Source organism: Pseudophryne corroboree, chromosome 2, assembly GCF_028390025.1.
Source record: "Pseudophryne corroboree isolate aPseCor3 chromosome 2, aPseCor3.hap2, whole genome shotgun sequence".
In the NCBI taxonomy this organism is placed as follows: Eukaryota; Metazoa; Chordata; class Amphibia; order Anura; family Myobatrachidae; genus Pseudophryne; species Pseudophryne corroboree.
In genome coordinates, this window is record NC_086445.1 from 400,886,302 (window position 1) to 400,998,550 (window position 112,249).

The 112,249-nt window shown below is 45.8% G+C and overlaps 1 protein-coding gene and 2 pseudogenes across 1 annotated transcript; 2 read left to right on the plus strand and 1 right to left on the minus strand.

The window, feature by feature from the left end:
* Positions 1-11,344: 11,344 nt before the first annotated feature.
* CFAP97D2 (CFAP97 domain containing 2) lies at positions 11,345-92,664 on the plus strand. Its single transcript, XM_063953394.1, has 5 exons — positions 11,345-11,518; positions 28,811-28,891; positions 61,334-61,452; positions 86,214-86,406; positions 90,931-92,664. The coding sequence occupies exons 1-5, from the start codon at positions 11,426-11,428 to the stop codon at positions 91,363-91,365; spliced, it is 921 nt and encodes a 306-aa protein (XP_063809464.1). The 5' UTR covers positions 11,345-11,425; the 3' UTR covers positions 91,366-92,664.
* LOC135054263 (5S ribosomal RNA) lies at positions 77,541-77,659 on the minus strand (annotated as a pseudogene).
* LOC135054274 (5S ribosomal RNA) lies at positions 83,586-83,704 on the plus strand (annotated as a pseudogene).
* Positions 92,665-112,249: the final 19,585 nt, after the last annotated feature.

The window sequence follows — 112,249 nt, forward strand, 5'->3', positions numbered from 1 at the left end:
TTCACCTGAGGGTTCTGTACCACACATGTGTCTTATCTATAAGCTACAAGAAATAGGGCTAGGGAATACAATATGCACTTGGGTCAGTAATTGGTTAGATAATAGGGAGCAGCGCGTTGTGGTCAATGGATCATTTTCAAATTGGACTAAAGTACTAAGTTGTGTGCCACAAGGGTCTGTACTCGGACCAACATTTTCATCAACAACTTAACAGTAGGTCTAGAGAGCATGGTGTCAATTTTCGCAGATGATACCAAATTGTCTAAGGTTATAAATACGGAGGGGGATGCTGAGTCTCTTCAGAACAACTTAACTAAACTAGAAGCATGGGCAGCAAAATGGAGAATGAGATTCAACACAGACAAGTGTAAGGTAATGCACTGTGGGGGGAAGACCAAAAATAACACCTACATACTAAATGGGGTAATATTAGGGGATTCTGTACTGGAAAAAGATTTAGGGGTTCACATAGATAACAAATTAAGCAGCAGTACCCAAAGTAAGAGTGCAGCAAAAAAGGCTAATAAGATATTAGCATGCATAAAACGGGGAATTGATGCAAGGGATGAGAGTATTATACTCCCATTATATAAATCACTAGTGAGGCCACATCTTGAATACTGTGTGCAATTTTGGGCACCATATTACAAAAAGGATATCCTGGAGCTAGAAAAGGTTCAGAGGCGGGCGCCCAAACTAATCAAGGACATGGAGATGCTGGAATACGAGGAAAGGCTTGCAAGGCTAGGCATGTTTACATTGGAAAAGAGGAGACTAAGAGGGGACATGATCAACATCTACAAATACAGTATATAAGGGGTCAATACACAGAGCTTGGGAGGGACCTGTTTTCTATAAGATCAGTACAGAGGACACGTGGTCACTCGCTTAGGTTAGAGGAGAGGAGTTTCCGCACATTGAGGCGAAAAGGTTTTTTCACAGTAAGGACAATACGTGTTTGGAATTCCCTGCCTGAGAGAGTAGTAATGGCGGACTCAGTCAACACCTTTAAGAATGGGTTAGAATAGATAAATTCCTATTGGATAAAGATATTCAGGGTTATGGTGCGTAGGCACGCATTATAGTTAATATAACTAGTACTAACATAAAAATAACTAGTACTATAATAAGACTGCATAGGAGACCACAAATAGGTTGAACTCGATGGACAATTGTCTTTTTTCAACCTTAGTTACTATGTTACTATGTTACTATGTATTATTTTATTTTTTTATTATAAGTGTACTAGTTCGGGACTGTGCCACCTTTCTATACCTGTTGGAGTGTGGTACCCCTGAATGATTCCCCCAGGGACTGCAGGGGTTAGCAGACACAGCAAGGGTTAAATCCCTGGCAGCCCTTTCATGTGAACAGCATGCGTCTGCAGTGTGCTCTGAAAGAATGATGCCTCTAGGACCCAGGAGATGTGATAGTGTGTGCTTCATGTGGGTGAAAGTAAAAGTGGGTACTGGTCACACACAGGCAGCAGTGTGTGCTAGAGAGACTTGGGTGGCAGTCAGTAGCGGATCTTGCCACGGGCAAGCAGGACTTTTGCCCGGGGCGCCGCCATCCGGAGGGCGGCGCACCATGGCAAGATCCGCTGCTGCTGTGCCCCCCCCCCCCCCCCGCTGCCCGCTCTGTCCCGCTGCCGCTGGCCCCCGCTGTGAAGGGAACCAGACGCGTAGCGTCTAGTTTCCCTTCGTGGAGAGGATCTTTACTGTGCGGTGCGCGATGACAGCAAAGGTCCTCTCCACGAAGGGAACTAGACGCGTAGTGTCTAGTTTCCCTTCGTGGAGAGGAACTTTGCTGTGCTGTGCGCGATGACGTCATCGCGCACCGCACATCATTTCAGCGGCGCTACTACTGTACAGGGGGCGTAACTGACCATGCCCCCTGTATGAAGCCACGCCCCTATTGCCCGCCCAGGGCGCTAAAAGCCCGAGAACCGGCCCTGGTGGCAGTGTGGAGAGAGGGCAGTTTTGGAGGTCAGACCAGCTGGCAATAGTGCTTGTGAGCAGTTTGGTGAAAGGCTACAAACTGACAGCAGCGGAGCAACCTTGTACAGCAGCAAAAGCCAGTGACCAGCTACTGTAAGAGTCACATTACTCTAGTGACCATCAACAGTAAAGAGCCCCTATAGCAGTGAGTAATAACTACACTCTCACAGGTACAGCAGTGGGCCCTGATCAAATACTACCGCAGCGTGGTGAGCACTGAACTTGTGTTATTCCGCATCTCTTAATATCAATTACAGACACTGAGACAACTAGTAAACTTTTGAGTCTATGTATTTCTGGAATCAAAGCTGACTTTAAGTATAATAGCTATTATACGCTGCTCTTACTACAACCCTGCCACCTGGCATTTGGGAAGTGGAATTACAAGACCATTTATATGTTATTGAGAGACACTGGGCCTAATAAAGACCTGACTGTAGATGTGCTAAATTTAGCACATCTACAATCAGTCGTCAGACATGGGGGGGACGCCCAGCACAGGACTAGTCCGCCCCGCATGTCAGGCCGGACCCCCCCCCCCAACACAAGTATAAAAGCATCGCACAGGGGCGATGCTTTTGTACTGGAAGAGTAGCTCCCAGCCAGCGCAGCTCCTGCCCCCAACGGTCCGGGCACGCCTGCGTTACCCAGACCGCACCCCCTAAATGGTGGCCAAATGCCGCCATCCCTCCCCTTCCCACCCAGCGACCGCCTCTGCCTGTCAATGAGGCAGAGGCGATCGCAGGGGTAAGACAGCCGTCGGCTGTCTGGCATGCGAACATGCACAGCAGCGATCATGTCTGAATTAGCCCCACTGTACCTGGGCACACCAAGTAGGGACACTTGGAGTGTATTGACAAATAATTGAAGACAAAGTAATTATAATGAACCGTTCATTTGTAATTGCTGATATATTGTGTTGCAAAAATATTGATTGATCTGATAACTGTTGCGTGCTTACATAGCATTTGTGTTATGATTCCAGCACTCTGGTCTGAGGAGATCTTTTTGCGAGGACCGGAGCACTGGAACGAAATGCTGGGGAAGGGAGCGGGAATGGAAAATAGCCCCTGGCGCCCTAACTCCGTTGTCTCACCCGTGCTGTCGGAAATCCCCTGCGAGACTATGGTTGCTTGAGCCCATGGCAGCCGCGTTTGAAGGGCGGATTATGTCTGCCCAACTCCGATGCCCCCCCAGGTCTTAATGAGAGACAAAGGGAAATCCGAGACAGGGTGATAACAAGGGGCCCTCTGACTAAACAACCAGGCCAGGGGCTACAAGCTAACTTAAAACTAGAATATGTGCGGAAACACCGCCAGGGAAAAGGACAACCAAAATATCCACTTGTCCACTTCTCCTACCCGGCACCGCCGAGTTCCAGAGAGGACTTGTGGAAGCGGAACCCTCCGCAAATGCTCCAAAAACAGAATATATAAAGATAAAGCGGCTGAGCCGCAACACACGGCAGAGCCGCAACTCACGGAACACCACTCGATATACAAAGGTGATCAGTCAGGACAACTGGGGACCAAACGACTTCCTGGGATGAGATGACAACTCCCGAATACAGGACTTCTGAGGACAGGAATGACCGGATACAGCAGGACTGGAACAGACTCTCAGCAAACCAAGGCAGCATGCAGGAAGCTATTACCGGCGTCTGTGAGAAGTACTGGGAAGGTATTTAACAGGGAGTCCTCCAATCAGCTGCTTAGAGCCTGATTGGGAATAAATGCCGTGCAGCTGCCTTGCTGCACGGCCAGAGGACAAGTGTGTGTGCTTGTTAATTAGGCCCTGCAACGGGGAACGCGGTCCGCCCGTGGCGTCCCCGTTGCTAGGGTCCGTGCGGCTCAGCGCGCCCGGCGTCTAGCGTTGCTAGGGAGCCGGCGGCTGAACGCGCACGGCGTCCCTAGTTGCTAGGCGCCGGGCCGCGCGGACATGCGGACCCCGGCACCTAACAGTACCCCCCCCTTGAGGAGGGGTCAAGGAACCCCTAAAGCCAGGCTTCTGAGGAAATTCCCGAAAAAATGCCCTCTTGAGCCTAGGGGCATGAAGATCCTTATCTAGGACCCAAGACCTTTCCTCCGGACCATAGCCTTTCCAGTGAACTAAAAAATAAAGCCGACCCCGGGACAATTTGGAATCAAGAACTTTCTCTACCAAGAACTCCTGTTGTCCCTGTACATCCACTGGAGATCTACCCTGAGAGATCCTCCGAGGAAATCTACTGGAAGAAACGTATTGTTTCAACAGGGAACAATGAAACGTATTTCCAATCTTGAGAGATCTTGGTAAACGTAGCCGAAAGGCAACTGGGTTGACTCTTTTAATAATAAGAAATGGTCCAATAAATTTGGGTCCCAGTCTAGCCGAGGATTGTCGAAGCCTGATGTTGCGAATTGACAACCACACCTTGTCTCCCACCTTAAAAGTGCAAGGACGTCGGAGCCTGTCAGAAAATTTCTTTTCTCGAAAGGCCGCTTTTCTGAGAGCAAGGTGCACTTTTTTCCAAATTGCTCTGAGATGGGAGGTCAATGCCAGCGAGGAGACTGGAGAATGATGAAAAAAAGAATTAGCTCTGGGGTGAAAACCAAAAACTGAAAAGAATGGAGACTCTTTAGTGGAGGAATGACAGGAATTATTGTAAGCAAATTCAGCCAAAGGAAGAAACTCGGACCAATCATTCTGGAGTTTGGCTGAATACAAGCGTAGATATTGTTTTAATGACTGGTTAACTCGTTCGGTTTGCCCGTTGGATTGTGGGTGATAACCGGATGTTAATGACAGTTTCATCTTTAATGAAGCACAAAAACATCTCCAGAATTGTGCGATGAATTGTGGACCCCGATCAGAAACAATATCAGTGGGTAACCCATGAAGCCTAAACACATGGCGGAGGAACAAAACTGCCAACCCTTGAGCAGAAGGCAATCGGGGAAGAGCAATAAAATGAGCCATTTTACTAAAACGGTCCACTACCACCCATATGACTCGGAATCCGGCTGAAAGGGGAAGGTCAACCACAAAATCCATGGAAGTATGAGACCATGGCCTGAGAGGGACACTTAAGGGCATAAGTTGCCCGATAGGCAAGGAACAGGGAACCTTATGCTGTGCACAAACCTGACATGAAAAAACAAATTCCCTAACGTCTTTAGACATACTAGGCCACCATACTGAGCGAGAGACTAACTCCAATGTCTTAGTGATTCCCGGATGCCCTGAAACCTTGTTGTCATGGAATTCAGTTAAAACAGTAGCTCTCAAAAATTCAGGAACGTAAAGACGACCAGCAGGAGTAAATCTAGGAGCTTGGTGTTGAAGCTGGTTTAACTGGGTAAATAAATCCTGTGTGAGGCCTGCCCGGATGACCGAAGATGGAAGTATTGGGGTAACAACAGGATTGTTATTGTGAACCGGAAGAAAACTACGTGACAGGGCATCAGCTTTAGTATTCTTGGAACCAGGCCTGAAAGTGATTATAAATTTGAAACGAGTAAAAAATAATGCCCAACGTGCCTGCCGGGCATTAAGCCGTTTAGCTGATTCAATGTATTGCAGGTTCTTATGGTCAGTCAATACCGAAATAGTATGCTTTGCTCCTTCCAGCCAATGCCTCCACTCCTCAAAAGCCCACTTTACCGCCAGTAACTCCCGATTACCAACGTCATAATTGGATTCAGCGGAGGAGAACTTCCTGGACATAAAGGCACAAGGATGTAAGTCCAAAGACACCGGATCCTTTTGAGAAAGGACAGCCCCCACTCCAACCTCTGAGGCATCAACCTCCACAACAAACGGCAATTCCGGATTAGGATGTCTGAGGACTGGAGCTGAGACAAAGGCTTGTTTCAGGGCCCGGAAGGACAACTCAGCTTCATGCGACCAGTTGGTAGGATCCGCTCCTTTCTTTGTCAGAGCCACAATGGGAGCAACCAGGTCAGAAAAAGAATGAATGAACCTCCTATAATAATTCGCAAACCCTAAAAAGCGCTGAATTGCTTTTAAATTGGTGGGTTGCGCCCAATTAAGGATGGCCTGAAGCTTCTTAGGTTCCATGGAAAATCCCTGAGGGGAAATTATGTACCCTAAAAAAGATACTTTCGTGACGTGAAATTCACACTTCTCCAGTTTGGCATATAAATGATTCTCACGTAACTTTTGAAGAACCAGACGCACCTGGGTGATATGTTGTTCCATCGATTCAGAAAAAATCAAGATGTCGTCTAAATAAACGACCACGAATTTCCCTAGGAAGTCACGGAGCACATCGTTAATGAGGTCTTGAAAAACTGCTGGAGCATTAGACAGGCCGAACGGCATCACCAGGTATTCGTAGTGACCCGACTGAGTACTGAAAGCCGTCTTCCACTCATCTCCAGATTTAATTCGGATGAGGTTGTAAGCTCCTCTCAGGTCAATTTTAGAAAAAATCACAGCAGAACGTAACTGATCAAAGAGTACAGAAATCAACGGCAAAGGATAGGTGTTTATGACTGAGATTTTATTCAAGGCTCTAAAATCTATGCATGGTCTAAGTGAGCCATCCTTTTTCTCCACAAAGAAAAAACCAGCACTTAAAGGGGATTTTGATGGTCTAATAAAACCTTTCTGTAAGCTCTCCTGAACATAGTCATTCATAGCCGAAGTTTCTGGCCCGGACAATGCATATAATCTCCCCTTTGGCAATGCGGCACCAGGGATTAGCTCAATAGCACAATCATAAGGCCGATGGGGAGGCAGAATGTCCGCATTGCCTTTGGAGAATACATCGGCAAACTCCTGGTATTCCACAGGAATGAGTTCTGGAATGATAGCTGCTACTCTAACTGGAAACGAAATACATTCTTTAGCACAAAAAGTACCCCATTGTGAAATCTCCCCGGACCGCCAATCAATGGTGGGATTATGAAAGGCCAGCCAAAGGTGACCCAGAACAACTGGAACTGCTGGGCAATGTGTTAGATAGAACTCGATCTTTTCGGAATGTAAAGCTCCTACTGTAAGTACTACGGGAGGTGTACAGTGAGTAATAACCCCGTTGGAAAGCGGACTCCCATCTAAGCCATGCATGGTGACACACCTACCCAATGGTAACTGAGGAATGCCTAAGGCCTTAGCCCAAGTTAAATCCATAAAGTTTCCTGCAGCTCCACTGTCAACAAAAGCCGACACCAAAGAACTGAGGCTGCCAAAGGAAACCTTAACTGGGACTAAAAGAGAGTTATTCGAGGAGATAAGCTGCAGACCTAGGTGAAATCCCTCACAATTCACCTGGTCAAAGCGTTTCCCGACTTGTTCGGACAGTTACGAGCAAAATGTCCCTTACCACCACAGTACAAACAAAGACCGGAATTTTGCCTTCTGGCCCTTTCCTCAGGAGACAGCCGGGAGAGACCCATCTGCATGGGCTCCTCTACGTCTTCTGGAATGGAATAAACACAAGGACTTGACCTTACAGGTGTTCCTCTTTCAGCCCTCCGCTCTCTGAGACGACGATCAATCTTAATAGAAAGCTCCATGAGTTTATCGAGAGTCTCAGGAGCGGGGTACTGGAGGAGACTGTCTTTAATAGACTCTGATAAGCCGAGGCGAAACTGACTGCGCAGGGCTGGGTCATTCCAGCCACAGTCGTTCGACCAACGGCGAAACTCAGTACAATAAACCTCTGCAGGATTTCTTCCTTGTTTGAGAGCGCGCAGCTGACTTTCAGCGGACGCCTCTCTTTCTGGGTCATCATACAAAAGCCCTAAAGACTCAAAGAAAGCGTCTACTGACAACAACGCAGGATCCTCTGCCCTTAAACCGAACGCCCAGGTCTGAGGATCCCCCTGGAGTAAAGAAATAATAATCCCAACCCGCTGAGATTCAGAACCAGAGGAAGTAGGTCTTAAACGGAAATAAAGTTTACAGGATTCTTTAAAACTAAAAAATTATTTTCTATCGCCAGAAAAACGGTCAGGCAAATGCATCTTTGGTTCAGGGACTACCTTTGGGGAGCCTCGCAAAAGATCTTCCTGCGACCTCACCCGAAGGGAAAGATCCTGAACCATCTGAGTAAGTTCTTGAATCTGATTGACTAAGAGCTGGCCAGGGTTTGGCCCTAAATCTGTCGGATTCATGAGGCCAAAAATTTTTAACAAAAACTGAATGAGAGGAAAAAATGAAAGCCCTGTTTAATTTTAATTTTTTGGTATGGCCGGTAATAATGTTATGATTCCAGCACTCTGGTCTGAGGAGATCTTTTTGCGAGGACCGGAGCACTGGAACGAAATGCTGGGGAAGGGAGCGGGAATGGAAAATAGCCCCAGCGCCCTAACTCCGTTGTCTCACCCGTGCTGTCGGAAATCCCCTGCGAGACTATGGTTGCTTGAGCCTATGGCAGCCGCGTTTGAAGGGCGGATTATGTCTGCCCAACTCCGATGCCCCCCCAGGTCTTAATGAGAGACAAAGGGAAATCCGAGACAGGGTGATAACAAGGGTCCCTCTGACTAAACAACCAGGCCAGGGGCTACAAGCTAACTTAAAACTAGAATATGTGCGGAAACACCGCCAGGGAAAAGGACAACCAAAATATCCACTTTCCACTTCTCCTACCCGGCACCGCCGAGTTCCAGAGAGGACTTGTGGAAGCGGAACCCTCCGCAAATGCTCAAAAAACAGAATATATAAAGATAAAGCGGCTGAGCCGCAACACACGGCAGAGCTGCAACTCACGGAACACCACTCGATATACAAAGGTGATCAGTCAGGACAACTGGGGACCAAACGACTTCCTGGGATGAGATGACAACTCCCGAATACAGGACTTCTGAGGACAGGAATGACCGGATACAGCAGGACTGGAACAGACTCTCAGCAAACCAAGGCAGCATGCAGGAAGCTATTACCGGCGTCTGTGAGAAGTACTGGGAAGGTATTTAACAGGGAGTCCTCCAATCAGCTGCTTAGAGCCTGATTGGGAATAAATGCCGTGCAGCTGCCTTGCTGCACGGCCAGAGGACAAGTGTGTGTGCTTGTTAATTAGGCCCTGCAAAGGGGAACGCGGTCCGCCTGTGGCGTCCCCGTTGCTAGGGTCCGTGCGGCTCAGCGCGCCCGGCGTCTAGCGTTGCTAGGGAGCCGGCGGCTGAACGCGCACGGCGTCCCAAGTTGCTAGGCACCGGGCCGCGCGGACATGCGGACCCCGGCGCCTAACAATTTGAGTATCCGTAGTATTTGTAGATGAATAGAGACCTGAGAATTATTTGCACTACAGTATTTATAATTGATGCATGGATGCATGTATATGTTCCCTGGCTAGAGAATTTGAAGGGAGCCTTGTTATTGTCAAAGAGAGTGTACTGATAACCAACTTGTTAGTGTACATAGGGCCTAATTCAGACCTGATCGTAGCTTACCCAGACATGCGGGGGGACGCCCAGCACAGGGCTAGTCCCCCCCACATGTCTGGCTCTAACTCCCCCCCCCCCCCGCACAAGTACAAAAGCATTGCACAGCGGCGACGCTTTTGTACTTGACGAGTAGCTCCCTACCTGCGCAGCTCCTGTGCGCTGGCAGGGAGCCTACCCGTTGCTGCCTGGGTCACAGCGGCTGCACGGTCCGGGCATGCCTGCGTTGCCCGGACCACGCCCCCAAAATGGCGGCCAAATGCCGCCAGCCCGCCCCCTCCCACCCAGAGACCGCCTCTGCCTGTCAATCAGGCAGAGGCGATCGCTGGGCTGAGAATGCCATCAGCTGGCTGGCATGCGCCGGCGCACTGCGGCGCATGCGCAGTTCAGACCTGATCGGCTGCTGTGTAAAAACGCACAGCAGCGATCAGGTCTGAATTAGGTCCGTAGTTGCCAATATCTGGAGATCACCGTCCTCTTAAATAAACAAGTTCTCCGAAGAGGCACTTGTTTGAATCACCCTTTGTGTGGTCCAGTCTTCCTTACTTTTTGAACCATTCTCAAGAACCTGAACCGGGTGGGAGAATTTAGTTACCAGGTAAAGCAGAACGTCACTCTTAGAAATCACACCGGCACCATCCTGCAACAGGAGGACCTTGAAAGACACATCCCTAAAGGTACATTTAAGCCTTATTAAAGTAAGCACATTAGTTTATGGGCACATCCTAGACATCTTTGTCACATCTCTTTTCCCTTTCCTGGTGCATTGAAGTCTTATAGGAAAATTTCAATATCAGATGGCCCTTGGACGTATTCTTTATGTGTTTTGTATATTAACGATCTTACACTATTGTGATTTCTTCTCTTATGTTTTGATTGGAGAAAAATCATTGACAACACAACTGGAGTATCATCCAAGCGATGTAGCTCATTTTTACAGTATTTCACTGATTAAAACCATTGCCTCTACTAGCTACCAGATTTTTTCTGGAGTTAATTAAAATAAATCTCACATTAATCTACAAAAAAAAACCCATCTTTCATTCTTGTCCCCCATATGCAATAAATAATGGCATCATAGTTTCAGAATATTATGACATACAATTCTAATATACATGTCATCTATGTGCAATTAGTGGCCCTGCAGATGTATATTAACAGCAGTGTCCAGAGTTACAGCACCGCATCGCCCCAAAAAAAAGACAGAGAAGAGCCACGGTAAAAAGAGGAGCAGCCGGAAGGCATTGAAGAAGGTGACTGTGGGATGGAGCTGGAGAAACCCTGGGGGATGTCAAGACAGAAGGAAGCTGGGGACGCTTGGGGGCTGTCGAGATAGAAAAGGGCTGTAGCTGCAGCTGGAGAGACACTGGGGAGGAACGGAAAGAAACATTGGGGCTGTGGAGATACAAGGGTGCTCTACTTTTTGAAAGTGAGGGGTATGTTATCATGCCTCCCGGATTTGCCCATCCTCTTGTTCTGTATTTTGCCAAAAGAAAGATGGCAACCCTAGCAGCCACATGCACTGCATGTTAGTGGTACAAATGCCGTCATGTTGTAGTGGGCTTGTTTGTCCCCCAAGATAAATTATTTGAATTTAGTAGTGACCTCTGCATTTCCCAGACCAACGCTGGAACTTTCCATTGCCAAACTAGTTAAAGTTATAAGCAAAATCCTGTCGGCCAACTCTTTTGTCTCATAAGAAACTGCTACATGCACATGTCCGTTTAATAGGAGCTTTCACCTGTGTCAGTCTGTGTGCAGGATTGATGTGATAGCAATGTTCTATTATGCAGTGACTTGGTGGATTTAGGCTCCCATATACAGGCTTTGTTTGCTGATCTACAGCCACAATGTTTGAAATGCTACCAAGCACAAGCTATTCATTTTTCTCCTTAATACCAATGTCATGACAACCACCACATGACCTGCCTCAAACACACCACTGTCTCCAGGGTTTCTCTCCCCAGGCTCTGATCCTCTGTCTCAGTCACTCATTTCAAAGTTTGCAGGCTGGGGAGGTAGCTAAGCTTCACTGTCAGGATGCACAGAGCCTATCAGCCAATATTACCATGTGGTAATAAATACTTGCAGCAGAAATGGGACAAAACCTACTATGATGAGCATAAGAGAAAGGTATGTTAGCTAGTTATAATAATAAAGCAAATTAACTAATTTCACACACTTGGTTTCTCTGAGATCTTTGACCTGTATGTATCACAATATAAATTTTTAGTTGCATTATATATAATCCAAGTATTTTCATGAATTTAGTTTGTATTGTTTAATATTGGCAACATTTCTGAGGTTGTTATAAAAAATAAAAAGCATTTAACACTTGTTTCTCAATGAAGCTGAATGACTGTTGAAATTCCATGAGTGGATATGTACAAATCAATTTAAAAAACAAACAAACCTACTGTTCTGGCTACAAGGTGATTCGCTGAATAAACAGCTTGTCTTTCATAGCAAGTTCAGAAGCCTTTGCTAATTATAATGCTCAGTCTCAGCACCAAGCTGATAAATTGCATTTTAAATATAAATGACTGTCCTCCTTATATCAATAAAATGAACATTTTGGTACTGATGTAGTGAGTACTATGCCAGTTTGTGCAGCATATGTTGAGTCATTTTGCTCAGATGGCGTACACGCATATATACGCAATTGCACAGCTGCATGTTGCTGCCACATATATCCTTCTTGACCTATAAACGTGTAATGTGTAAGTCTGTAAATTGTCAGACTTGTAGATTTCTTTTAAGTCTGTTCAAATGGGTGGCACTTGATACACCAGCTATTGGGATCCCGGCGCTCAGCATACCGGCGCCGGAATCCCGACTGCTGGTATACCGTCAACTATTCTCTCTCTTGGGGTGTCCACGACACCCCAGGAGGGAGAATAAACTGCGCCCGCAACGTGGCAAGCGCAGTGAGCCCGTAAGGGGCTCTTTTGCGCTCTCCACACTGTCTGCATTTCGGCGGTCGGGGTCCTGGCGCCAGTATGCTGGGCACCGGGATCCCAAGCGCCGGCGATTTATATTACACCCGTTCAAATTGTATTCACTTTTCATCTAGTCTGCTGTATGCCTTCATATCACTTATATCACTTACCTAATTATCTGTGTTGTCACTTATACAGTACATATTTAAATTATAAAATATGGGTGCTATGTAATATATATTGCTAGTGTTTATAAACAATATTTTGATTGCATGAAAAATGGCGAAAGTTAAATAATACCAAATAATACATGTCTACTGCTCATGCGTCTGAGCCATACTGTGCATGTGCCATAGTAGTCTTGAGATGGCGGTGGCAGTGTGGATTTAGAGCCTTATTCAGGTCACATTGCAAACATGATGTGACCGCAATTTTTGAGGGTGGTGGGTAGCGCGCACGCTCTGGTCCCATCCTGCGCTTGCAGTTAATGCAATTGGATCGCATTAACTGCGAATGCCTCTGCCTGAATGACAGGCAGAGGCGTTTGCGGGGCAGGTGGGTTGCGTTCGCTTACTGTTGTGTGGGCAGCACGAGGGAAATGGGGGCCTGTCGGCTGCATGTTGTCACACGCAGACGCTCCGATAGGGAAAAATGGCTGCACCGGCAGGGTCTTACCTAGTTTCTGCCAAGCACTAATTATGGTGCGATCGCAGTTAGAGCGTGGTCACAGTTGGTGGGCGGCAGGTAGTATGCTGAGCGGCCTTGCCCTGTGATGGATGGCCCCCAGCATGGGGAGTACAGAGAGGGATCCAAGTTAGGAAGAGGGAAAGGCCGGCGCGAGGAGCGACTGGTGAGGCGGGCCAAAGAGCGGTAATCGCCTCTGTAAGTATTCTCTCTCTCTCTCTCAATGTGTAAAATGGGGACACCTGCCATAATGTGTGAAATGGGGACTCTTGTCTGCCGTAATGTGGAGATTTAATGTATCAAGGGCATTGCAGTGTGTGGTATAATATGGTCTCAGTTGTGACTGTCCAATGGTGCAACCAATGCTGCGTCTTTGGATGCAAGTGATGGACTTGAGAAGCTGCCAGTGGGCATCTTATTACAAAAGACAGCTCCTGTGGTGTTAGTATATGTTCTCAGATCCACTGTGACCGAAATCACAGCAGGAGACGATTTTTGTCCACTTCTGAATCAGGTCCTATGTGTTATATCATTAGCATGTCTTGCCAATTATTGGAAATATTTTACTAACAATTCCACAAATATTTTGTACAGAGCTATAGTAATAGCAGGACGGGAAAGTAGATCAATGCTGAATTTACAATAATGGGCTGATAATTCTATTCACATCCAAACTAACTTAAAATGTGGCAGCAGCCATTACTACATTATACTTAAGGGACGTTACTCATCTCATTCTCTCCATTCTCTAGTATTATTAGATTTAATTAGGAATGTTTCCAAACTTAGGCTAATTACAATGAATAGTAAATTAATTTCTCTTTCCTACAATCATATTTATTTTTTCCCAGCAAGAAATAATATGACTTCAATATAAAGAGTTTCCATAAAAAAAACAAAAAACAAAAACAAATACTTCATACTCAAAAATGTAACTACACAAACATTTATGGCCTGATTCTTTTGCTGGTCACTGACCATACCGCTTGGTGCATCTTTAGACGCATCATCCAAACTTGCACCAGCCCTATGGCAGGAGCAGATTTTCTGTCTGATTGTGGCCTCCTTTGTGATGGAATAAGTGTCTGTTGTGTATGCAAACATTTTAGCAAAACACCCACAACATTCCCATAAGACGGATCATCTCAATAGCCACATTCCAACCACCGACCAATTAATTTTCATTGTTGTGCGTGTGTCAGGAAATCGCATCTGCAACTCGCAAACAGAATGCATCGGCAGTGCACACAACTAGTATGTCCGGCAATGACATAGCATGCGACTTATAATCAGGCATTCAGTGTTGTAGTGCTTTTTGTACTAAAAAACCCCTCAAATTGGTGATATATTGAAGCTTGGAATCAGAACGAATGCATGGTTGCAGCAGGTTTGGGCTATGTATATGTCATAGTGGGCTCTGCCAAACTCACCATCTATGGCTATACTGTGTCATTCAATTTTAATGTCAGACCCTGTAACAATGAAATTCTGTACATTCTGTGGGAGAGAAGCCACTGAGAACAGTCAGTAACCGCTCTGTCAGTTGCCAAGTGTTTTCTTGTACAGTGACGCTTCTGTGTGCTGTACGCTATATGTACAGAATTTTCAGAGATCTTTCTGCTCAAATTCAGTCATTATATATATATATATATATATATATATGTTTGTGTGTACTGTAAATATGATTAAGTTCACATTATGCAGCATTGTAGTATCCCAGTTCACATTATGCCACACAGTGACCCCGGTTCACATTATGCCACACACTATCCTTACTGGTTGTTGAGGGTCTCCTGCTTACCGCACTGCTTCACCTAGGCAGCTCTCTTATTCCCTTTGTGCTTCTCGTGTTGAATCTGCTGCGCACCATCCACTGGGAGGCAGTGGGCTGGTAGAAAGGGTTAAGGGGGGTACTCACGGAGCGATATTCTAAGCAATGTGACTAGATTGCTTAGATTTTAAGCATGATCGCTCCGTGTGTACCCCTCACAGGGATAGCGATGCACAGCCCCGCGCATCGCTATCGCTGCTGCTAGATTGGCCTGCCATGCAGGCCAATCTAGCAGGTTGCTCATTTCACCAGCTGGGTGAAATGAGCGCGCCCCCCCCCCCCATCTCCCCCCGCACGCTCAGCACACATCACGCTGTGCAGAGCGGTGGGAGAGATGTGTGCTGAGCGGTTCACTCAGCACACATCTCTCCCACATTGGCCCGTGAATACGGGCCTTTAGTCTTCAAACTGCTTGCCACAATCTAGTGCATACAATACACATGGCAAGTAGTTTGTACACTGTCCCTTTCTGTATTCACTACTGTGTGAATTGTTCTTACAGTGGCATTCTGCACTGATGCCAATGTCTGATGGATGCAGTAGAGGTGGGCTCCAAAGCAACAGCAACATTTGTGCCCACTATAGTTACACCCCTGACTGTTGGTGTGCCAAACCTGCGTTTTCCTGTGTGCACCTTTCTGCTGTGACCATAGGTTGATGCTTAGTTACTGACTGCAGAATGCCACTAACCTCGGCCTGTTACTAGACTTTGTTCTGACCATTGCCTATTCCTTATTTATTCCACCCTTGTATTCTGCGCCTAAACCGGTATCCGGTCTCTAGGTCGACCACTATTGGTCGACAGTAACTAGGTCGACAGGATCTCTAGGTCGACATGTTCTAGGTCGGCATGTCAAAAGGTCGACACTAGTTTTTCACAATTTTATGGGTGTCCACGACACCCATAGAGGGAGAATAGAACCTGTGGCAAGCGAAGCGAGCCACCGTGCCCACAGTGTGGCGAGTGCAGCGAGCCCGCAAGGAGCCTTGATGCACTCGCCGGCTGTCGGCATTGTGGCGGTCGGGGTGCCGCTATCGTATAGTGACAGTCGACATCCCGTACGCCGGGATCCCATACCGATCCCGACACCTCCTACGATGTTGTTTTCATCTCATCTCCTCATCAATACTATTCCTACTTAAAACTGAAGTTCAGGGGCATTCAAGTTCCTGTAAACATATAGCACTTTATGGCAAAGGTGCTTTCCTATAAGTGAAGAGTTCACAATACGGTTCTATGGTCTTATCAACTTAACTAGCTACTATCCCATCAAAATGACTGAACCACATAACAGCAATGTCGGCGCTGGCTGCTGTGTGCGCCTGAATGGACCAACACTTGAATTGCTTTGTCGGGCGCCATCTATTGGTGCCGGTGTGAAGACACTTGAATTCCCCATAGAGGTGAGGAGCAGCGTTAGCCTTTCTATTATATAGAGTTAGTATTGTCCTAAAAAAAAAATAATCAAGGTGCATGGCAGGACCAAAATTGATTTTGTGTTTCATGGGCTTAAAAACATTTATTGGGCTTAAAAACATTTATTAAATGTTCGAATCAATCTCACTTAGATCTCAGTCCTGCTTTAAGTACGATGGTTGTGAACTGAAACCTGTCACTACTTCTATTTTACTGAATAGCATTTACTGATAATGTGTCAGTTATGATAACTGTGGTAGTGTGGTTAGTGACATTTACAGTATATAATAACAGACGTACACAAGAACTAATTCTTCAAACACTGTATGACTTCTTCCCGGCTGACTTGGTTTGCGCGTTGAGTTCTTTGACTAAAGTGGCAAGAGGCAGATAAGTGTTATGTCAGTGTACCAGATATAACTACTAAGTGTGAATATCAGCAATGTTTCCCACTCTCTGCATGTGGCAATTTTTTAAACTCTACTTTTAACATAATTATCCTCTTTCATACAACTAATTGCCTGTTTTGTTCTTTGTTTTAAAGAACCCTTACAAAACTGTATCTTAGCTAAAATTGTTCTGTATCTTAGCTCTATTGTTCTATTGTTATATGTATTTTGCCTGAAATTCAATTGAATCCAAAAACCATTCTCCATTTTTCAGATATAAGATAATATGAAATCTGCAGGCTGTTACTCAATTGATCCTGTATATCATTTGCCACAGAGGTCTGGGTCCTGTGTATGTGGAAATCCCTTTATTAGTAATACTGGTGCTGACACATGCCTGAGGGAAATCTATTTCTAAGACAACACAAGGAGAATGCAAATTGTTTTTTTTTCACAGCACTCATGGAAGGAGGAAGTCTTGTCCTGCAGCTTTTATTTGTCACTTCAAAGTGACACTATGACTATTAATGTTCCTAAAGGGCATCTTTACACTAGCTCCATGGGAACACTACACAATATACATCATTACACACATCAGTGTCAAGAGCGACAGTGACTACTGTAAACTAGCTGATCGGTATTATCAGTGGAAGATATCAATATATATTAATTAAAAAGTTGCATTTTCAATGTAATATTAAAAAATGATTGAGCAACTTCATAAATGTAAAAATGTTTTTAAATAATAATAACTCTAGCTAGGTGCATGTGCATTTAACACTGTTTGCTAATATTTGTATTTAATTTGTATATTGAACAATAAAAATGATGTATTATATTATAAGGTGTATATATGTATTAAAGTTTGGGGTTATAAAAGTGGAGATGTTGCCCACAGCAACCAATTAGATTGTAGCTATTATCTTCTAGAAGGTGCTAGATAAATGATAAGTAGAATCTGATTGGTTGTTTTGGGCAACATCTCTACTTCTTCTACTTCTATTAGTGGCTATGGGCAATGTGCACTTTTATAAACCTGCACTTTATTAAATATACCCCTAATAATCCATTTATTGATACATTATTCCTAATACTTTTAAACAGACTAATGAGAATTCCTAAAACAAATTTAAAGTACAATTTTTACCGTTGCAAATTGTAAAACTATGGGGTCTATTTATGAAGCAGCTTTTTGCCAGAGAAAGGGGTTATCGCCACTTCCTCCTATTAGCAACAGTGATATCACAGAGAAATCCCTTTCCATTGCAGTCCCTATATTTTCACAGAATACCACCACGTCCCCATAGTCTGCTCAGTTTAATTTAACTTTTATCAGAACAAATTAGGTTCTGTCTACTGGGAGGTAACTTGACTCTGTCTACAGGCAGGGCCGGAGCTTCCACTAGGCAGCTTTAGGCAGCTGCCTAGGGGCGCCGGGACCTGAGGGGGCGGCCTGCTGCAGCTGCCTAAAAAAGGTAGCATAGTCCTACCTTTCACAGCCACTGCAATCCCCCAGAACTCGTATCTTACAGTAGCCGTGACTGCTAAGCTCCCGTATTGCAGCCTCCAGCTCCACCTCCACCCGGCACAGGCAGTAACTTTGACAGCTCCTGGAGTCCTGGCTGGGGGTGACATGCAGCACTGCTCTTCATTCCAGGCTCTTTCACAGACTACTCAGTTCCAACTCTGCACTGCAGCCTGCAGGTAAGGTGGCTGCACAGTGCATTCTCTGCATTGATAAGGAAAGAGGGCGAGAGCAGCGGTGTGGTGACAGGGTGGGGGGAGGAGATAAGGAGCAGGCATGCACACAGTCTGGGGGGATGAGCAGCAGCATGCACACAGATTTTGGGGGGATAGAACAGCAGACATTTAACAGAGTAGGGGGGAGGGGGTGAGAGCAGCATGCCTTTCATCTGAAGGATGGGTAGGGGGAAGGGGCAGAAGGCAGAAGTTTTGCCTAGGGTGCCGAGTAACCTTGCACCGGCCCTGTCTACAGGTGTCAATATGTTGTTGTTGTATATTGGGCCCGATTCAGACCTGATCGCTGTTGTGTGAAATTTTCACAGCGGGCAATTATCGAATGACTGCGCATGTGTATGCATCGCAAAGGTGTTCGCAAGGTGATTGACAGGAAGAAGACGTTTGTGGGTGGTAACTGCCCATTTTCAGGGAGTGTCAGGAAAAACGCAGGCGTTCCCAAGCGTTTTCAGGGCGGGTGTGTGACGTCAGCTCAGGCCCTGATCAATCAGCCTGTTTGTATCGCACTGTAGGAGTAAGTCCTGGGCTACGCACAGACTGGAAAAATCATTAGATGATGAGTGAGTTGTGGACGGATTGGCAGATGTCTGCGGTCTGGCGGAATTTTTGCACGGCATACACATGCATTCGCACACTTGCACGGGGCAGGTTTTCATTCTCCCTGGGCGGCGACTATCTGATGGCAGACCTCTGCAAACTTGCAGCACAGTGACCAGGTCTGAATTAGGCCCATAATTGGAAACATTTCTGTATACTGGTGAAAATGAAAAGGGTTGTGTGGTCTTAAGAAGCAATCAGATGTTTGGGCTCATTACCTAAATAACAGTGCTATGGTTAGGACTGCATTTTCCTTTACACCAGAATTGCCTTTCAGCGATTCTTTTGAAACATGAAAAATATGAAATAAATAAATACGTAAATGTAAAATTTCTAATTCAATGTACAGTATACATACATTATTTTCCAATGTTAAATATGTCAGGATGTCAACTTTTACTCTATTTGCTGTATATTTGAAAAACCATGTGGTAAAACTTTGTTGTTATGATTGACAACATGGAACAAAAATATATACTGTAATACTGTACGTACAGTACTGAAGTTCTTACTGCCATAATGTAATATGTTTAGTCCTGTACATTATTTCTACCCAGCAACCTTATATGTATTAAGCTTACCACATGCAGGCCAGTTCTGTAACTGGCCCAAGCACAGAGTGGCAGCATCCATTTAGCCACAGATGTAAGTAGCAAGTTTGGATGTTTGGATGTTTGCATACAGTTTTCAGACAGAGGGGCTGACCCTGATTGGCACATTGCTGAGTCCACTATAGTGTCTTTTGTCGTAGTCACATCTGTGGCATTATGCTAATGCTAGTATTAGCCCTTTCCGTGGTGTACAAGCGTGCATCTGGCTGTGCAAGACTGGGAAGCCCAGTTTAGATGCAACCATTGGTTGCACCATCAAAACTTGCTAGATGAACAATCTCCGTCAGAGTATCGCCTCCAAATAGAGAGATTCAGTGAGTCCGCAACCAGTTCAGCAACACGTCCACAAGACTCCCAGAACACCCCATAAGACAGTCCGAATATAGCCATCTCCTGGTCAACACCCAGGAACACCCAATACATTTATAATACATTTTGGACACAGTGCATCTCAACTGCGAGTGCGTCCCTGTGTGTACACATTGTAATGCATGATTTTTGTGCATGCATAGCTGCGGAAGGTTACGCCATACACATTGACACTGCGTGCGACTCAAAATCAGGCCAAGAATCTCATATAATACTGCTGTCAGCAAATGATTTCACACAGAGACAGCAGTCACATGCCAACCGCCTCTTCAAGCATACCTGAGTTTAATTGCTGTTGGTGATCATGATCATTTTGTGGCCACAAACATGGTCATTTTGGGTTAATCTGCCTATATTACGATGCTTTCGCAGTATGTGTGGCAAAATACATGTCTATGTGCAGACAAGGCCACCTGAACAGTACAAGGTTGTACAATATGGAAGCGGGAACATTGATCCCTATAGAAACACATGCACACAGAGCTCATACTAGACTAAATACTGGAGGGAGGGAGGTTCAGGGGAAATTTAAGGAAAAATTACCTCACAGCAATAGTAGTGGATAAGTGGAAAAGCCTCCTGTCAGAGGTAGTAGAGGCTAAGACAGTAGAGCAATTTAAACATGCTTGGGATAGGCATATGATTTTCCTTACAAAGGACTAACAGGTTTATTCATGAAGCAGTGAAACGAGTGGAGAAGTGAGCCAGTGGAGAAGCTGCCCATAGCAACCAATCAGCTGCTATAAATAATTTTAGAGAATGCACATGATAAATGTTACTTCAAAGCTGATTGGTTGTCATGGGCAATGTCTCCACTGGCACAGTTCTCCACTCTTTTTACTTCTTCATGAATAGACCTCTAAGGATCAAATAGGGATGAGGAGAACAAAAGGATAAAAAAAGTGACAGACTAGATGGGCCAAGTGGTTCTTATCTGATGTCAAATTCTATGTTTGTAAGTAGTACTCATGTTCCATCCAGTGCTAACATTAATGCTGTGTATTCTCCTCCCCTGGAATTTGTTCAGAGGAGCACTTTGGCCTGCCGTATCGCTGGCTTTTTAGGAGCATGCCAAAGGCAGTGACTGTGTCTTCTGACGCAAATTCACTGGCTTTGGAGCTTACTTTCGGTGAACATTCTGATCAACCTATGGGTTGCTCTGATGTTCAACGCGACGTTGCTGATAGTGGAGATAGATTCAGAGATGTATGCAAACATGGTGGTTTATTTACATCTCCAAAGTTTTCAGATCAGCACATGTGCAGGCAGGGGCGGATCTAGACTTTTCATTAAGGTGAGGGGGGGGGGGGGGGGGGGCGGTTTAAGAATTAATTGTGACTCCTCCTTCTCTACTCATACCTCCTCCCACTCCCAGCCTCCATTTGCAGTCCCCACTCTTTTGAGCTCTGGTTTCCATGTGATAGTTAACATCGATTACAAGCTCCATTTGGGTAGGAACTAATGTCAAGGACTTAAATAGTTGTTTTGACCATTTTATAGGTGTTTATGCAAAACATTCCTGCCTACACACAAAAATAAAAAGGCGGATCACCCCAATTACTGCCAAATCAGCCTAAAACTTGTATAATGTGTTCCTAGCTTAGGCTGCAAGTGGATATGCAGCTGAGGTGTAAATAACTGTAAACTGCCCATAGTTGGTGAATGTGACATTATGTAGCCGCAGATGCTAAAGATTGTGGGATAGGTCCACAGAGCAGAGCTGCATGCAACTCAAGAGTCTGGCCCAGTAAGGGCAGGATCCTGCATCTGTCTCTCAGCAGTACCAGGCATAAGTACACTGTGTGTGCACTTCCCTGTGATCATCCCGTCTGGGAGGGAGGGAGAGAGAGAGAGAGAGAGAGAGAGAGAGAGAGAGAGAGAGAGAGACTGCCCTCGTCAAGTTAAAGGCATGAGGTACTGCAGCTGCCCAGGCACATGTACCTGCTGCTACAGTGCATGATGGGGGATGCTCAGGAAGAGCAGGGTACAGTAACTAGTGTAAGGTGACCTGCAGGAAGACTAAAAAGTCTATTTATCACCATAAACTAGACCAAACTCGCCCTGCGATAATTGAGTACATTGCATGGATGTATCAATTATCGCATGCAGAGACAGAGCTTGCGGGCCTCTCCGCAGCGTCATCGGGGTATTATTCCCGTAAAAGATACCCCAATGTCCTACTGTGCATGCGCCGCCAGCCGTCGCTACTACCCCGCCGCAAAAATCCCCCCTCCCCCGGATTCTATAGTTACCAGTCGCAGGAGCCAGTGTCCTGCGACTTTCCAGTGCTCACCAGATTGAAGACTCTCTGTTGCTCACCTCCCGACCTCCAGCAGCCCTCTCAGCACTTTGGATTTTGTATGAATGCCGCTCTGCTGCTTTCCTCTCACTTGCTGTCTGCATGGTATTTCCTGGCTGGCCATGGCTGTGTGCTGCGGTGCACTGGGCCTGCAGTGTTGTGCCAGCTATGGGATGGGGCTGCCACCAGTGCCAGGGGACTGTGGAGGCAGATGGGCACCAGGATTGGGGCTGGGCCTCCTACTGCTGCTTGACACAAGAAACTTCCCTGTATGAGGTGCGCCAGTATCAGCAACCCCTCTCACTCACTGTAGCGTCCTAGGAAGTGGTCACTGCCATGCCATTGGTGCCTGTCACTGCTGCCCTGCACTCTACTGGCTGCCAGGGTAGCAATCCTATTAGTCGGCTTTGTCCTGGCTTAGCCTCATGTTATCTAGAGTAACGGTGGACTGACAGACTGCCCAGAACTGTAACAAGATCAGTAAGTACGCATGGATGTTCCTGCATGTTATGGGGGGCAATCGCCCTCTTCACCCCCCTCTAAATCCGCCAGTGTGTGCAGGATCAGTACTGTGTATGTGCAGATTTCTGTCTGCGATGATGGTTCCATAGCATCAATGCCCCATAAGGGAGGTGAAAGCAGTGGCTTTCCAATAACCACTGCATACCCCATGGTCAGGGCCGGCTCTAGGCATGTTCGAATAGAGCGGCCGCGCAGGGCGCCACCCTTAATGGGCGCCGCGCGCTGGCGCCGCCATATTCGAACATGGAGCCGGCCCTGCTCTGCAGCATTGTGTGACTTGAGTGCGCTATACGCGCTGAACGGCGCCGGTGTCTAACGTCAGACGCCGGCGCTGCGCAGCGCGCACAGCGCACTCAAGCGCCTTGGACTTGGAGGCTTCCTGGCCGCCCGCCCGCCAGCACCCCCGCACCCGGACCCGGACCTGCACTGCCGCACCCGGACCCGGACCTGCACTGCCGCACCCGGACAGCAGTACTCCTCCCCCTCCAACGCCGCAGGTATTTGGGGGGGGGGGGGCTGAGTGAATCATTTATGGATGGCACTGTGGGGGCATTTATCTGGCACTGTGGGGGCGTTTATCTGGCACTGTGGGTGCATTTATCTGGCACTGTGGGGACATTTATGTAGCACTGTGGGGGCATTTATGTAGCACTGTGGGGGCATTTATGTAGCACTGTGGGGGCATTTATCTGGCACTGTGGGGGCATTTATCTGGCACTGTGGGGACATTTATCTGGCAATGTGGGGGCATTTATTTGGCACTGTGGGGGCATTTATCTGGCACTGTGGGGGCATTTATCTGGCACTGTGGGGACATTTATGTAGCACTGTGGGGGCATTTATGTAGCACTGTGGGGGCATTTATCTGGCACTGTGGGGGCATTTATCTGGCACTGTGGGGACATTTATCTGGCACTGTGGGGACATTTATCTGGCACTGTGGGGGCATTTATCTAGCACTGTGGGGGCTTTTCTGTATCTACATATCTGGCACTGTGTGGCCATTTATGTATCTGGCATTGCTGGGGGGCATGTCATGTGTTGCTGGCACTGCTGGGGGGCATGTCATGTGTAGCTGGCAGGGCTGGGGAGCATATCATGTAGTGTTCCCGCTAGGCGTCTGTGGCTAGGCAAAGTGTCTAACGTGCTCTGCCTGGCGCAAAGTGTCTAACGTGCTCTGCCTGGCGCAAAGTGTCTAACGTGCTCTGCCTGGCGCAAAGTGTCTAACGTGCTCTGCCTGGCGCAAAGTGTCTAACGTGCTCTGCCTGGCGCAAAGTGTCTAGGAGGTTCTACCTGGTGCAGTGTGTATTAACTGCACTACTGTGTGGTGTAATGCGAATTGCCACTATTATGTGGCCACGCACCTTCCCCACGAAGCAACGCCCCTAAATTTTTGCTGCGCGCCTTCGGCTAGCACTGTCCATGCTTTACCATGTAGGTAGATGAGCACCAAGCATTACAGTATGTACATCATTTTGCCCTCCTAACTTAAAAATGTGCCCTCCCTGCCCTAAAAAGTGAACACTATCGTGTAGCTGGCACTGCTGGGGGGCATATTGTGTGTAGCTGGCACTGCTGGGGGGCATATCATGTCTATCTGGCACTGCACATTGTGTATCTGGCACTATACTGGAGACATTATGTGTATCTGACACTATACTGGAGACATTGTGTGTAAGGAACACTACTGTGGCTGTTATGTGTAAGGCTGCTAATTGTGTGCGTAGAGGGGGTGTGAAAACATATTTATTTATAATCTAATAATAAGAAGTTCTGAGGCCACGCCCACTTTTCAAGAGGTCACGCCCACTTTCCCTGGGACGCGCGCGCCATCGGCGCGCGCATAATGGGGGGGGGGGGGGGCGCTTTTACATGTTTTCGCTCAGGGTGCTAGTAGGCCTGGAGCCGGCCCTGCCCATGGTGGCTTGGAGGTGCTTGGTGGCTTGTGGTTACACAACTACCTGGACCTAGAGAAACTTCTCTTCCTGATGCGCCTGCCCCCATTGAAAATGACCCTCCCAAAATGACTACCATCTCAGAGGAGACAGTTAATAAGGATGCTAGAGGAGGCGGTGGGCATTTTGGGAGGGACATTTTTAATGGGGGCAGGCACAACAGGACCATAGAGAAGTTTCTCTAGGTCCCAGCAGTATGGTAACAAAAGCCCTCGCAGACCCCCCAGTGCCCACAAGTGACCCAGCATCTTCATAGGCCCGTGACGGCCGGAGGGGGGAGATCTCTTGACAATGAGCAGATCCCCTGACAACAAGCAGAACAGGTGCGACTGGACCACAGACCTGAGGCAGCCAGGGAATCCCCTGACAATGAGCAGGTACCATGGGATGTAGGGGAGGGGTACGCCTGAAACTATTTGGGCGGGGGGAGGGCTAATTTATAGTTACATCAGTAGGGGAAGGGGTGGCAGAAGCCAACATTCTAAAAAACTGGGTGTACCGAAGCCACTGGCTGCATCCTTGGCTGCATCCTTCACTGGTGCTGGCCACATGAAACACCAGCCATCTTGCGTAACCTGACGGTAACTCAGATGACGGATGTTCACACACAGTGATCTGATGCTGCGTTTTCACAAGCAGCAGCGGATCACAGAAGCCTCCAGGGGAAGTCTGTTTATACAAGACGCATCCTTCAGCATTAGGATATTTTGTGGCTTTGTAAGCAGAGGCTGTGCTACTGCGTCCATGTCTGAGTCAGGCCCGTGATGAGATGCAGGCAGGGGCCTAATTCAGAGTTGAGCAGCAAATTTGTTAGCAGTTGGGCAAAACCATGTGCACTGCAGGGGGGGGGGGGGGGGGGCAGATATAACATGGTCACAGAGAGTTAGATTTGAGTGGGGTGTGTTCAAACTGAAATCTAAATAAAGACTAATCACATGTCTTGTCATTCTCATTGGGCACACAGTGTGATTGACAAGAACAACTGCCTCTCATAACATGAAGCACGATATCCAATCAGAGCGAAGGAACCACAGATCAGCCTATTTATTTCTTCACCACAGGAGAAATTACATACACTCTTTCTCCCAGAGGAAGGCCCCCAAGGGCCGAAACGCGTTGGAGCATTTCCCTACACCATCCACAACAGCTGCACGACCGAACAGAAGGAGCGGAACAAGAGACGGAACCCGGTCACGTGACTGAAGACCAGGAAGTGTCTGCAGATCACGGACGACGGCCAAGCATCGAGGAGACAGCCTGCCGCTGACACATCCAGCAAGGGAGAAGGAGATCTGAGGTGAGTCTCTGTAGGTGGGGGAAGTGCGGCAACGAACCACTCTGAGAGTGGTCGCAGTGCGTGCATCTCCCCCTCCAAGACAGGCACCGAACCCAGGCGGACAAGCCTCCGACCTGTGACAGAACACAGTCACAGTGACGGCGGCAGAAGCAGGGGGAGGCAGACCAGTCCAGAGTCCCCTTTCATTCTCACACACCTTCCACTGCTGTATAATTGTCAGTAGCAGAATGTCATTTTAAACAAGTGCACTCAGTTCACACCAGCGGGACGCCGCGGTTTGAATTATATCAAATAGACACTTTTCTCCATTTTCATTTTTTCTTCGTTTTTTCATTCATTCATTTTTTCATTTCATTTTTTACATTTTTTTCATCATTTTTTTCATTTTTTTTCATTGTTTTCATTTTTTTCATTTTTCCATTTTTTCAATTCATTTCTGTATTCATATTTTCACTGTTTATGGACTTCATCATTATACCTAGAATCAAGCATGCTTATGCACAACTAGTAAGAAGGCTTTACACAGCCAAATAGATTGCAATCATAGTATTCGGGAATATTGTTATTAAAATAAATATCACTTTGATAATCAATTAAGCATCTCACCATTTATTACACCAGGTTAGATACATGCAAATCTAAAACCGGGGGTGAGCGCAGTGTGAAAAAATTCTCTGCTTCTTTACCATTATTTTAACAAGTAGGACCAACTTGTTAAACACAAGCAGCACTCCCCGTAACGTTAGCACATTTCTGTGCGCAGTCCACCCAAATCCTATATCTTTCTGAAATCTAAATAAAGCAGCCAGTATTTACCCTGCACATAAACAAAATAACCCACCCAAATGTAACTCTCTCTGCAATTGTTATATCTGCCACACCTGCAGCATACTTGCCTATTCTCCCGGTATGGCCGGGAGGCTCCCGAAAATCGGGTGACCCTCCCGGCACCCCGGAAAAGCAGGAAACGATCTCTGTGGTTTCCCCTGCGCAGCCGCCTACTTAGTGAGTAAAGTGGGTGGTCCGGACAGTCGATGACGCGATTCTTGTTGAATCGCATCATCAAAGCCATGCCCCCTGCAGTATAATGCCGATAATAGCGGCATTACACTGTGGGGGTGTGGCTTAAATGACGCTTTACATCAGCCATGCCACTAGCCCTCCCCAACCCCATTCCGCCTCTGTCCCACTCCCCTCTGCTCGTCACTACCCCGCCACGCCCTCTGCTGAGTTGACCTGGCAGCTCTCTCCCGGAGAGAGACAGCCATAAAGTCGGTAAGTACGAACTGCAGTGCACATGGGGGGTAATTCAGAGTTGATCGTAGATGTGCGAAATTTAGCACATCTATGATCATTTGCTCTTACATTCGGGGGATGCCCCGCATGTCAGGCCCTACCCCCACCCCGCACAAGTACAAAAGCGTTGCACAGCGGCGATGCTTTTGTACCTGACAAGTAGCTCCTTACTTGCGCAGCTCCTGCGCGCTGGCAGGGAGCTACTTGTCACATCCCGGGTCGCAGCGGTTGCGTGTGATGTCACGCCGCTGCCGCAGCCTGCCTCCCGCACGGTCCGGGCACGCCTGCGTTGCCCGGACCGCACCCCCAAAATGGCTGCCCAACGCCGCCGTCTTACCCCCTCCCGCCCAGCGAACACCTCTGCCTGTCAAACATGCAGAGGCGAGCGTTTGGCTGAGATGCCGATAGCATCTCTGGCATGCACATGCACACTGCGGCGCATGCACAGTTTAGACCTGAAAACGCACAGCAGCGATCAGGTCTGAATTAGCCCCATGGTTTTGCCCAACTGCTAACAAATTTGCTGCTGCGATCGACTCTGAATAACCCCCAATATGCCACCTTCAGCGTTACCATAACTGCTCTGCTCTGCTACGTCCACCTCTGAATCTGGATCAGTAATTTTTACTGCAGGAATTATGAATCTGTACTTGATAAAGGTAAACCTGTCACAGTAATTATCCATCCTCTTTAACATGTTCAATTTAAATATGAGTATGTATTCTGTCTTAATTTACATATATGGAATATGGATAGACATAAACAATTAAAAAGTGCAGCATGAATCATGTAATTAAGTAGATCATTTTGTTAGAATATACTCTAGAAAGCTTTCCAGAATAAACAGCATGAGAGTGATTATTGTTGCTTAGCAGCATTGCAACTATACACAAATTTACTAGCAATTGTAAATACAACACTGTTGCCTGTTAAGTTACAATACTTTATGTAACACATAATTTAAACTGAATAAAGGAGCAGTCAAAAGTATTCTTTGGATACACAAAGTATAAAATTACAGAGTCATCAGCTGCATTTAGTGTAATAGCAAAAGTACAGCTAGAACATAGATATTGTATCCAAATGCTTTGCAAGTGTAGAAAGGAAGCAGTAAAATAATCAACAAATAGATAAATGAATATATATAGTGTAAACATAATTTTACTGCAACAAAAATCGTAAGAAATTAAGTCTCACGCTACAATATCCGCTATTTGATTTAGTTCCTGTGTTTATAGATTATAAAGGATGCTGAAGACACAGCGGGGGCCCGTCCTCTTTGCATGTTTCCACTAATTGTCAGTATCAGAAAATAGACATGTCAACAAATGTTGTTGTTGTTAACTAATTTATTTTAATTTTAATTACCTGACAAGTATGTTAACCAATGTACTGCTACATAGCTAAAGATTGACTGTACGTTTCACAGTAAATATAGTGATGGCGATTTGTATGTTTCAGGTACAGTCAGCTAAACCGATGGTGGATACAAACAGTCCTCAAACATATGTCCATCTCAATCTCAAACTCAAGAAATTGAAGGTAATTTCTGTATTCATCCTTTTTCATTATTTTCTATTTAGAGACTATAGGGTACAGTATATTTACTAAAGAGCAGGTTTACAGAAGTAGAGATGTTGGCCAAAACAACCAATCAGATTCTACTTATATATCTAGCACCTTCTAGAAAATAATAGCTAGAATCTGATTGGTTGCTTTGGGCAAAATCTCCACTTCTGTAAACCCACACTTTAGTAAATATACCCCCATGTGTGGTACCAGCGGAGGGATAAACGCAGGGCCGTCTTTTTGTATGGGCTCAATGGGCTCTTGCCCAAGGGCCCCAGGAGTATAAGGGCCCTAGACTGATAGCGGAGGGTCCCTTCTTTCCAGGGGTACCAGATTTTTTAATATCGGCCCTAGGGAACCAGAGATATCCGACTTCAAAGCAGTGGTCCCCATCCAAGCCTGTTAATTGCTCTTCCCAGCCAGATATCTCGGGCTCTGTATGACTTAGAGTTTTTATGAGGGTACATTTCAAAAGCTGGGACTCTCCACTTTCGGTGGACACTGGCAGCTTGTCTCTACTATGCCCAGAACCATAGATATCAGCCCTCAAGCAGCTGGTCCTTGCTCAAGCTCCACACGCCTAATATGCAGTTTTATATATTTGTTGGTGGATTGCTCTGTCTCCTGAACTCTGATACCCAAGTCCCCAGTTCCTCCTGACAAGTGAGACACTCTTTTTCCAGGAACTTGAGATATCTGCAGTCAAGCAAGATGCTATCTCACCAGAAAATGATGAAAATGAAGCCCACTCCACTATCCACCCCTCCCTTATGTATTAAACACCCCATACCACCCTGGAAGTCATGTACCGGGCCCCTTCATTCAGCCCAATGCCTCCTTCTACAGTTTAGTGTTCTACCTCCCACCCCATCTGTGCAGTAAAGGGGTAATTAGCAGAAATTACTGCTCCAGGTCCTACATGCTGAGCGGAAGATAGGACATCCCCTACCACCCGCGGGACATCAAAGCTGCCGCTGATAGCACCCCACCCATGGAGGATGGGTAGGAACCCCAGTGTATTGCTGTGCCCAGGGGCCCACACTGCTGTTAAGACGGCGCTGGATATAGGGTAACTACATTGCTGGCTGTACATAATGAACACTCAGTGATGAACAGGATTACTTTTTCCTGCATAAAAAAGACAATCATGGAGTCTCTGTTTCTAATAATCTTCATTTACAGTAGATGAAAAGAAAAATAAACACCTTTTAGGTCCCCTAGCACTAGAAGCGAAAACAAAAATCAGCCATTAAAAAAGGTGGAATCAGGGCTTGCCCTGGGCCTAGGCACTTGGCTAGGCTGACCTATCTCCGGGGAGGGGAGGTTGGAGGAGTTGGGGTACTCGAGGTAAGATGGGCAGTGGCTGATAAACAAAATTTTGATTGTGAGCATTGCGGCCTTCTTCCTTTGTTCCACCCGCGTCCTCTATTGTCACGTTAGGCACCAGGCAGTCGCAGTGATTATACATCACACACTGAAGTGGCCGGATGTGAAGAACTCAGTTTTCCAGTAATATGAAAATGTCGGCGAGAGATGTCCTGGGTGCGGGTGGCCAGTGAGGACGGGGTGATGAGATGGCGCTTCTGCACTGGGAATGAAGGAGATCTGTGGTGTTGCTCACTGCCTGCAGAAATTATCTGCAGCCTGGAATCCTGAGTTTCATTGAGGCAGAGAGCTCAGATTGGCTTGCTGTCACTGTGCCAGTACTGAGTATACAACATAAGCCAAGAGCGAATGGTAAGGGGTGGAGCTCTGATGGGCAGTGATTGCTTATGTCTGGACATGAGAGGGCTCTGGCATATAAGGGGAAGGTCTGCTACTAATGGCATAATAACGTAAGTTGGCTAAATGTGCTTTATATACTTTGCAACTCTACTAATTTCCATTTTTCTCTTACGTCCTAGTGGATACTGGTGTCTTGTACTTTAGTACCATGGGGTATAGATTGGGTCCACTGGAGCCTGGCACTTTAAAACTTTTAGTGTGTGTATGTGTGTGCTGGCTCCTCCCCTCTATGCCCTTCCTACCAGACTTAGTTTAGAAAAATGTGCCCAAGGAGCCGGGTGCACTTCTCTGGTGCTCCAGAGATTTTTCTTTTCAATTTAATTTAGTTTATTATTTTCAGGTAGCTCTGCTTGGCAGACAGACTACCTGCTTCGTGGGACTTAGATGGGGGACCGAACCAACCTCATGAGGGTTAATGGTTCGTAATCCCAGCTGACAGGACACTGAGCTCCTGAGGTGCTGATCACTCATCGTCAGTATGTGTGCCCACACCAGCAACTAGCCGCCACCTTTTACCAGTTGCCGAAGACTAGGTGCGGTGAGCGTTACACCAGGGTCGCGGTTAGCAGGTCCCCGGTGCAGTTTGGTGGCATGTCATGCAGCGGTCACGGGCCCGGAGCTGCGGTGCCCACGGACGGAACTGGCTCAGGGCTATGGCCCCGAGTGCTCGCTGTCATCTAATGCTTTATGTGGACTGTAAATTACATTTCTGATGTGTTTTACACTTGTGGCCAGTATAATCTTGTCAGGGACTGTGTGCCATTGCAAGGGACGGGCCTTCCCAGAGCGGGACCAGCGGCGGGAAGGCACCATTTTCCTGCTGCTGTGAATCATCAAGGCTGCATGCACTCTGCTCCTCCAGGACCCACGCTGTTACAGACTGAACTGGTACCAGGGGGTCATAGACAGGGGGGGGAGCACGTCAGCGGTAACACTGCTGCACTGCTTTTACATACACTTATTTTCACACAATGTGCTGCTGTGTTCTGTGTGCTGGGTCCGCTCCTCAGTGTCACTCCAAAGGGCTCTCTAGGGTCTGTGTGGGGTGTTGGGCAAAGGGCTGTGCTGTTGTTTACTGTATAATGTCTGAAGACTTGGTTATGTGTGCTATTTGTAACGCTACCCCGTCTTCAGCGGGGTCTCTCATGTGTGAGTAATGTTCCTTGTCTCCTCAAGGGCCCAGCTCACAGGCACCTGACTGGTTGGACAGCTTTAAGAGCATGATTCAGAATGTCAATTCTGAATTAGCTGCAGCTAAAAGGGAGAGACAGGTGTTAAAACAATGAATTGATTGTGTAGCTAAGGCAGCAGATTCCAGGAAGGCTTCATAGCCCCCTCTAGTAGCTTCACACAAATGCTCACTGCCACAGTTTTTACAGTCTGATTCTGATCAGCCAGATGTGGATGATGATGATATAGACGAGGACAGCTCTCTGTCTCCTTGGGTGGAGGACCTTATTTTGAGGTCCTTCATATGCCGGACCCAGAGGCGGAAGTGGATGAGCAGTTATACTTTAATGTAAGACCCAAGAGTTCAGCTACCTGATAATGTCGATATTATCTTAAACCATAAAGCTATACCTCTAAACACACTCTTACCATTGAGCCGCTGCGGCCGCAAGACTTAATACACACGCTACGCACTTCGTACGCTAATTGCGTACAGAGTCCCGTACCGCGTACGTACTTAGCGTACAAAACGCTGCGCTGGGGGTACAAAGTACACACAGCGCGCACACAATCAGTTGATAAACTTTAAACCTTGTTAGTGATACAATGCAATGATATGGTTACACTTTAAACCTTTATGCAGCAAAGCACTGCAATGATGTTATACCTTAAACCTTACACAGTGCTGACGGTATAAAGTACCCGCAGTGCGTACACCTTATCAATACACTCTTAAACCTTATACAGTTAAATACGCTTTAAACCCTAGCGGGGAAATGAGGACACAACACCGATATGTAGTTAACCGCTGGGTTCTAAGGCCACAGTGGATTATTTGAAAGGGGATAACAGTACAAGTTATACACTACAAGGCTAACAAGATAAATCTATAACAGAATAATGGCTACAGAAAATGTACATACGTGAGAATAATCGCTTGCGCAACCTGGACCAGTCCTCTGCTCATCAGGATGATAGCGTTCAGAGTCTTCTAACCGGCCAGGCAACAACAGGCTTTTTATACACAACTTCCATACACAATACAATGGTTACTGTAATCTCATTGTCCATTGGACACACAGTTGCATCTTTACATTACAGGAGAGGTCATAGGTTGATTTGAAAAGGTGGGCGATGTCTTTCTCAACTGCTCTTGGGGGTGGTATCCTCTGGATTCCCGCCGCATACATAATATACAGTAAATACAGTTTATATCTATATTCTACTTCTGCACATAACTATACGCTGGAACATGCGATCTTTCTCTAACCAACACCGGAATGTTACCCTTAAAATACCCTACAGCTGGATACTAGACATCACCTTCTAACCTTAGTCTGACCCTTCCTAGCATGCAAAGGCGAATCCCTTAGTCCTGGAACCATTTAAACTGAACTATATCAAAAATGTGCACTAGTTGGGTTAAATATGTAATGTTCTAATAACCCTCTATGCGCTCACAAACACCGCCGTAAATACCCATACCACACGCAGGAACGCGGGAGCGATCATACGCAAATTACGGATATGTGCACGCACGGCGGAACAAGTGCACGCGCAGCGGGCATGTGTGTGGGGTTAGTACATGGTGTATGCATTACAGTATTTTTCGACTTTGACATACCTTTCCGGTGTTAAACCCCGATAAAAAAAATTTAAATTCCTTTGAGGTTTTTAAATACCTTTCCCCCTTCCAGCTGAGGATAGGAAGGTCTGGGAAAAACCCCCATCGGTTGATACATCTGTATCTAGACTGTCAAAAAAATTGGTACTGCCTGTCCCTGGGGCTGTATCCCTGAAGGAGCCTGCTGACCGTAAAATTGAGACAATGCTCAAGGCCATTTATACGGCAGCAGGCGCAGCACAGCAACCCATAATAGTTTGTGGGTAGATCTCCAAGGCTGTGGTTAAGTGGTCTGATAATGTTATTGATGGTTTAGATGCTCTGCCCCGGGATGAGGTAGTTACCCTGCTGCAACATATACAGGATGCTGCAAACTTTATGAGCAAGGCTATAAAGGAGTTGTGTAAGATTAATGGCCGCACTACTGCTATGGCGGTCTCAGCCAGCACAGCCCTGTGGTTACGTCAATGGGCGGTGGACGCTGATTCCAAAAAGGGTGTAGAAAATCTTCCCTTTACAGGTGATGCCTTGATTGGAGACGAATTGAATAAGTGGATCTCCCAAGCAATTGCGGGTAAGTCTACCTATCTGCCATCGGTTGCGCCACCTGCTAGATGTTCTTACACTGGACCCCCCTTGCAGTTCCTTTCGTGTGGCAAGGTTAAGAGGCAAGGGCCGAGAGGTCTCCACCACTTCTAGAGGATCTCGTAGTAAGTCCCGTAAACCTGCACATGCTGTTTCCCTGGACAAGACCACCGGATCCCCTGCCGCTAAGCCCTCCATGTGACGGTTGGCCCCAGCAACAAGGAGACTTTCAGGTAGGTGCTCGCCTTCAACACTTCGCCCACGTGTGGGCGGAGTCCTGCTGGGATCCTTGGGTGAGGGACCTCATTTCCCACGGATACCAGCCGAGGTTCCAAATACTACCTCCTCACAAGTTTTTCAAGTCGAGCTTACCAGCTTTACCCACAGCAAAAGTTACATTGCAAGAGGCTATTCAAAAGCTTTTGCAGACGGGGTGGTAGTTCCTGTGCCTCCTCCGTTACGCAATAGGGGTTTTTACTCCAGTCTTTTTGTTGTTCCCAAACCAGACGGTTTGGTGTGCCCCATCGAACCTGAAGTCTCTCAACCCGTATATGCGGGTGTTCTTATTCAAGATGGAGTCCCTGAGGGTGGTGGTGGCTCTGGAGGAGGGGGAGTTCCTGGTGTCTATGGATGTCAAGGATGCTTACCTTCCCATTCCCATGTGGTCTCCTCATCAAGCTTACCTCAGGTTCACCATTTTGGATGACCATTTCCAGTTTCAGGCCTTACCCTTCGGATTATCCAAAGCTCCGAGGGTCTTCACCAAGGTCATGGCGGAGATGATGCTGCAACTGCATAGTCCCCTACTTGGATGATCTACTAATAAAGGCTGTGTCCAGGGAACGTCTGCTACATAGCATCGATCTGACGACTCGCCTGCTTACGGATCTTCAGTTCCTGGGAATGATACTGGATACAGTGTCTCAAGAGGTGTTTCTCCCGATGGACAAGGCCTTGACGATCCAGGCTATGGTTCGCTTGGTGCTTAGTCCTCGCAGGGTATCCATATATCTTTGCATCCGATTACTGGGCAAGATGGTGGCTGCTTACGAGGCAATCCAATACGGCAGATTTCATGCCCGACCATTTCAGCTGGATCTGCTGGACAAATGGTTGGGTCACATGCATCAGGAAGTGACATTATCTCCGAAAGCCCGGATTTCTCTATTATGGTGGCTACAAGTTTCTCACCTTGTAGATGACAGGAGTTTCAACATCCTCTCGTGGATTCTTCTGACAACGCATGCCAGCCTCTGGGGTTGGGGGGCTGTGACCCAAGGGGCCCAGTTCCATGGGACATGGTCGAGACAGGAATCTGTTCTGCCAATAAACATCCTGGAACTCAGGGCAATTTACAATGCTCTTCTGCAGGCTTCTCATCTCCTGAAGGATCAGGCGATCCAGGCTCACCCGGACAATGCCACGGCGGTGGCGTACATAAACCGACAAGGGGGAACAAGAAGCAGGGCGGCGATGCGAGAGGTGTCAAAAATCCTCCTCTGGGCGGAGGCCAATGCAAGTGCCATCTCAGCCATATTCATTCCAGGAGTGGACAACTGGGAAGCAGACTTCCTCAGCAGGCATGACCTCCAACTGGGGGAATGGGGCCTACATCCCCAGGTGTTTCAACAGTTAATTCACCGGTGGGGCTGTCCGCAAATAGATCTGATGGCTTCTCATCTCAACAAGAAGCTATGCTGTTGCTGTTCCAGAACGAGTGATCTGCAGGCTGTTGCAGTGGACGCACTGACTACCCCGTGGATGTACCAGTTTGTTTACCTGTTCCCTCCTCTACCGCTAATCCCAAGGGTTCTCGAAAGGCTAAGAAGGGAAAGTGTTCAGGCAGTTCTTATTGCCCCGGATTGGCCTCGACGGGCGTGGTATTCGGACCGCCTAACCATGGCTCTGGAGGATCCCTGGCCTCTGCCGCTACAAAACGATCTTCTTCAGCAGGGTCCGTTCGTTAATCCAAACTTACAGCGCTGTGTTTGACGGCCTGGAAGTTGAGAGGGAAATTCTAGCTAGAAAGGGTCTTCCCTCCCGGGTCATTTCCACCATGGTCCAGGCCAGGAAGATGGTTACGTCAAAACATTATCATTGTATCTGGAGAAGTGTGAAGGTATAAAAGTTTCTCCCATGGATCGTTTTCTACTTTTCCTGCAAGCGGGAGTGGATATGGGCCTACAGTTAGGCTCCATCAAAGTTCAGATTTCTGCGCTCTCTATTTTCTTCCAGAAACAACTTGCCATGTTGCCTGAAGTACAGACTTTCCAAAAGGGAGTTCTTCATCTGCAACTGCCCTTTGTGCCTCCCACGGCTCCGTGGGACCTCAATGTGGTTCTGTCCTTTCTTGAATCTGACTGTTTTGAATCCTTACGGAGGGTGGAGTTAAAATTTCTCACCTGGAAGACGGTGATGTTATTAGCATTGGCGTCTGCCAGACATGTCTCTGTTGGGGGCCTTATCCTGTAAGAGCCATTATTCAATATTTCATGCGGACAGGGCAAAACTTAGGACCCATCCTCAGTTTTTGCCAAAAGTGGTGTCAGGTTTTCATGTGAATCAACCTACTGTATAGGGGTTCAAGTGTTGTCTGACACTTCCGTTGGTCCTGAGTCCTTGGATGTGGTCAGGGCTCTGAAGATTTATGTCAAATGGAGGGCCGGTCATCGGAAGTCTGACTCGCTGCTTGTCCTTTACAATGCCTCCAAGATTGGTTGGCCAGCTTCTAAGCAATCTATTGCTTGCTGGATCCAGTTGACCATTTAACAGGTCCATACTTCGGCGGCTCTGCCCTTGCCGACGTCTATTCAGGCCCACTCGACGAGGTCGGTGGGGTCTTCCTGGGCGGCTGCCAGGGGTGTATCGGCCCTTCAATTGTGCCGAGCTGCTACTTGGTCTGGTACGAACATGTTTGTCAAATTCTATAGGTTCGATACCTTGGCCAAGGATGACCTTCAGTTTGGTCAGGTGGTTTTAAAGGGGTCTCAGCACTCTCCCACCCATTTGGGAGCTTTGGGACTTCCCAACGGCACTAGTGCAAAACCACCGGTATCCACTAGGACGTAAGAAAAAATAGGAATTTAATACCTACCGGTAATACCTTTTCTCCTAGTCTGTAATGGATACTGAGCACCCGCCTCAGTGCTTCGTTCCTGCTTACCTGTGTAAGTATTTGGTTGGAACGGTGTTGCAGTCCCATTTTATTGTTGGGATAGCCGTGCTATCCGGTTTAGGTTGGTGTTGCTGCCCTCTGTTCGAGATAGCGACCCCCTTTCGTTCATGGTTGTGTGTTGGCTTGTTGCCTCACCGCTGTTGTTTGTTCTTCTCTCATATTATATCCGTCTCCTTGGGCACAGTTTTCCTAGACCTTGTCTGGTAGGCGAGGCATAGAGGGGAGGAGCCAGCACACACATACACACACTAAAAGTTTTAAAGTACCAGGCTCTTGTGGGCCCGATCTATACCCCATGGTACTAAAGTACAAGACCCCACTACGGACTACCACTACGGACTACGAGAAACGGAATTACCAGTAGGTATTAAATTCCTATTTTTGTAATTATCATTAATATATTAATTGATACGTTGGACTGGCTATTATTTAAGGGGCTCCAGTTAAAATCTTGCCTAATGCACCAAATTGGTCAAAGGCCAGCCTGCACCAAAAAAGCAATGTTAATAGAAACACTTAATAAATGTCCATGGCATTCACAATTATCCCAAATTATGGGGCTAATTCAGGTTGGATCGCAATTGCAAATTATTACGATCGCCCCGTAGGTGTATGCGCAGCGCCGTCCTGCACATGCGCCCGCACTTTCTGCGTGGGGGACGCAGAAAATGCAATTGCCTCTGCTTGTCAATCAGGCAGAGGTGGTTGCGGGGCGGCAACGCTCTGTTTCCAGGGCGGTGTTAGGATCTCCTGCTCTGTGCTGCCACGTCGCCATGGCAACCGGGAGGCAAGTGTTAGCGAAGTAACCTGAGCGCAGCTGATATTCCGGTCCGGGTTTTTACTGTGTAGTGGTTACAGGCTCTGTGCACGGCAGGGAATCCGGCGCTGGTTTTGTGCTCACAGTCTATGAGGTCTGAGTGGGGCGTGGACAGCACCTGCTATATAAACCATCCTCTCAGGCTAGGCAAATGCTGCTGAATCTTTGTTTGTTAGTCAGTTCCAGAGAGTTAGCTAGTACTGTGTGACTTTGTATTTACTTGTTGCTTACTGCGAATAGGCCTTGGGATTCGGTACTTCATTCTGCCAATCCGGACCTAGCAGTAAGACTGGAGTCAGTTGTTTGACCTGCTGGGGTTCTTTTGCTATTCTGTGAACCCAGCAGGTTTGCGGCTGTACTCTCAGACCTGCTTGCTTAATCCTCCCTCACTGTGCAGGGCGTCCAGGTGTCAGTTTAGTGGCAGTAAGCTGAACCTGTGCCCTGCAAGTGGGGGTTAGGATTGTGGATACTCTCCTTGTGTCTATATTTCTATCTCTGACCAAGGAGTTTATTCCCACACCCGTTGGTAACCCTTTGGGGTTTTTTCTGTTGCTCTTAGCAACATCATTTCAGGTGCTCCACATGTTAAATCACTACACCTCGCTTCATTGTCCGCTCTATTCCATCTGAGCATTCCTGACACTAGGGAGACACCCAATTCCTGAGCCTTTGGGCTTCTCCGTTCACTTTGTGTTTATTAGTTATTCCATCACCTCCTGTGTATGTTATGTTATACTGCCTGTGAGTTCGTTTGCTTCGCTTCCCTCTCTGTTCATACACCGGTATACTCCTGTTAGCACTGGTGTGCGTAACATATTCAGCAGCCCTACTCCTGTTGAAATTATGTGGGAATATGGAGCATACCCCTCAAAATACTTTGCAACAGGTGGTCGATCAGGTGCAGGTCCTGACTCGACAATTTAATGAGATGTCCATTAAAATGAACACCCCGCAGGCCGCTAGCGGAGCTCCCGCAGCAGCAGCGGCAACTTCAGGGGTTAAGGAGCCGAAAGTAAATCTCCCGGATCGTTTTTCTGGAGATCGCTCGCAGTTCTTTTGTTTCAAGGAGAGCTGTAACCTATATTTCAGGCTTAGGCCCCAGTCTTCTGGGTCGGAGATTCAGCGGGTGGGCATAATGATTTCCTTGTTACAAGGAGACCCACAGGTCTGGGCATATGGGTTACAGCCTGACTGTCCGTCGCTTAAAAGTGTTGATGCTTTTTTTACGGCACTGGGCATTTTGTATGATGACCCTGACAAGATGGCTTCAGCCGAGGCTCAGATTACGGTTCTTAAGCAAGGGCGACGGCCAGCTGAGGTTTATAGTACGGAGTTTCGGAGGTTGGCTCATGATACCCAGTGGAATGACCCAGCCCTGAGAAACCAGTACCGAAGGGGCCTTTCTGACCAGATAAAGGACCAACTGGTACAATATCCCTCACCTGATAGCTTAGATCAGCTCATGCAGTTATCCATCCGGGTGGATAGACGGCTGAGAGAGCGTAGGCTTGAAAGGGAGACCGCAGTTTCCTTTTTTCCCAAGGGAACCTCAGACTCTGAGGAATATTCCGAGGAGCCTATGCAGATTGGGGCTACCCGCCTCTCCTCGCGTGAGAAGACGCGGAGGAGACAGCAGGGTTTGTGTTTGTACTGTGGGAATAAAGGTCATGTTGTAGTATCATGCCCAGAAAAACCGGAAAACTTCAGGGCCTGAGGGTGATGGGAAATATCCTGTCAGGCCAGAAGTCAGAATTTCCCAAAAAGACTTTTCTCATTCCGGTGACTTTGGAGATCCTCGGTCAAACTGTCAAGACTGAGGCCTTTGTTGACAGTGGGGCCGATGGGGTTTTCATGGACCGTCAATTTGCCCTGGAACACTCTGTTCCCTCAGTACCTTTGGCATCAGAGATTGAGATCTGTGGGTTAAACGGGGAACCATTGTCCCAGGGTAAAATTACCTCCTGCACCAGCCAAATTCCTTTGTTTATTGGAGCCACACACTCTGAAAAATTGTCTTTTTATGTGACTGTCTGTTCTTTTGCCCCATTGGTTTTGGGGTTACCCTGGTTAAGGGCCCATAACCCTCAATTTGACTGGGTCTCTGGGGAGATTCTTAGTTGGGGTAGTGATTGTTTCAGGAGTTGCTTGAGCCTTCCAGTCAGGCTCTCGCAGCTAAGTTTGCCAGGATTGCCAGGATGTTATGCAGATTTTGCGGATGTGTTCTCCAAAAAAGTTGCGGAGGTACTACCTCCCCATCGCCCCTATGACTGTACCATTGATTTGTTGCCGGATGCTAAGCTTCCCAAGAGCAGGTTGTACTCCCTGTCACGTCCTGAGACTCAGGCTATGGCAGAGTACATTCAGGAGAACTTGGCTAAGGGATTTATCAGACCCTCACAGTCCCCAGTTGGGTCGGGGTTCTTCTTCGTGGGTAAAAAGGACGGTTCGTTGCGACCCTGCATCGACTTCAGGGAATTGAACCGTATCACGATTAAAAACTCGTACCCACTGCCTCTCATTTCGGTTTTGTTTGACCAGCTTCGTACTGCCACCATTTTTTCTAAGATTGACCTACGCGGTGCTTACAATCTAATCCGAATAAGAGAGGGGGATGAATTGAAGACTGCCTTTAATACCCACTCAGGGCATTATTAATATTTGGTGATGCCTTTTGGGCTCTCTAATGCCCCGGCAGTCTTCCAGGAATTCATGAACGATGTGCTCAGGGAATATTTGGATAGATTCTTAGTTGTTTATCTAGATGACATCCTAATCTTCTCTCATTCCCTGGAGGAACATCGGAAGCTTGTACTCTTAGTCCTCCAGAAACTCATAGACCACCAGCTTGGGGCGAAGCTGGAGAAGTGCGAGTTTGAAGTCCAGCAAATCGCATTTCTAGGGTATATTATCTCCTCAGAAGGTTTCCAAATGGAGGGTTCTAAGGTACAGGCAGTCCTGGATTGGGTGCAGCTCACTAGTTTGAAGGCGCTTCAGCGTTTTCTGGGCTTTGCAAATTTTTATAGACGGTTTATCGCTGGATTTTCGTCTATAGTGGCCCCCTTGGTGGCACTCACTAAGAAAGGGGCGGATGTTGCTCACTGGTCTTGTGAGGCCAAAGCGGCCTTTGCCCGTCTCAAAAGGGCATTTGTCTCGGCCAAGGTGCTGCGACACCCAGATCCAGAGTGTCCTTTTGTGGTAGAAGTGGATGCCTCTGAGATAGGTATTGGGGCAGTGCTCTCTCAGATGGGGTGTCTGATAATCGCCTTCATCCCTGTGCTTACTTTTCCCGTAAATTTTCGTCTGCCTTGATGAATTATGATGTGGGTAACCGGGAATTGTTGGCTATAAAGGATGCACTCGGGGAGTGGAGACACTGGCTTGAGGGGGCTAAGTTTGTGGTCTCAATTCTCACCGACCATAAGAATCTGGCATATTTAGAGTCAGCGAAGCGGCTCAATGCCAGGCAGGCACGATGGGCTTTGTTTTTTGCTCGCTTTAATTTTTTGATAACATATCGCCCTGGGTCAATAAACATCAAGGCTGATGCGCTCTCGCTGAGTTTTGCTCCAGTTCAAGAGACCACCGAGGAGCCATTGCCCATTGTCTCCCCATCATGTATTAAAGTGGGCATTACCCAGGACCTCTTGTCATTAGTCCTTAGAGCACAGGAGCAGGCTCCTCCAGACCTTCCGGTAGGTCTCTTGTTTGTGCCTCCTAGGTTAAGACAGCGAGTGTTCCTGGAATTCCATGCCAAGAGGTCGGCAGGGCATCCGGGTATTGCCAGAACTCGGGAGTTGCTGTCTAGGGCGGTGTGGTGGCCCTCGGTGGCTAGGGATGTGGATCAGTGGGTTCGGGCATGTGACATTTGTGCCCGAAATAAAACTCCTAGAGGGTTTCCTGTCGGCCCATTACATCCACTCTCTATTCCGTCTAAGCCATGGACCCACATTTCCATAGATTTTGTGGTGGACTTGCCCAAATCCTCGGGGATGACAGCCATTTGGGTTGTCGTTGACAGGTTTTCGAAGATGGCGCATTTCATTCCACTGGTTGGGTTGCCATCGGCCAGACGCCTGTCTGAGTTATTTATGCAGCATGTTGTGCGCCTCCACGGGTTGCCACTTGATGTGGTCTCTGACCGTGGATCCCAGTTTGTGGCCAAATTCTGGAGGGCATTTTGTTCTGATCTCCAGATTTCTGTGAGCTTGTCGTCAGGCTACCATCCACAGTCTAATGGGCAGACTGAGAGGGTGAACCAGTCCTTGGAGCAGTTCCTCAGGTGTTATGTCTCCAAGTGTCATACTGACTGGGTTGCTTATCTGTCCATGGCGGAGTTTGCCTATAACAACGCGGCTCACTCTGCTACAGGGATCTCTCCCTTCCTTTGTGTGTATGGGCATCATCCTAAGGCCAATTCTTTTGACCCCCTGGATTCCACGCCTGGTGGTTCCTCTGTTGTTTCGGTCCTTAGGGGTATTTGGAGGAAAGTGAAGAAAGCCCTTGTGTCTGTGTCATTAGTGACCAAAAGGGTTTTTGATAAGCGGAGAAGACCCTGCAGCTTCAGATTAGGAGACTTCGTCTGGTTGTCCACCAAGAATTTGATGTTGAGACAGCCATCTCATAAGTTAGGCCCCCAGTTCATCGGCCCTTATAAGATCACCAGGGTTATCAATCCGGTGGCATTTCAGTTAGATCTGCCCCGTTCATTGGGTATCAATAAAACATTTCATTGTTCCCTTTTAAAACTGGCGGTTAGTAATCCTTCTTCCAGTGGAAGACCTTCTCCTTTTCTGATACGGGGTCAGAGGGAGTTTGTGGTTGAAAGGGTTCTTGACTCCAAGATGGTTCGGGGTCGGCTGTCATTTTTGGTGCACTGGAAGGGGTATGGCCCGGAGGAGCGGTCGTGGGTGCGCAGTTGTGATCTTCATGCCCCCAGACTGATACGCTCTTTCTTCTCGCAGTTCCCCGATAAACCCGGTGGTAGGGGTTCTTTGACCCCTTGTCAGAGGGGGGGTACTGTTAGGATCTCCTGCTCTGTGCTGCCACGTCACCATGGCAACCGGGAGGCAAGTGTTAGCGAAGTAACCTGAGCGCAGCTGATACTCCGGTCCGGGTTTTTACTGTGTAGTGGTTACAGGCTCTGTGCACGGCAGGGAATCCGGCGCTGGTTTTGTGCTCACAGTCTGTGAGGTCTGAGTGGGGCGTGGACAGCACCTGCTATATAAACCATCCTCTCAGGCTAGGCAAATGCTGCTGAATCTTTGTTTGTTAGTCAGTTCCAGAGAGTTAGCTAGTACTGTGTGACTTTGTATTTACTTGTTGCTTACTGCGAATAGGCCTTGGGATTCGGTACTTCATTCTGCCAATCCGGACCTAGCAGTAAGACTGGAGTCAGTTGTTTGACCTGCTGGGGTTCTTTTGCTATTCTGTGAACCCAGCAGGTTTGCAGGTGTACTCTCAGACCTGCTTGCTTAATCCTCCCTCACTGTGCAGGGCGTCCAGGTGTCAGTTTAGTGGCAGTAAGCTGAACCTGTGCCCTGCAAGTGGGGGTTAGGATTGTGGATACTCTCCTTGTGTCTATATTTCTATCTCTGACCAAGGAGTTTATTCCCACACCCGTTGGTAACCCTTTGGGGTTTTTTCTGTTGCTCTTAGCAACATCGTTTCAGGTGCTCCACATGTTAAATCACTACACCTCGCTTCATTGTCCGCTCTATTCCATCTGAGCATTCCTGACACTAGGGAGACACCCAATTCCTGAGCCTTTGGGATTCTCCGTTCACTTTGTGTTTATTAGTTATTCCATCACCTCCTGTGTATGTTATGTTATACTGTCTGTGAGTTCTTTGCTTCGCTTCCCTCTCTGTTCATACACCGGTATACTCCTGTTAGTACTGGTGTGTAACAGGCGGAGAGGGAGCGTGCCAGGCGTGGTGCGGCAGGAGGCTTCCTCAGTTTCTGCTAACAAGCAGAAATTGTGATATGTTCGCAATTTCTGCTTATTGAAGTGGCGGAGGCTCCCGTCAGCATGCTGGGTGGCCTTGCCCAGTGATGGGCAGCCCCCAGCATGTGATCCAAACGATTGCAATTTCTGCTAATTAGCAGAATTTGCAATCCTTACTGAATTAGGCCCTATATCCAGAGACTATCCTGTGAGTAGACTAAACCTCCAGTTAGTAACCCTATAGTGCTATTTTTTCGGGATTGATTTGATTGTTGGACAGTCACAATGTAGACGTTATGGGGACACTAAAATGCCAGCACCTTTATCACTACACACTTGTAATGCTAATAACTGTATTTCTCATACGTCCTAGAGGATGCTGGGGATGACATCAAGACCATGGGGTATAGATGGGATCCGCAGGAGACATGGGCACTCTAAAGACTTTTCATTGGGTGTGAACTGGCTCCTCCCTCTATGCCCCTCCTCCAGACCTCAGTTTTAGAAATGTGCCCAGGTCGACTGGATGCACTCTGAGGAGCTCTACTGAGTTTCTCTGAAAAGACTTATGTTAGGTTTCTTATTTTCAGGGAGAACTGCTGGTAACAGACTCCCTGCTTCGTGGGACTGAGGGGGCAGAAGTAGGAACCAACTTCCTGAAGAGTTTCTTGGCTCTGCTTCTGGCTGACAGGACACCATTAGCTTCTGAAGGGTACTGAATGCTAGCTGTGCCTAGATGCTCACTCCCACAGCACGCCGTCACCCCCCTCACAGAGCCAGAAGTCAGAAGACTGGTGAGTAGAAGAAGACAGATCTTCTATCAAGAAAAGTGACGGCTGAGGTACAGCGTGGCTGGCGGGAGCGCAGCGCGCCATTGCTGCCCACACACACAGGCACTGCAGGGTGCAGGGCGCGGGGGGGCACCCTGGGCAGCAAAAACACCTCTATAAACTGGCAAAAAGGGGGCATAAGATGCCCAGGCACAACCCTACCCCCGCCAGTATACATATTGTGAAAAGTTTCTGAGGTAAAAAGGGCGGAGCTTCTTCCTCAGGCAGCCAGCGCTCTACTCAGTGCCATGTACTCTCACATCAGGCTGCAGAGAAATCGCTGGTCCTCCTTCACTTATGACTACAAGTATCAGGGTGCAAAACAGGGGGGGGGGGCACAAGCGAATTTGGTGCTTTACAAGTGTGTTTTACTGTGTAAAAAGTGCTGCATGTCAGTGGGCATTCTGTGTTCACAGGCATTAGATACTGGCGCTGGGGTTGTGAACTGGCTGCTCCTAAACTGTGTCCCTCTGACAGATTTTACTGTGGGTCTGTCCCCTAATAAGTCCCAGTGTGTCTGTGTGTGTGTTGTACACGTGTGTAAGACATGTCAGAGGCAGGGAGTTCCTCCCCGGAAGAAACCATTTTAGGGACACAGAAGTGTAATGTGGTGACGCTGCCGGCACACCAAGAGCCTGCATGGGTGAAAGAAATACGTGATAGTATGCATCATATCAATAGGAGATTAGATAAGTCTGAATCTCATGCTGAGTGCTGGAGAAAATCTGTGGAGGATGTGATTTTTCAGGGCTCTGTTCTTCCATCCGCAGGCGACCCCTCTGGGTCACATAAGAGACCATTTGCAAATATTGTTAATACTGATACCGACACGGACACTGATTCTTGTGTCGACGATAGTGACTCCAGGGAAATAGATCAGAAATTGGAAAAAAATATACAATATATGATTGTGGCTATAAGGGAAGTTCTGGAAGTTACGGAAGCCACTCCTGTAACTCAAGAGAAGGCTTATTTCTATAGAGAAAAGAAATCTAAGGTCACTTTCCCTCCTTCCCACGAGCTTAATACACTCTTTGAAGGGATGTGGGGGAATCCCGAAAATAAATTTCGGATTCCCAAGAGAATTCAGATAGCTTATCCTTTCCCGGTGGAGGACAGGAAAAAATGGGAGTCACCCCCTGTGTTAGTGCACTGTCCAGGTTGACAAAGAATGTAATTCTCCCTGCACCTGGCACGGCTTCACTAAAAGAGCCGGCAGACCGAAAGATGGAAACTACATTGAAATTCATTTATGTTGCCAATGGTACGCACAATTGCTTGCGCGTGGGTGAGTCGCGCTATTGAAAAATGGTCAGAAAGCGTGTCATCAGAAATTGACACGATTGATAAAGATGTGATACTCCTTAAGTTAGGGAATATCAAAGACGCTGCCGCATACATGCTAGAAGCGATGAAAGATATTGGACTCTTGAGTTCACAGCCGCTACCATGGCAGTATCGGCTCGGCGGGCGTTGTGGATTCGCCAGTGGAAGGCGGATGCAGATTCCAAAAGAAATATGGAGGCTCTCCCATATAAAGGTGAGGCCTTATTTGGCGATGGACTGGATGCGTTAGTCTCGCCGGCTACCGCAGGTAAGTCAACATTTTTGCCTTTTGCGCCTGCACCGGCAAAAAAGACATATCACCCGCACATGCAGTCCTTTCGGCCCAATAAATACAAAAAAGCGAGAGGTTCCCCCTTCTTTGCGGGTAGGGGAAGGGGAAAGGGAAAGAAGTCCACAGCAGCTTCAGGTTCCCAGGAGCAGAAGTCTACCCCTACTTCTGCCAAATCTTCAGCATGACGCTGGGGCTCCTTTGCGGGAGGCCGCTCGGGTGGGGGCACGTCTCAAACTGTTCAGCCAAGGATGGATTCTGTCTGACCTGGATCCCTGGGTGTTGCAAATAGTGTCCCAGGGATACAAGCTGGAGTTTCAAGACGTTTCCCCATGCCGATTTTTCAAATCGACCTTGCCAGCTTCTCTTCCAGAAAGGGAAGCAATAACAGCGGCAATCCAAAAATTATGTCAGGATCAGGTCATAGTCCTGGTACTTTTGTCACAACAAGAGGAGGGGTTTTATTCAAGCCTTTTCTGTAGTTCCGAAGCTGGACGGCTCGGTTAGACCGATCCTAAACCTGAAAAATCTGAAACTCTACTTGAAACGAGTCAAGCTCAAAATGGAATCATTGAGGGCAGTGATTTCCAGTCTGGAGGAGAGGGACTACATGGTGTTGGTAGACATAAAAGATGCTTACCTGCATGTTCCCATTTAACCTCCTCACCAGTCTTATCTGAGATTCGCGGTTCAGGATTGCCATTACCAATTCCAGACGTTACCTTTCGGTCTCTCCACGGCGCCGAGGGTATTCACCAAGGTGATGGCGGAGATGATGGTTCTCCTGCGTCAAAAAGAGGTCAATATAATTCCTTATCTAGATGATCTCCTGATAAAGGCGAGATCCAGGGAGCAGTTGTTACAAAGCATCTCACTCTCCCTGTCAATACTCCAACAACACGGTTGGATCATAAATTATCCAAAGTCACAGTTGGAACCGACGACAAGATTGTCTTTTCTCGGGATGATTCTGGACACAGAAGTTCAGAGAGTATTTCTTCCGGTGGAAAAGGCTCTGGAAATCCAGAAAATGGTAAAACAGATATTGAAACCATCGAGTGTGTCGATCCATCAGTGCATTGGGGAAGATGGTGGCGGCCTACGAGGCCATACAGTTTGGCAGGTTCCATGCCAGGGTATTCCAGTGGGACCTGTTGGACAAGTGGTCGGGGTCACACCTACACATGCACAGAAAGATAATCCTGTCGTCAAAAACCAGGATTTCGCTCCTGTGGTGGTTACACAGCTCTCACCTACTAGAGGGACGCAGATTCGGGATTCAGGACTGGCTCCTGGTAACCATGGATGCAAGTCTCCGAGGCTGGGGAGCTGTCACTCAGGGAGAAAACTTCCAGGGAAAATGGTCAAGTCAGGAAGCCTGCCTTCACATAAACGTGTTGGAATTGAGAGCCATTTACAGCCTTCTACAAGCGGTACATCTTCAAGATCATCCCGTGCAGATCCAGTCGGACAATGTAACAGCAGTCGCGTACATAAACAGGCAGGGCGGAATGAAAAGCAGAGCGGCAATGGTAGAGGTGACGAAGATCCTCCTCTGGGCAGAAAGACATGTAAAGGCTCTGTCGGCAATTTTCATTCCGTGAGTAGACAACTGGGAAGCAGACTTCCTCAGCAGACACGATCTCCATCCAGGAGAGTGAGGCCTACACCAAGAAGTCTTCACAGAGGTGACAAGTCTTTGGGGAGTTCCTCAAGTAGACATGATGGCATCTCATCTCAACAAGAAGCTTCAGAAATATTGTTCCAGGTCGAGAGACCCTCAAGCAATAGCAGTGGATGCGCTGGTGGCCCAGTGGGTGTCCCGGTCGGTGTATGTCTTCCCTCCACTTCCGCTGATCCCAAAAGTACTCAGGATCATAAGAAGAACAAGAGTTTGAGCAATCTTCATTGCCCCAGACTGGCCAAGGAGGGCTTGGTACCCAGATCTTCAGGAGTTGCTCATAGAAGATCCTCGGCCTCTTCCTCTTTGCGAGGACCTGCTGCAGCAGGGGCCGTGCTTGTATCAAGACTTACTGCGGCTACATTTGATGGCATGGCTGCTGAGTGCCAGATCCTAGCCCGAAAGGGTATTCCCAAGGAAGTCATCCCCACCCTTATTCATGCCAGGAAAGGAGTAACGTCGAAACATTGGGACGTTTTCTCCATTTTCTGCAAGCTGGTGTGGAGGCGGGCCTATGATTGGGATCAATCAAGTTCCATATTTCAGCCTTGTCAGTGTTCTTCCAAAAACAATTGGCCTCTCTTCCAGAGGTTCAGACCTTCGTGAAAAGGATTCTGCACATCCAGCCTGCATTTGTGCCTCCAGTGGCAACATGGGACCTTAACGTGGTGTTGCAGTTCCTTCAATCAGATTGGTTTGAGCCTCTACAAGAGATAGAGTTGATGTTTCTCACTTGGAAAGTGGTGATGCTTTTGGCATTGGCATCCGCTCGGCGGGTGTCTGAATTGGGGGCCTTGTCTCACAAGAGCCCTTACCTGATCTTCCATGAAGATAGGGCAGAGTTGAGAACTCGTCAACATTTTCTTCCGAAGGTGGTTTCATCTTTCCACATAAACCAACCTATTGTGGTGCCAATAGTTACTGACACGTTCACTGAGTCAAAGTCTCTAGATGTGGTTAAGGCTTTGAAGATTTATGTCGCTAGAACAGCTCGAATATGGAAAACAGAGTCTTTGTTTGTCCCGTATGCTCCCAACGAGATTGGGTGTCATGCTCCCAAGCAGACTATTGCGCGTTGGATCAGAAGTACGATTCAGCACGCTCATACTATGGCTGGATTGCCGTTACCGACGTCGGTGAAGGCTCATTCCACTAGGAAGGTGGGCTCATCCTGGGCGGCTGCCCCCGGGGGGGGTCTCGGCATTGCAACTTTGCCGAGCAGCTACTTGGTCAGGGTCAAACACATTTGCTAAATTCTACAAGTTTGACACCTTGGTCGATGAAGACCTCAAGTTCGGTCAATCGGTGCTGCAGGGTCATCCGCACTCTCCCGCCCGTACTGGAGCTTTGGTATAGACCCCATGGTCTTGATGTCATCCCCAGCATCCTCTAGGACGTATGAGAAAATAGGATTTTGATACCTACCAGTAAATCCTTTTCTCCTAGTCTGTAGAGGATGCTGGGCGCCCGTCCCAGTGCATACTTTACTTGCAGTTTAGTTATTAGAATTACACAAGTTGTGTTAGCTTAGTTTTCAGCATGTTGCTGCAATTAGTTCATGCCTGCTGGCGTGTGTTATGTTGACTGCCATGTGTGCAGCATGGTTGAGGGTGTGAGTTGGTAGATATCTCACCACTAGTTTAAGTAATTCTTTCCCTCGAAATGTCAGTCTTCCTGGGCACAGTTCCTACAACTGAGGTCTGGAGGAGGGGCATAGAGGGAGGAGCCAGTTCACACCCAAGGAAAAGTCTTTAGAGTGCCCATGTCTCCTGCGGATCCCGTCTATACCCCATGGTCTTGATGTCGTCCCCAGCATCCTCTACGGACTAAGAGAAAGGATTTACCGGTAGGTATCAAAATCCTATTTTTAAAGGTTTTGAAATTGTAATGCCATCCACTTTAAAATGCAGTCATCAGCATTACAAGTGTGTTGCGATACCGGTGCTGGCATTTCAGCGCCCCCATAATGACATCATGACCCACAGTGTAACTGCTTGCACTTTATTCAGAATCCTATGTGGAGAAACCAAGCACATTCAAATTAATCCAAGCTAATATTACTTTTGTTGCTTCCCAGCTATCCACACAGATTATAACACTTGGTCCAATAAATAAACAAACACATTCTCTATGCTCTGTTGATTAGTATTTGGAATACTGTAGTCTTCTCTGAGCCACATTTGCATAGATACTTAAATCACATATAATGACACCTCTCACAGCCCCGCCGTGATTTCAGATTTCCCCAGTGCAGTGTTCTGATAATCGATATGGCAGTATACAACTAATAGTGCCTATATGATGCTGATACAGGTAAAAATGTGCAAAAAATATTAATTTATGTTCAGAGTAAGATCTCTGGCAATGCCCCTGTGTGACAATCTGCACTCTAACTGCACCTTATACAAAACATTTTAGAAGTTATAATGAAAACTAGAGATGTGCGGTGGACACTTTTCGTGTTTTGTGTTTTGGTTTGGGATCTGGATCCTCGCTGGTGTTTTGGATCTGGATTGGTTTTGCCAAAACCACCCTTTTGGGGTTCGCTTTTGGATCTGGATAATTTTTGAAAAAAACAAACCCAGCTAAAATCCCAGAATTTGGGGGTAATTTTGATCCCACGGTATTATTAACCTCAATAACATTCATTTCCACTCATTTCCAGTCTATTCTGAACACCTCACAATATAGTTTTTAGGCCAAAAGGTTGCATCAAGGTCACTGGATGACTAAGCTAAGTGACACAAGTGTGTGGCACAAACACCTGGCCCATCTAGGAGTGGCACTGCAGTGTCAGACAGGATGGCAGTTTTAAAAACTAGGCCCCAAACAGCACATGATGCAAAGAAGAAAAAGAGGTGCAAGATGGAATTGTCCTTGCGCTCTCCCACCCACCCTTATGTTGATAAGCACACTTTAACAAACCAATCATTTCAGCGACAGGGTCTGCCACACGACTGTGACTGAAATGATTGGTTTGTTTGGGCCCCCACAAATAAAGAAGCAATTAATTCCCCCACCAAAAAGAAGCAATTCATCTCTCCTTGCACAAACTGGCTCTACAGACGCAAGAGTCATCCTCATCCTCCGATTCCTCATCCCTTTCACTGTGTACATCCTCCTCCTCACAGAGTATTAATTCATCCCCACTGGAATCCACCATCACAGGTCCCTGTGTACTTTCTGGGGGCAATTGCTGGTAAATGTCTACCTGAAGGAATTTATAATTAATTTTGATGAACATCAACTTCTCCACATTTTGTGGAAGTAACCTCCTACGCCGATCACTGACAAGGTTACCGGCTGCACTAAACACTCTTTCGGAGTACACACTGGAGGAAGGATGGGGGGGGGGGGGTCATCTTAGGTAAAATAAAGCCAGTTTGTGCAAGGGCCTCCAAATTGCCTCTTTGTCCTGCCAGTACACATATACGGACTGTCTGACATGCCTATTTGGATGCTGTTACCGATATAATCCTCCACCATTCTTTCAATGGTGACAGCATCGTTGGCAGGTCCTTCAGTCTGGACCAGGTGTCAGCACTTGCTCCTGACTGTCCTGCATCACCACTAGCGGGTGGGCTTGGAAATTTTTTTACTTTTCCTTGCAGCCCCAGTTGTGGGAAAAATGAAGGAGGAGCTTTTGACGAGTCACGTTCTGCTTGAGTTGACAATTTTCTCACCAGCAGGTCTTTGCACCTCTGCAGACTTGTTTCTGCCAGAAAGAGAGATACAACGTAGGCTTTAAACCTATGATTGAGCACGGTGGCCAAAATGTAGCGCTCTGATTTCAACAGATTGACCACCCTTGAATCCTGGCAAAGCGAATGAAGGGCTCCATCCACAAGTCCCACGTACATAGCGGAATCGCTCCGTCTTAGCTCCTCCTTCAATTTCTCCAGCTGCTTCTGCAAAAGCCTGATGAGGGGAATGACCTGACTCAAGCTGGCAGTGTCTGAACTGACTTCACATGTGGCAAGTTCGAAGGGTTGGAGAACCTTGCACAAGATGGAAATTATTCTCCACTGAGCTTGAGTCAGGTGCATTCCCCCTACTTTGCCTATGTCATTGGTGGCCTTTTGCTGCTCCTCCATCCTCTGAAGCATATAGAGTCTTGAATTCCACCTCGTTACCACCTCTTGCTTCAGGTGATGGCAGGGCAGGTTCAGGAGTGTTTGCTGGCGCTCCAGTCTTCGGCACGCAGTGGCTGAATGCCGAAAGTGGCCCACAATTTTTTGGGCCACCGACAGCATCTCCTGCACGCCCCTGTCATTTTAAAAAAAATATCTGCACCACCAAATTAATTGTAAGTGCAAAACATGGGACATGCTGGAATTTGCCCAGATGTAATGCACGCGCAATATTGGTGGCGTTGTCCGATATCACAAATCCCCAGGAGAGTCTAAGTGGGGTAAGCCATTGTGTGATGATGTCCCTCAGTTTCCATAAGAGGTTGTCAGCGGTGTGCCTCTTACGGAAACCGGTGATACACAGCGTTGCATGCCTAGGAACGAACTGGCATTGAGATGCTGCTACTGGTGCCGCTGCTGTTGTTGCTGTGGGAGGCAATACATCTACCCAGTGGGCTGTCACAGTCATGTAGTCCTTAGTTTGCCCTGCTCCACTTGTGCACATGTCCGTGGTTAAGTGGACACTGGGTACAACCGCATTTTTCAGGACACACTACCTCCATCAATTGTCTATATCCCACTGCACTAATGGGGGATACTGGATGCACGTCTAACACCAACATAGCTGTCATGGCAACAGTTATCCGCTATGCAAAAGTTATCCGCTATGCAACATATTTCATCTTCATCACAAAGGACTGTTGGACAGTCAGTTGCTTAGTTGAAGTAGTACAAGTGGTCTTCCGACTTCCCCTCTGGGATGACGATTGACTCCCAGCAGCAACAACAGCAGCGGCAGCAGCAGTAGGCGTACCACTCAAGGATCCTCCGGAGGAATCCCGGTTAGGAGAGGACTCGTCAGTCAAGCCAGTGACATGGCCTGCAGAACTACTGACGTTCCTGACTGAGGAGGAAATTGACGTCGAGGGAGTTGGTGGTGTGGCTTGCAGGAGCTTGGGTACAAGCGGAAGAAGGGATTTACGTGTCAGTGGACTGCTTACGCTCTTACCCAAAGTTTCTGAACCTGACAATGACTACTGATGAATGCGCTGCAGGTGACATATAAGGGATGATGTTCCTAGGTGGTTAACATCCTTACCCCTATTTAATGTATTACGGATTGACAAAGGCAACACATGGCTTGACACCTGTTGTCCGGATTTGTGGAGAAATAATTACACACCGACGAGGTGGCTTTTTTGGTATTTTGCCCAGGCATGACAATGGGCTTCCTCATCCCACGGACAACAACTGTATCCCCCGGTGCCTGATTTAAACAAACCGCATCATCAGAATTGCATCGTCAATGTCATGACTGGTGGCAGCAGCAGCTTCAGTACTAGTACTAGGAACTGGAAGTGGTTTCTAATCTTCCACTATTTTTTCCTCCAAATTGTTCTCCATTTCACAGGACAGAACCCCTTTATTATTACAGCACACAGAACAGTGCACCTTTATTTTCACAGCGCCCCTGTACTCTTATAGCATACAGGAGAAATGTGCTTTTAATTTTTAACTGCAGCCAAACTTTTATAGCAGACAGGGCCAGTGTAATGTTATTAAGACATCAGCAGCACCCCTATATTTCACAGCATACAGGAACAGTGTGCTTTTAATTTTTAACCGCACCCAAACTTTTATAGCAGACAGGGCCAGTGTAATGTTATTAAGTCATCAGCAGCACCCCTATATTTCACAGCATACAGGAGCAGTGTGATTTTAATTTGTAAGAACTGCACCCACATTTTTATAGCAGACAGGGCCAGTGTAATGTTATTAAGACATCAGAACCCCTATATTTCACAGCATACAGGAGCAGTGTGCTTTTAATTTGTAAGTGTATGTGTTAACACCTCCATTTCCTTATGTCCGTATTGATTCGGGTCTTCGGTTTATTTGATTTTAACCCTTGGGATGCCTACTTGGACTGATGAGGATGTGATCTACACTAGGAATAGGTGAGGATTTTTTGCAAGTTATGTAGATAGTACTGGACAAGAGGATGAGAATGGCTACAGGGAGTGTAGGTAAGTATGTGTAATAGTGAGTGTGCAAGAGTGCTTATTAAAGTTATACTTTCATGGTGTGTGCGTTCTGTGGGGGTATTTCAGATTTGATCGCTGGGTGTGTGGTTTTTGCTGCCCTGCGATCAGATAGTCGCCGCCTACAGGGGGAGGAGAAAAGCGCTGTGCAAGTGTACGTTCGCTTCTGTAGCAGAGCTGCACAAGAATCAGTTTGTGCAGTCTCTGCGCAGCCCAGGACTTACTCAGCCACTGCGATTGAATCCTGCTGATCGGGGCCAGAGCTGACGTCAGACACCCTCACTGAAAACGTCTGAGCCCGTCTTCGTTTTTCTGGACACTCCTGGAAAACGGTCAGTTGACATCCACAAACGTCCAATTCCTGTCAATCATCTTGCAATCGCCCATGCGTTCGGATTTTTCGCTCCATCTCATCGCTAGGCGCCGCTGCCTGTCGCTGTTGTGTGACGTGCCGGTTCATTGCAGCTCAGAGGCATGCGCAGTATGGATCTGATCGCACGCTGTGCGAAAACGCACAGCAGCGATCAGATCTGAATTACCCCCTGTGTTTTTTAATATTTCTTTTACAGGGGACTATAGGAACCAGCAGGCCCTTAATGCCCTATATGCTGGTAATTGTGGTTCTCCAAGTACCAGTATGCGGGGGAGGCTTGCTGGGACCTGTATTCCCTCCTGTAAAAGACAATATTTTTTTACAACGCTAAACTAATGGATTATTAACTCGGCAAACACAGCCCAGGGGATGCCGGGGATATCCCTGGGATTCACACCTGGCACTCCCCCAGGAAACACCAATCATGGCTGACTAGTTATGGGGGTTATTGCTATAGCAACGGGGACCAATATAAGCACGTCCCCTGGTTGTGGCATTACCTTCTTCGCTAATGGAGTCCGGTGCTGGTTTTACAAATATGGGGGACCCCTACGTCTTTTTTCCCTTATTTTTTTTATACCAGGATCGGCCCAAGAGCCCTGAGATGGTTCTTAAAATACAGGGGGACCTCACACATTTTTCCCCCTGTATTTTTTGAACCAGGACCGGCTTAGAGCCCGGCCTGGTTATGCTTTTAGGGGGGAACCCCATGTAATTTATTATTTTTTTCTTTTAAACTATTTTTTTGATTTTACAGACAGAAGTATGCACAGGTCTCACTGATCTGTGCATGCTTCTTTGAAACTAACCTATAAAAAGCTGGTCTATTTATTGGTGAGTTTTTGGTAAGTTTTTGAATATAAGTTTAAAACTCTATAGGAAAACATCTTGTTGCGAATTTGCACAGTGCGAGTTGCAGGAGTGGGAGAAACATGGAAGTTTGCACGTTTTCGCACCCTATTACATTGTTCTAAATGGCTGAGTTCTAAAAATGTGCAAGTTTAGCGTTAAACTCGCACATTTGCAAAACTCAGACCCTATTACATTTGGCCCATGGACTGCTGGTCACGCCCCTAAAAAAGTATACCCTGTTGGAAATGCACTTACTAAAGGTAAAAGAGTGTATGCTCATCACAGATTCCTTTGATGTCAAGTCCTCCTGTTACAACCACCTTATCATAAAATCCTCCTGCTGTAACCACTGTATATTGTATCCCCTCTCCACTTACATAATTTACGGTGGCACCCACCACACAGTATATATTTTCTGATTTTGCAGCACCCCCAACCCTATATATTGGTTATTTTTCCTACCCCTCTTTTTACATAACATCTCCTCCACTTATTAGTATCCTCTTCTTTCTTCTGTTCTTGTTTGTTCAGTGCAGGGCCAGACTGGCCTCCTGGCGCTCTGCTCGGCCATCCAGCAGACATATAGATGGGGGCGTGCCATGAGGCCAGGCCCCCATGATTTGTGGCACGCCCCCTTTAACAGGGACCATGCTTCTTTCAGCCGTGGCCGTGCCATTCCCCTGTCACACCACCAGCGCCACCGAGTACTGTTAGACACAGGGAAGAACCTCAGGGTAGGCGAGTCATGCGCACTACTGACCACACACAGCTTGCGTACCGCTGTGGGGTTTTATCTTAGACCGAGCGCTATCTGTTCTGATGTTCGGGTACCTTCACATCAGTGCAATTCCTCTTTCTACTAAGAGACTGTTCCTCTCCTGAACTAAGTGTCTAAAAGCTCCAACTAAAGCTCCAACAAAGGAGCTGTAAACATTGCACTATCCCCCTCCCCACCTTCCTAACCCTCCCTCCCCTTTTATTTCACTTTTTTTTATTTATTATTTATTATTTTTATTTTTTATATTTTATTTTTTAATTTTATTTTTATTTTTATTTTTATTATTTTTTTTTAAATTTGAACTTTTATATTTATTTTTACTTTCATTTTCATATTATTTATTATTTTTCATTATTATTAATTTTCATTATTTTTATTTTTTCAATTATATTATTTTTATAATTTTTTAGTTGCTACACATTACACATCCCTTTTTGTAGTTATTACACTTTGTACAGAACATCAGAACAGATAGCGCTCGGTCTAAGATAAAACCCCACAACTCACCTCCAAACAACCTGAGCAGCTTTGCATCACAGCGCAGCCTACTATACAATTCCTTTCCTTGCGTACCGCTGTGATTCCGCTTGCACTGAGAACTTTGTCGCAGAGTGATTGACAGGGAGTGTCACTGTTTGGAGGTGTTAAAGGGGAGTTTAAGGAGAGTCGTTGGAAAATGCAGGCGTTTAATGGACGTTTTCAGGGCGTGTATCTGCTGATGGCTGTGTGATTGTATGTGCAAATACATTTAATCTGAGTTGCTACTGAGTGGCCTGTCTGCGTAGCCATAGACCAACCTTTGACTTCCGTGTTCTCCATAATTGTGTAAAGTCCGCTAATATGTGTACGCATTTGTGATTGAGCTTTCGATGAGTTCAGTGGGTGTCTCTTGTCATTCCTGGGTGACTTGCACTGCAGGGGGGGCAGATGTAACATGTGCAGAGAGAGTTAGATTTGGGTGGGTTATTTTGTTTCTGTGCAGGGTAAATACTGGCTGCTTTATTTTTACACTGCAATTTAGATTCCAGTTTGAACACACCACACCCAAATCGAACTCTCTCTGTATATGTTATAGTAACATAGGCCCTCATTCCTAGTTGATCGCTCGCTAGCTGCTTTTAGCAGCAGTGCAAACACTAAGCCGCCGCCCTCTGGGAGTGTATCTTAGCTTAGCAGAAGTGCGATTGAAAGGTTAGAGGAACTGCTCGAAAATCTTTTCATGCAGTTTCTGAGTAGCTCCAGACCTACTCCTACCTTGCGATCACTTCAGACAGTTTAGTTCCTGTTTTGACGTCACAAACACGCCCTGCGTTCGGCCAGCCACTCCCCCGTTTCCCCAGGCACGCCTGCGTTTTCATCTGACACGCCTGCGTTTTTTTAGCACACTCCCGGAAAACGGACATTTACCTCCCAGAAACGCCCCTTTCCTGTCAATCACTCACCGATCAGCCGAGCGACTGAAAAGAGTCGCTCGGACTTATGTAAAATTGCATAGTTTTGTGTGAAAGTACTTAGCGCATGCGCAATGCGGCCCATACGCATGCGCAGAAATGCTGATTTCTTGCCTGATCGCTGCGCTGCGAACAACGGCAGCTAGCGATCAACTCAGAATGACCCCCATAGTAACTAAGGTTGAAAAAAGACAATTGTCCATTGAGTTCAACCTATTTGTGGTCTCCTATGAAGTCTTATTATAGGACTAGTTATTTTTATGTTATGACTAGTTAAATTAACTATAATGCATGCCTACGCACCATAACCCTGAATATCTTTATCCAATAGGAATTTATCTAACCCATTCTTAAAGGTGTTGACTGAGTCCACCATTACTACTCTCTCAGGCAGGGAATTCCAAACACGTATTGTCCTTACTGTGAAAAAACCTTTTTGCCTCAATGTGCGGAAACTCCTCTCCTCTAACCTAAGCGAGTGACCACGTGTTCTCTGTGCTGATCTTCTAGAAAACAGGTCCCTCCCAAGCGCTGTGTATTGACCCCTTATATATTTGTAGATGTTGATCATGTCCCCTCTTAGTCTCCTCTTTTTCAGTGTAAACATGCCTAGCCTATCAAGCCTTTCCTTGTATTCCAGCGTCTCCATGCCCTTGATTAGTTTGGTCGCCCGCCTCTGAACCTTTTCTAGCTCCAGGATATCCTTTTTGTAATATGGTGCCCAAAATTGCACACATTATTCAAGATGTGGCCTCACTAGTGATTTATCTAATGGGAGTATAATACTCTCGTCCCTTGCATCAATTCCCGTTTTATGCATGCTAATATCTTATTAGCCTTCTTTGCTGCACTCCTACTTTGGGTACTGCTGCTTAATTTGTTATCTATGTGAACCCCTAAGTCTTTTTCCAGTACATAATCCCCTAATATTACCCCACAGTGCATTACCTTACACTTGTCTGTGTTGAATCTCATTCTCCATTTTGCTGCCCATGTTTCCAGTTTAGTAAAGTCGTTCTGAAGAGACTGAGCATCCCCCTCCGTATTTATAACCTTACACAATTTGGTATCGTCTGCGAAAATTGACACCATGCTCTCTAGACCTACTGTTAGGTCGTTGATGAAAATGTTGAACAAAAGTGGTCCAAGTACAGACCCTTGTGGCACACCACTTAGTACTTTAGTCCAATTTGAAAATGATCCATTGACCACAACGCGCTGCTCCCTATTATCTAACCAATTACTGACCCAAGTGCATATTGTGCTCCCTAGCCCTATTTCTTGTAGCTTATAGATAAGACGCATGTGTGGTACAGTGTCGAAGGCTTTGGCAAAGTCTAAAAAGATTATATCCACCTCCTTACCCTGATCCAGGTTCGCACTTACTGTTTCATAAAAGCCAAGTAAGTTGGTCTGACATGATCTGTCCTTCACAGATCCATGTTGGTTTCTTTTAATGACCTTATTTGCTTCAAGGAACTTTTGAATACTGTCCCTTAGAATACCTTCCAATACTTTCCCCATTATAGATGTAAGACTAACTGGTCTATAATTACCTGGTTAAGCTTTGCTCCCCTTTTTAAATATCGGCACTACCTCCGCTATACGCCAGTTCTTGGGAACCATACCCGATATAACCGAATCCATGAAGATCAAAAATAGAGGTCTTGCTAGTTCAGCGTGCAGCTTCATAAGAACCCTTGGGGGATTTCCATCGGGACCAGGTGACTTATATCTGCCCCCCCTGCAGTGCACATGGTTATGCCCAACTGCTAACAAATTTGCTGCTGCGATCAACTCAGAAATAGGCCCAATAGCAGCTCCGTAGCTTCGAGAATTGCAATGGCATTTAAGTTTAAACATGAATTAGGCCCACTGCTATTAAGTGGAAACATGGTTGCTTTTGCCTTTTAATTCCTTGCCTGGTGTAGTTGCATCAGATGCTCTGAGCTCCCTGAAGACCTATAAGCACATATTATTTTTACTGTATAAACATTTTTTTCCCAAATATGTCCCCATTGTTGATTTTTTAAAATAATTAAATTATGTAAATAAAAGCTTTTTAGCCTTCAGTATTATTTTATTATCAAATCGGCATATAATTATAAAGTGTAATATAATTTTACAGAATATGGTTTTAATATCTATTATTTACATAATTTGATGATTAAAAAAAAAATCTTGGGGAGATTTTTATATAGAAAACATATTAGCCAGTGATTAAATGATTGCTACTTTAAAACTTCAGACAATCTTACGGGATCGGTATGAAATACCTACAATCAAAATCCCGACAGCAATTGACCGACGGTCAAAATCCCGACAAGGTCAAAATCCCGACATGGACAAAATTCCGACATGTAAAATGTCGACAGGTCAAAATACCGACACAAGTTTTCATTGTTTTTTGTGTGTATGAGGCCAACATGGACACCATATAAGTGTACCGCGTCCCCTCGCATGGTTTGCTGCGCTCGCCATGCTTCGGGCACGGTGCCTCACTGCGCTCGGCACACTATTATATTCCCCCTCCAGATCCACTGGGATGGTAAAAGTTGGTTTCAATGAAAAAATCATGAAAAACTTATGTCGACTTTTTGACCTGTCGACATTATAAATGTAGGTATTTTGACCTTGTCGGTATTTTGACCACGTCGGTATTTTGACCTTGTTGGGATTTTGACCGTCGGTCAATTGCTTTCGGTATTTTGACCGTCGGGATTTTGATTGTCGGTAAATTGACTGCATTCCAATCTCACCGGTATCTCACCAAAGCCTGCATCACATGCATTTCTTCAGGATACCCAGATATAGCTGTAGCACAGTATATATAAAATAACGTTTCCCCTGTGAATTACGTGGACACATAGACACAGCCATCTGGTAGTGACTTTAAAAATGTTCCCCTCAACACTGGCTCGGGATGCCTCAATAACTAACAAGCTTTTTAAATTAAGCTATGCAAATGCCACCAATATGGAATGAATTACCCTTCATTTTATTCCCTGGCTACCAGCCATGAGGTCTATTCATGAAGTAGTGAAAAGAGTGGAGAAGTGAACCTGTAGAGAAGTTGCCTATGGCAACCAATCAGCTGCTCCGTACAATTGTATAGTATACAAAATATAGATGCTACTTCAATGCTGTTTGGCTGCTGGGCAACTTCTCCACTGGCTCACTTCTCCACACTTTGCACTGCTTCAAGAATAGACCCCCAAGTCCTGGAGCCTTAGGGGTAAATTTACTAAAGCTTCTAAAACAAAGAATTGGTGATGTTGTCCATGGCAATAAGAGGATGCCTATCATTTTCTAAAAGCAATAGAGAAATGATGGGCCACCTCTGATTGGTTGCTATGGGCAACATCACCAATTCTCTGTTTTAGTAAATTTACCCACTTAGGCTGCAGCTTAATCAGCCCACTGGTTGAGCAGGCACTGAATGCAGATTATAAGTATCCATTACAAAGTTATAAGATATCCCCAGCAATAACATACTGTACCTTTTAGTAGTAGTAGTTCCTTCAGAATGATTTCTTGATAATGCTATCATTTTATGTTTGCAGCTTGAAGAAGAGCGTCTATCGGTTATTGAAAGGGATAACCATCTGTTGCTAGAGAAAATGTCAACTATTATGAGAACCAAAGGAAGGATTGACAACAAAAATAATTATGAAGGAAAAAGGTAGTTGTTCCAGTTTTACAGTAAATGTAAGAATTTTACAGAATTAATTTTGTCAAAGTCAGAAAAATATCACGCTACACATTGCCATATTTGCACCTCATGCGTGTCCCCGCTGCGAGTGCATGGGCTCTCCCGTGCGTGCGCATACTCGCTGTTGCGTGCACCCACAGGCGCACGGTGTGCGCATTTACGGTAAAGTTTATGTGCGTCTAGCGGGCGACTCGTTCGTAACATATTTTATCTATATAATGTATTTTGTAGATTATGGTCCCTTTGATAGAATCTGAAAGTTTAGTTAATGTAGCATGTTCATAGACAAAGAGATCCCTCTTTGTTTGATACGAAGGGTCAGACAGAGGTTATACAGTGGTGTTTAGTATCCATCGGAAGAGTATTTAATTAGCAATATTCCGGTGTTGGTTTGAAGCAGATTAATCGCTCGTGCGAATAGTTATGGACATAAGAAGTTTATGGACATTTGCTATTATTTGCACTTTATTATCCATGCGGCGGAAAACCTAGTTTCCCACCCACCTGAGCAGTTGGAAATAGTCACAGCCCACCTGTATGAATCAACCTATGACCTTTTGTTATAATGCGAAGACGAATTCCTGTGTCCAATGAACAATAAGAATATAGGGACCATTGTACTGTATTATGTGTAGGGTATAAAAGGACAAGCCGATCTGGGCCAGCTCTCTATTCTCTTCAACGGTTCTCACCACTGATAATCGGGAGCTGGATATCCAGAGGCGCATGCGATTGTTTCCCTTGAGCGTAAGTTTCTCCGCAACCATATTGCCTTTATTGTTATTGTGAGCCATATCTCTCTCTCTTCTCCTCTTTCTCTCTCTTTCTCTTAAGTGTTATTGTACGGCTATTGTATTTCATGTGTAGTTATCTGGTTAGGTAGTCAATGTTATTTTGTAGTGTATGACTTGTATTGTATTATTCTTTTGCAAATAGAACGTTCATATAAGGTGTTAGAACCTAATACCGGTATCTGTGTATTTATTATATTTCTAAGTATTCTCAGAGCGTCGGAGACGCTCGTACAGCTTTCAAGTTAATAAGGTTACACTGTGTTACATTTACACCCTATCACTGCACCAAGGTTTATTGCATAAATACATTGTTTATGGTATAGTTATAAAGGTTTAACATTGTGAGCATCAGCGCCGCTTGTAATCTCCTCGTGGTCCCAAGCGTCCGCTACGCTAGTAGCATATCATTACGTTAGTCGGCAGCCTATAGCGTGCCTGCCTGTGATCTCTTGGCCGTGAGCGAACATGACGCTCAAGCGTCTCGACTACGGCTAAGCGATTGTTACGCAACGTGCGTACCCTTACGGTATACCATACGCCAATAGCGTACTGTGTTCTTTCACCTTTTAGAGGGTTTTAAGTAAGATAAATATTAGGCTTTATCAATTGGGGGCTCGTCCGTCCTTCACATATCTGCACTAGGTAATTTCAGCAGACATTATCCATCAGCAAAGGGCGGGAGGTCATATTCCTCGTAGTGCTGACTGGATAAGCGTCTGCTTCGCTTAGTAAAGGGTGCTGAAGGAATCCGGAACCGGAGGTAAGAACAACACGCTAGTGTCTTTTAAAACTGTTTATTTCTGTCTTGCGTACGCACGCATATATCTGCATTTCTTTTCATTCGTGTATTTTCACATATCACTCTCCTGTTTGCCATTTCACAATTGATAATGTGCTAAGAAAGATTTGTTGCTATTAGAAGTTAAAGAGTAAAAGTAATACATTAAGGGGTAATTTGTAAAGCACGCACACAGCTTTGCCTAAGATACAAGGAAAGACCTGGGTGGTGCTCGGTAGATGATTGAAGACCATCTACATTGATAAACGTGTTAATTGTATTTCTGTGGACATATCTGGCTGGCATACACGTGTTTCTAACAAAAGGGTTAGACTAGTGTACGCAACGTAAAGGCCGACGCACACAGCGTATATTACGCAACGGAGCGTCTGGGTACGCCCACGTAACTCAAATCACACTATAGTATTATTTTAACAGGCAAAAAGGTGGCAACGCAATAAATAGCGCAAGTCAATTTTAGTGTCCGAAATTTAAACTAATAGATCCTTCTCTAAATTTACGACTCATCTGGTCTAAAGGAAAGAAATTTCTGCGCAGAAATAGAAACAAAAGTAAAGTGTACATGTGGTGAGTGAGTGTTTGTATATATATGTTTTTACAATTTTTGGATTGAACCACAAGAAATCGAGTTCTCGTGAGGAACATACATGTAAGTGACGTGCATGGTGGCTGGGGAGGCATCCCTTGTTAAACATAAATTTGAGCATTAGAGTATAGTAGACCAGGAGGTCTACTGTAGCACAGACCAGGAGGTCCGGAACAGACCAGGAGGTCCAGGTACAGCAGACTAAGAAGTCCACTATAGAGAAAGGAGCACAACCCAGGGGGTTGGTGCAGAACCCATATAGGCCATTAAAGCTCTGGCTGAAGGAATTCGCAGCCGCAATATTCGATTCCACTGGTCGCTCCGCACATAAGATTAGTTGCTTATGTGCCGAACGATTGTACCGCACGTAATTGTGTGCATTAGTTAGTAATTTGACCCAGTACCATTTGCGTACGCTAGAGGGGTCATAAACGCTATTTGTACATTTTAACGTGATTTGTGAAATTTTTTTTATTTTAAGGGAGGTTCGCTGGTCACTCAGGGACTATCCAACAACCGATACTTGCTGGGGACTGGTAGGTCCAACACGCCCCAGTAAGTAAAGGTTCATAGGGGCCCTAGGTTGGGTACAACAGCTCTGGATACAGTGATTGCGGTACTGGCCAACGTGGGCGAGGAGTGAGTGGGGTACTCTGTAAACCGCCACCGTCGGCCTGCCCCGGACATCTTGGTTTTTGTAAGGGTTCGCTGAAGACCCTGATTGAAGGTCAGAGGTAGTGAAAGCAATACCTGCAAGTTATGGGGGCCAGTCGTTCAGGTAGGGGGCGATCAACCTCGGTTCGGGTTGATTCAGTAAACCGACCAATCGGGTCGGCAAGGTATGTAATGTGTGAAAAATACGGTTCACACACAGAGGTTTTATGTGATGTATGGGAAAGAATGACTGTACATGACGGGGAGAAGTTCCCAAGAGTAGGCAGCTTTAGCCCAGATGTGTTACTAAATCTAAGGAGAAGGATATGTCTCATTAAATCAGCAAAGAGACGGATCAAACATTATGATTATCTACAGTTATGGCAACAGGAGGGTGAAATACAGAGAGGATTGGCTCAGGCGGCGGGATCTAACCCTATCAGGAAACTGATAGCTACGGCACCACCGCCACCTTACATAACGGGAGAGAAGTTGGTTGCGGAGAATGACGCACTAATGTGTAATAAACAGGCACTTAGTAACTGTATAAATGTTAAGGATAATATGAATAAGATGAGTAATGCAAGTATTAACCCGTGCAAGTTGTACCCTGTTTTAAACTTTCCCCAGGAGTGTGATCAAGAGGACGAATCGGCAACAATATCGGCGCTCTCTCTAGCAGCCACCATATCAGAAACAGCAGTAGGCACGTCCCAACCCCCGAGATTAGTATCAAAGGCCCCTAGTGGAGGGACAGGTGAGGTCGTATCAACGGATAAGTACGGCACCATACACTATGCTGAAACCATTTCACCACAAGCTGTAGAATCTACTCAGAATGATGTTATTAAACTTAATCCCGTTAGGGTAATATCAGTGCCAAATGGGAAAACGGACACTTCAGGAGTCACTCCTGTCAGAAACATTGCCATGCACTGCCCATTTTCCCGAATGGAATTAAGAGCAATAGTGTCTGAATTCCCTGACCCTAGAAAAGATCTAGTTGCTAGCCAGAAATACATTAGAGACCTAGGGAATACGGTAGAGCCCAATAACAAAGACTGGCAGATATTGCTGAGGGCATGTTTACCCTCTAATGTCGACTCAGCACAATTTCTAGCTGACTGTAAATTAGATGAAGATGTACCCCTTACGGATGTGTACAACCAAGATAATGTAAAGAGGATAAATTTACAGTTAAAAGAGTATTTTCCAGCTGTAGTTAAATGGAACAAAATTTTCTCCATTAAACAAAAAGAGTCAGAAACAGCTGCTGAGTATTTCACTACTAGAAATGGCTAAATACACAGGCATTGAAGACATTAAGACAAATGTAAATCATAGAGAAGTAGCAGTATCTGTGCTAATGGATGGTTTAAAAGAAGCATTAAAGACAAGAGTACAGAGCACGCAACCATGTTGGCGAGGTCTGTCGGTGGCTACTTTGAGAGAGGCCGCTGTTGATCATGATCGCAATATCACCAGACACAGAGAGTCACAAAGTGATAAGTTAATGGCAGTAAGTATACAGGCCCTGACCACAAGGCAACCTTTGTATAAATCTCCAAACCCTGTGGGTAAGTCAAATGTGGTAACTTGTTATTCCTGTCATAAAGAGGGACATTTTGCACGAGACTGTAGAGTGAAAAACACACAAAAATCATATCAACCCCCTAGACAACGACATGACACACGAAATTGGGATCAGGGACCGCAGAGACGGAGTCATGAGCCACATGCAGGGGAAACAAAAAGGTATCCCCCAAAAAGAGACTGGCAAGTCTCTGGTAGTTCCCATTTACCCCCTTCTCAAGTAGTTGCTGCCAGCGCGATTCAGGGAGGTCACCATACCCAATAGGGCCATACCTGTAATCTGCAGCCAGTGAAATTGATTGCAAGCCTTGGAAGTGAACCCGAGGTCACAATCGATGTAGCTGGTAAATCATTAAACTTCCTTGTAGATACGGGGGCGGCCAAATCAGTGATAAATTCGACAGTGGGCATGAGAACCACTGGTAAGACAATTCCAGCCATGGGAGTAACGGGAGTAGTCCAGCACTACCCTGTTAGCAAACCAGCAGAGATTACAATAGGGCCTTTGCATACCAAGCATTCCTTCTTGCTGGCAGCATCGGCACCGACTAATCTCCTGGGAAGAGATTTATTGTGTAAAATGGGGTGCGTCATTTATTGTACTCCTGAAGGTGTATTCTTAGACATACCTGAGAATCACGCTCAGGAAGTGCGAGACATGTTAGACTCCCCATCAAAATTAATGTCCCACACTGTTATATTAAATAGGAATCCATCCCAGGTAGAAGAAATGACATCCCAAATACCAGAGTCACTGTGGACTAAAGATGGACAAGACACTGGATTAATGGCAAACGTAGCTCCAGTAGTTGTGCAAGTAAAATATGGTAGGATAGCTCCAAAAATCCCACAATACCCTTTGAAGCCAGAGGTGGAATTAGGAGTATACCCCGTAATAGAGCGCTTGCTACAACAGGGCATTCTGGTAAGAACATCCAGCACTGCCAATAGTCCCATCTTCCCTGTGAAAAAGAGTGGGGGGAGGGGTTACAGGCTAGTACAGGATCTAAGGGGGATTAACAAAATAGTTGAGAGTCAGTTCCCCGTAGTGCCAAATCCAGCTGTCATCCTTATGCAGATCCCTCCCACTGCGAAATTTTTCACTGTTATTGACCTCTGCTCCGCCTTCTTTTCGGTACCCCTGCATCCTGACAGCCAATATTTGTTTGCATTTACATACAGAGGAGTCCAATACACATGGACTCGATTACCACAAGGTTTCATAGTCAGTCCAAGTATATTTTCACAAGCTTTGCATGATTGTTTACAGTCTTTCCAACCAGAGAGTGGATCAATATTGATACAGTATGTGGATGATTTACTACTGTGTTCAGATTCACTGGAAGCGTCCCTGAAGGATACTAAACAGCTCCTGTTTCATCTTTCAGACACAGGACACAAGGTTTCCAAAGACAAGTTGCAATTATGCCAGCCTAAAGTAAAATATCTGGGACACTGTCTAACACAAGGACTGAGACGGCACCTGAGCATTGAGAATAATAAGATCGGAGGCAGTTGTCGATTCCCTGTTCCCTTTTATTGTTTTTCTCCACTTCCCATCCCATCTCCCTCTATTATTTCTTTCCCCCTTCTCATTCTTCTCCATTTCCTCCTATAAGATGGACTTGCCCCAAGAGACAGTGATCTGGATTTTCCTGTTGACCATGATGTTGACCAGAACAGTCTGTTCCGGCGAGAGTACCATGGAGGTCGAGAGAGGTTCTGGAATGGGTTCTGATGACAGAGATGGAGGCGTAGTTTTCCAAGAACAACATAATCAACAAGCAAAGGCGAGTATCAGAAAACGATCCGATAGCATTGACAATAGAAGAAATTGTGAAGGATTGTTAGCTGAAGAGAACTGTATCTGTAGGCTCTGTGACAGTGTAGTTGAGGATGGGTGTATCAAGAAATGCCAATCTAGTTTTAATATCCACATGGACCGGTATCCATTGAGTGACTATCACTCCTTAGTGGGTAAAGTGTTAAATCAGACAGATTGTTGGGTATGCTCTCAAGTACCTCAAGGCCATAGCAAATCAGGATTAGTGCCCTTCCCTTTAACTATAGGGGAGGTACTTGAGCTAAGTGGTGGGAGGCCGGTGGACAGGAGGTTTAATATCTCCAGTCCACCTAGTTTGAAGCTCCACCAATATCATGTGGATAGATCCCTAGTATGTTTTAACATTTCCAATCCCCGAAAGCCGGGAAATTGGGAAGTGTCATGGAATAACCAAACCATGACCTTTTCATACAGAGCCGATAGAATGCCAACAGATACAGAACTTATACGCCACATAGCTGGTAGTGGAAAATATTTCCGATATAGGTATACCCTAGGAAGTAGGACCATGAGAGTTGGAGAGGTATCACCAGGATACTGTGCACATATCATACAAACTGATACGTGTATTAAACAGATGGGAGAATTAGGGTTAGGAAATTTCATATGGAAAATGTGTAATATGGTTATGTCCTACTCCGTCCCATATGTTCTCCCCGATGATGCATATTTCATATGCGGGAGAAAGGCGTATAAGTGGCTTGCCCCAAACTCTGAAGGATTGTGTTATATTGGAAAAGTACTGCCTGAGGTAATGACCGTATCCCACACTAAAATGAAGGATATTCACCGCAGTGCCCAAGCTCCTTATACTCACACTCATTACGAGCACATCGTTAAACGGCACCTGATAGAGAGAACAGAGCATCCGGCCTCTGACCTGATCAGTGAATCCACCGGGATTCAATTCCTAATCGCGTTAGATATCACTCGCACCGCCAGAGGAGTGATAAATTATAAATATATATCTGCGCTTGCAAATTTATTAGACAATATCACTGAAATGTATGATGACACATTCAGGTATACTGGAAGGGAGCTCCAAGCTTATAAAACAGAACTGGTTCAGCATAGGATGATTCTCAATTATCTCACAGCTGTGACGGGTGGGTATTGTGTCACCCTAGCAACTCAGTATGGAATAAAGTGCTGCACGTATATCACAAACAGCACCGAGGACCCGGTCGAGGTCATAGACAAAAAGATGGACGATATTCTCCAGTTAAAGTGGGAATTTCGCAGGAGACACAATCTCACCCTTGCCGCTGTGGGTAATGAGCTGACCAGTTGGGTGTCATGGTTGAACCCGCGAAATTGGTTCTCTGGTTTAGGAGAATGGACCCAAGGTATTATCATGGATGTAGGGAAATTCCTTTTGTGTGTTCTGGGTGTCATCATATTGGTCGGTCTGATATTTAGATGCGTTCGGGTTTTAACAAAGTGTAAACGTAGCGCCCGAGTGATGAGTTTAAGGAGTGAAGATACTGTAATAACAACGACTGATGTGATTTATGACCCAACGATAGAGACAATGTTGTGATGAAAATGTGATTCCACGGTCCGTTTCTTTCACCTGTTTCTCGTTTTTCTCCAAGGTAAAAAGACCCGCTTGGAAGAGGAATTTGACGACCTTGTATGCAGACAACAGAAGGACTAAAGAAGAATTTGACAACCTTTTACACAGACAACTGATGGACTATGCCATAGACCCCCATATCCCTAGTACTTTTAATTTTACGCTAGCCCAACACTTTTTGTAAGTCTATGGACATTGATAAAGCTTTGCTTGCGTTTATTAGCAAAAGCACAAAGAGACTACAGTCAACATGTACATCAAGACAAGACAAGACCTCAATCAGCAAATGTATATTAAACTCACATAGTTTATCAATGCATTTACCATAAGTGTTCTTTATCTTCATCTCTACAACCTTCAGGTAATGACACACATAGTCGATAGGGAATACAGGCACAGATATCAGCACTCACATATTCCCCCCCATTCATGTATCATCAACTAAAATGTGCTCCCCCATTTTGTTGCAACTAAAAGCCGAAAAGAGCTCGGTAAAGTTTGACAGCCCATCCACAGACCCGTACCACGGGATAAGAAGGAATTCAAATGTATACTTCGCAATACCTCGAAGCTTGATCTAAAACACGTACGGCACGATGATACATGACCCTCCAAACATGGATTCATACACACATGCTTCTGCTATCTCACTAGGTCATACCCGTTTCCTACCTTCTCCTCTCCTCCCCTACCCAATCATAGAAATGTATTTACACATGACATATATTTTTCTCTTTTTGAAATGTTTTAGAAAGTGGCAGTTATTGGTGACTGCCAAAGGGTGGACTGTCAAAGTCAGAAAAATATCACGCTACACATTGCCATATTTGCACCTCATGCGTGTCCCCGCTGCGAGTGCATGGGCTCTCCCGTGCGTGCGCATACTCGCTGTTGCGTGCACCCGCAGGCGCACGGTGTGCGCATTTACGGTAAAGTTTATGTGCGTCTAGCGGGCGACTCGTTCGTAACATATTTTATCTATATAATGTATTTTGTAGATTATGGTCCCTTTGATAGAATCTGAAAGTTTAGTTAATGTAGCATGTTCATAGACAAAGAGATCCCTCTTTGTTTGATACGAAGGGTCAGACAGAGGTTATACAGTGGTGTTTAGTATCCATCGGAAGAGTATTTAATTAGCAATATTCCGGTGTTGGTTTGAAGCAGATTAATCGCTCGTGCGAATAGTTATGGACATAAGAAGTTTATGGACATTTGCTATTATTTGCACTTTATTATCCATGCGGCGGGAAACCTAGTTTCCCACCCACCTGAGCAGTTGGAAATAGTCACAGCCCACCTGTATGAATCAACCTATGACCTTTTGTTATAATGCGAAGACGAATTCCTGTGTCCAATGAACAATAAGAATATAGGGACCATTGTACTGTATTATGTGTAGGGTATAAAAGGACAAGCCGATCTGGGCCAGCTCTCTATTCTCTTCAACGGTTCTCACCACTGATAATCGGGAGCTGGATATCCAGAGGCGCATGCGATTGTTTCCCTTGAGCGTAAGTTTCTCCGCAACCATATTGCCTTTATTGTTATTGTGAGCCATATCTCTCTCTCTCTCTCTTCTCCTCTTTCTCTCTCTTTCTCTTAAGTGTTATTGTACGGCTATTGTATTTCATGTGTAGTTATCTGGTTAGGTAGTCAGTGTTATTTTGGTAGTGTATGACTTGTATTGTATTATTCTTTTGCAAATAGAACGTTCATATAAGGTGTTAGAACCTAATACCGGTATCTGTGTATTTATTATATTTCTAAGTATTCTCAGAGCGTCGGAGACGCTCGTACAGCTTTCAAGTTAATAAGGTTACACTGTGTTACATTTACACCCTATCACTGCACCAAGGTTTATTGCATAAATACATTGTTTATGGTATAGTTATAAAGGTTTAACATTGTGAGCATCAGCGCCGCTTGTGATCTCCTCGTGGTCCCAAGCGTCCGCTACGCTAGTAGCATATCATTACGTTAGTCGGCAGCCTATAGCGTGCCTGCCTGTGATCTCTTGGCCATGAGCGAACGTGACGCTCGAGCGTCTCGACTACGGCTAAGCGATTGTTACGCAACGTGCGTACCCTTACGGTATACCATACGCCAATAGCGTACTGTGTTCTTTCACCTTTTAGAGGGTTTTAAGTAAGATAAATATTAGGCTTTATCAATTTTGTAAGCGCAAAACGTTATCTATATTCTCCAAAGTAGTTTGCAATAAAATTAAAATACCGTGAAATTAATAAAAATTATACAGAACTTTTCCATTTGTCCAGTTTGGTCATCCACAAATCTGTCCAAACATGATCTGTTTGGTGAACACTTTCAGAACAAACCTTTTTTGGTGGTAATTCTAATCTGCGCAATGACCAGAAAGTGTGTTCCAGAATGGCACATCATGACCACCAACATTGGTGATTTTGATTTGCACCACATAAACATGTGCAAGAAAATTGGCTACCATGGTAAAAAGTAATGTGCAAATCCGCACATCACGGCTCAGCATCACACATAATTGAATTGCCCCCTTATATACATTATTCCAGTTACATAGCCTATCAAATAAATTTAAAGCTGCAGTTACTTGAAAGTCATGCTTCCCGGGCTCTGCTGGTTCTGTTAGATAGAACCGCAAGTTATTAAAGTTTATTATATTGCGACAGAGGATGCGTGGGTGAGCAGGAATTTAAAGAGGTGGTATTTTGGGTACTCATACTGATCTGTTTTTATATTCCCTATATTCCCAGAATTTGGCAGTCTGACCTATAGTTTGCTTAACTTTGTTGAAACAGATTAAGGACCTGATTCATTGCCATATGCAAACCAGATGCAATGCCAATGTTCACGTAGCTGAGTGATTTTTTTTTTATTAGTTTATTTAACAGGACGCAGCCACATTCACACAGTATAAAGAATTGGAAAATTAAGACCAAGAGTCCACAGAATGTTTGTTTTTGTCAAACACAGTAGGTGTTACAAGCTGTTGCCACAGCTTGTTTCTGTTTCTTGTCTTTGTATGTTTATTCCAGTGCCAGGTTTAATGTATACCTTGTTTTGGAAAGTCTGAATTTTGGGGTCCTTTGACCCCTCCTCAAGGGGGGGGGTAATGTTATGAGCCACGGCTGTGGCTCATTTCCATTTTTGCATTTTGGTTATGTATTTTATGTTATACTTCTGTTTATGTTCCCCGTGGGTGTCATGGGGTGCTCGGATCTCACCCTTAAGGAGAGGATACTGTTATGAACCACAGGTAGTGGTTCATTCCTATTTTATGTTTATTAGTTGTCTTGCAGGCCAGGATTTCCCGTTGCTGTGTTTAAGAATACTCTTGTTTGCTGCCGGTGGTGAGTCTGTGTAATTGCAGCTTGTTCCCATATGTTCAGCCTCACCTGGCTGCTAATTGCATCTTGTCAGTTTGGAGTCATGCAACAGGGCAGCTGCATGACATAATTAATTAGGCCTCTCTGTTATATGCTGGCTGAGTGCAATTCACAGACGCTGGTGATATTTCTAGGTTTCCAGTCTTCCAGAGTGTTTGAGTTCTGAGCTTGTTCCTGCCAATTCCTGAGCTCCTGTCTAGCAGTGTCTGACTAGCTGCTTCCTGTGTCGATTCCTGTGTCAGTTCCCGTGTCCTGCCGTGAAGCATTCCTGTCCTGAAGTCCTGTGGCTTTGCCTATGCCTGGTCGAGTTTCTAGCTTCTTGGTGTCCACCGGTCTGTCGTTTGGGATTCTGCCTGTCCTCCAGTTCTGAGAGTCTGTGTCGGCAGCATTGGGGGTTCCTGTCCGTTTGCCAGTATTTGTACCGGTTCCGTGAGTAGCGGCTTTGCCGCGTCCGTCGGCCTAGGCCGCTGTATTCCTTGGTTGTATCTGTCACTGGTGTTTTGCAGAGGGTTCTGCTTATGCTGTCACCGCCGGTACACAAAAGTATTGTGTCGGCGTGTGGTCAGCATTTCCTTTGTTGTTCTTTTCCTTTGGCGGCAAGCCGCACATACATTTAGTTTTAGGCTAGTTAGTAGCCCCTGGCTTTGTTTCAGATAGAGGGCCCCTTGTTATTACCCTGTCTCAGTTCACGCTTTGTCTCTCTTTAAGACCTGAGGGGGCATCGGAGTTGGGCAGACCTAATCCGCCCTTCAAACGCGGCTTCCATGGGCCCAAGAAACCATAGTCCTGCAAGCATGAATTGACAACACGGGTAAAACAACGGAGGTAGGGTGCCAGGGGCTATTCCCGTTCCATTTCACCAAATCCAGTATTACGTCCTGGTGCGCTGGACTCACTTCATAACATCTCCCTTGTTCTGAGCACCAGGAACCTAACATTATCACCAGCCATACCACAAAAAAGAAATAAAACTTTTTCTTTTTTGGCCCAGTCCAGTGTCTAGTCTAGAATCCAGTCCGGTGTTTTGAATCCAGTCCTGTCTAGAATTCAGTGTGCTGAATCCAGTCCGGTGTTTAGAAATCCAGTACTGTCTAGAACTTAGTGTACAGAATCCAGTCCGGTGTTTAGAATCCAGTCCTGTCTAGAATTCAGTGTGCTGAATCCAGTCCGGTGTTTAGAAATCCAGTCCTGTCTAGAACTTAGTGTGCAGAATCCAGTCCGGTGTTTAGAATCCAGTTCTGTCTAGAATTCAGTGTGCTGAATCCAGTCCGGTGTTTAGAAATCCAGTCCTGTCTAGAACTCAGTGTGCAGAATCCAGTCCGGTATTTAAAAAAAAAAAAACCAGTCTTGTTTTGTCTAGTTTAATAAATTCAGTCTTGCCTTGTCTAGTCTTGCCTTGTCTAGTCTTGCCTTGTCTTGTCTAGTTTTAAATCCTCCTATGTTTACTATGCAAGCCCTGCAGGCATCTCTCTCAGCCCTGAACTCTGCTTTCAGTGCTTTGAGACCTGAGCGACTAGAAGTTTTGCAGCAATCCTTAAAGCAACTGCAAAACCTTCTGACTAAAATCTTGCTCATCTTGCCAGAAGTCGTTGAGAGTACATCTATCTCTAAAGAGACTCTTGTTCACAGTATGGTGACAAGAGAATCCTCTGGTTTAATTGAAGAGAAAAGGTTTAAAAGTTTTCTGCGGCCCAGGCTCTCAGAAGAGGAGCGTCTGCGTCGCAGAAACTTAAACTTATGCCTATATTGTGGGGGTTTAGGCCACTTTCTGCAGACCTGTGAGTTGCGCAAGCCAAAGTGTGGTGACAAGTCCTGTCCTCTGGCCAAGTTGAGTCAGGATACAAGACCTACTCCTGTCTCTACTGTGGCAGAGGTACTTGTCACACAACCCACACTAAAAAGCTCTCTGTCTTATAATTGGGGTCCTTGGGCAAGGGAGCCCCATTATAGATTCAGGAATCAAAAGAGAATATTTCTCTCCTCTCTTGATTTTCCTGTTCAAGCAGAGTTGCACATCCCTGGAGTGGTGCCCGATGCCCAGGGTCCTGGAGTGGTGCTCGATACCCAGGGTCCTGGAGTGGTGCCCGATGCCCAGGGTCCTGGAGTGGTGCCCGTTGCCCAGGGTCCTGGAGTGGTGCCCGTTGCCCAGGGTCCTGGAGCGGTGCCCGATGCCCAGGGTCCTGGAGCGGTGCCCGATGCCCAGGGTCCTGGAGCGGTGCCCGATGCCCAGAGTGCTGAAGCGGTACCCGATGCCCAGAGTGCTGGAGCGGTACCCGATGCCCAGAGTGCTGGAGCGGTACCCGATGCCCAGAGTGCTGGAGCGGTACCCGATGCCCAGAGTGCTGGAGCGGTACCCGATGCCCAGAGTGCTGGAGCGGTACCCGATGCCCAGAGTGCTGGAGCGGTACCCGATGCTCTAGCTTATAGAGGGACATCAAATATTATAGCTCAGGTGTCCATACCAGAAGGGGTCTCAGAAGCTGTTACCCCAGGTAGGGACTTGAAAAGCGCAACCCCAGAAAGGGTATCTAAAACCATAGTTCTAGAAGGGAACTCGAGAAGCAAAACCCCAGAAGGGATCTTTGAAGTAATATCCCCAAGTGGGGTCTCGAGTGACGCAGCCTCAAAGAAGGGTCTAGAGGTCGCTTCCCCAGGAAAGAACTTAAGAGGCATAGCATTAGTGGAGGTTCTGAAGGTTATAGCTTCAGCAAAAGTCCCGGAAGTCATAGTCCCGGGAGGAGTTTCGATAATTATCGACTCAGAGAGGGAGGCCAATGGCTCAGTCCCAGAGAGGGAAGCCGATGGCTCGGTCCCAGTGAGGGAGGCCGATGGCTCGGTCCCAGTGGGGGAGGCCGACGGCTCAGTCCCAGTAAAAGAATCCGAGGTGCTGACCCCAGCGGGGTTCCCGAAGGCCACTGCCCCAGCGGGGTTCCCGAAGGCCACTGCCCCGGGTGGGGTTCAGAAAGTCACTGCCCCAGGTGGGGTTCAGAAAGTCACTGCCCCAGGTGGGGTTCAGAAAGTCACTGCCCCGGGTGGGGTTCAGAAAGTCACTGCCCCAGGTGGGGTTCAGAAAGTCTCAGCCTCGAGTAAGGTCAATAGTGACCAGGTCCTAGCTAAGCACTCTAGTCAGTCAGATGGGAAGGAAGCAGATCCTGACTCTGTTGATATCTCAACATCTATAATCTTTGATGGGGACTTAGTCCAATTTCTGGCGCTTTACAAACACTATTACACCATTTTGTTGTCTAGACCATTTCTGGGCATCACTTCAGAGAACATTGTGCTCTATCTGATTTATTCCTTTAGAGGAGAGCCTTTTGAGTGGGCAACCAGTCTAATGAAAGCTGAAGATCCCATTCTTCAGGATCCCCCGGCATTCAGTGATGCAGTTATTAAGAGATATGGTTCCAAAGAAATTGGTTCAGGTTCCTCTAGGTCACCCGTCTTATATGCTGAGAGTCCACTGTATACTGTAAACTCTGCACAAAAATCTCAGCCCATTGCTTTGGCTACTGGATGTGCTTTTCTGTCTTCTCCCTACAGGAAATCTTCTAAAGTTTCGGTACCTAGGGGAATGGAACCAATCTATGGTCTGTTTTCAGATTCCGAAACTGATGAGGTTTCTTATATGCCGGGGCACTCTGGTAGGAGACGGAAGAAGCATCTGATTGCTCGACCTTTATGTTTTGAAGAATTTTTTGAGTCAGAGATTTCTTCCTTTCCTGGTGTCGCCAAGCAAGCACAGGGTAAAAAGAAAAAGAAATATTGCTGACTCTTGCCTTGTGGTGTATAAAAAAAAAAAGATTTTTTTTCCTTGTCTTGTGTCTAGTGGCCACCGTCAAGAGGGGGGCACTGTTACAAGCTGTTGCCACAGCTTGTTTCTGTTTCTTGTCTTTGTATGTTTATTCCAGTGCCAGGTTTAATGTATACCTTGTTTTGGAAAGTCTGAATTTTGGGGTCCTTTGACCCCTCCTCAAGGGGGGGGGGTAATGTTATGAGCCACGGCTGTGGCTCATTTCCATTTTTGCATTTTGGTTATGTATTTTATGTTATACTTCTGTTTATGTTCCCCTTGGGTGTCATGGGGTGCTCGGATCTCACCCTTAAGGAGAGGATACTGTTATGAACCACAGGTAGTGGTTCATTCCTATTTTATGTTTATTAGTTGTCTTGCAGGCCAGGATTTCCCGTTGCTCTGTTTAAGAATACTCTTGTTTGCTGCCGGTGGTGAGTCTGTGTAATTGCAGCTTGTTCCCATGTGTTCAGCCTCACCTGGCTGCTAATTGCATCTTATGCGATAAAGGGTTGGGTTAAGGATGCCGCACAAGACTAAGTGAGATTGAATGGATATGTAGTTAGTATGTGTTTCCAAGAAAACCGACGAACCAGAAAAACTTCCGGAATTGATCACCATCTACCATTGAACAAAAAAAGGGTTCTTTTTTAGGTAGAAAGAAAAGGGTGATTGTCGATGGTGCTCCCATGGGTCTATTACATAGGTAATAAAGAGAGGAGAGAAAGGAAAAAAGTGACCCTTGTTGGGAGCACTCACTCTTGGAAACAACTGTGATAGAGATTATGTATAACGTATTAGATATTAAAACGTAACCTTTAATTCTTAATAATAATGTAAGAGTACACACAAAATATGTTTAAAAAATGATTAAATAATTTGAATCGTAAATTCGGGATTGCAACTGTGAACATATGGATGAAAAACCATGTATATAAGGCAGACGTGCGGCACAAATTGCGGCAGAACCAAGAAATTGCCCGCCAGGTGTTGATTTCTACAGTAGGTGCAGTAGCAAAAGTATTGCCATCAAGCAAAACCTACAACACCTGGTATTCCTTAGTGGTCAACCACCTAAGTACTGACCAGGCCCAACACCGTATTGCTTCCAAGATCGGACGAGATTGGGCATGTACGGTGTGGTATGGTAGTAGATTTAAAGTCGATGAGCAAAGACCTGTAATGGGTATGCAGTTATTGAATCCACCAAGGCCTGGTTGTTAAAATGGGCAGATAGTCTCTTAAAAAAGAGACATATGTTTGACCATCATTGCACCAAAGTGTATTCCAAATGTATAGGTATACAGAGGTTTTAAATCATATGGTCAATCGGTTTTGCCAAATGGAGCCGCCTGTACGTTGCTTGTTTTTGTGCTATGCAACATTAATCCCAGAGGATTTTTCACATGTGGTAGGGCAATAGTGGACCCTTGTTATTCTGATGACATGCCAGCAAGATTAAAGATATCAAAACATGAATGTGTTTACAAGTAATGTAGTATAATTAAAACTGAAACTGCAATGATCCTGAGCAATCCACCATCCTCCCCCTCCCCCTTCACACAGCGTATAGGGCAGGGAATGGAAATGCACAAGAAAACATGTATTCAGCTGAAAAGACAGATTGGCAGAAGTGGATAGATAAATAGGGAATAAATCTCTAGAGACGTGATCTCCACTATCCACACTGAGGCTGGCTAAATCATTAGAGCCTGAAATGTCAATTGCTGTCTTAATAACAATCTTGTTAAATTGTTGTACTTGCAGTGAAAAAACACACAAAAAATATTGTATATGCTGTATGTCCACAGTGAGTCAATAAGAATTGTGAAAAAAACTGTGAAAAAAACTCAATTGCCAGAGCGGAAAGTAGATTGTTGCTGATTGTATTTAATTTTATCAGCAACAGAGTGACACTGAAAGTGTCAATAGATTGTTACCTTATGTATTAATAGCACCTTAAAAGCAACAGTTTATAGTGTGCAATGAAAAATGCCTTATTATAGAGACGGCATAGATTTGCCTGAAAGAGACCGATGCACACGGTGTTTAATTACAGCTGTGCGTGGCTGGAGAGCGGGAGACAAGTAAGAGTGCAGGATATAAAGAGATACTTGCAACAGCCTGTGCGTGTGTCCTGCTCGTTTGGTGCCGCTGACAGCTCGGCTTGACGAGCTGTGTGTCTTAACGGCTCCCCTGGTCTCCTCTCCTGCCGGTCTGCTGGTCACGTGAGCGCACTCACCGTGACCACGTTCACCTCCCAACGTACGTTTCACAGTAAACTTGTTCACGGGTAGTGTGAACGGCGGGAGTGCAGACCTGAATTTTATTCTAATGAGATGATTATTAATTGGTTTCACCAGATGGTTATTGCGATGTAAAGGTCTGACTGCGTGTAATGAGCTTAATAGAGAAAAAGCTGAATAGATATGCTGCACAAAATGAAACTGCTATAGATAATTAATAAATGGATACCTGCAATATATATATGGAAGATGTCTTTAAAGATGAATTAATTGGAATAAGTACTGATATAATAGATTGGTTTAATAAATTGGTTGTATGAAGTGCTGACAAGCATGTATGAAATATGAAAAAATAAAATTAATTAAAGTTAAATAGAATGTAGTGAAAATGGATGAATGATTAATGCCCGTATAAAACGTGTTGAAAAAATGGTGAATTGGGAGTGTTGTAATCGGATTGAGAATGTGAATGTGATGGGAGGGAAGGAGAATGAGGGGGGGGGGGGGTTGAATTGCATTAATTAATAGGGTGAAGAATAAAAATATAAATGTGAAAATAAAAATTAAATATATAAAATATAAAATAAAGTATAAAAAAATATATATAAAAAATATATATATATATATATAAAAATATGTAGAGTAAGGGGGGGAAAAATGTATTGTGTGTGCTTAGTGATGGCAGTGAATTGTGATGGTGTATGGGAAGAGGGGGATTATAAATGAGATATATTGTGAAGGCTGTATTAGAATTGCGTGAAAAAAATGTAAATTGCATGTGTGACAAAAATTTTTTTTTGATGATGATGGTATGCTACTGGATGAAAGATATATGGGTCGAAAGTGTTTAAAATGAAAGGAAGGGCTGGGGGTGGGGTGGGTTAGGTTTGCTGAGGATGGAAAGTGGGGAATAAAAAAGGGGGGGGGGGAAGGGGGGGGGGTTTAAAAAAAAGGGGGGGGGGAAGAAAAAGGAAATGAAATGAAATAAGACCGAATATCCCTGCTGGGATAGTTATTGCTGCCGTAATAACATATATGCAGTAGTGATATAATTAAGTTGGAAGGAAAGCACCAAAATTAATGGTTTCATTGAGTCCTTGAGGGTGTAGTGAATCCAATCTGAAAGTCCACTCACATTCCTTCCGTAGAAGAGTGTTGGTCCAATCGCCTCCTCGTATACCTAGTTTGACTTTCTCTAGTCCACAGACTTTGAGTTCTTCCCACACCTGCATGATTAGAAACAAAATGACGTGCTACAGAGGTGATTTGCTTCATTTTTTGTAGATCTTTGGTCGCATTCCGAATGGATCCAATGTGTTCCAGAATTCTTTGCTTGAAGGCTCTGGTCGTCATGCCAACATATCTTTGTCCACAGGGACATACTATACAGTAGATCACTCCTTCTGTTGAGCAGTTAATAAAGTGTCTGAATTTGACGTCTTTGCCATAGCGGTCCTGAATATGGTCAGTCTTAAGGATATATTGGCATGCTCTGCAGTGACCACATGGATGTGTGCCAATCGTGGATTGTGGCTTTCCTCGGGTTAATTGGAAATGACTAGATACCAGTCTATCTTTCAAATTTCTCGATCTCCGCCAGCTCATGGATACTTGTGGTCCAAGTTTTTGTGATAGAGTGGGATCCAACTGTAGGATTCCCCAGTGTTTTTGAATAGCTTGTTTGACCTGACGCCACTCTTGACAGAAACCCCCTACAAAATCTGATAGTGTTGTCCTTTCCCCCCCCCCTTTCCCCCCCCCCCCTTTTTATTCCCCACTTTCCATCCTCAGCAAACCTAACCCACCCCACCCCCAGCCCTTCCTTTCATTTTAAACACTTTCAACCCATATATCTTTCATCCAGTAGCATACCATCATCATCAAAAAAAATTTTTTAGTCACACATGCAATTTACATTTTTTTCACGCAATTCTAATACAGCCTTCACAATATATCTCATTTATAATCCCCCTCTTCCCATACACCATCACAATTCACTGCCATCACTAAGCACACACAATAAATTTTTTTACCCCCTTACTCTACATATTTTTATATATATATATATTTTTTATATATATTTTTTTATACTTTATTTTATATTTTATATATTTAATTTTTATTTTCACATTTATATTTTTATTCTTCACCCTATTAATTAATGCAATTCAAACCCCCCCCCCCTCATTCTCCTTCCCTCCCATCACATTCACATTCTCAATCCGATTACAACACTCCCAATTCACCATTTTTTCAACACGTTTTATACGGGCATTAATCATTCATCCATTTTCACTACATTCTATTTAACTTTAATTAATTTTATTTTTTCATATTTCATACATGCTTGTCAGCACTTACATACAACCAATTTATTAAACCAATCTATTATATCAGTACTTATTCCAATTAATTCGTCTTTAAAGACATCTTCCATATATATATTGCAGGTATCCATTTATTAATTATCTATAGCAGTTTCATTTTGTGCATATGTTTGACCGTAATCATGCAGGTCGGTGGGAAGAACTCAAAGTCTGTGGACTAGAGAAAGTCAAACTAGGTATACGAGGAGGCGATTGGACCAACACTCTTCTACGGAAGGAATGTGAGTGGACTTTCAGATTGGACTCACTACACCCTCAAGGACTCAATGAAACCATTAATTTTGGTGCTTTCCTTCCAACTTAATTATATCACTACTGCATATATGTTATTACGGCAGCAATAACTATCCCACCAGGGATATTCGGTCTTATTTCATTTCATTTCCTTTTTCTTCCCCCCCCCCCTTTTTTTAAACCCCCCCCCTTCCCCCCCCCCTTTTTTTATTCCCCACTTTCCATCCTCAGCAAACCTAACCCACCTCACCCCCAGCCCTTCCTTTCATTTTAAACACTTTCAACCCATATATCTTTCATCCAGTAGCATACCATCATCATCAAAAAAATTTTTTTGTCACACATGCAATTTACATTTTTTTCACGCAATTCTAATACAGCCTTCACAATATATCTCATTTATAATCCCCCTCTTCCCATACACCATCACAATTCACTGCCATCACTAAGCACACACAATAAAATTTTTCCCCCCCCTTACTCTACATATTTTTATATATATATATATTTTTTATATATATTTTTTTATACTTTATTTTATATTTTATATATTTAATTTTTATTTTCACATTTATATTTTTATTCTTCACCCTATTAATTAATGCAATTCAAACCCCCCCCCCCCCCCCCTCATTCTCCTTCCCTCCCATCACATTCACATTCTCAATCCGATTACAACACTCCCAATTCACCATTTTTTCAACACGTTTTATACGGGCATTAATCATTCATCCATTTTCACTACATTCTATTTAACTTTAATTAATTTTATTTTTTCATATTTCATACATGCTTGTCAGCACTTACATACAACCAATTTATTAAACCAATTTATTATATCAGTACTTATTCCAATTAATTCATCTTTAAAGACATCTTCCATATATATATTGCAGGTATCCATTTATTAATTATCTATAGCAGTTTCATTTTGTGCAGCATATCTATTCAGCTTTTTCTCTATTAAGCTCATTACACGCAGTCAGACCTTTACATCGCAATCACCATCTGGTGAAACCAATTAATAATCATCTCATTAGAATAAAATCCAGGTCTGCACTCCCGCCGTTCACACTACCCGTGAACAAGCTTACTGTGAAACGTACGTTGGGAGGTGAACGTGGTCACGGTGAGTGCGCTCACGTGACCAGCAGACCGGCAGGAGAGGAGACCAGGGGAGCCGTTAAGACACACAGCTCGTCAAGCCGAGCTGTCAGCGGCACCAAACGAGCAGGACACACGCACAGGCTGTTGCAAGTATCTCTTTATATCCTGCACTCTTACTTGTCTCCCGCTCTCCAGCCACGCACAGCTGTAATTAAACACCGTGTGCATCGGTCTCTTTCAGGCAAATCTATGCCGTCTCTATAATAAGGCATTTTTCATTGCACACTATAAACTGTTGCTTTTAAGGTGCTATTAATACATAAGGTAACAATCTATTGACACTTTCAGTGTCACTCTGTTGCTGATAAAATTAAATACAATCAGCAACAATCTACTTTCCGCTCTGGCAATTGAGTTTTTTTCACAGTTTTTTTCACAATTCTTATTGACTCACTGTGGACATACAGCATATACAATATTTTTTGTGTGTTTTTTCACTGCAAGTACAACAATTTAACAAGATTGTTATTAAGACAGCAATTTACATTTCAGGCTCTAATGATTTAGCCAGCCTCAGTGTGGATAGTGGAGATCACGTCTCTAGAGATTTATTCCCTATTTATCTATCCACTTCTGCCAATCTGTCTTTTCAGCTGAATACATGTTTTCTTGTGCATTTCCATTCCCTGCCCTATACGCTGTGTGAAGGGGGAGGGGGAGGATGGTGGATTGCTCAGGATCATTGCAGTTTCAGTTTTAATTATACTACATTACTTGTAAACACATTCATGTTTTGATATCTTTAATCTTGCTGGCATGTCATCAGAATAACAAGGGTCCACTATTGCCCTACCACATGTGAAAAATCCTCTGGGATTAATGTTGCATAGCACAAAAACAAGCAACGTACAGGCGGCTCCATTTGGCAAAACCGATTGACCATATGATTTAAAACCTCTGTATACCTATACATTTGGAATACACTTTGGTGCAATGATGGTCAAACATATGTCTCTTTTTTAAGAGACTATCTGCCCATTTTAACAACCAGGCCTTGGTGGATTCAATAACTGCATACCCATTACAGGTCTTTGCTCATCGACTTTAAATCTACTACCATACCACACCGTACATGCCCAATCTCGTCCGATCTTGGAAGCAATACGGTGTTGGGCCTGGTCAGTACTTAGGTGGTTGACCACTAAGGAATACCAGGTGTTGTAGGTTTTGCTTGATGGCAATACTTTTGCTACTGCACCTACTGTAGAAATCAACACCTGGCGGGCAATTTCTTGGTTCTGCCGCAATTTGTGCCGCACGTCTGCCTTATATACATGGTTTTTCATCCATATGTTCACAGTTGCAATCCCGAATTTACGATTCAAATTATTTAATCATTTTTTAAACATATTTTGTGTGTACTCTTATATTATTCATCAAGAATTAAAGGTTACGTTTTAATATCTAATACGTTATACATAATCTCTATCACAGTTGTTTCCAAGAGTGAGTGCTCCCAACAAGGGTCACTTTTTTCCTTTCTCTCCTCTCTTTATTTGCTAATTGCATCTTGTCAGTTTGGAGTCATGCAACAGGGCAGCTGCATGACATAATTAATTAGGCCTCTCTGTTATATGCTGGCTGAGTGCAATTCACAGACGCTGGTGATATTTCTAGGTTTCCAGTCTTCCAGAGTGTTTGAGTTCTGAGCTTGTTCCTGCCAATTCCTGAGCTCCTGTCTAGCAGTGTCTGACTAGCTGCTTCCTGTGTCAGTTCCCGTGTCCTGCCGTGAAGCATTCCTGTCCTGAAGTCCTGTGGCTTTGCCTATGCCTGGTCGAGTTTCTAGCTTCTTGGTGTCCACCGGTCTGTCGTTTGGGATTCTGCCTGTCCCCCAGTTCTGAGAGTCTGTGTCGGCAGCATTGGGGGTTCCTGTCCGTTTGCCAGTATTTGTACCGGTTCCGTGAGTAGCGGCTTTGCCGCGTCCGTCGGCCTAGGCCGCTGTATTCCTTGGTTGTATCTGTCACTGGTGTTTTGCAGAGGGTTCTGCTTATGCTGTCACCGCCGGTACACAAAAGTATTGTGTCGGCGTGTGGCCAGCATTTCCTTTGTTGTTCTTTTCCTTTGGCGGCAAGCCGCACATACATTTAGTTTTAGGCTAGTTAGTAGCCCCTGGCTTTGGTTGTTTCAGTTAGAGGGCCCCTTGTTATTACCCTGTCTCAGTTCACGCTTTGTCTCTCTTTAAGACCTGAGGGGGCATCGGAGTTGGGCAGACCTAATCCGCCCTTCAAACGCGGCTGCCATGGGCCCAAGAAACCATAGTCCTGCAAGCGTGAATTGACAACACGGGTAAAACAACGGAGGTAGGGTGCCAGGGGCTATTCCCGTTCCATTTCACCAAATCCAGTATTACGTCCTGGTGCTCTGGACTCACTTCATAACATCTCCCTTGTTCTGAGCACCAGGAACCTAACAGTAGGACAGTATAATCAGGCAACATATACTGAAACAATCATAATGAGGGTTTTAGGAGCTGAGGTGGGGGGGGGGGGGGGGATGAAAGGAGAGAAGGAAGGGAAGGGATAGGGTTGCCATCCGGACAACCAAAAGAATAATGGAATAAAATGTTCAAAGGGTAAGGGAGTAAGAATGTGAAAGGTCTAAAGAGCATTCAGTGACTATGGTGGGGAGAAGGTGGAGCAGGATATAACAGAGGAGACAGGGACATAAGCTCAAGGTGGGGCATGAGGATGCTTTAAGAAATCCTGGAAAGGAGCCATCGGGCCCAAACCGGAGTTAAAGTGTTGTCTTTTATCATGGAGATAATAAGTAATTTTGTGCAATGAACCAGATAAAGCACTTTAGTGCAGAAACGTGGTAGGCTTCAACCTGTTTCCAGGAACATTCTATAAGGCATTTGGTAGCCGCTAGGATATGGGAGGTTAATTTTGCAGAATGTTTACCAGTGTCTGGGAGTGGATGACAGAGAAAAAAAGTTCAAGGATCCTCAAGAACAGTGCAGGAGCAAGGCTAGGGGAACCCGAAATTCATACTAAAATTCGGAGACCTTAGGGTAAGTCCACCAAATATGGAGATACCTGCCCGTCTGACCACAGTCCCGCCAACAAATTTGGATGACAGAGGAGAGCATAGCCACAAGCCTATCAAGAGTATAGTACCAGTGGCAACACAGGGGCCAAGGTCCTTTTCCCATTCTCACTCATGTCTGTCTTGAGGGCCAAAGGCCGAGTCTAATAGTTGACAATAGGGTTGACCGAAGGAGGAGATCATTCGTTGCTTACATGGGTTTCCTCTGGGTACTCTGGTAAGTTAATTGGATCCAGACAAAAAAATTAACCCTAGTGGGCAGACTACATGGGTCAAGTGGTTCTTATAGCCCATTAAATTCTCTGTTTCTTTTTTTTTTTTTGTTTCTATTGATGGTCACATACATTCTACCCGGAGAGTACAGGTCTGCTTGCAAGGTTTTTGTTAAATAGTTTAAATTTCTATTTTTTTTTTATATTAAACAGTCAGTTTTAGTGAACCAAATGACAGTTTAACATTAAAATATAAATTTAAAACAGTTAAACCTATAACATTGAGGCCCAGGCTAAGTGTCATAATAATACAAAATTCCTATAAAACACACAAAACCATCATTTTGATACATACAAACTACATACTAAAAAGCTGTATTCTGTTTATTACCTAATAAACTGTTTGATCTCCTCCTCAGTTTAAACAAGGAAAAAAGAGAGCAAGAATTGCTGAAAGTTTCCAGAGAAAATCAGACCATTGGGGACAGACTTACAAGGTGTGAGCCTCAGTACCGGGCTGAAAAGTGGCATGAGGACTGGGTAAAAGCAGAGAAATACATGGACAGCATCGCAAAATACCCAAGGGGATGGTATGCCGCCCGTCACCAGAAGGTAGTTTGGGGATATGACTCCTCAGAAAATATAGAATTTGGTAGAGACTAGATGTATTAATAGCATTTAAAGATACATTTGATTTGTCACATTGAATTAAATGGAATTTATACTTTTATCTATGAAGGCTTAGTCACAAACGAAGGGGCATGTTTCTCAGTTTAATTCTGCTATAATATTGTGAAGACCTTTCACATTATTTCAGTTTCACTTACATTTAGCAAAGAAAGTATCTAAAAATAAAAAATGGAGGTATTTTCTACATCATGCAATCAGATCTTAGCTATCATTTGTCTATTGCATCCCAGAAAATAATAGAATATGATTGGTTGCTATGGACAACACCACCACTTGTTTTAGAAACTTTAGTAAATCTACTCCCAGCTCCACATGCTGATCGCATGATACTTCTGATTAGAAATGCAGTCAGTGCAGATTTTAACAAACCTCAATTGTTAAATCTTTTCACACCAATCACTTCTGCACTAATGCCATCTTCCTGCTCTGTCCTTCCTGATTTCTCACAGGCAGAGCAGGGACTGCAGGCAGTGTCTGTGATCAGCCTGTGTCAGACATAAATAAAATAGATATTTAGAATAAATAAATCAATAAATAAAAAATGCAGCCATTATTGTTATTATTTACAGATAATACTTAATCATTGACATCATATTCTGCCTCAGTGGATCTTATAGTCTAAATTCTCTACCTCACAAATGCTGGTGTTAAATTTTGTCAGTGCCACACCAACATACATGTTTTTTGGCTGTGAGACGATAGCAGAGTACCTGGAGGCAAGGCCAGATTAACAATGGGGCGGATGAAGCTGCAGCACCAGGCCGTCCATTGAAAATAGGCCCACAGGAGTGACAGTGTTGACAGGAAATAACTTTTTCCTGTCACATACTGCCATCGGTCTCCTCTCTCCCAGGAGCTGACTCCTCTGGCTCCAGCAGTGAGCACTCTCACCTGAGATCCATGCAGGCAGTGTGGTGGCTGCTCCTCCGCTCCAGTCTTTCCTTCACTCGGGGTCCTGAGCCTGTCACTCACAGTCCCAAGCTCAGCCCCCAGACTACACAGGGAGCTGCTGCTGCATGAAGTCTGGTAAGTTTAATAGCTTCTTGATTAGTAGCATTAATTAGTGTTACGCTGATTAGTAGCATCGATTAGTGCCAGATACACATATGCACCCACAGTGCCAGATACACATATGCCCCCACAGTATCAGATACACATATGCCCCCACAGTGCCAGATACACATATGCCCCACATTGCCAGATAGACATATGCCCCCACAGTGCCAGATGTGTCCCCACAGTGCAAAATATACATATGTCCCATTAGTGCCAGATATGCTCCTACAGTGCCAGCTACACAAATGTCCCCACAGTGCCAGATACACATATGCCCCCACAGTGCCAGATAGACATATGTCCCCACAGTGCCACGTACACACATGTCCCCACAGTGCCTGATACACATATGCTTCCCCCCCAGTGCCAGATAGATATATGGCCCCGCAATGCCAGGTACACACATACCCCCCCCCCCCCCCCAGTGCTGCTCACCACTATTGCTGCTGTTGCCGCTGTGTGTGTCTGAGAGTAGGAGAGCACAATGCGAGCCTCTCCTGCCCTTCAGTCCGGTCTCCGTGGTGGCGTGTATCTCAAATCAGGCCGCAGTGCCGATTTGTGAGCCAATCAAAGCTTGTGGTCCGGCAGCCAATCAGGAGCCGCCGCTGCCAGTCTGCGAGCTTTGATTGGCTAACACACCGGTGCCTCCTTTGAGATACACGCCGCCGGAGACCGTACTGAGCACTGAGTGGCAGGAGAGGCACTGCTCTCTCCTACCCTCAGACACAGCAGCGACTGCAAGCAAGATGGTCAGTTTCTTACCAGTACGTTGTACAGCCATACTTGCAGCACTGACTGTATGTGTGGTGTGTGCATTGCGTGTGTGTATACTGTATGTGTGGTGTGTGGTGTGTGTGCACTGTATGTATGTACTGTATACTGTATGTGTTTGTAGTGTGTGCTGTTCGTGTATATGTGGGGGTGGTTGGGTGTGTACTTTGTGTGGGTTGGTGTGTTCTGTGTGTATATGGTATGTGTGTGTAGTGTGTACTGTGTGTGTATATATGTGCGTGAGTGTGGGTGTGTGTTTGTATGTAGTGGTGGGTTTGTGTGTACTTTATGTATGTACTGTGTGTGTGTACAGTATATGTGAGTGTGTGTACTTTATGTATGTGTGTGTGTTTATACAGTATGTGGTGGTGGGTGGGTGTGTACTTTATGTGTGTGTAGTGTGTATTGTGTGTGTGTGTGTGTGTGTGTGTGTGGTGGTGTGGGGAGGTGAATGTGTTAGCGGCCACTGGGCTGTTGAAACTGATCAATGAATAGGTAATGAGTGCTAGGAGGGGGTAGTTAATGGGTGCTGCAGTGTGAGCATAGTAAGGGGTGCTGCTGTGAGTGTAGTAAGGGGTACCGCTGTGAGTGTACTGTAGTAAGGGGTGGTGCGGTGTGAGTATAGTAAGGAGTGCTGCGTTGTGAGTGTAGTAAGGGGTACCGCTGTGAGTGTACTGTAGTAAGGGGTGGTGCGGTGTGAGTATAGTAAGGAGTGCTGCGTTGTGAGTGTAGTAAGGGGTACCGCTGTGAGTGTACTGTAGTAAGGGGTGGTGCGGTGTGAGCGTAGTAAGGGGTGTTGCTGTGAGTGTAGTAAAGGGTACTGCTGTGAGTGTACTGTAGTAAGGGGTGGTGCAGTGTGAGTGTAGTAAGGAGTGCGTCGGTGTGAGTGTAGTAAGAGGTGCTGCGGTGTGAGGGGAGCTTTATAGGAGCTGATAGGGTGGATGAATGTGCTAATGACTACTGGAAGGAGGGATTGATAATAAATTGGGGAGAGATGGGTTAAAGGAGGTCAGTTGAGGTGATTGAGGGAAGGCACTTGTCACAGCCCATAATGCAGACCACACACCCACACCACTTGTCATGCTCCCCCCCCCCCCCACATCACTAGTCACAGCCCTGGTGGCTGCGCATAATAGGCCCATTGGAAATTTCAGCTCCAGGCCCATATACACCTTAATCTGGCACTGCCTGGAGGCAACTGTAAACATGAGAACTTAGTGCCACAGCCACAATAAAACATGTTGTCATAGCACAGTGATCCAGTGCTTATAGGCAGAGCCGTATTAAGGGGAGTGCCCAGGGGACACATTACCCCAGCCCCCCCTTATATTGGGGCCACCCTGTCTGTCATTAAGCACATACCCTCCAACATGACCCGCCCCACTAGGTACAAAATGCTCTGTTTCTGGACTTCCCTCTTAATTTATTATTGCCATCACCTGTGAAGAAACAGCTTTCTTATCATTTAACTAGTTCAACACAGGTGATGGAAATCATAAATTAAGAGGGAAGTCCAGAAACAGAGCATTTTGTACCTAGTGGGGCGGATCATGTTGGAGGGTCTGCAAGCACTGGACATTTACATTGATTTCTTTATTTATACATATATAACGTTCTGCCGTTGGTGGCAGTGGCGCAGAACTACCCCACCCGAGTGGACCAAATTTGTTTTCAAGAGATGGAAACAGTCCTGTCTCCATCTCTGCATTGGCCGGGCACACCTGCAGTCACTGACAATCAGAGCCGCCGCGCAAGCACGGACGGCTGCTCCTCACAGAGAGCTCTGATCAGCAGAGCTATCTGCAGCACTGGATAAATTTGCAGACAGCAGAGGGAGCTACTGAGTATGTGCAGTAGCAGCTCCGCTCACATGGACTCGGGCAGTGACAATCTCCTCCTCTTCTCTCTTGGTTAGTGACATGTGTATGTATGCTGTGTGTGTGTTGTGTATGTACAGTATGTATGTTGTGTCCATAGGTTTGCTGTGTGTGTGTGTTGTGTATATACAGTATGTAGGTTGTGTGTATGTATGCTGTGTGTGTGTCTGTTAGTATGCTGTATGTGTGCTAACAGTTTTCTTCTTGAAGTAGGGCTGTCAGAAAATTAATTTTGTGAAAGGCAGATTATATAGATCTGGGCTATTGTAACCAGCAGCTTGTGTGCCCTTAGACACTTGCAGAGCGTTCCCCGACATCATACTAACACAGACAGGTTTGGGGTGACCCTGTACCAGCTGAGTACCACAATGTGATAGTTTTTGTTTTGCTACATTAGACTCATTGGCTTTCTATTTTTCTGTTCAGTAATATTTACTATAACAGCTTTCTGCGTGTGTGTGTGTGTGTGTGTGTGTGTGTGTGTGTGTGTGTGTGTGTGTGTGTGTGTATATATAGATAGATAGATAGATAGACAGATATAGATAGATAGATAGATAGATAGATAGATAGATAGATAGATAGAGATATATATAGATAGATAGATAGATAGATAGATAGATAGATAGATAGATAGATAGATAGATAGATATAGTGTATGGAATCCCCCCTTCCCCTCTATATATATATATATATACTATAATTATAATCCGGCCCTGCTTATAGGTCTGGTTGTTTCCTGCAGGTTTTAAAAGGAAAAAAGAAAACTGCCAGGAGAGAGTCTGAGGTGGATATCAAAGCTGAAGTGGAGGAAGACGATAATAATGAGGAAAAAGAATTAGTGGATGAAAAATATAGCAAAAAAGATTTAAATAAGGAGAAAGCTGTAAATACCACAGAAAATAAAGTTCATGAAACAGAAAACACAACAGAAGAAAAAACTAAAGATACAAATAAGGAGACAGCAGACACCATAAAAGAGGAAACCCAAGAGAACAACATGGTGGAACAGGAGTCACATAGGGAAGAGGAGAACGCAGAGGATAGCAAAACACTGGTGGATGAAAATGAAGATCATTATTATGATACGGGGAAAGACGACAAGTCAGACAAGTCAGAAGAGTCAGAGAGTGACCAAGAGACAGATGATGAGCATAATTCAATCCATAAATCAGAATAGATTATTATTATTATTATCATCATCATCATCAGCATTGCCCGAATGATGGCCTGCACAGATTTGAAATAGTTACATGATTAAGATATGGCCAGTCACTGTAGCATATAAAGAAAAGGTTGGGTAGTAATGTTTAGGAATTCTCATTATACTGAATCAGCAATATAAAGGCCCATACACACTGGGCGATTTTGATCTGAAAGCAGCTCACTTTTGATGTGTTGAGCTGCTTTCAGCTCAAAGCCGCCCAGTGTGTATGCCCCGGTGATGAGCGCTGATGCGCACTCCCGCTTCATTGCTGGCGGCCGCCGTTCATCTGCTGGTATTACCAGTAGATGAACAGCGGGGTGGCGGCTTTCCATAGCGTCCTGCTATGGAAAGCCTCTCACTCCCACTGACATCGTTGGGCAGGGGGGAAAAGCCCCACATGTCAGGTCCTGCCCCCCTGCACAGGTGCAGACTGAATTAACCCCAATATTCATGAGAATTTTCATTAACGGATACTGTGCACCTATCTACCTGATCCAGTGGTATGGTGCCTGTGGTGCTGACACTTAGGGGTGAATGTAATAGGGAGCGAGAATCAGAAAGTGAGAGATTTTTGGAGAGCTCTCCTGTTTATTTTAAAAGCGGCAATCATTTACATGGCAAAACCAGGTTGATTTTGCCATATAAATGATTGCCACTTTAAATAATCAGAACTCTCAAAATCTCTCACTTTCTGGTTCTCTCATCCTATTACATTCCCCCTTAGTCTTGGCCTCAGCATGTTCCCTAACAGGTGGGTGCCTTCTGAAGATGCAGCACTAAAATCAAACCCAATCTGCCTATATAAAGCTCACTCTGATCAATGAACAGTGCCGGAGTATCAGTTCTCATACCTTGTACCATTGTTACTCTTCCATGCTATATTGATTACAGTGTACCAAACCCAGCCTCAGTTGTGAGCCTGTACTTATGCTCCAGAACTTGACTTGTTTTCCTGTCCTGCATTTGTACCTGTGTCACAGACCTCTGCTACTATGCTTATTCTAAATTTGACCCTGTGACCCTGACTGCCTCTCTGCATTGACCATCCTTCTGAATTGGTTCTGTAATTTGTTCACCCTGCCAGTGCAAACCCTGTTCTGACATTAAAATCCATTACCCCAGTCCTTCACTGTGACAAGAATTCTGGCAATCATTTCACTAGGATTTAGTGTCTAATTTATGCCACAAGTTCTTATGAATTGATATATCACATTTATTTACAGGTAGCAGCATATATAAATTAAATAAATATATGTAAATTTTTAAACTTAAGGTTTAATCTATTATTTTGTTGTGCATAAAATGCCCATACACAGATCCAGTTCCACCATATCTAGCCCCGGTGCTTGAGCGGAATCGGTATGTTTTACTGACAGACAGGATGACGGCTGCCAGTATACCAACAGCGGAATCCTATCTGTCTGAATCCCGGCAGCGAGGCATTGAGTCCCCTTGCTAGCCATGCTTCTAATCCATTGGCTCACTTTGCTCGCCACAGGTTATATTCCCATTTTGTTGGTGGCATGGACCCACCAACCAAATGGGAATACCCGGTGGAGGTTGGGATTCCATCTGGTGGCATTTCACCAGCTGTTGGGATTCCGGCGTCAGTCTCCTCTACAGCAGTATCCCAAGTGAACGGTCATCAGCTGGTAAGAGACTTTTCCCCTGGTATTCAGGGGGACATTTACTGAGCAGTGATAAGAGCGGAGAAGTGAGCCAGTGGAGAAGTTGCCATTGGCAACCAATCAGCACTAAAGTAACATCTATAATTTGTATACTATAAAATTACACAGATCTGCTGATTGGTTGATGGGGCAACATCTCCACTGGCTCACTTCTCCGCTCTTATCACTGCTTAGTAAATGTCCCCCTCAATTCTCTGCAGTGTGTGGCCGTGATGTTTGGCTGTGCACATTGCAGTAGAAACAATAGCCCATCATGACCAATGTTCTGTTCCGCTGAATGGCACCCATAGTGTGGCCCACAGGATCAGGCCGCGGTAATACACACACAGTCAGTACCTTCTGTCAGTCCTACGCAGCATGTTCTAGACTTCTAAACTAACTACAATTCCGAATAAGAGACTGCACACAGCATTGTGTTTTTAATTTTCTTTTTATTCACAAAAACAAATTGTTTTCTTTTTCATCACGTTTTTCTATTTTTATAATCTGCTTATACTTCGCTTTTTATAACCCTGTTATAGGGTCATACATGATACACCATGTGGAATAATTATCAAACAAAGCAAGTTTTATATGGGTATTGATACCTTCTAAATATGTTAAAGTAAAATTAATAAAATTAAAGTTTTAAATACATAAATTAAAGTTAAATATTATCTTTTGGAAGGGAATGAGTGCACCTGCCTCTAACTATTTCCTTTTCTCTCTTGTTGTATTTATGTATATATTGAATCAGTAAGTAGAACCAATATAATACTCTAGATATGGAAATACTAGCCATATGAGTGAATGAGAATATATATACAATTCCCTTGAGATTTATATTACATTCTAGTGTGGGATTCTCTATCTAGTTAAAAATCCTAGAAGAGGCAGTTGCCTATGATGCAAAAAGGCTAACATGGATATTCAATTTGACCTGAAGAGACATCAGGAGTAAAAATCCCCGATGTTTCTTGGGGTGCTGCGGTCGGGCTATTTGATTAGCTTGGCCGATAAAATGTACTGTTACACCTGTAAACACACAGGTTCAGTGAAACCTGTGTGTTTTCGAGTGAAATGGGGCTGTCGGAGGCAGGCGAAACAAAATCCCAGATAAGCCGCGACACGCGCTGGCTTATCGGGGCTAATTAGATAGCCCCCGGCGGCAACACTTATCGCCCGACTTGCTGTCGGGGTAATTGAATATCGACCCAAGGGTGGCGGCCAAGCGCTATATACAGGCGTAAATGTATGATTCTCTGTTATGGGAGAGAAGCTGTATCAGCACACATTATGTGCACTGATATAGCTTTTCCCCCATGTATAACTCTGGCGGCGTCTGCAAGGTGACAGTGGCACTATCAGGTATGTATCGGGATGCTGGCGTTCGTGATCCCGGCGATCAGCATCCCAACGCCGGGATCCCGGCTGAATAGTCCCTGCTAGCAGTTTCTCCTGACCACCAGTCACATAACTACATCCTGCACTATCCAGCCCTGTCTATATTGGCGCTGCTATCTACAAGATAGCATGCTGATATGCAGTAGCACTGACCGTTCCAACACCTGCAGCCACCAATTTCGACAACTGCAGGTGTCGTTGCCCACACACCGCAACAGGGACAACGCTGTCCGTGGCAGTTGGCAGCCTCTGGATCCGGGTTGCATGTGAGATCTCGCACATGCCCAGTAGAGCCGACCAGACTCATCTTTTAAACCCCATACACACTAGGCGATATTGTCAACAATATCGCTCAGAAAGGCTCCCGCGTGTCGTTAACAACCCCCTCATCTGAACATTTACAGACAAGGGAGATCCTTGTTAATGACAGCCATGGTGTAGATGCAGCATGGCCATCGTTAAACCCCCCACCCCGCGTCACTCCCTTCCCAGCTGACATCGGTAAGTGTGTATGCACATGTCGATGCCGGCACCCCGCCAGGTCCCCGCCGTTGCCAATATCGGCCCCCTAGTGTGTATGGGGTTTAGTCTTTACAGGAATGATGCTATTAATAGAACACTTTCAAAATATGCAAAGCAGCCTTAGGTTCCATAAACATGAAAGAACCCTATGACAGTAAGTACTAAGAGCCATTTTGTTTTACATGCAACGATGATTAAACATGAAACTCAGGTCTCAGGGCAACTGCCCGCTGTAATTATTTTTATTCTTTATTTCACAATCAGTTAAACAGGTAAGGCATTGGTAAGTAACGTGTTGCCCTCTGGCTGCTGTGTAACTACATATCCCAGCATGTCCTAGTACAATTTAGCTGTTAGAGCATGTTAAAACTGTAACAGGGCATTCTGACGTGTAGTCTGGGAGCTGATATGTGAGTTAGTTGTTTGAGTTCCGATGGGTTGTATGGACAGGTATAGTTGGTGCTAATCATACCGCTTTCAGATCGCAAATGCCGGGTCGCACCAGGGAATTGTAAACGGGTCCTTCCCAGGTGGGACCCGGCATTGGACCCTGAGAACTGGCATCCCGACCCGCCAATATGCCAGGTCGGGTTGCCATCAGGGGCGGGGCCGCGGTGACATCAGGGGCGGCGATGAGGTGCTGGGAGATGAGATCTCCGCGCCACCTCTCCCTATATTGTGAACAGGTGCCGGGTCACATTGACCCGGGTAACCCATTCACACTGCACCTGACCTGGTAATAACATTTCTTTATTCTCAGGTTGAATTACCGGGTCAGGAGACCTGGGAATACTGGAGTGACCATTTCACACCGCACAGTGACCTGCGTTGACCCGGGAAAATACCGGGTCGATACCGGGTTATTTGTGTGATCTGAAAGGGGTATTAGCCTGTAGTTTACAGGGTCTTAGGAGTTCATATAAAGGAGGGTCAGGATACTTTTCTTGTGAGTGTTGGTTTGTCTGAATTCAGTTTCTATACTAGCAAAGGCTCAGCGTGTTGGGAAATAATTCTTCTCAGCGGTCAATAGATGGCAAGTGGTAGCTGCGGGACACCTTCCCATTTGCATGGTGAGTTGTCTCTGCTCAAATAGGGGAGCTGGACTTCTACATTAAGGCTAGTCGCCAGTAGTGCTATGCTAATAGAGAGGGGAGTGCAAGCCTTCACAGTTGGCTTTGCTTAGGGGGACTAAAGCTGCCTCCCATTGTTAGTGAAGTACATTTTGGCTAGAGTGGAGTTTCTAAGTGATTTATTAGACCACTTGTATCCAATCTATATATTAGATGAAAAGTTATATTATTGGTAACAAATCCTAAAACAGCATAAGCTGCACTACCCCTATCCATCTGCTTGTGAAAGTAGTTGTCATCATTCACTATCAGCGCGCATTTGCACCAGCCCTATAACCAGACTTGCCTACCCTCCCGCATTCAGCGGGAGGCTCCTGTTTTTTCATTGAGCCTCCCGCTGCCACGGAAACCTTACTATAACTCCCGGTTTTTACAGACTACTCTGAAAATTGGGACTGCGCATGCGCGACTACTGAAATACAGGGGGCGGGGCCTACACGGGAGACGTCACCGCCATCATTATGGGTAACACAGCGGTGGCTGCCGCTGTCCTGAGTGCAGAGCGAAGCAGTGAGAGCGGAGGCTCTTCACTGCAGCCAGCATCTGTGTGGGACGGGAGCTGCAGGCACAGGCAGAGGTGTGAGCACAGTGTGACGCCCGAAGGGGGTGTGGGGTTAGCAATGCAGGGAGGCGCTGTGCTGTGTTAGTGAGGCGGTCTCCCTGCTCAGCAACTAACAGCTGTTCTCACTCAACGCCTTTCAGTGCCGATCTCCCCACCTTCCTCAGAGACAGGGCACAGCAGCGGCAGCCATCCCACAGCCAAGATCCCATCCCTCATGCAGGGCCCGCCCCTCTATCGGCCCGCTATCCCTCTCCTCCCTTCAGAGACATGAAAAAAAATGTCCTGATCCAACAGCAGCACCATCAAGACGTTGAGGCCCCACCCCTCTCATAAGCTCCGCCCCCTCACACGGCCCGCAATTACTCCTCTCTTCACCACCACGTACTAGGAGGATCCAGTACAGAGCTTCTGCAGGTAAGAGCTCTGTGTAATCATTATTTTCAAAGCTCAGCCACCAGTATGACAAGTCTAGGCACACATCACATTGTCAGTGACAGGACCCAGTATTTTTCCATTAAACTTACACAATGGGGGTAATTCCAAGTTGACCGCAGCAGGACATTTTTTAGCAGTTGGGCAAAACCATGTGCACTGCAGGGGGGCAGATATAAAATTTGCAGAGAGAGTTAGATTTGGGTGGGTTATTTTGTTTCTGTGCAGGGTAAATACTGGCTGCTTTATTTTTACACTGCAATTTAGATTGCAGATTTAACTCACCACACCCAAAACTATCTCTCGCTGCACATGTTATATCTGCCTCCCCTGCAGTGAACATGGTTTTGCCCAATTGCTAACAAACTTACTGCTGCGATCAACTCAGAATTACCCCCAATGTGTTAGTTCTGAAATCTACCCAGCTCCCCTGCAAGGCCAGCAATGCAGGGAGATGCCTTACTGGAGAGGGAAGTGGTATGAGTTGCCAGCAGGCAGTCAAAATCCTGGCACACAGGCACAAGACCGGCGCCGAAATGCCGACGCCAGAATCCCGACACCCGCATCTCAATAGTGTTAGGACGCGGGATAGGGGTCTGAGGTTAAGTTGAGGTACCCCTGGAGAGGGTTAGGGCTAGGCTGCGGGAAGGGGGGGTAAGTTTAGGCACTCCCAGGGAAGGGGGGTGTTATGTTTAGGCACTCCCGGGGAGGGGGGGGGGTAAGTTTAGGCACTCCCGGGGAGGGGGGGGGGGGGCGTTATGTTTAGGCACTCCCGGGGAGGGGGGGTTTAGGCACTCCCGGGGAGGGTTGGTCTGCGGGGAGGGGGTGTTATGGTTTGGCTTCAGGGAGGGGGGTTAGGGTTAGGCACCTGCAGGGAGGGTTAGGGTTAGACTGCGGGGAGGTGGGGCAGGGTATGGGTTAAGCTGCATGAAGAGAGGGGTATTGGGGGAGTGTAAATATACTTACCTAACCCCTGTTGGGATTCTCCCCATCGGGATGCCGCGGTCAGTCTTCTGACCATTGGCATCCCAACCACCAGCAAAGCGGGTGTGGTATGGAAGGTAGACAGTAACTAGGTCAACAGGGATGCTAGGTCGACATGTTCTAGGTCGACATGTCAAAAGGTCAACATGAGTTTTTTATGGGGGTTTTTTGTCTCGTTTTCTTCATAGAGTGACTGGGAACCCCAATTAGTGCGCTGTGTCCCCTCGGATGGCTCGCTTCGCTCGACATGCTTCAGGCAGGGTGTCTCGCTTTACTCGCCACAGGCTACCGTTCCCAATTGTAGTCCACGTGGATCGTTAAGTACGAAAAGGTTAAAAAAAAGAAAAAATTTTAGAAAAACTCATGTCGACCTAGAGACCCTGTCAACCTAAAACCCAGTCGACCTAGTGGTCGACCTAGATAGTGTCAACCTAGTTACTGTCGACCTAGAGACCGAATCCCCAGCAAAGCATATCACACCTTCCCCCCCACTCTGCTGCTATTCACTGCTGCTGTGGCTGTCAAACTATATGACAAAAACTAGAGAGAAGAGAGCGCAAGCAGACTCCTACAATTGAACAGTTTTAATCATAAAATATGCACAATCATCACATAATAAAATGGTATACATATACCTAAAATGTACAAAATTGTAGCCAATGAATATTAAAACAGGATCCGCACTAAACTTCCTATACTTCCATAGAACCAGTGCACTATTAGATCATAAATAGGAACCGATATAATGGTGATCTTTTATATTGGAACCAACATGTCCCTTGATTAATCCAAGAAATGACAGCTGATGGTTACTGCTGAAAGTTGTATGTATTATCCACAGATCAGTCCCATAATTGAAAGTGGATGTATAACAAGTGCACTGTTATATTGTGTTTTTCCTGAAGTAAGACCTCTATTTGTTAAATACCAAATACCGCACCAGTTCAATCTGCTACTCTGATTAATGTAGCAGCGTGTCGGGATGATCCCGCTTACCACTTCCTCGGTGTAACAACGGCACTAACAAGTGCTTGGATGCCGCTAACTCCAGTTCAATCTGTTATTCTGATTAATGTAGCAGCGTGTCGGGATGATCCCGCTTACCACTTCCTCGGTGTAACAACGGCACTGACAGGTGCTTGGATGCCGCTAACTCCAGAGGCTAAGTCTCACACTATCTCCCTGCCACAGCGTGTCAGACCACTGACCGCTTGTCGCCTCCAGAAAACATCCAACGGCGCTGTAAATGTCCAAAACACCGCTGGCCTGGGGAGATGATTTTGTAGCCACGGTCCCCGTATTTCAAATGGGACCAATGCAGGTGGCTTTGCTCTGGCAAATTCAACCCGACAATAGATGGGAGCTGAAGCGGGTGGAGGGTGGAGGTGATCAGATAGAGGTAGTCGGATCCTGAGTCCAGCCCTGACGAGTTTCTCGACTGGCAGTATGTACACTGTACCAAAAAGAACTAAAGTGTGCAGTCTGTCATGTGGAATAATTGACTCAGTAGAATTATACGTATAATATATCAATAAATTCTTTATCTAATAATTGTTAAAAGTAACATTTTTCAAACAACACAAGCAGTATATGCTCTCATAACAATTAGTAAAATACAATTACAATTAATATAGCATACAATATGATAAGAATTCTTTCTTTATAGTACCATATAGATTACAATTACACTGGCGTCCCAGTGTTTAGTAAAAATGTCCCGCAAAGACTAATCACAGCCTTGTTATTAGTGAAAAAATGTTTAAATATATATTGACAGATAATTACCCATGTGTTGGTTCCTGAGAAATTAAATGAACAGGGTCCATATAGTTGTAAATACACATATACGGGTAAAGTTGAAAAAATAATAAAATCAATTGATTTGAAAGATGCCGTGTATTGGTTACGGCTATGATCCCGGTATTTGTAAACTTTTATAGACCTGTATATAGGACTCCAAAGCTCGCTTCCTCGTCACGGGTGTTAGACCTCTCTGCGGAGGCCAGCAGCATTCACTCTGTGCGGGTGAGCGGAGTACCGGACGTTTGCAGCACAGCACGGGGATCGGTATCAGTGCTCCTGCAGAAAGCCGCCGGCTGGAGCGCCCGGCGTTCGTCAGGCCGTAGTAGATCGTGGCTGTGAAAGGCCGTTAGCGGGATCAGTCAGCGGGTATTGCCGTGCAGCTGAATGTTTAAAAGTGGGCGTCAACGGGGCGTGGCCTAGCTTGCAAGCTGAGAGGAAGCGTCCTCTCTGAGCTCCTGCTAGCCTCGTCTATAAACTGCATATATAAAACCAATTAAAGGTCCTCAGGCACCTCCAATCAGGCACCCCTGCTCCCCTAAGCACGATTCACCAGAGGGGCCAGGTTGCGGAGCCGGGGAGCCCTTCTCAGGGCTCCTGCAGATTGCGGCCTTCCCCTCCCCAAGAAGCCGGGGACTGTGGTACGACCCCCCCCCCCCCTTCCCCCCCCTACCAGAAGCGCGGCTGGACGGACCGAGGAGCTGAAGAAAACAGGTGGACAGGTCCGGTGACCAGAAGAGATTAACACCGTCACCCCCAACGCCGGAGACCCTCTACATACTTGAAGGGGAAGCGGATGACGGAGACGGCTCCACGCGGCGGGTGAGTCCCCCAGTGCTGACGCACCCAGGACGGGCATCGGAGCTCCGTACCTCCTCGCCCCGAGCCTCCCGCCTCAGCAGGATAGCACGTCCAGGCCCTGGGCTCCCGCGTACCGTGACCTCCCGGCGGCCCTCAGACCGGGGCCTCGCATCCAGGCCCTGGGCTCCCGCGTACTGTGACCTCCCGGCGGCCCTCGGACCGGGGCCTCGCACATCCGCCCAGCCCGAAGGGTCCTACGTCGGCCTACTAAGAAGTGAGGCCTCTCTCTCCCCGTCGCTGCACTCTGGAGGGGGCTCCCTGCCACCCATGCCAATCCCCTAGGCCGGTATCCGGATCAACACAGAGGCAGCCCGGCAGACTCAGGAGTAGCCCGGAGGCCGGCTGGGGAGCAGCACACACCCCATTAAGCCGGCTCACTGCGGTTCCATCTGGTCCCTGGGACCTCACTAAGCGCTCCCCTCCTTACTCCGTGGCTCCCACCTCTGCAGCAACACCAGCCGAGGCCTACAGGGTACCGCAAGCAGGCCCTGAGCCCCCGCGTGCTGCGGCCTCCCGGCGGCCCTCAGACCGGGACCTCGCGTACCCGTCCAGCCTTACGTGTTCCACATTGAACACGACCTGAACGTGCGGCCCCCCCCACCCGGTGCGGCACATCATAGGGTGCTCCCTGCTGCCCACATCAATCCCCCTAGGCCGGAGACCAAAACAAAAAGCAAAAAATAAAAAAAAATAAAAAAATTAATTAAAAAAGAAGGGACAGCACGGCAGACCCAGAAGAAACACGGCAATACCTACCTCAGAAGACCGGCCCCATCCCAACATCTGAGCCTCACTCAGTGCTCCCCTTGGAGACCCCCCTGACATTAAACGGCGGGTCAGCTCACTGCCGGGTGGCTGAGGGAATACCTCACTCTGCTTTCACCTCTACCCCCTGAACATCCAACCGTGTTCTATAGGAGCTCTTACGAGCTGGTACTACTAGACCAGACAGCACCTTGGAACACCATTACCACTATACCGGTACTATCTAAACACCCTGCGGAGTCGTCGGCCCCCCCCTGGCAACCACACACACTACGCCGGCAGGGCCTTGGGCATCTCTAAAAGAAACCCCGGTCCCCGGTGGACCCCAAACCTGTTGGAACCTGAGAGCGTACACTCACTGCGCTGAGGCCCGTCCATTACCCGCAGGACATGGCACGCCCGACTGGGCCCGTCTGACCATCCTCTCCAAAGCGCCTAGCATGTGATCTCGATATGTACTACACTTGGTCTCGTGTGTGATCCTAATGATATAGGAGCTTCCCTCATCCTTCCCAGGTGTTGACAAGTAACCTACCTCACCTCCGCCACTATGCCTAAAGGGGGGAAAAAGACGAACGCCCATAACCTGGTGGGCTACTTCAAAAATCCTGCTCCATCCTCCACCCGGAGAGCAACCTCACCCCCACCTACTCCAGCAATATCTGACAAAGACTCAGACGATGACTCTTCCTCCACTCCCGCCACAAAGGCTGATGTCGCCCTTCTCCTATCCGAGATGCGCAATATTAAAAAATCAATACGTGCAGAAGTACAAGAGGCTATCTCGGGTCTAAAATCGGACGTGGATAGCCTGGGCACCAGAGTAGATGCCATCGAAAGAAAACAGGAAGAGCTTATCGCCTTCCAACAAGAATCAGAACAGGAGATATCTCAAATGCGCACGGATGTTATGCTCCTAGCGGACAAACAAGAAGATTTGGACAACAGGGGGCGCCGGAACAATCTTAGAATTCGTAACGTCCCCGAGACGATAGAACAAAACCACCTCACGGACTATCTGCTCCGCCTCTTCCGTTCTCTTGCTCCCTCCGTCCCAGACGATATGCTTCTTCTGGACAGGGCTCACAGGGCTCTACGTCCTAGATCCCAAGATGCTAAAACACCAAGAGACGTAATCCTCCGCTTTCATTATTTCGCGGTCAAAGACCAAGTCTACGCCAAAACTAGGAGGATGACGACGATCCCGTTCGAAGGTTCCGATCTCTTGATCTTCCAGGACCTGTCGCCGGTCACGCTGAACAGACGGAGGGAATTAAAAGACATAACCAAAGCCCTAAGAGATCATAATATCCGATACAGATGGGGCTTCCCCTTTGCACTCCAAGTCAGAGCAGATGGCAAATTCCTCTCCGCTAGATCTCCAGATGAGGCCCTTCAGCTACTACACCAACTGAACATCTCCGGCCCTCCGGCCACCCCTCATCACTCTCTCCCAGTCAACACCTCCCCTTCTCTCACAGCTCCAGCCTCAGAATGGACCACCGTCGGATCTGCATCACACACCTCCCCAGATACATGAACTACCATGTATAGATGCCCAGGATAGGACTTGTGACCACACGAGCCCACAACGGACTACAGGGGGTCTTTCCGCAATATGCCAAGATCCCCATACGGTGTAGAGCCTTGGGTTAAGATAATGTTTACCATTTAAGGCCTTGTTGATCCTGTTGTGGGGGGACCTGTCCGGGCCCTCGGGGCCGGGGTTCTTCGTGGCTGGCCGCGTGGGCTTCGGTCCCGGGAGGCCCGTATGGGGTGAGTTTTGTTTTTTCTTGTTCTCCTTTTCTACCTCACACGGGTCTTAATATTATTGCTGTTAATATGCGTTCAGCATGCCATGTTTACCCCCAATTCTACTAATGCTGTTACCCTCCCCCCCCCTTCCCCCCTCCCCTTTAAGCTCCCCTAGCTTATTGTTCGCACTGCGTACATTTAAATATAGTATGATCACACACGGGACCCGGTCTCCTCTCTGAGCAGCTGGGTTCACCCACCCCCCACTCGACCTTTAGGGTCGACGTCGGACGACCTAGACCTGCGGGTCTGTCTCTCCCTTGGGTCCGACTGACGAGAACGGACTCCCTCCGCCCTTTAACCACTGATGCTAATATATGCTTGTTCTTCATCTGTTCTCCTACCCTCTCTCTTCCCTTCTTCCTGATCCTCTTTCCTTTTCCTTCCCCCCTGTCTTTCGGAACTCCGCTGGCGCGCCTCCACATGAAAAGTGCTCTGTTCTCAAACCATGGTCCTTAGGATAATCACATTGAACACGAAAGGTCTAAATAGCCCACGCAAACGCTCCCTTTTATTTCAATCCCTTAAGCAACTTACAGGCGATATTGTTTTCCTACAGGAGACCCACTTCTCAGGTAAATCACACCCAGCACTTAAGTCCAAACACTTCCCGCACACTTTCCATGCTTGCGACCCCATACACAAGAAGAAAGGGGTCTCTATACTCTTTGCTAATCATTTAGATTTCATCCCCTCTGAAATACTGAGCGACCCTGAAGGCAGATACTTGTTGTTAGTAGGGTTGTTAAACGGGACCCCCTATACATTCCTAAATGTTTATGCTCCAAATCAGACCCAGGCTCCCTTTTTCCACTCCTTAAATAGCCTCTTAGCCCTACACAGACGCGGCAATGTGGTACTAGGGGGGGATTTTAATGTGACTCTAGACAGCGCTCTGGACAGATCTAAACCTCTGCCCAGATCCATGCGCCCCTCACACACGCGCAATGCAACTGCTTTGAACCTCCTGCTGTCACGGCACCTTCTCTTCGATGCATGGAGAGTAAAAGAGCCGACTGCCAAAGACTACACTTACTATTCCCCCATATACGATGTTTACACGAGATTAGACATGATTTTCCTGAGTTCGGAGCCTGCACAAAATATCATTGACACCTCCATCCACCCCAACACGTGGTCAGATCACGGTCCGGTCACCGTAGATGTCGCAGGCCCACACCCACCCGCTCGCCACCCTGTATGGAGATTGAACGATAGACTCCTTCTTAATCCCCAAACGAAAGCTCACATAGCCGCCGAAATCTCCCACTACTTTGAGACAAACACATCCCCGTCTGTCCCCCCTATGTTACTTTGGGACGCTCACAAAGCGGTCATACGCGGATGCATGATCAGTGCCTCCTCGTATAACAAGAAGGCCAGATCCAAACGCATCCGGGAACTCACGGACATGCTTGGCTCCCTCTCACTGAAGCACAAAAAAACAGGGTCCGAAAAGGACCTCTCCGCCTTATCTGCGGTCAGAGGTGAGTTAAACATGCTCCTGACGACGAAGGTGGAGACCAGCTTGAAGTGGCTCAACCAATCCTTTTACGAAAAAGGGGATAAAGCTGACCGGTTGCTAGCCTCCAGGCTCCGGGCTAAACTCACAAGGAATAACGTTATGTCTATCCAGCATCCCTCTGGTGTGAAGACTAGGGACCCCAAACGCATCACTGAAACTTTCTCTCGCTTCTACGAGAAACTATACAACGCCCATAAGACCACTCAGACGAAACCAGACTTTATTGGGGCTATTCGTACCTTCCTATCCCAATGCCATCTCCCTCGTCTAAGCTCATCGGTCTCAGCCGAATTGAATTCGGAGATATCCGAAGAGGAAATTGCCACTGTTGTCAAATCCCTAAAGCTTAGCAAAGCTCCTGGCCCAGACGGCTTTACGGCCGCATATTACAAGACCTTTCTCCCCCAACTTACACCTCACCTCTCAGCCCTTTTCAATGCTGTCTTGCAGGGAGCTTCTTTCTCCAAAACGGCACTGGAGGCCAAGATAATAGTCATCCCTAAGGAGGGTAAGGACACATCTAGTTGCGCTAACTATAGGCCTATATCACTACTTAACTCAGATATCAAGATTTGTGCCAAAATATTGGCTCTCCGTCTAAATAGAGTCTTACCCCACCTTATCCATAACGACCAGGTAGGATTTATCCCCGGCCGTCAAGCTCGAGACAACACGAGACGAATTATTAGCCTGACCCACTATATCAACCTTACACACACCCCTGCTCTCTTGCTTTCTCTGGACGCGGAGAAAGCATTTGACAGAATAGGGTGGCCCTTTATGTTTGAAACTCTGGCACATCTGGGCTTTCAGGGGGAATTCCTTACAGGGATACAAGCCTTATATTCGACCCCTTCCGCTAGGGTATCTATAAACGGAGTACAATCTGACCCTTTGGACATCTCCAACGGTACCAGACAGGGCTGCCCACTCTCACCCCTGATCTTTGCCTTAGTGATAGAACCATTAGCAGCCCGAATCCGAGCCTCGCCCGACATCGGAGGGCTAGGAGTAGGGGACTCCGTTTACAAGATTTCCTTGTTCGCAGACGACGTCCTCCTGTCACTTTCCTCACCTCACACCTCTCTGCCGAACCTTTTTACTCTCCTGTCTGAATACGGACAGTTATCGGGCTACAAAGTCAACTGGTCCAAGACGGAAGCTCTCCCCTTCCACATCTCCCCTCCCCAAATAGCCAACATGCAAAACAACTTCAAATTCACCTGGTGCACCTCTAAAATTCGATACCTGGGGGTCTATATTACGAGCCGCTATGGAGACTTGTTTAAGGAAAATTTCTCGCCTTTGCTTAAAAATCTTAAGGCCGATCTCCATAAATGGCAATCATTAATCATATCTTGGTTAGGCCGTATCATAGCTCTGAAAATGAATATTATCCCCCGCCTCCTCTATCTATTCCAAACGCTACCAGTAAAAGTGCCGGACTCGGTACTGGCACAAATTCATACGTGGTTGCTTCGTTTTGTGTGGAGAAATAAAACTCCTAGGATAGGGTTCTCTACCCTCCGCAGATCAGTACAAGAAGGGGGGAGAGGATTCCCAGATATCCGCCTTTACTATCTGGCCACCCATCTCAGCCAAGCGGTTGCATGGTTCGCCCCTACGCAGTCCATACGTTGGCTCCAGTTAGAGAGGACACTTAGCCGCACTCCTCTATCGTCTCTACTCCTATCCCCTCCTAAATCTAGATCTCCCCATCTGCAACTCCACCCGGTTCTGGAATTCACCTGTCAGATCTGGGACTATTGTACACGCCATTTCCACATGCTATCAGCCCCTTCGGCGCTTACTCCATTGTGGGACAACCCTTCGTTCGTCCCAGGCCATTCCATGACCCGCTCGCACTCATGGTCGACACATAACATCCGCTTTGTTCTAGATGTATTGTCCGAAGGGGCCTGTACACCCTTACCGGAAATTGCGTCAAAATATGACTTCCCGGATGCGAACCCTTTTACCTACCTACAGGTGAGACACTTTGTCTCGTCCTTAACAAGCACATCCCCATTCCAACCTCTCTCCACCCTGGAGTCCTATTGCTATTACAAACCGCTCGCTCGTGGAATCATCTCCCAACTGTATTCCCTTCTCCAGGTAGGGGATAGGAAAACGACCCCGGCCTTTATACTCAAGTGGGAACAGGACCTTGGCCCGATACCAGATGACTATGATTGGTCAGATGTCTTTGCGGCTGCCGCGAAATCCTCGATTTCAACCCTAGTTAAGGAAAACGCATATAAAATCTTATATAGGTGGTATCTAGTCCCCTCTAGACTTCACAAAATGTTCCCCTCCTCCCAGCCATTGTGCTGGAGAGGATGCGGCGGACACGGCTCTTTCCTCCATATATGGTGGACATGCCCTAAAATCGAGCTATTCTGGGATTCAGTCGCCCACTTGTTGAGTACAGTGCTCCAGACCCGGATATACAAAGATCCTTGGTCCTTTCTGCTAGGCCTCCCCACTGCCAATGCACCTCCGAACTCCGGTAAATTACTGACACAGATCTTGAACGCGGCTAGATGCGCAATTGCCCTAAACTGGAAAAAGAGGGAGTCCCCCCCTATACAACAGGTCATCAACAAAATATGGTACTTCGCAAGCATGGAAAAAATCACTGCATACCTCCATAACAGATCTTTTCAGTTCCTTCAAGTATGGGAACTCTGGTTTGACTCACAGGCCCCCGCACACGGAGCTCGACCCCCCGGGAGCTCGACGGCCATACTATTATGACCCCTGTACTCTCCTAGCCCGACAAGTAGCTCAGAGGATATCCTCAACATATCCTTTTCGTGTTCCCCGAGTAGCACTTTCCACTTAGTACTAGCGCCATGCGCGTACCAACGCAAAACGGGGGCGTACCAGCGGCATTTCCCTAACCCTGCCACCTCTCCTCCTACTCTATTCCCTCCCCATCTCCCCTGTCTCTTTTTCTCGCCTCTCAGGTTCTATCTCTTTAGTCTCTACCTTCCTACAGTCATAATTACGAACCTGTGTGTCGGTTCCCACCCATCTGAATAGTCTCTGTCTACCCTGAGACATAACTCTTTGCTGTTTCTTTGCATTGTGGGAACCACATGTTCCTTATTTTAAGGTTATATATCTGTTATCGGTAATGTTATGTTAGACAGAACAGCCCATCCCATGTAAGGGGGAAGGCTGCAGTAATGTTTGTACCCTGTAAAGTTTATACCCTGAAAATTAAAATAAACAATTTAAAAAAAAAAAAAAAGTGGGCGTCAACGCGTTTCGTCTCCTTGGCAACCGGAGACTTCCTCAGAACGAATTCGTTCTGAGGAAGTCTCCGGTTGCCAAGGAGACGAAACGCGTTGACGCCCACTTTTAAACATTCAGCTGCACGGCAATACCCGCTGACTGATCCCGCTAACGGCCTTTCACAGCCACGATCTACTACGGCCTGACGAACGCCGGGCGCTCCAGCCGGCGGCTTTCTGCAGGAGCACTGATACCGATCCCCGTGCTGTGCTGCAAACGTCCGGTACTCCGCTCACCCGCACAGAGTGAATGCTGCTGGCCTCCGCAGAGAGGTCTAACACCCGTGACGAGGAAGCGAGCTTTGGAGTCCTATATACAGGTCTATAAAAGTTTACAAATACCGGGATCATAGCCGTAACCAATACACGGCATCTTTCAAATCAATTGATTTTATTATTTTTTCAACTTTACCCGTATATGTGTATTTACAACTATATGGACCCTGTTCATTTAATTTCTCAGGAACCAACACATGGGTAATTATCTGTCAATATATATTTAAACATTTTTTCACTAATAACAAGGCTGTGATTAGTCTTTGCGGGACATTTTTACTAAACACTGGGACGCCAGTGTAATTGTAATCTATATGGTACTATAAAGAAAGAATTCTTATCATATTGTATGCTATATTAATTGTAATTGTATTTTACTAATTGTTATGAGAGCATATACTGCTTGTGTTGTTTGAAAAATGTTACTTTTAACAATTATTAGATAAAGAATTTATTGATATATTATCCGTATAATTCTACTGAGTCAATTATTCCACATGACAGACTGCACACTTTAGTTCTTTTTGGTACAGTGTACATATAGCGCAGAGTATACAAATATTTTTTTTCTGTTCCCAATTAATTGGCAAACCTAGCAAGTTGAATTACTCAGCTGCTTTTGATACACTTCTAATTACTTTCTTGATATTAGCGCCGGAAGAATATCAGATAGGGACAGGTGTCCTGTTCTGTTTGTTCTTTAAACCTTCTCGACTGGCAGTGTCTGGTCGTTTCCTCAGAGGGTTAGAATGATCCCATCCTTCTAGTTCACCATATTTAAAGGGATCATGAAATACTCATTAGTGCAGGCACCTGAACAGCACCTGTTTGGCTCACTATTAGGAGTGTGTGCATATAGAGTTATAATCATCTCTATATTTGGATCCAACAATCTAAAGTATATATATGTATACATTCACTGATAGCAAAGACGTTTCATTATCATACATAGACAATAAATACAACAAAATAATAAAGTACCATAAACTCAAACTTATAAATATTATTAATTCATCATCAACATTGCTATTATTTGTGGAGAAGGAGACAGCAGTATAAAAATATGAAGGATATATACATGTATGGCAGCATACACACACATATATTCATGGAGTGTACCAAGACATGCTTACCATATACAAGTGAATATATATATAAATAATAGATAAATTAGTATAACTAAGGTAATCACTAATTAGACGAATTCCTTCCAATTAGACATGACCATACTAGTAGTAAGTATTAAATAGACCATATTCATAGTGAAGATATTAACCCTATTCACCTAGAACCATTGAATATATAAAGAATATTCACTCAAATTTGTCCGACCATAGGGACATTCATCCAATTATATCTTATTTGTAAGACATATATATAGAAAATAAAAAATGTGTGTATTCTACAGACCTAAAAAGTATTAAAAAATAAAATGAAAGATGGGTATACCCAGTCACTGTTATTGTGTCTGAACAGTTGTATAAATACATACCAAAAATAAAATAAAATACTAATATTAGAAGAATACTAGATAAATGATTGTATAAATAGAATACACATTCATAATAGATGAGGGACAAGGAGAACATATATATTTCTACTGCATTGTGCAATACATACTGGGTCGAGAGATTGGACGGACTCACCCCCAGAGGGCAGAGAGATATATTTAAACTGGATCTGCCCATGAGGGGCGGGTATCCGTCCAATCTCCCGACCCACACAGGAACACAAGACAGGAGACCAGAGGAAAAAATATTGGAAGATATTCATAGGGATGACTGAGTCATACCCTATATTGGGAACAGACCTACCACCACGGGTGTAGTACGGGTGACCGGCGGTCTCCTGACCGCCGGTCACCTTACCGACGCCGGGATCCCGGCAGCATACCGACGCCGGGATCCCGGCGGGGAGGGGCGAGTGCAGAAAGCCCCTTGCGGGCTCGCTGCGCTCACCACGCTGCGGGCTCGGTGGCGACCTGCGGTCGCCACGGGTTCTATTCCCACTCTATGGGTGTCGTGGACACCCACGAGTGGAAATAGTCCCTGTTGGTCGGCATGCCGACCATCGGGATAGTGAGCCGTCGGGCTCACGGAGGAGGTCATGTGACTGTCGGTCAGCCGACCGGCGGTCACATGACTACCACCCACCACCACTACCCACACAACCAATAGGAACTGGCACAGAAGGGAGAGGTTGTTTATATAGCATTAAGTTCCACAGTTTCATTAAGGCCATGTGGACTCAAAGTATGTAATTGGAAGATCCAGAATGCTTCACGCATGCAGAGTCTTCTATATCTATCACCTCCCCTCATGGTTACCTTAACGTGTTCCACTGCTCTGATAGTCAAACCACTAATATTACCCTTCTGACACCAGGAGACATGACTAGACAGGCTGTGGGTCTTAATATTCTTTGTAATATTCCTCTTATGCTCCATGAACCTTTCATGGAGAGGGCGAATGGTGCGGCCTACATACTGTACGCCACACTTACATTGAATGACATATATCACAAAATTGGTCCTGCAATTCATAAAGCCCTTTATCTCAAACTCTTCAGATCTACTAAAGGACTTAATCTTTGTACACTTGTTTTCCACAAAGAGACAGGTTACACATCTATCTTTGCCACATTTAAAGAATCCATTGGGTTTTGGGGGTAATCTCAAGATATTGTCTCCCATTTCTTTGGGTTTTCTTTTAAATAGACTCGGTGCTAATTTCTGTTTCAGGGAGTTAGCTTTTCTAAACACAACTAAATTTCTTCCCGTTAGTGTTGTTTTTAAAAGTTTGTCTGATTTTAGAATAGCAGAGTTTTTTGTGATAATCTTTTTAATATCCTTGGCAGCTGTATTATATTGCGTAATAAACGAAATTGATCTATCACTGGGTTCTTGTTTCATCTTATCAGCCGAATAAACCAATTTACTCCTAGATTTCGATTGGGTCTCCACGAGGGCTTTATCCAAAATATGTGCAGGATATCCCTGCCTTATAAATGCATTATACATGATTTCTACTTGATTCCTAAAAACCTCCTCTGTGGAGCAGTTCCGACGCAACCGCTGGAACTGTCCCTTGGGTATATTCAGTTTCCATGGTTTGTAATGACTACTAGTAAAAGGTAAATCATTGTTACAGTCCACATCTTTGGTATATGTGGAAGTAACAATTATACTATCCTGAATAGTGACTGTAATATCAAGAAAATTAATAGCCACTTTACTGGAAGTGTTTGTGAATTTTAAACCTATTGTATTTGAATTAAGAAGACCAGTGAGATATGAAAAAGGTGAAACACCCTCATCCCAAATAAAAAATAAATCATCTATATATCTTCCATAGAGGACCAGGCCCGCACTGAGACACCCACCCCAGATGAGGCATTCCTCGAAACACCCCAAAAAAAGGTTGGGAAAACTCGGTGCGAACCTGGTCCCCATGGCAGTGCCCTTGGTTTGTAAATAAAACTGTGAATCAAACGAAAAATAATTGTGCTCCAAAATAAACCTCATAGCTGACAAAATAAACGTGCGAAAAGAAACATTAACCTCTGTGTCGTGATACAGATAGTGGTTAACCGCCAAAAGACCCAAATCATGTACTATGTTGGTGTACAGGGATTCCACATCATATATCAATAATACATATGAGTCCTTCCAAATTATACCATCTAATTTTGAAGAAAGTGTGTCGTATCTTTAATATACGAGGGAAGGGCCTGAACATATCCCTATAAATGTGCATCTATATATGCAGATAGATTCGATGTCAGGGATCCCACCCCTGAAATAATGGGTCGCCCCG

Excerpts from the sequence above, each read along its gene's own strand:
- CFAP97D2 (XM_063953394.1), top strand. The coding sequence starts at position 11,426 with ATGCACAGAGCCTATCAGCCAATATTACCATGTGGTAATAAATACTTG. Across the intron at positions 28,892-61,333 it reads TCAAACTCAAGAAATTGAAG|CTTGAAGAAGAGCGTCTATC; the intron begins GTAATTTCTGTA and ends TTATGTTTGCAG. Across the intron at positions 61,453-86,213 it reads AATAATTATGAAGGAAAAAG|TTTAAACAAGGAAAAAAGAG; the intron begins GTAGTTGTTCCA and ends TCTCCTCCTCAG.